Below are 144,179 nucleotides of genomic sequence, written 5' to 3' on the forward strand. Positions count from 1 at the left end.
ACATATCTGTAAACCTGTATTCTTAGTTTCAGTACCAGATAGTATTTGCCATCCTTTAGACAGCAGAGTTGCATACTTCATCAAATGAATTAAAGAATTTCACCGTTCTTAAATTAAAAGTTGAAAGACCTATACTATTGTAGGCAATTTAACTGAATCTTTCTACTGTAGCCCAGAGAATATAATTCTTTTCATGCTTCTTTTAGGTCTGTTTTAACATAGAGATGAGTTAGAATTGAAATACTTGCTAACAGATAGGCAGCTAACCTAAACCTCCAATTATGTAGAAAACTTTGGGTTGAACATTCAGTACTGTAATTACCTCAAAATGACTGGCTGGAGCTGGACAAAATGCTTTCTCTGACATTTAGCTTCGGTCTAGAGAATGAAAGAGAAATTAAATCCCACCCACCCTTCCCCAAGTGTGGGAAGTGGTATCAAAACAAGAGGAATGAGACAAAAAACAAACTCCTTTTTAATTTTACTGTAGGTTTTTTCTCTTTTAATTGATACTTTTCTCAACTCAGACTATGTGAAGCAACTGGCACATGGCATATAATTTACTACAGTATTTAATTAAACACTTTGGCAAGTACCACAGCATTGTGTGAAAGGAGGAAATTAAGAAACAGATTATGAAAGAAGAATCTGAAGATTCCTAAATTTGTACTTGTATTGAAACAAAGAAAACAAAGTACATTTTCTGTGATAAAGACTTTTACTATAGTGGAGTGACATGAGTGAAAAGACCACCCTTTAGAGATGGCTATTCTTAAAATGGCAAATACAGTTGGTAAGATACCAGACCTAGTTCTGGTCCATTGGGTAGAAGACTGGAGTGAACTAAATACCCCTACAAACCCCAACACCAGCTGAGGAAAAATTCACCAGGTAAAGGAACTGTGAAACACGTTCATTTTTTCAAGGATCCCATGCAGTCTGAGCATGAGAGGGGTAGAGAGGGCATGTTACAAGCAGGGTCCGAGCACATGTTGCTGATGAGATCCCGAAGCAGTGGTGCCACCCATGAATAGGCAACCCCACAGAACTGATACATTATTCTATGGACCATTCCAGTTCTAGATGCAGCTGAAGAACAGAATGGAGGATCCATAAAGGTGCAGCACAAAATTTAATCTGGTCTGTCTATCTCAATCACATATGTTCCCCCATAAACTAACATATAGAACTGGTTGGACCCAAGGCAAGAAGTCTTAGAAAGACCTAATGAAGGTTACTCACTTTTTCTTTTTATAAGAAAAAAAATCACCTTCATAGTAACTGACCCCTAGAGGCATGTTTCTCAGGGCAATTTTCTTTCCAGAGCTCCTAATACAGCAGCTAAGCCTAAACATTCAATCTAGCTGTTGGTAAATTTCAAAGAAAATATGGTATTGTAGCAGGGCACTAAGGTGCCTGCTACACGTAGAGCGGAGATAACTACCCAGGTGCAGGTTGCTAGGGCAACCAGAGGGAGCTAATGACCCACGCCTGCCAGCAGTCAGCTGACCAGAAGGAGCAGGGCCTGGCTCACATTTAAACCCCAGGGCTGAGGCCAGGCCGGCAGTCCCCAGCCAGCAGCCAAGAGGGAAGGAGATCTGTCAGAGTGAACAAGGAGGAGAGGCTTGAATGTATGAGCAGCTCCTGATACTGGTGAGGGATGGAGCAACCCTGGGGTGGCTTGAATGTTATTTTAGACAGACAGCTTGAATTTATGTTATAGCCCAGGGGCTTGTGTTTTGTTTGCTGTTTAACACTGGTGGCTTAGTTGAGGCTATTAGGGGTGGAGGAGGCCTCATAGGGGGACCATGGTAGTGCGCCGACCCTGAGTGCCAGGGCAGGCTTGGCATTGGGGGTGGGCCGACCCTGAGTGCCAGAGCAGGCTTGGGTCATGGTAAAGGGGTGGTTGGAGCCACGCATAGCCCATAAGGCTGGGATGCACAGAAACACCCATTACAGAACGGGGCCAGTGTATAGCAGGAAACTGTGTCCAAGAGGATGGAAAGGCAGCCTCCCTATTATATATTTAACATCAAAGATGTGGTGGGCGAGAATTGAGGGTGCTTTTAGTCTAACTTGGCACAGTAAGGGGGCATTAGGGGAGATCATGGCGACCCCTAGGACGCCATCCTGTTACAGGTATTTAGGAGTTTAGATTTTTTTAAGAGACTTGTAAATGTGTAATTAATAACTTGAAGTGCATTTAGTATATAAAAACTAAAGATTTTGTTTTATTCAACAAAAATAATACTGTTGAATCACCACTTCTATGAGCATATGATACTCATCAATTGGGGTCAGAAAATGATTTCCCTCCAAAGTCTAGTACTCCATAACTAGTCGCAGTGCTGGAGCATCTGAAGAAGCCTCAGTTGGCTATCAGTGAGAAGATACTAAAGAAGATGGATTATTAGTCTTCTCTGGTACAGATTTTTTTTTTATTTATTAATTCACAAGAAGATTAAGGCCCCATAGAACACCAAAAAGAATGAAAGTTTATGAAAATGTCTTGAGAATAACTTAAGGGGTGGGAAGTGTTTTAGCAATAGAAGAGTCAAGGAATGTGCTGATCTGGTTATTTATTTAGGGAGAGACAATAGATCAGATTCTTAGTTGGTGAGACTGATGTCACTGATGCATAGCTGTAATGAAGCTCTTCCTTGTTACATCAACAGAAAACCCATTCTGAAGAGATTTTACAATAACTGGGAGCCTAAACTTGAGATCATAATGTTACAACCTGATTCAGTATCACTGTCTGTGGTCACTGATCTGCTGCAAATAGATTTCAAGTGCTGGGACTTGCATACTTCCAAAGTCGCTAGATTTATAGAGCCTAATCACCAGGGGGGGTTGTTTGTTTTTTTTTTTTTCTCTGATTCCATAGTGCCTATTCTTAGGCTCAGAATTCTTGCCTTATGCCTTCTTCTGGAATATGGCATGGTGCTTTCCAGCTACCCCAAATCCTGTAATTGGTGTCTAAGACTATCCAAACACCCATCCTATTTCTTAGCAGGTTATAGGGCCTTGTTACACTTTACACTTTGGATGTGTTGTATTCGCATTGTACTAAGCATTAATATGACTTGGAAACTTTTCTGAGCAGTCGCACATTGATGCTTAGTACCATCTATATTTTTGGTCCTAGCCCTGGGATCCCACTGAAACTGTAGTAAGGGGGCTGTTTTATTAAGCACTTACCCTCCCCAACCCTCCTGAGTGTCCCAGTGACATTACTTCTATGGAGAAGTCTGACATTATGTGTTAGGTAATTCAATTTGGAGATACTCCTTGATGGAAAAGGCTTAGTTTACTATGCTACAATGTCACTTAATATGTCCTTCACTTCTCGAATACTTGGCCATCAGTGTTGTAAATGCAGTTAGCATGTGCTGTGTGTAATGTGTAACAACACTGATTACACACACTTCCCCCAGAGATTCACATGTGCTTAGGGTACCCTGAACTTCTAGTGAACTCTTTCAGGGACACCATAGGTGGAAAACAAAGTGCACAGGCTTTGCAAATGAATTTCTTCACCACAGGAACTTTATTCTTTAAAACACTTCAGAGTGACAGATGTTCAAAAATAACAATAAAGCCAAAAAAAAAAAAAAATAGCTGTGCCCTGTCCTAATTTAAGCATGCACCTTCTCGCAGCCTGAGATTTCTCAGCCTTATGGTTTTCTTGATCTTGCTCCCTCCCCCACCTTTCCCTTCTCTTTCCTCTTCCCCTTTCCCTTCCCCTTCTCCCTCCACTTCTCCCCACTCCCTTGGTTAAGGGAAACATCTAGTCTCTAAGTAGAGTCTGTCTGTCATATACTCTCGAAATATCCTATCCCTCTCTCTTAGTAAGGTTGGCCCCACAGAGGGCTGCTGTGTAAGGCTGTGAAGCTTTGGTAGCCGATTCGATTCAGAGGAGACTTGACCCGATTTGGCTGCCGAATCTCCAAATACGAATCAAACCAGGAGACCCATTAAAAAGTCCAAATTGAATCGGAGACCTCCTAATCGATTAGGAAAAGATTTGATGTTGATTTGGAGATTCAGCCATAGACTAATGCTGGACAGGACAAAGCTGCCTCCAGCTGGTAAGTCTGTTGTGGTGGGTGGGGTGGGGGGGAGAGAAGGAGCATGGCGGGGTGCAGATCAACACCCCCACAGTGAGGGAGGAATTGGGGCTGGGACTCGGACTGGGGTCCGGCAGTCTGCTGCTTACGTGGCAACTTGTCCAGCAGCTCTTGCTGCTGCTGCTGCTCCTGCCACCAGTCCAGGAGGGCATGGGGCAGGGGTGTGTGGCCCAGGATCTGTGTGGGGCAGGTGGGGCCGGGGTTGTGCCAGATGGAAGGCAGAAAGCTCTGGGAGCAGGGGCTATGCCTCTGCCTCCCACTGCTTGCCCAGCCAGTGTGGGGTCAATGCAAGATTGAGCCACTGCACTGCCTCCAGGCAAGTGGTGTTCAGCGGCAGGATGCGACCCAGCCTCTCCACACCTTCTGGATGAGCAGCAGCTTCGCCCCGGCTGGGCGAGTGGCAGCAGGTCATGCGGGGGCGGGGGGGGTGGGCATGTGCCTCCAGATCAGGGCAGGGTAGGTGGTGGAGCAGGAGCTATGGTGGGGCTGCAGTGAGTTTTTGGGTGGCATGTGTCCCCTCCATGCCCTGCTGCTGCTCACTCAGCTAGGGTGAAGCTGCTGCTTGTCTGTGAGGCATGGGGAGGCCAGGCCAGCTCCCATCACTGAGCGCCACTTGTCTGGAGGCAGCAGAGGGGCTCAATTTCATGCAGATCCCACACCAGCTGGGCTAGCAGTGGGGAGGCATAGCCTCTGCTCCCAGCACCTTCTGCCTTTTGCCCAGCACAGCTCCAGCACTGCCTGCCCACCACAGATCCTGGGGTTCCAGCATGCCTCTACCCCATGCCTTGAACCAGTGGCAGGTGCAGCAGTGAGAGCCACCAGACAAGCCGCACACTAGAAGGGAGGAACAGGTTGCAATCGGACCTAGACAGGTTACAGGGGTGGGCAGATGAGAACAGGATCAGTTTCAACACTGACAAGTGCAAGGTGCTACACCTGGGGAGGAAGAACCAGCAGCATACCTACAGGCTGGGGAACTCCCTTCTCATCAGTGCAGAGGCAGAAAAGGATCTTGGAGTCGTTATTGATGCCAAAAAGAACATGGGCCGACAGTGTGGGGATGCGGTCAGGAAGGCCAACCGTAACTTGTCATGCATCCACAGATGTATCTCAGGCAGGTCCAAGGAGGTGATCCTCCCCCTCTATGCAACACTGGTCAGGCTGCAGTTGGAGTATTGCTTCCAGTTCTGGGCACCGCACTTCAGGAGGGATGTGGACAGCATTGAGAAGAAGGGCCCAAAGGAGGGCCACTCGCATGATCAGGGGACAGCAGGGCAGGCCCTACGATGAGAGGCTATGGGACCTGAACTTGTTCAGCCTCCACAAAAGAAGGCTGAGGGGGCATCTAGTGGCCATTTACAAACCAGTCAGAGGGGACCAGCAGACATTGGGGGAGTCCCTGTTCCCTCAAGCACTACCAGGAGTGACAAGAAATAACAGTCACAAGCTGGCAGAGGGTAGATTCAGGCTAGATATCAGGAGACGCTACTTCACTGTCAGGGCGGCTAGGATCTGGAACCAACTTCCAAGAGAAGTGGTGCTGGCTCCTACCCTGGGGGTCTTTAAGAGGAGGCTGGATGTATACCTTGGCGGGGTCGTTTGACCCCAGTTCCCTTTCCTGCCATGGCAGGGGGTCAGACTTGATGATCTGCTTAGGTCCCTTCTGACCCTACCAACTATGAAACTATGAGCAGCTCCGAGACTGGTGGTATACAGCAGTGCAAGCTGCCCCACCCCCTCCATGGCCAGGGTTGCAGTCTGGGTGGCAAGTCCCACTGCTGGGTTGTGCTCTGCAGGGCAGGCAGAGCCAGGGCTGCACTCTGGGAGGCTAGCCTCAGTTGTCAGCCATGAGGCTGTGCTTTGTGGGACACGTGGAGTCAGCACTGTGCTCTAGGTGGCTAGCCCCAGCCGCAGGCTGGATCGTAGGCCTGGCACCCCACAGAGCACAGCCTGTTGTTGAGTGGCTAAAGCTAGCTTGCTAGAGTTCAGCCCAGCCCAGCCTGCCCCACACAGATCCTGGGGCACATGTTCACTCCCATGCCCTCCTGGACCAGTGGCACATAGCGGTGCGCAGTAGCAGGAGCCCCCCTCCTAAGTCCTGTGTCTGCCCACCCTGGCTGGGCAGCTTGTCCCAGCCCCAATCCCTCCCTCACTGTGGGGCATTGATCTGCCCCCCTCACTCCCCTTCCCTCTCTGCTCTGCCCACTGCAACAGACTTACCACCTGGAGGCAACTGTGTCTGGCATCAAGGACTGCTGCCTATTTAGTCTATGGCTGAATCTCTGAAAAGCGCTGAATCTTTGGATCCAATTTTGCCAAATCGAATCAGGACAGTGATTCGAATCAACAGATTGAATTGCTGTCCCTCCAAACTGGCAAAGTCCGAATCAAATACTTGTTGCTTTGCACAGGCCTACTGATGTGTAGGGGCAAAAACATTATTCCATGGGGGTGTATAAGCCTGTCACTGAAGATCATGCAAAGTGGCTTCCTTCTGACAGTGCCAAGCACCTTTCCTTGTAGTATGGTTGTTCAGAATGCAGTACAGTACATTCTGCATTGAGAAGTTTAGGTCTGTATTTATAGTACAAAATGGAGCTCATAATTTGGTAGAGATGTACATTCTAATACAAAGCCTTTCTGACCAATGTATCTGAGGTAATGGGAGAAGTAGTATACTTTGCTACAGCTTGAAGTCTCATGAAAGTTGGAAACTGAAATAAAATTTTTGGTGTCACTGAGCTAAGGTAGGGAAGGGTGAAGGGTAGTGAGGTATTGATGATAAAAGAATGTATGTGATAGGGAACTTTTTGAAATGTAGTTTAGCTTGTGTGCTTTATTTATTTATTTATTTTTTTTTGCTATTTTATATGCTGCTTACCCTTAGTATTTCCTGTTACTATGTTTTAAAAAATATTTGCAAAATGTTTTAGTCACTATTGCTTTATCACTTTCCATCAGTATGCTCTACAGTTTTCAAATGTCCTCTAAAACGGTTCTCTGTTTGAGACTATATTCTCACTTTTTCCTTCTCCTTGACTTAATCACTATTTTATATTGACAACTGAGTAGCAAACTGCTTTGGCTTAGATTTAGGAGAGACAGATCATGTTCTCTATTATAATGTTTAGTGGTCTAATTCATAAAATAAGTATTTCTTAGCGCTCCCTTTTTTAACAGTTCAATACCAATCTATAGTTCATTTAGCACAAGAGGACGAAAGTAGATGGTGGCCTTTGCACTTGATAGCAATATTACTGTTTTCTTAAGATTTGTCAACCAGAAATGATGATATGATATTATTCTGTAATTGGTGGAATTTTGGTAGCCAATATCTTAGGGAGGGTGGGTACAGCAGAGGCAAAACCGTGATTGCAACACTGTCTTTATAAATTGCTTTTTTCATAAAATGCAACCAAGTAGAAATTCTGATGGCCTGTGATTCATGTAGCCCAAGATTTTGAACGTGGACACTGACTTTGTGTCAGGTCAAACCACTGATTTTTGTGGTTTGATTTGCTCTGTAGTGATATGAATGGGAATTAAACAGGAAGATGAGCCTGAGTTAATAATATTTCATATATTTACAAAAGGAAAAATAGTGGTGCTGACATAGGGCAATAATTGATTAATACAACAGGATTGGTTCACAACTCTGTGCTATTGATGTCGACGGGGGGAATTTGGTATAGCATAATAATGAATCATACCCAATGTGGGTGAATTGAATTCCTGTTTGGAACATACAGACATACTATGGGCATATGTCCTAATTTATAAAAAATCAATAAAATTTGAGTTTATTCCAGGGGCTACCTTAAGATTTGTGCTGAGTCTTGGTACTTTGTCTTGCCACATATGCTCATAATTACACAGCCCTAAATAATGCTGAAATCCTCTGCCATGTGAAGAGAAAATATCAGCCCCTTTTATATGTAATGTATTTGTGAATGTATATGGGACTGACTGACTTTGAAAATACCATATGACAATGAACTATCTGCCATCCAAAGGAAACTGTTCTCTCACATTAGTTTGTAGCCAAGCAATAGAGAAGAGACTTGAAGCCATGAAAGATAGTCATCTGACAGGGGGCAATGAAACCTTAAAAATGAAAGAGAAGTGACCAGAGGCAGAAAAAGATAACACTGGGGACAGAATGAAGAAAAGAAACTCTTGGGATCCTGACAGGAGACTGGCCAAAAGGCTTCTGTAAATAAGGAAACTGAGCCAGGTTTTTTTATGCAGAATTTCTTGTTCTAGTGGACTTTGTGAGTGAAGTGCCAATGGACTGGAGATTCCCTAACAAAATTATGGTGTTCCTTGCTTTAACTGACATGCAGTCCCTGAAGAAGACTGATTTGAATGGGTCCACAACTTTATTGGAAGGCTGAGTGTATGCAAGAGTTATTGGTGAGGCTCCACAGACCTGCAATAGGTTTCAGAGATGATGCAGTTGGTCGCATTTCTCATATGGAGTCCTAGATGGAGTGTTCTAGAAATTGCTGAAGAAAACACTACCTAGACTCTCCTCAGATCCAAGCCAGCCAAAAGTATGTGGTACCCAGTGAGTGGAAGAACAACACAGTAGCCTGTTGATTGTCCACCAAAGGGAGAGTCTCATAAAGGTTGAAGCAGGAGGCAAATAGTATGAAGCAAATCTCCTCCTACAGGAGACATCTTAAATTTACTCCGCATATCACAAAATCTAGGAAGACAGTAGGGCTTTCATATCAATCTGCTCCAAAAATGAAGAGCAGAAGGTTTAACTTTAAAATGCTTTTACTTAAAGGTGATAAAAACCCGAGACTGTACCAGAGTGGTTCTCAGCTTCTTTTAGACATGAGACACCTCTGCATAGACTTGAGACACCCCTTGGAAAATGCAGAACAAATCTCCTGTTGCAAACAACTCAGAAAGACAACAGGTCAGAATGTTTTTAGCACTAACATTGTGGGCATGTACAGACATTACATTTAGACTGCTCTAAATGAACATATATTGATCTAAAACCCTAACAGTACAGAAGTTCAGCGCATATAGACAGGTCTAAAAATGGTGTAAGCAGCCTTAAACAGACCTGGTGCAAGGTACACTCAGTTCAGATTGATTTAGGTTAGACTGATGCATCAAACTTCCATACTGTTTCCCTATCAATTCAATTTAGACTGCTGTCCTAAAGTATCCCAGCCTGCTTTGTGGCCCTCCCTACCCCTCCCTTGCAGGGAGGTGCACTGGTGCTTGGCTCACTCTTAGCTGCTCTAAGTGCCAGCAAGCTCTGCACCCTGGCTGCCCCAGCTCCAAACAAGAACAGTCCTTCTCCCCAGCCTCAACTCCTGCCTCTAGACATATGTCAGCTGTAGGCAGGCAGTGGAAGGAAGGCAGGCATCTGTGTCCCCTGCACAAGTCCTATGATTTGGACATCCCTGTGCTATGCCCTCGCACCCCCAGCACCCTGTCCTGAAGCACCCCACTATGACATAAACACAGATGCCAACACTGAACCCAGGAGAACCCCCATGCTTGGGCATAGGCCTATAGACTGCAATTTGGCACCTGCACACCCCATTTCAGAGACCAGATAGACTGAGGTATCCTGTGACCTAGACCCCAGTATAGACAGCCCTTCCACTTCTGAGCAGAAGCCAGTGTGGGCAGCAAGCCTCTGGTGGGTTGAGGTGGTAGGGGGCAGAACATCAGGACTGGTCCTGCATTGAGGTGACCCTGTGACCTCTGTGGCTCAGTAACTGCTGGCAGGTATGGGGCCATGTGCACCTGAGGTGCTGTAGGGGTTTTTTGGCCCAGAGCTACAGGGCCCTGGAGTACTACAGCTGGGGGGGGGGGGGGAAGGAGAGGAACTGAGTATCCAAGCCAGGGCAAGTAGGTGGATGCTCCTGGAAACTTCAGGAGCAGTTGGGGTGTAGCCAGCTGCCTCGGTATTACAGGAAGAGGACACTGGAAAGTACATCAAGTCCAGAGAATTGTGCAGGGTGAAAAGCAGGACATACCGCAGCTCCTGGGTCTGCATGCTTGGGTGTGGATGGTGGGTCACCATGACAGGTTGCAGGCAGGCCAGGACAGAGGCACTTGCAATTAATGAGGGAGGGCACTCACTCTGGGGCTCTTCTTGAAACCTTAAGGCAGGTCACTGGGGTGGGTCTGCAGAGGTGTCCAGGTGCTTGGCAGTCTCCAGAAGCTGAGGGATCTTGCAGGGCATGCTGGCAGGTATGCTGGAGCACACCCCACCTGTGGGCCTTGGTCAGCACAGGCTACCTGTGTGCCCCCCACTGCCAGGGCAAACGTGTATACTGTTTGCTTCCAAACTAAACTAGGCTTCTTACAGAAAACCATGTAACTTGGATTGATTCCTCACCCTTCTTTTTGAAGGTCTGTATATGGCCAGAGTGGCACACTGCAGAATCTCAAAGCACCCTGATTGGAGATCACTGCTATAGCATAATGAAAAGTGATCATCAAGTGTAATTTTACTATTTATAAAAGAATGTCTAGTATATTATTTGCTTCATTCCTGAGCCGGTTTCGTTCTTAGTAAATTGTTTGTATTTGAGTCCAGTCCAACATCTCTATAGAAAAACCTTAACTGACAGTTTGTAGTTATCCACAAAGTACAGCACTGTAATAATGGTGCCTTTCATCCCAGGATCTCAAGAGTTTTATCCATATTAAATAAGCCTTTAAGATAAGAAGCAGCCTTTTCAGAGGTAGGTAAACTGAAATGGATAGAGAATAAGTACACGTGGTGAAAAACATCACAAGTTATCAGTTTATAGATGTTCAATGCTGTGATGCCATTTTTGGAAATGCCAAATCTGAAAATTAATAGATGATTTTATCAGGAACTGATAAAATATAACTTGTCAACATGTATTTTGTGGATCAGAACATTTATTTGCTACACGATGTTCCTTAGAATGGCATCAAAATAAACACTATCTTCTTATAAAAATCAAATTTAAATGCTTCTTAAATCTAGTAAGTACTTACTTGCCAAGATTTTTATATATTTTGCAGAGTACTCCCAACAAAAATGTAAAAAACCAAAATGTCAGAAACCATGTTTTTAAATCTTTGAAAGAAGTCAAGAATGGTGAATATATATATTTGCCCTCCATAATTAGTCAAACCAATGATTCATCAGAGCTGGTGTTCTGTCTCTAAGGCTAGGAACAGAAATTACACATAAACTGGTTTAAGTGATCAGAAACTGGTTTAAACCTGTAACAGAACAAAAGTTCAGTGCACATAAGCCAGTTTCAACATGACTGAAACTGATTTAAGATAAACCATGTTGAATGAGGATAGGTCCTATGAGGAGAGACCCTATGAGGATAGGCCCTATGAGGAGGAGCTGGGCTTGTTCAGGCTGGGCAAGAGGAGGCTGCGATGTGACTTGATTAGCCACCTACAAGTATGTTAGAGGGGAACACCAAAATCTGGGGGAGCAACTCTTCAAGACGGCACCCCTTAGGGAGGATGAGGACCAATGGTCACAAACTAATAGAGGGAAGATTCAGGTTGGACATAAGGAAGAACTTCTTCTCTGTAAAGGTAACTAGAACCTGGAATACACTCCCTTGGAGGTATTCAAGAGGAGGCTGGATAAGCACCTCTTTGAGCTAGTTTGAGGTCATTATAATCTTGTCTGTGGACTTGATCTTATAGGTCTCTTACAGTCCATTGACTCTACAACTATGTAGTATCAAACTTAACTGATTGAGGTCAACCTGGTTTATGGAACTTCTGTCCCAGACCCCTTCCTGGTTTCAGTTAAATCAGAGTCCCCCAGAATCCCAGCATGCTCTCCAGCCCTGGGCTGGACTGTGCTGTTTGCTCCTGAGAGCAGGGCTGGCCCTGCCCCTCTGCTCTCTAGCCAGAGCAGGGGTGGTGGTGTGGCCAGACACCTGCCAGCCATGGCCCTCTAAGGCGAAGGGCAGGGAGGAGTTTGTTTCCTTCACCCTCCCCTTTCCCCATGGGACCCCAGCTGGGGTCGGCCTGACTGGAGTGCAGCAGCTCCTGTCAGGGTCCCTCCCTTCTTGCTGCTCCAGGGGGAGTGGACAGATGCCAGCTAGCATGGCCCTCCTGAGGCGAAGGGGGCTGGGAGGGGGTTTATTCCTCTTTCCATCCCCTCTCCCACCAGGGGTCCATATCTGGGGTCTGCCTGTCCTGACTGCTGCCTCTGCCCTTTGCCCCCAGCTGGGGTCCCCCAGGGAGGGCAGGGGAAATAAACCCCCTCCCTGACCCCTTTGCCTCAAGTGGCCATGCTGGCCAGTGTCTGGCCATGCCCCTATCCCTGCCTCTGGAGCAGCGATACGGGAGGGCCCTGACAGGGGCAGCAGCCTCTGTCACAGTGTCCTGGGGAATATAAGCCTCTTCCTGGATCAGGGGCTGTAATGCAGGTGGAAGCAGGGTGGGCAGAGCTGCTGCAGCCTGCATGGGGCAAGTGGCAATGGCGGGACTCAGAGGGGTGGCTATGGGAGCTAAGCCAAATTTTGGGGTGGTCATAGTCCCTGCTCCCCCACCAGCACCACCACTACTACTGCTTGCCTTGTTCAGGCTGCAGCAGCTCTGCCCACCCCACTCCTGCCTGCAGCACAGCCCCCATACCAGGAAGAGGTTTGTACTATCCGGGACACCATGACAGGGGCTGCCTGTCACCTCTGTCCCTGGAGTGGCAAGGCAAGAGGGACCTTGATATGGGCTGCTACCAGCTGGGGTTCCTGCAGGTCAGGGTGAAGGTTTAAATCCCTCCCCAATTGTACTCAGGCCTGCCAGGGCCAGGGCCTGGCCCTGCCCCATCCCTCAGCTCAGCTTCAGAGAGGAGGACTCACTCTCGTGCACACAGCTTCTGGCCTGAGCCACTGAAAGAGAGTGCCTGCATTTCCAGAATCTAAAATGAGTGTCTATTCACTTGCTTGCCAGTTTAATCTACACAGGTTACACTAACCTGCAAAGATTGAATCAATTCAGGCTCGGATTTGAACGTCTGTAATTAGACCAAGAGTAGCCAATACCCACTTAATTTTATAGGATTTGGGAAATAAATACAGTCTTGTTGAAGTTTTCTGTAAAGATCCTACTTCTACAGCCAGCTGCAATCACTGACATTTATTGAGCATAGTCAAAGATGTCCAAGAAAAAAGGTAAAGTTGGTATTGGTAACTGCTTCCATAATTGCTCTTCAGAAGGAAAAACATATAGAGAAACATAAACAGACAGTCTATAAACTATCTAATACAGCATAGGGAGCAACTGATCTTAAATGATTCCCTACCTAAAAAGAGGTGATAATGATAATAGTTATATAGTGATTATAATAACTGAAAATAGACTCTAAGGATCCTCATAAGCTTTTCTATGTAATAGCATATGCAAATTTTTGTTCATTACTCAGAGCAGGAAATCCAGCCATATTCTGTTAGCACACAGAAGAACTGCACAACAGGTTTGGAAAAGAAGCAGAGAGAACAACACACATTAATCATCCTCTCTAACTGTCCACTACAAGCATGTAATATTCAAACTGTGTAGGAAATGAAATGTCAGTTATAAAAGCTAGCTCATGTCATTCTGCAAATAAAACTGGAAAATGGTGCAAATGAATGCATTGAGTTACAATCATTAACTCAATTAACTAAGAGTGTTCATAGCAAAATATCTTCTTATTCAAATCATTAGTTTCACTAATATAAGGTTAGAGTTCACTTAATTTTATAGGATAAATGCTGTCACATCTTCAATAGTGAGATAAAATGATGATGAGCTTCACCTCACAATTTTTTCCTCATTCTGTTCCTCTTGTTGGAGTGGCTAAGCAAACCTCAGTTCTGACACTCAATATGTCATAGAGGGCATTCAGAGGACAAGGAGAGACATGAGACCCAGCCAGGAATACTGCATTTATCATTGCCCCTAGACTCATATCTCTGCAGCTGGGAGTCCCCCTCTGGAAGCAAAAGAATACATGCAGTCTTTGTTCACTCCCCAATCATATGAGCTTAGATGTAGGAGAGACTCTAGGGCTAAATCAGCTCAAGGGGAGAGGCCCAGGTGGCAGAAGCACACACAGCAGCTGTAAGGGTGACCTCCAACACTGATAATGTCAAGAAAGAATTTTCTATAATTTTATTTCAAACCTTTTCACCTGCTCACTGGGTATTTGCCCTCTGCTAGCCTTCAGCTTAGCCTAAGTCCACTTGTATCCATGCAATATTCTTTCCTTCTCTTCCTTGCCCCATCTCCTTGGTGCTCCTTTTCTGTCCTTCTGTACAAACTCCATTACCTAATTAAACCTAATTACCATAAAAAGTGCAAATTCAATTGCAGGCCACTAACACAGTTCATGCTACGTAAGTGCTATTCCTTCCCCAAACTCCTTCATTGTTTTTTTCTATATACACTCTCTGCTCTTCAGGACAGGGACTGTTCAATCCTTGGCACAATGGAACAATGATCTTGAGTGGTGCCCTTCACGACTATCTTAGTACAAATAATAACTGGAAATACTCAACAGAAAAGTACTTCAATATGTTACCCCAAGAAGAGTGATTTATTATATAATTGCACCAAGAATGATTTATTTCCAATTGGATGAAGGTAAAAGAAAAGAGTCATGCAATGAGGTGGTGTGAAACTAAACAGAATCTGTAAATCAAACCTAAATTACACATCCAGTGAAAATGGAAGCATGAAACAGCAAAGGCAAATCAGAAGCAGCTCAGTCCAGGTGGTTTGCAGGCAATGCACTGACTGAGACAAAGCCCCCCCCTACATATTACAAGCATTGTGCATTTAACTGGTTAATTATGCAATTACCTGAAGACCAGCTACTCTTGCAAAGTAGCTATCACACAATAAAAAGCTCTAAGCGGCTCTAAAGTTAGACCTTGAAAATATGTGCTAACTTGATAGCTGGTTCCTACTGAGCTTTAGTTTGCACGTATAGCAGGGTCTCCCCGGCTGCTGGCAGCCCCATCAACTGACAGGGCTCCCAGCCACAGGGGTGCACCATGTCTAACAAAACCCCCCCAAGCCCTAGGAGATCATCATAGTGGGGAGCCTCTGGCTCCAGAGGTGTGTATGGGACCCCTGTGTCTGAAAGCCCCTCAACTGGAGTGCATGGGGCTCCTCCTGCACTGGCAGTAAAGCATGATGTCGTCTAATGTCCAATCCCACAGTTGCGTCTCCTGCCATCCACGTGTGGCATGGAAGGAGGCGCAGTCATGTGAATCATGCATTAGATCCCACCCTGCCTTTATTTGCACAAGTAGGGAGGGCTAAAGACCCAAACTGCTCACAATACGCTAAAAATCATCTAGATTCACTCTGCTGCAATTTCTGAACAAGTCTTTAATTTCAGAAGAGTGGGAACTGAGGGAGAAGAAATCAGTGGTCAGCATTTAAGGACGAGACCAGCAAATAACAGAACTGTAAAAGACATAAAATTAGCACTAACAGGAATTGTTCAGGAAGAATATGGACAAGGTGAAGACGATAGTCTATAACATACATTTTCAGAAGTACTATGAAGAAGATTAAAGCCGATAAACTATAGATTGAACAGGAAAACAGGAAACCACCAGCAATGAAATCTAATGCTAATAGCTTTGAAACAAAATGGAGAAAGGCAATGGAGGGTGAAAGGCAATGAATTAATTAATTAAAAAGTGAGGATTAAGATAACAGAAAAGAAGCTTCAATTCAACAATAACTGAGGGGAAGAAACAGAATGTAACTGCAGAAAGAGCTGCACTGATGAAAGTTGTGTGTGAGACAGCAAAGGATATAAGAAGAAAAAGGAAAAAAGAAATAAAACAGACGAAGCAGAAAGTTTCCCGACAGGATTATACAGTAGGCCAATTCATACAGTTCAATTCTTTTACAAGAAGTCTTTTACTTTTAATAAAATCGTACTCTTCAGGTATCATATTGCAAGATTCACAAATGAGCTGTCTTGCTTGCTTTGTTTCTCTCTTAAATGGGGAGAGAAATCTCACAGCAGGTTAACAAAGACATTACAAAGCTAATGTTGATGTGTCCATGTTATCTTGAAGATCGGTCACAAAGTGGATTTTTTCAGCAAGTTCAGTTAAAAAGAAGAAAGCTTTAAGTTTGTTATACTCAAGAGACAATAGCAACCGTATGCAATAAATGCAATTATATGCAATTATATAGCAGGGGGGAGAATATGAAGGGCAGGAAGTAATGGCAGAAAGTGATGTGCTGCCAACATTTTAACAAATGTGTCCATCAAAGGGTATTTTGCTGAGGGGGGCACTTTAATTAGAGTGGCTCTGATCGCTGCTCTAATTCAAACACCCAGAGCATCTTGTGTATCAGTGTCCTTGTGCTACAAAATGGCAGTGGGGATACCTGATTTAAAGCTTGTTCAATGTGCTTTAGTTAAAGTGCCCCCATAGCCATTTTTCAGTGTGGGGACATTGATACACGAGATGCGAAGGCTGTCTGGAGCGCAGTAATTACCATACTTCACCAGACTCAATTAATCAAGTCTGCTCTGATGTACTGTAATTCCAGTGCATCGGAACAGCCACCCAGTTCATATAGGCATCTAAAATTTCCTTTCAGCTATGGATACATAAGGATTAAGCTATTCAAATCAACAGGCAGCCCATTTGTTCCACTGTGTTCCCCTAGTCTTCCCCAAATAATCCATTCGGAATTCATTACTACCACAATAGTGGTGGGCTGTTTTGCCATCTGTGCTGTCAATAAGTGGAACTGACTGAGTTGGGGGGGAGGGGGTGGAAATCCAAATGAGAAATGGGTTCTCCTTCGGTTCCTGAGTTGGCTAAGCAGGAGGACTTCTGTGGCTCCTTGAGAGTATGTACTTCTTAACCTATGGGTAGTAAGGTCAGGTTTTGTGCTAGCAGCAGCAAAATGAAAGTGACTGAAGACAGCTGTCAGTGGCCAACTCCTGTCCTTTCCACTCCCCTTCCTCCTACCAGTGGACATCCTCACAAAGTTCATTGTCCAGAATTCTGTGGAGTGCTCAAGAAAGGCACAAGAATAACAATGTTTGATTTTTGGCCTTATTAACCAGATTGCACATATAATTAGTGAAGAGAAAGAGGCATCTACTTCTTTTGCTATTAGGTATAACAGCTCCATTTAACAATAAGATTGGTGTTTGAGCCAGAGAATCAAATTTCAATTTCCCTTTGAAATAGTGCATGTATGCATGCACTCACACGTACACACACATATATACACACAGACTATAATTTTCTAAAGATACCTTTAAAAATGGGAATAACTTTAGTATGAGGGGAAAAGCAGTCAGAAGGATGACAGTTTCTAATAAGCTGACTGCATCACCCAAGTGTAAAGAGATTGTAGCTAAAGAGAAGCTGAGGAACAATGACAGACATCAGAGGAATGGAAAAAAAAAAAAGGATGGTGATAACTCAAGAAATAAACAATGGAAAAGAAGCAGAGAGTGTAGAAATGGAAACAGAAAAATTGGTCATGCTGGGAAAGAATGATAGATATTGACACAGCAGAACCCTCAAATAATTATGCATCTGTTAGGGTCAATGCATTGCTTTGTACCAGGCATGGTCAAATCAAAACAGAATGGGGAGAGTAAATTCTGCAAGGAAAATGTGTGCAATATACAGAAAATGTCTTTTAGCGAAGATGCATTTTGCAAGGCATTGAACTGAAACTGGAATTAGTTAGCATCTGTTTATTTAACTGCTTATATGGTTCACATGGTCTAGTGTGGGAGCACCTCTCAAGTATTTAAAATCAAAAATGAAAATAATAATAATTTCTATCTTCTTTTCCTCTTTCCTTCTTTTCTTTTATAGAAAAAGCAATAGTTTGATTAGTTTATAGGTGTTCCTCTTGCTTTGGTGCATATATGTCATGGGTGACAGGTGCCTCCTAAGTCAGCGCACTTGCCCCCCCCAGGGCCAATCGGGATGGCATGATTGGCCATGGGGGAACCCCCCTCCCCAGGTCAGCGTGATTGGCCATGAGAGGACCGTGGGGACCACTTCTCCTGGCATCTCCACTCCTTGGCCGGTGCTCTCAGGGGGGGCACCAGTTCTCTCGCCTGCCCCCCTTACCCGTCACCTAAGTGTGGGAATGCTGCTGTCAGGGGGTGCACCAGTGCTCTTATGGGGTGCATGTGCACCCCTATGCACCCCCTGTGTGTTGCCATTTATATATATAGTTTGTTAAGAGAAAGCCAAGTCAAACCAACAAAATTTGGGTAAAACCTCAGAACTTATTTCTACCATAGATAGTCTTCTTCATTCAAGAGCCTCTCCCCACCTCCCACTAACTATTTTTATTGTACCGAGGGTTCATACCATGTTATTGGGAATCCACAATTATAAAGAGAGACAATTTCTTCAGTAGTTAGCACGTATGGAAGGATTTGAATATCAGAACCAAGACCACAGACTGGACTTTGTTAAGTAGCAATCAGTGCAGAAAATGGATAATAGGGAGATATGTTCACATACTTCTTTGTCACTGAACAGCTAGTTGCACTACTTGAGCTTTTAGAGTAGGTAGATTCATTTTTAGAAAATAATTCTTGCAGTGAACAAGGCCAGACTTCATAGATGGATGGATGAACAAACTACTATACGTAAGTGTATGTCCAATAGGATGAACATACAAGCTTTTTACCAATCACAGGTTGTATGTGAGCATTTATTTTTGCTATTAGTTATCTGGACATATAATAGCACTGGAGAGTACCAGAGAAACCTGAAGGCTTCAGAATGATTTCAGAGTCAGAGTGGCAGATTCCTTTGTTAATATTAGTTTTATCATTGCATCTAGGAGCTCTAGCGATATACTTATTTGTTATGATTTGAGATGTTATATAGACATAAAGTTCTTTGAAGTAATCAGCTCAATCTTCTCTGGACTCAGCTGTAGCCAGGTGCTCATCATCTGAATGTTGATCTCAGCTAAGAATATGGAAATCTGGTGATATTTGTTGACATAAACCAGCTGCAAGACAGGTTTATGTGCTGCTGGCACTTCATCCATTGTTGTCTCACCACTTCTGAAAATGGCTTCATATGGATGTTGAACAACCATAGGGAAGGCATCAGTAAAACTATGCAGAGCAGTGTTCAAGAAGGAGGTGGAAGAATTGTTAATAAATGCACTTTGACTGAGATCCAGGTGCTTTCAGGTGAGGGTTGGTTGTACCCAGCATGAGCTCATTTTCTGAAGGCATCCTGTTGAATTCATGGCATCTCAATTTTAATTTATTTATCCTTATAGCATCCTGGTGAGGTAGGGAAGTTGATGTTATTCTTTTTTTTACAGACATGGAAATGGAGCATACAGAGACTTAAGCCACTTACCCGTGGGTGCAGAGGAAACCTATGGAGAAATAAGGACTGGAGTCTTAGTTTCTGGAGTCCTAGACCTGTGCCCTAGCCAGTGGACAGTACTTCCTCCATTCCTTCTCTTCTCTCTGAATACAGAAAAAAAAGAAGTGAAAGGTAAGAGCTTACACAGACCCTTCCTTGGGCTGTTTTTCAGTGTGAGACAAAATATAGCCTACAGTAATGATCAGAAGCTCTGAGATGTGAGTTCTTAGACTCAACAAAATGAAATGATGAAAGAACAGATTCCTGTCAAGTGCATCAGACTGGAAGTTTAAAATGGACATAAAAAGAAATTGGGTTTTCTAAGAAGAAGCAATTGCTGTTGTATTTTATTGAGGCCCTTCAAGGTCACAAAGTGTGGGGGAAGTAATAATTAAAGAGGTAGCTAATGGTTCCAGCTGAAAATTGCATGATAACAGAACATATGCCTTAGATGACTATTTGGCATTGATAAGAAGTCTTTAAAGAAAGTGGCAGGAATTTTTAAATGGATTAAATAACTAAGACCAAAACAATCCAGAACTTTACAGTTTTAAGAATCTAAATATGGAGTTGGATTTGATATTTGTTTAAATTGCTGTGGAGGACAGAAGCAAAAATCTGCAATCAGAATTTGGATCTGACCTTTGAGACTCATTTTCATTTCCACTTGGAGGATTTATTGGACATCACTTTGAGTAGACAGCAGACATTTCTTGTCAGAGGCACTGCTCAGTATGTAAAGGTTCCTTAGTATACAGAAAAATAAAGTAGTAAAATCATATGATGCAGAAGAGTAACTATTTTGCTGGGTAATACAGTTGAAAGATAAAATGTTTTTATTTTTAGTAAAAAGCTATACTTAGAGAACATAGCTGCTCAAAAAATATTTGAGCACTTGTACCAATTTTGCTTCACCCAATGCTGATCTTTTTGGCTTGTATAGAAAGAATCCATTTGGACACCCAGCCCCATAAGTGCTGACTTTTATTTTTACTGTGGGTCAGTGGGGGAGGCTAAGACAATGGACATGTGGAAAGTTTTACTCATTTCAAGTGATAGTCCTCTTCCTGAGGCGGGGCAGGCAGGGCTTTTGGGCCTCCAAGTATGTGGCTCCTCTGCTCAGCCCATATTAATAGTAATTAATCTCTTATTATTCGTAAAATGATTTTGTGTTTAATTATACAAGTTGATGTATGTCTTATTAAATAGATTGCTTAGAGTAAAACCTGTGGATGACACATTTTTGTTCCAAATAAGAATTGCCAAAACTAGAGTCTTTAAAAGCCTGTTTTATTTCAATTTTTTACATCTTCATGGCAAAATCTTAAGATGTTCAGTCATGTTTCAGGGAAATACCAGATTTGTTTGCCTTTCCTATGGAGACTCATTCCTATGTTTGTGTCTCTGTCTCTTTCTGAGGACTATGTTTTATATTATGAGGCACTCATAGGGAAATGGAATACTTTACATTGTTAGGTTAACAGACTTTATTGGACTTTTTTGAAACTAGCTAAATGAACTTCCTGGCTATTCTGTTCTCTTCCAGAAAAGAAAAGAGCTTAGAGCTTCAACTCTTCTCTTTTCTGGGCCAGGAAATTTATCATTCATTTATCATTCAGTTTGAAGAAAAGTCTGATAAGATCTGTTAACCTAACAGCTGGAGAGCTTTCTCAGTTAAGTTGAGAGTAAGCTAGGATTTTAACTTCTATCACTTACTTTTATGAGACATGACGTTATCTACTTAAGGCCATGTTATGCCTGGCTGTAGCTCCAGATTAATACAAGTGAAGTCGCGGGCACAACAGAGAATAGTTTCTTCAACTCTAGCAATCATAAGTCAGAAGGAATTCATTCATTTTTCAAAAGGTATCTTTTGAAAGATTTTATGGAAAGCACAAGCATATTCTATTAATTTATTAAGAATAGAACAATATATTACTTTATGGGAACAAACACTCACGTTATTGCATTTCATCCCATAAGCAGTTGCATTTCACTGTTGGCAAATTACTTATTCATTCTATATCAACAATGTCAGGTTTTGAATGTAGTTTAGGATCTTGTGAAAGAGTTAATGGGATTGATGTAATTAACATGCAAAATGTTAAAAGGTCTTCTGGACACTATCAAGGAAAATGATTTTAAGCATCCCAGGATTTCACAGATTTGTCTTCACACAATTGTCTACTGCAACAAAATCACATATTTATCTTTCCAAGGACAGAGTAGCTAATTCTTCTCCCTTTGATACCAGAGTAAACCCAGGATATGTTTTGCCAAAATCAATGGAGTTTTACTATTGTAAAACTAGTGTACGTGGTATTGCTGCTATGGAAATCTGGTAGGAATCCAAATGAAACTTTAAACCTTAAAACGAATATCAAATGAGACCAGTTTAGTAGTTAATTACTACTTTTCAATGTAAAGTATTTAAAATATAACTATATCTGTGCACAATTCCCCACTCTCTTGAGTGATTACATCAAAAAGCCATATCTTATAAGAACCATAAATTCAAAAAGGTAATGCTGACATTTGGATATAACACAGCACCTTTAACACTTTAACTTTTTATTTATTCAGTTTTCTTGTAAAGGTTACATTAATTCTTTTTGACAGTTATACTAAATTAGCATAAGCATCTATAAAAACTATAAGATGCTGTATTAGCATTTAATTTTTCACTGAGAGTACGTGTTACACTAAATTAATTTCAACACAAATCTTTAAAACCTTTATAAACTTTATAAACAAAATACAGTAAAAGCTTTGTTATCTGGCATGAGTAGGGTAAGGGGGGGTGCCTGTTATCTAAAAATTCCAGTTACCTGAGGCAGGGGTTCTTGGCTGGACGCAAAACGGTGGGGGGCGATTCACATGTGGAGCAGCGGCAGCACAGGGTGGTGGGTGGCGGTGGCAGCTGCTGAGTACGAGCTTCCCCTTCCAAATTCCAGTTACTAGAGTATTCCAGTTCTAAAATGCTGGTTAACACAGCTTTTACTGTATAATCAACATTTCAAAGATATATCTCCACCATTAGCTTTTCAAAAGCTCTGTTCCTTAATGGAACGACTGCTGCTCTAAAACTCAAATCCATGCTGTTTATAAATTCTCTCTCTCTCTCTTTGTATCAGTTGCTGTTCACTTTTGTACTGCCCTAAAAGAACATGTCATATTTATTTCATACCTGGATTTTAAGTTCCATTGAATCAATTTGAATGCACTTAATAGAGCTCAGGGTTTCTAAACCAAGAACAAACTCTGTATATAGCTCTCAGATAATAAAATTTAAAAAGAAAAAATATTTGCTTGAATGATCTGCAAGTAAGCTACTCTTTGACCAGTGGAAAACTATCAATAAACTTGGGCTTTTATGTAACTCTATAGCCTTGGACTACACAGTACATGGACTACTCAGAAAACCTTGAAAGCACACTATAAAGTCCCATTTTATTAAGGCAACACAGACACTGTAATTTCAAGTCACTAGGGGCCATATACCTTTTCCCTACAGTTTCTGGATAAATGAAAGAACTTAAAAGTATTTGTCAGGTTCTCTCTCTTGGCACTGTATTTTTGTAGAAAAAGAGAGAGAAGCCTTCTTTTCTAGTGCTACTTTACTGAAATATTAAACTATTGTTTTAAACAGATTATTCCAAATACTTTAAACACATGCACACATAATTAAGGGCAGATAGCAGGGAAATTCACATACAGTAAAAGCTGCTTTAACCAGCACCTTACAAGCCGGCATGCTCTGTTAACTGGCATGTTGGCTTGTAAGATAAAAGTGAAACCAGAAGTGCCCACTGTGGCACTTCCGGTTTTGCCAAGCCCCCACGGCCTGGGGCATAGCAGGCTGCACGGGGCCTGCCTCCCTGTCCCTCATGGGCTGCAGGGCCCACGGGAGGTTCGGCAATGCACCAAATGTGGTGGGAAAACTGGCGGCCCGAACAGGTAAAGATGCCTGTTCGGACCTCTCAATTAACCAGCATATTTTGTTATCCAGCACCCCTCATTCCCCATGGGTGCTAGATAACAAAGCTTTCGCTATACCTTATGTTCCTGAGAGTGTCTAATCATCAATGTGGTGAATAGAACAAGAGAAGTGACCATCATTATCATTGATTCACTTCTGTTTTCTTTTGGGAACTTGACATTAGTTATAATTATTCTTGTAAATAGCTCGGTGTTAACACATTCAAAATGTGAATTATCTGTGTTAGTATATCTGATTGTTATCCAGATGCAGGGTTCTTGTCAGATATAGTAGATGATTTTTCCTTTGTATGTGGACAGCATATGCATATGATACTGATATCAGTTCAGTATTCTAGAATAGCTTTTAAACTCTGTCTATTGTGTGCATATTTTATACCAATTAAGTCAAGATCATAATGATTAATAGCAGAAGGAAATAAATTTGCATAGCTTCATGACACACAAAATGCGAGAAAACAAGAGAAAGAAAGAAAGACTTTTGACTTTTAAGAGACATTTATTCCAGGGAGGGTGATAACTCGGAGCCAGTAAAGAGCATGTACAGGTACGCCCGAATATCTGGGCCTCATGAACAAGGCCTGGGCTCATGGCCTGCAAGGCCTGCCCGTATATTCTAGACTAAACAAAACAATACACACACGCACACACACAAACACAACGAACATTAGGACTATTTACAGTTCTGCCAGTGGGGACACTCATGGAGGCCTCAGGGGTCGACCCTCATGAACAAAAAAAGTCCAAGGCCTTGGCCAGCTGGACGCGTCACTGCAGCTTGAGCAGCCGGTGGTATCACAGTACGAGGATCAGGAGTCCCGCCTCGACTCGGCACAGCGCCCCCTCGAGGGCCCAGCGCTCCTCAAAGGCGGGCACCGTCCGCCGGAGGACAGTGTGCTCGAAATCGAGCAAGAGGCGGGCCTGCACCAGCAGGTGGAAGAGCTGCAGGGCGTCGACCATCCTGGTGCCGGTGAGCCGGTTTCGCCGGCTCTTCAGGGTGGCCATCTTGGCCTGGCCCAGCAGGAAGTTGGCCAGGCTGACCGCGGCCCACTCGGCCGCCTGGTACGGAAAGGAGTGGATGTAGGCATCCTCGGAGAAGTCTTGGCCCAGCACCCAAAGCAGTGCACCCAGGGCGGCAAAGAGAGGCTGCAGCCGGGGGCAGTCGAGGAACGCATGGAAAATGTCCTCGTCCAGCACCCCCGGGCAGAAGGGGCAGGCCGCTGAGGCCGCTGGGTCCAGGTGATGCACAAAGGTGCTGGTGGCCAGGATGCCGTGCGCGAGTCGCCACTGCAGGTCACCGGTCCTCTTGGCGGTGGGTGCCTTATACAGCGTGTGCCACGCTGGGGTTCCGGGCCGCGCCAGGCGCCGCCACCACCCAGTGTCAGGGCGGCCGGCGAGCACCTGGGCGTGCCGGGTGCGCACCACCCACATGTAGAGGCCCTTGCGGGGCAGGGTGCCAAAAGGGCAGCCCATATTGCTGCTGGGGGGCACCAGGAGCCTAAGCAGCATGTTGGGCCGCTTGGCCAGCTCACTGGGTACCGCTGGGATGACGGGTAGTGGCGGGAAGGCGTCTTCTGTGGCGTTCGCGGCGGGGAGGGGCCGGCGAGTCTGGAGATGGACTTCCAGGGGGGTCGCTGCCTCCGTCGGGAGGGCAGCCCTAATGGCCCGCAGAAGCCACCCTGCGGTGCGGACGGAGCGCATCGCCAGCCAGGCAGCCAGGGCCTCGGGTGACAGCCAGTCCGACCGAGCAGGGTCCAGGAGGTGCTCCAGGTGGGTGGAGCGCACCTCGATGAGAGCTGCCACGAGGCTGGCAGAGGCCAGGCTCGGCACGACACGTTGCAGGGCCGGGTTGTGGACCAGGGGCTCTCGAAGCAGTTGCGGGAACCGCAGGTGCCTGGCCTGGGGACAGAGATGGAAGGCTGCCCGCCAGGCCCGCACCATGCTGCGGTAGAACGGGGGAAAGACTGCCCCATTCAGTAAGGTGAGGTCCAGTTGAAACAGCTTCCGGTCAAAGCTGAGGCCCCCCACTCGCCACAGGAATCGGCACGCCAGCTGTGGCCACAGGAGGTGGCTTTCGGTGTACAGGAATGGCTGGAGGGCCTGCAGCCGATAGGTGGCCACCCTGCTGGCCAGATCGATCAGTCCCTGGCCCCCCTCACTGGTGGGCAGGTAGAGGGCAGCTCGTGGGAGCCAGTGGAGTCCGTCCCACAGGAAATCCACCAGGAGTCTCTGCAGTCTCTCCAGTAGCCCCGGCGGAGGGTCCAGCACCGCGCAGCGGTGCCACAGGGTCGCCTCCGCCAGGTTGTTGATGATGAGGATGCGCCCCCGGTAGGAAAGGCTGGGCAGGCGCCAGCGCCACTGCTGCAGGTGGGCCTCCACTCCCTCCTCGAGGCCGTCCCAGTTGCACGCCATGAAGGTCGTCGGCCCCAGGAACACGCTCAAGACCTTGAGGCCCTCGCAGCACCAGGCGAGGCCCCCCGGCAAGTCTGGGGGAGGTGTGCCAGTCCATGCGCCAAGCAGCAGAGTGTCACTCTTGCCCCAGTTGATGCGGGCGGAGGAGGCGCTCTCGTAGGCCCGCTGGCAATCTGCCAGAGCCTGCACGTCTTCCTGGGTGTTGAGGAAGACCGTGACGTCGTCCGCATAGGCCGACAGCCGGAGACAAGGGCCAGCAGACGGGCCCGTGGCCGATGGCAGGGCCACACCACTCAGGCTGCGGAGCAGCGCGTGTAGCAGCGGCTCGATGGCCGGGGCGTAGAGCATGCCCGACAGTGGACAGCCCTGGTGAATGCCCCTGTGCACGGGGAATGGAGCGCAAAGCACCCCGTTCACCTTGAGCAGGCTGGAAATGTCTCGGTACAAGACCCGGAGGGCCCCGGTGAAGAGGGGCCCAAAACCAAAGGCCTCCAGTGTCCAGAAGAGATAAGCGTGGCCACGCGGTCAAAGGCCTTCTCCTGGTCTAGAGAGAGGAGGCTGACGTCAAGGCCAAAGAGCTTGCTAGCCGTGAGTAGCTCCTGCAGCAGGAACAGGTTGTCTTGAATGGTCCTGCCCGGCACGCAGTAGCTGTGCTCGGGCCTGGTGAGAGAGGCCATGACCGCGCGGAGGCGGGTGGCCAGCGCATTGGCCAGAATCTTATAGTCCGCACACAGCAGGGAGACCGGCCGCCAGTTCTTCATGTAGCCCAGGTCTCCCTTCTTGGGCAGCAGGGTCAGCACCGCTCGGCGGCAACTGATCGGCAAGACCTTGTTGGCGAGGCTCTCCTGGAGAACGCGCAGGAGGCTGGGGCCGAGGAGAGGCCAGAAGGTCTTGTAAAACTTGGCAGGCAGCCCGTCGAGGCCTGGCGCTTTGCCGGAGGCGAGGCTGGCCGTGGCGGCCGCCAGCTCTTCCAGGGACAAGTCCCGCTCAAGCTCACCGGCCTCCAGGGCATCGAGACGTGGTAGGCCCTCGTGGAGTTCCCGCGTGGCCTCGGGGCACGACGGCTCGGCCGTGAACAGGTCGCGATAGAAGGTGACGGCACGTTCGCGTATTTTGCCCGGCTCTGTAATGACCCGGCCCTCAGGAGTCTTGAGATGATCCAAGACTTTGCTCGCTGCCCTCCGCCGCTCCAGGTTGAAAAAGAAGCGGGTCGGGGCGTCAGTTTCCACCAGCTCCTGGCAGCGGGCGCGGACCCTCGCACCGTGGGCTGCGCTCTCCACCAAGTTGCGCAGGCATTTCCTGCGGAGCCGGAGGCTCTCGCTCAGTGCTGCATCGCTGCCAGCGGCCAGCAGAGCAGCCTCGAGCTCCGCCACATCCTCCTCCAACTCCCGTATACGGTGGTGCATCTCGCTTGTGGCCAGCTGGGTGTACTGCTGGCAGAAGGCTTGGATCTGTACCTTGCCCACATCCCACCACAGCTTCCAGGAGGAGTGGCTCGGTCTCGCAGCCTCCCACTCTGCCAAAAGTGGGCAAAGCAGTCCCAGAAATAGGAGTCCTGAAGCAGGCTGACGTTCAAACACCAATACGGTGCCCGTGCACAGGCTCTCCCCGGCAGGCTCAGTTCACTGAAGGCCAGGCCATGATCTGATAGACCCGAGGGAGAGATGCGGCTGCTGCGCAGGAGTGGCAGGTGGTGCCTGGTGATATAAAGGCAGTCGAGGCGAGCCATGGTGAGACCACCGGCAACCATCTTGGCCCAGGTGTACTGGCGCACATCAGGATGCAGGGCTCGCCAGACGTCCACGAGGTCTGCCCCCTCCAGGGCAGCTTGCAGCTTGCGAGCGGAGGGCAGGTGGGGCTCAGGCCCTGTGCGGTCAAGGCGCGGGGCAGTGGTGCAGTTGAAATCCCCACCAAGGAGGAGCAGGTCATCATCATCGCTAGCGTCGTGCAGGAGGGCAGCCAAGGTCTTGAAGAAAGCGACCCTCTGCTGGCCATCGGAGGGCACGTAGACGTTGACGAGCAGCAGGCGGTGTTGTGCGAGGGTGACGCGGACGGTCAGCAGGCGGCCGGGGACAACCTCCCGCAGCACTGCCGCATCAAGCTGCAGCTGCGGCGATAAGAGTGTCGCAACCCCAGCGCTGAGGTTGGTGCCATGGCTCAGGAACACCTGTCCTCGCCAGGCAGCCCGCCAGGCCACCTGGTTGAACCTGTCAGAGTGCGTCTCTTGTAGGAAGGCGACGCCCAGCCTCTTCTGTCGCAGGAGCTCCAGGACAGCCTCGCGCTTTACCGCGTCTCGACAGCGGTTGACGTTGAAAGTGCCAATGGTTGTGGCTGCCATGGGTGTGGGTGTGGGAGAGGAAGAGCAAAGCAAAGTGCGGGTGGAAGAGCGAGCACCCAAGAGCAGAGCAAGGCAATACAGACAGGTCAGGGATGGCCTACCGTGCCCTACTCTAGTCGAGGGACCCGCCCAGGCCCCACTCCACTCTCACCCTCTGGGCAAGCTTGTCCAAACGGTAGGCCATCTGGCATGTGCCCCGATCCTGCTGCATGAGCTTGGCTGCCTCCCTGGCAGCCTTGACAAACACTTTTGGGTCTGCACACCACTGAGTGATGCCCCCCACTACGTTCTTCTGCTCCTTAGTTAGCTTCAGCAAGGACAGGAGTCCCCCATAGTCAGGAGGGACGCAGGGGGGCTCCGCCAGCTTGGGGTGGATGTTGCCTACAGAAGAGCGGCGAGGCCGCACCCCCAGCGGGAGCTTGCGCGCAACTGCAGCGTTGACACCCTCGATGTCCAGGCACATCAGCCACCTCTCGTCGTCCGAGTCCAGGACCGGCTCCGCGAGGACATTCCCTGTCTTCTTGGGGGGGGAGGGGCCATCCTGCTCACGACGTCTCTTGCGAGATTCAGAGAGCTGGATCTCCATCTCGCTAACTTCCCCATCTGATCCGCTAGGCTGGGGCGTGACCAAAGGGGCAGCAGGCTCTCCCACCACCCCTGGGGCCAGGCCACCGGAAGAGAGACATTTGCCACTATCCCTGCTGCCGCCTGACTCCGGAAGCTGGGGGACAGGCGAGGGGAGGGGGACCCCTGAAGGCCCCTCCCCCCCCGCTAAGTCTGCCCCATCGATGGCTACATCCAACGGGGCGGGTGGTGTGGCAGCCAGAGTGGGGTCCGGCTCTGTAGTGGGGGGGCCCTCGGCACTGGCCAAGGAGGGGTCTGTCAGGGATGGGGCGTCCAGAGAGGCCCTCCTCATCTCCCTCTCCTTGTCGGGTGGGTGGGAGGAGGCCCGGGCCCCATCATCCGATGAGGCTCCAGCGCCGCAGTCCCCAGCCACTTCGGCCAGGGCAAGCAGGGGGCAAGGGGAAGCGTCTGCCCTTCCACCCGGTGGGGCTGCCGCACTGAGGGCAGGGGGTGCCACAGACGGGGGAGGGGGCAGTGGGGCCATGGTAGTAGCACCAGCCCCTCGGCTGAACGATGGCTTCCCACTGGAGACCCCGGTCCCCTGAGATGGAATGGGGGTGGAAGGAGGTCGGGAGGAAGAGCTCCCAGCCTCCCTGGGCCTACCGCGTGTCCCAGAGGTCGACGCGCTGTCTCTCGGCGCTGCCGCAGGTGGCGATGGTCCGGCCACCTTGCCCTGAGGGCACTGCATAGCCAGGTGGGAGGAGCCCCCGCACTTGAAGCACGTGGTCTCCCCCAGAGACAGATAGATAATGAACCTCCGACCCTCGAGCGTGAGGCTTAGGGAGCGAGGTAGCGACTGGGGGCCCTCCTTGAGGAGCATGAAGACCTGCCTCCGAAAAGACAGGATGTGCTTCCCCTGAGGGTCCTTGCTTCCCATCGGCAGGCGGCGAAAAGGACTCGCAGGAACCCCATAGGCCTTGAGTCCCCTGGCCAGCTCCCGATCAGAAACGTGTGGTGGGACGTTGGAGATCAGCACCCTCACTGCCTGAGTCTCTAGGGGCGTGACAGGGTAGTGGACGCCCGCAATGTCCAGGCCCTCCGCACACACCCTGTCAACCAAGGCGGGCTTGCTCAAATAAATCATTGGGACCATGCTCACGTGCCCCGCATAGCGGATGGTACGCCATCCCAGGAGCATGGCCAGAGCCTCCACGCAAACCTTGAGCCCCACATGGAGAGGGGTATGAACCCTCAGGCCATGAGTCAGCGGGAGGTCCCGAGAGAGATCCTCATGCCAACTACCAGGCATAGGAGCAGCCATTCCTCACTAGTACGGGGTTAAACTGCAAAGTGCAAAAACAAAACAAACAAACAAACAAACAAAAAAGCCTCAGGCTGACACGGGGGACTGGGACTGGGAGGGGGCTGAAAACGCCCCAAAATCGGCCTGAGGGGGGGCAGAGCAACCCCGCAGGGGCTCAGGGCAAGCCCCAAGGCAGGGGGAGATGGCAGGGACCAAGGGAAGGGGCCCTGGGGGAGGGAGGCAGGCAGCAGAAATCAAAGGGAGAACTCAGGCGGGGGTGGGGGAGGGGCAGAGACAAACGAGGCTGCCAGAGTCCAGGGTAAAAAAGCTCAGAAAGTGGGGGGAAGGGGCAGGGAGGGAGTCCCCAGGGACAGGGTGGGGAGAGGCAAGGGTTTTTTTGGGGGGGGGACAGGAGAAGGGGGGCAGGGAGTGCGGGGCAACAAGCTGAAAGCACCTGAGCTGAAGGAGCTTAGAAGGGCTTCAGCTGTCAGCGGCCATCTTGAAAGAAAGAAAGAAAGACTTTGACTTTTAAGAGGCGTTTATTCCAGGGAGGGTGACAAATCGGGGCCTGTAAAGAATATGTACAGGTTGGCCCGAACACCTGGGCCTCACGGACATGGTCCTGGGCTCACGGCTTGCAAGGCCTGCCCATACACTCTAGACTAAAAAACCATAGCGAGTCAAAGGTCTATTTACATATTTACATTTCTGCCAGTGGGGACACCCATGGGGGGCCTCAGGGCCTGACCCACATGAAGCAAAGTCCAAGGCCTTGGCCCGCTGGGCACATCGCCGCAGCTTGAGTAGCCAGGGGTGTTACAGGGCGAGGAGCAGGCGCCCTGCCTTGACTCGGCAGAGCGCCCCCTCGAGGGCCCAGCGCTCCTCAAAGGTGGGCACCGTCTGCCGCAGGACCACGTGCTCAAACTCGAGCGAGAGGCGGGCCCGCACCAGCAGGCGGAAGAGCCGCAGGGCGTCGACCATCCCGGTCCCGGCGAGCCGGTTTCGCTGGCTCTTCAGGGTGGCCATCTTGGCCTGGCCCAGCAGGAAGTTGGCCAGGCTGACCACGGCCCTCTCCGCTGCCTGGTAGGGGAAGGAGTGGACGTAGACATCCTTGGAGAAGTCCCGGCCCAGCACCCAAAGCAGCATGCCCAGGGTGGCAAAGAGCGACTGCAGCCGGGGGTAGTCGAGGAACGCGTGGAAAATGTCCTCGTCCAGCACCCCCGGGCAGAAGGGGCAGGCCGCCGAGGCTGCCGGGTCCAGGTGGCGAACAAAGTTGCTGGTGGCCAGGATGCCGTGCATGAGCCGCCACTGCAGGTCGCTGGTCTTCTTGGCGGTGGGCGCCTTATACAGCGTGCGCCACGCTGGGGTCCCGGGCCACACCAGTTGCCGCCGCCACGCGGTGTCAGGGCAGCCGGCCAGCACCTGGGCGTGCCGGGTGCGCACCACCCACATGTAGAGGCCCTTGCGGGGCAGGGTGCCAAAAGGGCAGCCCGTATTGCTGCTGGGGGGCACCGGGAGCCTGAGCAGCGTGTTGGGCCGCTCGGCCAGCTCGCCGGGTACCGCTGGGATGACGGGCAGCGGTGGGAAGGCGTCGTGCGCGGTGGCTGCGGCGGGGAGGGTCTGGCGAGCCTGGAGGTGGACTTCCAGGGCGGTCGCTACTTCTGTCGGGAGGACGCCCCTGACAGTCCATAGAAGCCGGCCCACGGTGCGGATGGAGCGCAGCGCCAGCTGGGCAGCCAGGGCTTCGGGGGACAGGCATGCCGACCGAGCAGGGTCCAGGAGGTGCTCCAGGCGGGTGGTGCGCGCCTCGATGAGGGCTGCCACGAGGCTGGCGGAGGCCAGGCTCTGCGCGACACGCTGCAGGACCGGGTTGTAGACCAGGGGCTCCTGAACCAGGTGCGGGAACTGCAGGCGCCTGGCCTGGGGGCAGAGATGGAAGGCTGCCCGCCAGGCCCGCACCATGCTGCGGTAAAACGGGGGAAGAACTGCCCCGTTCAGGAAGATGAGGTCCAACAGAAACAGCTCCCGGTCAAAGCAGAGGCCCCCCACTCGCCGCAGGAATCGGCACGCCAGCTGCCGCCACGGGAGGTGGCCGTCGGCGTACAGGAGCCGCTGGGGGGCCTGCAGCCAGTAGGCAGTCACCCGGCTGGTCAGGTCTATCAGGCCTTGGCTCCCTTCCCCGGTGGGCCCTTGTGGCAGCTCAGGAGAGCCAGTGGCGTCCGTCCCACAGGAAGTCGACCAGGAGCCGCTGCACTCTTTCCAGGAGCTCCGGCGGAGGGTCCAGCACCGCGCAGCGGTGCCACAGGGTGGCCGCTGCCAGGTTGTTGGCGACGAGGACCCGGCTGCGGTAAGAGAGGGCGGGCAGGCACCAGCGCCAGCGCTGCAGGCGGGCCTCTACTCCCTCCACCAGGTCCTCCCAGTTGTGGGCTGCAAAGTCCGGTGGCCCCAGGAACACGCCCAGGGCTTTGAGGCCTTCCCGGCGCCAGGTGAGGCCTCCCAGCAGGTCCGGAGGCGGCGTGCCGGCCCACGTCCCCAGCAGGAAGGCGTTGCTCTTGCCCCAGTTGATGCGGGCCGAGGCGGTGAGCTCGTAGGTGCGTTGGCAGTCCACCAGGGCCCGCACGTCCTCCTGGCTGCCCAGGAAGACGGTCACGTCGTCCGCGTATGCCGTCAGCTGGAGCGGGGGGCTGGTGGCGGGGCCCGGCGCTGGTGGCAGGGTGAGGCTGGTCAGGCAACGTCGCAGAGCGTGCAGCAGTGGTTCGACGGCCAGGGCGTACAGCATGCCTGACAGGGGGCAGCCCTGGTGTATGCCGCGACGCACAGGGAATGGGGAGCACAGCGCGCCGTTCACCTTGAGCAGGCCGGAGGCATTGTGGTACAGGACTTGGAGCGCCGCGGTGAAGAGCGGCCCGAAGCCGAAGGCCTCGAGGGTGCCGAGCAGGTACCGGTGGTCAACGCAGTCGAAGGCCTTCTCCTGGTCCAGGGAGAGCACGCCGACGTCCAGGCCAAAAAGATCTGCGGCCGTGAGCAGGTTGCACAGCAGGAACAAGTTGTCCTAGATGGTCCTGCCTGGCACGCAGTAGCTCTACTCGGGCCCAATGATGGAGGCCATGACGGTGCGGAGACCAGGATCTTGTAGTCGGCGCACAGGAGGGAGACAGGCCTCCAGTTCTTCAGGCAGCCGAGGTCCCCCTTCTTGGGCAGCAGGGTGAGCACGGCCCGGCGGCAGCTGGTCGGCAGGGTCCCGTCGGCGAGGCTCTCGCGGAAGACGCGGAGGAGGCTGGGCCCGAGGAGGGGCCAGAAGGCTCTGTAAAATTCCACGGGCAGGCCGTCCAGGCCCGGGGCCCTGCCCGAGGTGAGCCCCCCTACCGTGGCCTCCAGCTCCACCAGGGAGAGTTTGCGCTCCAGGGCCTCGGCCTGCGAAGCGCCCAGGTGCAGCAGGTCCTGATGCAGCTCCTGGGCGGCCTGCGGGCAGACGGGCTCAGCCACAAAAAAGTCCCGGTAGAAGGCGATGGCATGCTCCCGCACTTCACCCGGGTCCGTGAGCAGCCAGCCCTCCGGGGTATTGAGGTGGTGCAGCGTCTTCGCCACGGCCCGCCGCCTCTCCAGGCCGAAGAAGAAGCTGGTTGGGGCATCGGCCTCTGCCAGCTCCTGGCAGCGGGCACGGACCCGCGCGCCGCGGGCCACGCCCTCTGCCAGCTCTCGCAGGCATTTCTTGCAGGAGCGGAGGCTCTCAAGGAGTGCCGCGTCGTTGCCCGTGTGGAGGAGGGCTGCCTCGAGCTCCGCCATGTCCTCCTCCAGCTCCTGGGTGCGGCGGCGGAGCTCGCTTGCCGCCAGCTGGCTGTACTGCTGGCAGAACGCCCGGATCTGGACCTTCCCCACGTCCCACCACAGGCGCCAGGAGGGGTAGTCTGCTTGCGCCGCCTCCCAGCTCCTCCAGAGGTGGGCGAAGCAGTCCCTGAAGCGGGTGTCCTGCAGCAGGCTGACGTTGAGGCACCAGTAAGGGGCCTGCGTGTGTGCTCTGCCAGTCAGGCTCAGCTCAGAGCAGACCAAGGCGTGGTCCGAGAGGCCCGATGGAACGATGCGGCTGCCACGCAGCACCGGCAGGTGGTGCTGGCCAATGTAGAGGTGGTCGAGGCGGGCCATGGCGAGCCCGCTGGTGCTCATCTTTGCCCAGGTGTACTGTTGTGCGTCAGCGTGGAGGACCCGCCAGGCGTCGATGAGGTCCGCCGCCTCCAGCACAGTCCGCAGCTTGCGGGCCGAAGGCAGGTGCGGTTCCGGCCCCGTCTGGTCTAGCAGCGTGTGTACAGTACAGTTGAAATCCCCGCCCACAAGGAGCAGGTCGTCCTTCTCGCTGGCGTCACGCAGGAGGTTGCCCAGGGTCTCTAGGAAGGCGACCCTCTCTCTCCCGTCGGTGGGCGCGTAGACGTTGACGAGAAGCAGGCTCTGGTGTGCCAGGGTGATGTGGACAGTCAGCAGCCGGCCGGGGATGACCTCTCGTGCCACCGCCGAGTCATACCACAGCTGCAGCGAGAGGAGGGTCGCCACTCCCGCGCTGAGGTTGGTGCCGTGGCTCAGGAACAAGCTGCCTCTCCAGGTGGCATGCCAGTTGGCTTGAACGTACGCGTCGCTGTGCGTCTCCTGGAGGAAGGCGATCGCCAGATGTTTCTGCTGCAGGCCCTCCAGGATGGCCGTCCGCTTCACCGGGTCTCTGCAGCCATTGGTGTTGAGCGAGGCAATTGTGGTAACCACCATGGACAGGAGAAGAGGGAGGAAGGGTAGGCAGGGTACCGGTGGGAGAGAAGGTGATGGACGCCGGGCAGAAAAACTGTGGAGACAGGGGAAAGGCCTAGTGTTGCCCTGCCCTATTCCGCGGGCCCGCCTCGTCCCCACATCTCCCTCACCCGGGTCACCAGCTTCTCGAGCCAGAAGGCATGCTGACGCGTGCCCGGGTCCCGGCGCATAAGCCTCGCCGCGTCGCTAGCGGCGCGGACAAACTGCACGGGGTCCAGACACCATTGCCGGATACTCTCGGCCACGTTCCTCTGGCCCGTGGTCTGGTCCAAGAGGTTGAGGAGACCTCCATAGCTGGGGGCCACCCAGGGGGGTTTCTCCAGCAGGAGGTGGATACTGCTGACCGAGAACCGGCGGGGCTGTACCCTGGGAGGGGACTTCCCGGTGAGACCAGTGAAAGTGCCCTCAATGGCCAGGCTCCCTAGCAGGCCCCCCTCTCTATCTGGGTTGAGGACCATCTCGGGGAGATCGATCCCCATCCACTTTGGGGGGCAGATGTTGTCCCGCTCCCGGGGCCGCTTGTGGATTTCAGAGGGCAGGCACTCCATCTCCTCCTCATCGGCCCTGGCAGGCAGGGGAGCTGGCGGTGGGGTGGCAAGACCCTCTGCCGTCTCTCCTGCCCGCTGCTGCTCTGGAGGCAGGCACTCTCCCCCTGCCTTGCTGCTCACAGGACCCACTGGCTGGGATGGGGGCGAGGGGTTGCCAGACCTCTCCAGGACACCCTCAGTCATGGCCGGAGGTGGCAGGGTTTCCGGGGGGGCAGGCAGAGGGGGCTCACGTTCCCTGGCTGCCTTTTCCCCGGTGCTGTCTGAGACAGGCCCCGAAGGGGCAGGAGTCCCTTTAGACACTCCTTTATTCTTCTTCTTGTTCTTTGCTTTTTGGGGAGTAGCTGGCACCTCCCCCGTAGGGGGCGGGCCAGGCCAGGCTGCTTGGGTGTCGTCACCTCCAGGTCCACCACCTTGGTTGGGGCAGGGGTGGAGGGGGGTCTCGGGTGCTCCACCTGATGGGGCCCCAGTGCCTGAGACTCTAGCCACCCCGGGGAGGACTGGGACAGGAAGGGACTGGGAGGACTCCCCAGCCCCTCCACCGGAAGGGGCATCCGCTATGACAGGGGCGGGAGAAACCTGGGAGGATGTCCCAGGCCCCCCCGTGGGTGGCATGCCACTGCCAGAGGGGTCGAGCCCCTCGGATGGAGCAGGGGCAGGGGGGGGCTTGGCAGGTCTCTCAACCCCACCCTTTGATGAGGGTCCCGCACCCGAGGTGGATGCACCATCTTCCCGGGCGGGCGCAGCAGCCGGTGCCTCGGCTGACTGCCCAAACGGGCACTGGGCAGTTAGGTGGGAGCTGCCGCCGCAGCGGTGGCAGGAATTCCCCCCCAGGGAGAAATACACCACATAGGATCTCCCTTGCGAGGCAAAAGTCAAGGAGGGAAGCAGCTTCTGAGTGTCCCCCACGAGGAGCATGAACGCCTGCCTCCGGAAGGACAGGATCTGCCTCAGCTTGGGGTTCCTACTCCCTATGGTCAGCCTGCGCCAGGGGCTGGCGAGGACACCGTAGCGCTCTACCGTGTTGGTGAGGTCCCAGTCTGACAGGTGCGGGGGCACACTGGAGGCCACCACCCGCACTGCCAGGGTCTCCAGGGGCATGACCAAGTGGTGGACCCCTGAGACTTCCAGCCCCGCTGTACACACCTCCCTCACCAGGTTGGGAGAGCTCAAATAGATAATGGGCACCGAATTGACCCGGGAGGCATACCGGACGCTCCGGCGTCCCAGCAGGTCCACCAGAGCTCCGGCACAGTCCTCCACCCTGACGTGGAGAGGGGCGTGCACCCGCATGCCATGGCTGAGGGGAAGGTTTGCAGAGACATCCCTATGCCAAGTGCCTTGGCTGCTGGCAGCCATCCCGGCAGGAGAGGGTTAACTCTCTCCCGGGAGGGGGGAAAAAAAAAAAAAAAGCCTCAGGCTGACGCCAGGGACTGGGACTGGAAGGGGGCTCAATACGCCCCAAAATCGGCCTGAGGGGGGGCAGAGCAACACTGCAGGGGCTCAGGGCAAGCCCCAAGGCAGGGGGAGATGGCAGGGACCAAGGTAAGGGGCCCTGGGGGAGGGAGGCAGCAGGAATCACAGGGAGAACTCAGGCAGGGGTGGGGGAGGGGCAGAGGCTGCCAGAGCCGAGGGGAAAAACGCTCAGAAAGCGGGGGGAAAGGGAGGCCCCAGGGACAGGGTGGGTAGAGGCAAGGTTTTTGGGGGGGGGGACAGGAAAAGGAGGGCCCAGAGTGCAGGGAACGCACAAAAGGCACCCAAGCTGCAGGAGCTCAGAAGAGCTTCACCTGTCGGCGGCCATCTTGAAAGAAAGAAAGAAAGAAAGAAAGGCTTTCAGTGTACAGTTTGTGAGGAGGTAAAAGAAAGTTTGACATGCACAAGCGCTGACTTCAAAGGCAAGGTGTACCAGAGTTGTCCTTCCAAACAGAACCAGCTACATCCATCCAAACTGACAGGGACATATAGACAATGACCTATTATCCAACAAGAACTTGGCATTTTACAATTCATGCTGGATAAGAATGGAAAGGTTTGGATTATCACAAATTTGATAACCTGAATGGAAACAATTTTGACAAAAATTATTTTTCTCCCTAGAAAACATGCAGGAAAATTTCCAGGGGCAAGGTACAAAATTCAATGCAACCACCAGTTTATTAAATATGCAGGTAGATCCTCAACCATTTTTTACTTTGTTTCAGATCAGCCAAGAACCTCTGTGTAAGTTTTTGTAACTCACAAATTTAGAACTGTGATTCAGTAGACATATGCCTGCAATGTCATTTTAAAAACTAATAGTCCATTAAGAAGGTAATTTGGGATACTCCCAGACCTACCCAAGCATGTCTAAATTCTCTATCCCACAAAGGACCTTTAATATTGTGTACTGCTATGGACAGAGACCATATACCAGGATAGCAGGTTATTTGGTCTTATATTCATCAAGAAAAATCAAGAACAATATAAATTGCATGTTAGTATAAAACTTATATGAAGAAAATATTCTTCCTTTCATAATTTAGACTTTTTTGCCAGATCTCTGAATAGCAGTATGGATTTGAGCCAAATTCCATACTTAGGTACATCAGACACTTTAATAGAATTAGTGCTATAATTCACAGCAAGACTCTGACTACATTTTGAGGTGATCTAGAAGTAGTGACCAGATAACTTAAATTCCAATTCTGTTGTTTAATGCAGCTAATTCATTCACTGTTCAGTTATATTTAATTCATCAAGAAGTTTTTTTTCATTCATAATTATTCTGTCTGGGTATCATGGGAGCCCTAATTGGCTCAGAAAGTTTGAAACTGAGACCTATGCATCTAAAAGCACTAACTATTATCATCTGAAACAAAGTGCCAGGGTTCAGATCTTCAAAGGTCTTTTAGGTGTCTGACTCCCAAGTAAGAGATATACTAAAACCTAAATATTTATATACCTAAATACCCAAATACTGTAGATTGGTACATAGATCTTCTTCTCATGGTTCAAATACAATGTCTTAAACATTGCCTGGCCACTAGAGGCAGAATCATCCTATCAGTGTGTATTACACTGACCTGAATCATTTCACTTCCCATTACTTTTTGAAGTAATGCAGGGGCATAAAAGAAGATTAATATATCCTTATTGGTAGAAATTATTTTTCTAGGTTTAATTGTTTATTTTTGGTGAAGGATCAAAGAGCAAATTATATTTGGCATTGTTGCCCTGTGGGGTCAGGCCAACTCTCAGGATCTCAAAATTGCGCTGTTAGATGGGAGGGTGTGACAGTTGCACACATACAAACACACAAATCAATTAGGTGCATATACATACATACACATACACTACCAGGTCAGGCACACACACATCCAGAATTACCAGCCTAGATACATGCACACCTATCACCAATTCAAGCACATACACACTACACACACCAAAAATTAGACAAAATCAATTACCAACACATGCACATCCAGTACACATATCACTAATTCAAATATCATGCACACGATGACATATATATATTCAGCAGTTCACACACATAGGTGAGTTCCTAACTTGGATGGTACAGTGTGTATGTGTGTGTTTGGGGTACTTGGGGGAAAGTTAAGGTGTAACAGTGAAAGTGTAGGGAATGAAAGTTGTCAGGACTAGGATTAGAACCAGTAGACTAGAGAGAAGCTGGGCTGAGGAACTGAGGCATTGGTGCTGGGGTGAAAGCAAGGGAAAGAGCCTGGTGGCAAGGAGGAGACGGCTAGGAAAGAGAGAGGCAGAAAGCTGGGAAATTGGGACTGGAAACAGAGACAGAAAGCTGGAAGATAGCCGAAAAATCAAGGAGGAGGGTTGGCAATAAGACAAAAACCCAACTTGTGGTTTCAAAATAACAGGTTTATTAAAAAGACAACACACTACACAGCCCCATGAAGTTATTGGTTCCTACACACACACAAGCACTCACATATACACCCACACAATGGTAGCAGAAGAGAAAAAGGCTTGGTGGAGGGACTGAGGTCAAGGTGTGTAGGAACAGAGTCCAGGTACTTTGCTTGGGGAAGGAAGGTGGGTGATAGCTATCTATCCTGGGCCATAAGTTGATCCTCGATGGCCACTCAGGGTCTTCTCTAGCAAGGTGTTGCCCAGAGGGTAGTTGCCTGCAGGGCCTCTGGGTGGATAGGTGGTGTGGCATGGTGCTGGTCCAGATAGACTTTACAGACACCAGTCTAAACCATACAGTATTAATAAACAATAAAAAAAATAAAAATCAATGCAAAAATGATAGGACTATAGTATAATACAATATAAAAGAGGAAAAATCAATACAAATATAATAGAACACTATTTGCAATATAAAAAGGGGCTTATTACAATAATAGTGTACAAGAACTTAGCTTAGCTTACCTAGTACTACTTTTAATCAATTCTAAGGGATAGAGAGGGCAGAGAGAAAGTCAGAAAAGGTTAGGGGAAGAGGAGGGGAGTGTATTTTTAAATAAAAAAAAGAAAAACTGGGGGTTTTGCTACAGCAACAACAGTGTTATTGGTCAGTACTCTTCTGTTTAATAACTAAACAAAATATATTTTAATACACAGTTACATTCTAAGGCTGTTCTATTCATAAAAAGAAGGTGAATATGTGGAGTATCCTAATGACATTTTCAATGCAGAAAACTCAAAAGCACCAGTAATTTAAAATTCCATGTATTGGTATTTTCATGTTTTATCTGTTCAAACACGAAAATAATAAAATAAGATGATTCAATCTTATTTTAACATTGCTTGGTTTGAAAATGTAGTATTCCAATTTTCATATAATGCAATAGTTTAAGGAAAATGAATATTTCAGACAGTTTACTAATTTTTAGGGAAACTTGGTTCTACACATAGTAACATAGCTCAGTAAGTCCCTTAAATTGGAATACAGAAAAGAGGTGCCATTGTTTCCATTGTTCCTGCAGCACCTCCTTGATAGCGGAGTAGTAGCTGTTCTTCTTGAAGTGCAAGATAATTACTTGGCTTGCTTTAGGAAGAATTATCATCTGCATCCTTTTTGCTGAGGAGAGCATGCATACTGCAGCAGTGGCTGGTTAGAGATTTAAGATAACAAATAAAAAGTGTGGTTATTAAGTCTCTGAAATGAGATGTATTGTAAACCAAATGTCTGTTTACAAATTATTTCGTTTCCTATAAATACTGACAGCCATGATAACTGATAAAAAAAATCTGATATAAGCAAAGCTTTAAAAACCCCCACAAACTAGATAGGCTGCTGCCAGACAGGCCAAACTGTGATTATGGTCATAGACTTAAGATACTGCACTTCTTAGTATCCTTTTTAATGCTAAAAAATAACAGCAAATAAAGTCAAATGTCATTATCAGTCCTGTGTCTGCACAAACATATGAGATTTTTTCATAGTATTAGTGTAACATCCCCACACACTTGGGTTGTATATTGTGTTTTTTTGTCTGTGTGTCTTTTTTTTTTTTTTTATGTGGGCAAGACGGCTCCTGTACTTTGGCCATGTGCTCAGCATGTGGCAAGCTGGGGCCTGTATCTGGGGCAAATATGTAAAAACCCTCTGGCCTCATTGGCCAGGGGGAGCAGAGGATTCTTCAGGTGGGTTGGTTGGGAGAGGAACTGGAATGTAGCACTCCCTGACTGGACAAGGCCAGGGTGATGTCATGCAAGGCATATAAGGTGAGCTAGGCTGGTTTGTGGGGAGGAGAAGCTGTCAGGGGGCTGCTGAAGAGTGAAGTCTTGTTGAAGGGAAAAGGAGTTTGCAGATAGTGAAAAGAGAAGCTCAAGTAGAGGGGAGAGAGAGGGAGAATGTCCTAGTGTTTGGGCACTCCTCTCTCCTCCTTTTCTTCCCCTTTTTCTCTCTTGAGTTTGTAACGGATTAATATTGGGAGAAATAGTATTAGTTCCTTGGCTTTCCTGGCCAGGATTTAGGCCTGGCAGTTTAAACACGGTTGGAACCTGGGAGTTTCTAATCCTGCCAGTTTGGGGCTGGGGTTGAGTTTGCAACTTTCTGCTCCCAGTGGAGTTGTGACCCAATTACCTGCAGCCCAGGCCTAGAGGGTAGGCTTGGTCTTTCCCCTTGTTTCTTTGGATAGGCCTTTGTTTTAGTTGGCTGTGCAGTTGGGCCAGCTGTAGCTGTTGGCTACAAATGTCCAACTCGGGATCCTTAAAATTCTAGTTTATTAGGCGGATTGAAACACTGTAGTCATAAACCTTGGGGCTGGTCCCCACACGCACATATGCACACACATACACACACACAGTAGCAGGCTACAGAGTCAGGTATACCTATCCTATAAGCGCTGGAGTCTGTTGTTGAGGCTTCTTTCAGCGTGGTGTTATCTTCCAGAAGGGGGTCGCCGGCTGGTCCTTCTGGCTGGACAGGTCTGGCCGAGTTGGAGATCAAGAGGGTGCCACTGAGGGTCAGTTTTCACTGCCTTTTATCTGTCCTTGGCAGACTTTGGTGACTCCCCAGTTTTCAGGTTTGCCCAATCCAGGGGTCATTGACCCTCGTGGGACTTCCCCGCCCTCGGTGGCTACCGGACGGCATCTGTCAGCCCCAGGGGTTGCCCGCAAGTACGTGCAGGTTTGGGAGTCCGTTGATGAATTTTGAATAGGGCTCTGGGAGCGGTTGATCTGGAGATACTCAGCCCAAAAGTTGGTCCCCAGCATTGATTAACTCAGGCCAGGGCTTCTAGCCCTTGATCAGCGATATTTAGAGATTTCCCGGTTGCTACATTGTCTTCTATTGAGTTCTTCCGTTGGCTGATCTGCAGCTTCCAGGTGTTAATTGCTGTGTGCTACCTTGTTACACATTCAATCACTGATTCACTGGCTCTTTCAGGGGCCAGCCTGATACAGTGAAGGACAGTTTGATTCCTGCCCTTGTTAACATTGTTACAATGTATAACTTACTAAAACACATTTAGTTGAAAGTTGAAAGGTGAGGAGTATAAAATATAAGCTACAAATGCTATGGCACACAAATAGATAAAAATACCAAAATACAAGGGGAGATACAAAATGCACACATACAAATTTCAAAACACAATTCCTTATCTTAAAGTGAAAGAAAGAGGAAGGAAGGAAGAAAAGGTAGAAGAGGAAAAACATATCCAAGTAGGGGAGAGCAACTGCAGGCAAGAGGAAAAGGGGCTTTCTGCTACATAGCCATTAATCAACTTGCTTCCTTTGGAGTTTTTTTCTGCAGTTTTTGCTTCGGCAGGCCATATAATCCAGCCCAGAAGTCTGGAGTGTGTGCATGCTGTCTGGAGCTGCAGACATTCCCCATATACACATACAGCCTTTCTGCGGGAGCAAAGATTGCCACATTGCTATCCTTCCAAAAGCACCGAGGGGCCCCTCTCACTGCCCAAGGACCTGCACTCTCAAGCAGCTTCCCCTGGCACTAACTATATGTCATGTGGGTAGTGTTTCACATTGCATTTGGTGTTTTCTTCTGTTTTCTATATTACATCTGCAAGGAGGGGGGGTTTGTTTATGCGGGACACCCTAGTAATTACTTTAGTGTTCCCAGATTTTTGGACAGAGGCTCAGGCTAAAATAAAATATATTTAGTACTCCAAAAATTGAACCCAGTCCTTGTTGCTGCCAGCCAGTGCCCAGCAGTAGGGTTACATTAGTATAGGACTTCACAATGTTCAGAACACATTTTCTTCAGTATTCCCTTTTTTTAAAAGGGGATTCATTATGTGAGTGTTTGACACTTCTACATATGGACACTGAATTGTTTGATGGGGGTGAAGGAACAAGTTGTCATCTCACAGTTTAGGAGGAAGCTAGATAGCTCTACCAAAAAGGCTTCTCCTGATGTGAACATGTTGCCTAAGAAAAGATCTGTGATCCTTTCAGTGATCCAGGCACCAAGCATGGCCCTTAAATTGCATTTGGAATCAAGATACCCATGGCTGTCCAAGCAATAGCAACCACTACCATCTAGAAAATATTGTGAAAAGGGACCTGAGGAGAATGGAAATTGGGAAAGTGCCTCCCCAGGTCTTCTAAAACAATGACAATAACCATTTTATTTAGGGTGCATGCAAGCATTGAAATCAACTGGTTTTCATAGATTTCATAGATTTCATAGACATTAGGGCTGGAAGGGACCTCGGAAGATCATCGAGTCCAGCCCCCCGCCCAAAGGGCAGGAAGTCAGCTGGGGTCATAGGATCCCAGCAAGATAAGCATCCAGTTTCATCTTGAAGGTGTTCAATGAAGGCGCTTGAACGACCTCCGGTGGCAGGCTGTTCCAGACCTTGGGGGCTCAGACAGTAAAGAAATTCTTCCTTATGTCCAGCCTGAAACGATCTTGTAGTAGTTTGTGACCATTCGACCTTGTCATCCCTTGGGGCGCTCTGGTGAACAAACGTTCCCCCAGATACTGGTGGTCACCCCTGATAAACTTGTAGGTGGCCATCAGATCACCCCTGAGCCTGTGCTTTTCCAGGCTAAAGAGCCCCAGGGCTCTCAGCCTGTCATCGTAGGGTCTGCTTCCCTGACCTCTGATCATGCGCGTGGCTCTTCTCTGGACTCTCTCAAGCTTCTCCACATCCTTTTTGAACTGTGGAGCCCAAAACTGGACTCAGTACTCCAGCTGTGGCCTCACTAAGGCCGAATACAGGGGGAGAATGACGTCCCGGGATTTGCTTGAGAAGCATCTATGGATGCAAGCCAGCGTTTTGGTCGCTTTACTAGCCACAGCATCGCATTGCAGGCTCATGTTCATCTTGTGGTCAATGATGACCCCCAAGTCTCTTTCTTCCATAGTGCTAGCCAACATAGCACTGCCGAGCCTATAAGGATGCTGCAGGTTTTTTTTCCCCAAGGTGGAGAACCTTGCATTTATCGGCATTGAACACCATCAGATTCTCGTCCGCCCACTTGCTGAGCCTGTCCAGGTCAGCCTGGATCATCCGCCTGTCTTCTGGTGTGGATGCTTTGCCCCAAAGTTTGGTGTCATCTGCGAACCTGGCCAGTCCGCTTCTGACTCCAGTGTCCACATCATTAATGAAGATGTTGAACAGTATGGGTCCAAGGACAGAGCCCTGGGGGACCCCACTGGTCACCGGACACCACGATGAGTGACTTCCATCAATTACTACCCTCTGGGTTCGACCCCGGAGCCAATTTTCCAGCCAGTGGATCGTGGTGGACCCAAGGCGACAATTGGCCAGTTTCTCCAAGAGACTATCATGGGACACCAGATCGAAGGCTTTTTTGAAGTCAAGATATATGACATCAATCTCTTCTCCCTTGTCCAGGTGATAAGTCACCTGGTTGTAGAAGGAAATGAGATTGGTCAAGCAAGACCTACCCGCAACAAACCCGTGCTGGCTATCCCTTAAGATGTTGGCGTCGGCCAGTCCATTAAGGATGGCCTCTTTAATAAACTTTTCTAAGATCTTCCCCGGGATAGAAGTCAGGCTGATGGGCCTATAGTTAGCCGGATCCACTTTCCTCCCTTTCTTGAAGATAGGCACCACATTGGCCTTCTTCCAGTCTTCGGGCACTACACCAGAGCGCCAAGAGTTTTCAAAGATCCGCGCTAGAGGCTGGGCTATGATGCTTGCCAGCTCCTTGAGTACCCTGGGATGAAGATTGTCAGGGCCGGCTGACTTGAAGGTATCCAGCTTCTCAAGATGTTCCTTCATGAAGTCAGCATTAATGGAGGGCAGGGGATCACCCTCACCCGGACGTCCCGGCCCTGTAGCGGGCATGGGCATCCCATGAGGCTGATGAAAGACCAACGCAAAGTACCTATTTAATAGGTTGGCTTTTTCCTGGGCGTCAGTTGTCAGTTGCCCCATCTGGTTCAGCAGGGGTCCAACATTGCCCCTGCTTTTCCTCCGGCTCCCCACGTATCTGAAAAAGGACTTTTTATTGTCCTTGATGCTCAAAGCTAGCTGGAGTTCAGTTGCAGCCTTCGGTTGAAGCTGAGCAGTTTAGTCTGTGTGGTTGGAACACCTATTGGTAGAGCACTGCACAAATATTTTGTGTTTGGGGTAGGAAGGATGCAGACAGCCTGTACCAGCAATGGTTCACAGCATATATCCCAGTGTGCCCTGAGGGCTTCCAGAGATTGCTAAGAGTAACTGAACACACAGGGCAGCCCTGAATGGTTGACTACCACAGGGGACCATGCACCCTTAGGTGTCAGGCCATGGCTTCATGTCTAGGGCCTCAGCCTGACCAGCACATCTCCTCATCCTGACCTGCCACCCTACAAGTGGTCTCCCTGGCTAATCAAAGCTGTCCTGAAAGCTCCAGCAGGGCCTAGCCTTCTGTCCACTCACTAGCACCAGAATGACCATTCAGGGTCAGCTGACCCTCCAGTTCCCCCCACCCACAAAAGGAACTGTCTGGGCACTGGGACTCAGACTGATTCCAGTTTTGCTGTTCCTTCCAGCTTGCACTTGGCACTCTACACTCTGCTTTCTGCTTGAGTTCCTGACTTAATTAATGGGCTTGCTCTCTGACTCTACTCTCTATTCAATCCCTGAGCTTCCTGACTGGACCTGTTTCTAGACCCCATGCTTGGATTGACCCCCTGGCTTCCTGACCTGACTTGTCCCTGGAATCTGCTCATTCCTCCCAACCTCATCTGACATCTCAATCCCTGACTGGTCCCAAATCTGGCTGGCCATGACCTGGTGTGACACCAAAAAACTACTGTGTACAGTAACCCTTCCCTCCCTCTCTGCTCTGTGGCTGCCAGAGAAGAGATCCAGGCATGGCCCTTGTGCTGCAGGGTGATGCAGGTGTGGATGCAGATGGCCACAGAAGGAGCCTGCTCCATGGCCAGAGTTGCTGCTACCTCATGGCCTTCTGAGGGCCACTCATGCCCTCATCCATAGGTCCTTGATCCTCCATCTTTCTCAAGTACCCCAACCATGAGATACTCCACTACACTTAGGGGATGCCTCATGTGCCAAGATCAGAGCTAGCAGGTCCCTCTCCTTGCCAGGTCTGAAGTGCTCCTTATGACCAGGACTATGGTCCTCAGGGTGGGGTCAGCTCCTCTGTGGGTCTTGGGCATGGCACTGGGGAGGACTTTGGGATCCTGGGCCCTGATGCTGAACATGGTACCTGTGACATTTTGCACAGTGGGACAGTGGGATATGATAAGCCCTTGAAGCTTGGTGGTCCTGCACCTCTCTAGGGCTGCCTTGGTACCCCCTTGGAGGCCTATGGACCTAAGAAGACCCCTGATACTGTTGGGGCTATGGCTAGACCAGTGAAGACTGCAGTGTCTGGGAAGCACATGTCCACGGGCCCTAAATATTGTGGTCCCAGTCACACTACTCTTCCCTGATCCTTGGAGATGCCATGGCCCTTCTTCTACCAGTCTCCTGAGTTCCAGATATAAAGGTCCCTATCCTGGGACAAGGAGGACTGGTGGTTGGTGTCTAGGTGAGTGGAAGGGGCTGTGAGGAGTGCCAAAGGACTGAGTATGGAACAGTTTTGGCCTTGACCTAGGAAAAGGTGTCTCCAGGCATGTGGTATCCCCCTGATTTGAAGAAGCTGAGATCCTTCAGAAAACAGATCACATGGGATCATATGAGTTGTGGATAACACAGCAATGAGGTCCACATCCTACATGAAAACAACTATGCTGTCAGAACTGTCCCCTAAGTCCTGCCTCTCAGTACTCATGGTTCCACTGCTCAGGAATTGGTCAAGGAAGCTAAGATCTACCTCCACCTGGAACTGGCCCCCAGAATTCCCTGTGTCCTTGTGGAGCTGCACCTGCGCCCCAAGTTTCCCTGCTTTAAGGTGCCCTCATACACCTCCTGTGTCTGGGTGACTTCTACCACCTGCTGCCATACCTGCCTGATGCAGCCCAATGCACAATGCAGTGCACAATGGTGACACTCCTATCCTTCATGACAATGCAGGACAGCTCATCATAGAAATGTATGGTATGCCTTCTGCCTCTGAAAGTCTTGTTGTCGCAGCCTGTCCTCTTGTAGCAGGTCTTAATCCATTCTGTTTTGCCACTGCACTGCATCCAGTCCCGGTAATGGCTCCTCCCTGTCATCTCTGCAGCAATCTGCTGAAATGCCTCTTTGGGCATGTCTACACAAGATGCTGACTGCGCAGTAACTGAATATTACTGCACAGAGACACATCACATCACTAACAGTGCTAATACACTACTGTGCAGTAGTATTTGGCTACTGCACAGTAGCATCACTTGAGAGACATTTGCTGGTACTACTGCACAGTAACTCCTGTTACTGTGCATTTATTTAGTACTTGCTTATATAAGTATTAAATAAATATGCAGTAACCACTGTGCAGTCACATCTCATGTAGATGCACCCCTTGTTGTTGTGTATGTTGCGGAGCTGCTCCTGGGCGTCTTCATCACCCTATAGGGTGAGGCAGTCTTTCATCTCTGCCATGCACTAGTTCTGTCCCTGGCTGTAGGTGGCATAGTGGTTTCTATCAGTATAGGAAGTGTCTAAGCATTTGCCCAACAGGTAGAAGCTCTATCACAGGTGACTTCTACCTCATGGGATGTAGTAGAAAGATTTCCTTGAAAGCATATTAAAGAAATAATCTAAGGAAAACCAAAAACATTAAAAAAGAAAAATCATGAGCAATAATTGACTATTGAAATGTGTATACTGGCAGAAGAGCAAGCATGTACAATCTTGCAAGCTAAATTGGGTGTCACAATCAAATTAAGTAGTGCCCATGTCACAAACAAGTAAAACCATTCAAAACAGTTTTTTTCTGCACTAGGTTAACTAAGGGTTAACAATAATGATAGTAGCCGCTTTTTTGCTGCGCATGTCAAAAAGAAATTTATAACTGCGACACTAACATGAAATAGAACTTAGCCTTCTGTGCTGTACATAAATCATTATAACTGGTCAGAAAAAACAGGGAGTAACCCTATGATAACACCCTAGCAAAGACCGCTAGATAATTGGCGATTCTAATTAAATTTATGATGTGGCGAAAAGCAATTGGCTATTACACAAATAAAACCTGTCTTCACTTCCCTGAAGAACGGGAAACCTCCGCACACACACCTGAAAAACCTCTGAACGTATGTGTGAGAATAACTGACAAATTGATCACTTGTCAGTCTCCCCCATCTCGACCTAATCAGACGTAAATCAACGACCTGCTAGCCCGACTTTTTTCTCCATTTATCTGCCTGACCGACGAACTCTTATGCAGACCGACATATGACCTACGTACCTTAAGCTGTAACTAACCAAGTATCTCTGACCTCCGCTATTCACCACCTTGACGGCGTGAGTAAATAATTTTGCTTTGCAACCGATAAGCGTCCGCCTAATTAATTCCACTCCAAGCGTCACAAGTACCCGCCTGACGGCCTTCTAAGGCCCCGGACCCTTATCTGCCTGGGTGGGAGTCAGGGAGAGCTGCTGGCCGGCTGCCCTGGGTACCGACATTGGGTAGCCAGCCTCTTCAAATTTCCATCTTGATTTAACTCTTCTGGAGGAAGAATAAAATGTACAATGGTGGAGTGGATGGAAAAGGTTTAGAGAAAAGCAATGGAGGAAACAATCCATCTCAGAACTGTTTGTCATTCAAAGTTTTAAAGCAAGCCTGTGAGTTTTATAAGCAACATCTTCTTTTCCTTCAGATTGCATTTTTTATAATTTTGTTTAATTACTGAAAGAAAACTGACCACATTAAGAGTTTTCATTAAAAAAAGCATTTGGATAATATATAAGGAAAAATGTTGTAGGCTAAGCTTAAATTCCTACATTCCAAGCTCCAGTTCTACATTCTCACAACTATCATGTTAACTAATATCTTAGAAGTAGAGCTGGTTGGGAATTTTTTACATAGTTTTTTCACTAAAATATGCCAACTTATTATAATCAAAATTTTTGTGGGAGAAGTTTGGTTTTGAAGAATTTCTTATTTTGAGAGAGGATATTTTGATCATTTTGAATTTCTATTTCAACATTTCATGTTAAGATATTTGATTCCAAATGACTTTTCATTTATAAATGTAAGTTAATTTATATAAAAAATATTAAAAGTAAAAAAATCAAACTTTTGAAATTAAAAAACATTTGGTTGAGGCATTTGTATTCATTATGGTTTATGAAAATATTTTAGAATATATTAAACTAATAAACTTACAGAATTTGTAAAGCATGAAACCATAAAAAGTTTATGAAAGTGCAAAATGTTTATTCTAGGCTAAGAACAATTTCACATAGTTATCCACAGTTCCTGCCTACAAACAGGAAAGCTCTCATGTTTTAGATGGGAAAACAAGGAAGTACCACTGGGCATATCTGTCTTTACTGATTGCTATTTATCATACCATATATCAAATAAATGATGCATTGATGGCCTAGAGGTGAGTGCAGTAGGACATATGCCCAGAGATTTGTAGTGTAGTCAATAATTCTATTAGTTAGCACTTGGATATCTATTATTGCTCTTTTCTGATGGGACTTCAAAAAGTAATTGCTACAGGAATTGCTACAAGCCAGGCCTATGACAATTCATTGACAAGTTGCATTCTTTTGGGCTTGAAGAATAAGTAATCAGATTTCAGTGTTAGGCCAAAGTCTGTGGTACTTCTGCTGTGCTAGGCTTACCATGAAGTAACTTTTCCAAGAATACGGTCACAAAGTCAGGGACTTGTATGTGACAGCTGTCCTTCTAACAGAGAGAAGTGGGTGAGAAAAAGGAAACATTGAAAGAGTATACAACTACTAACAGGGTTTTCAGCTATCCCATCAAAAGAATGCCAGGAATGCTCCAATAGGGAAGAACTGTGACATAGATTTCTATAGCATGAAGGAGTTTTGGCAACTCCTGCTAATTCTGTTTTTTCTCTGCAATTTCTATATATGACAGACTTATTTAAAAAGATACATAGGATTGTAGCGATGTTGTAACCGTGATGGTCCAGGATTTTCTTGGTAATGTCTTTTATTGGACAAACTGTATAGTTAGGAGAGATGTTAGATTAAAACACTGTCAGTGTAGTAGAATTTGCTGGAACGTGTTAAAAGCTAATCATTAGGGCTATGAGAAATTTCACCTCCAGTTTTGTTTTGATGCTGTTTCGACCCATTTCAAGGTCAAAACAGCAAAATCAAAATGGAACAGATATAGATGAAACAGCCTCAAAAAAAAAAAAAATGAGGCAAGTTGAAACGTTTCTCTGTTTCAGTGCTGTTTTGACGTTTCGCCTATAGGCTATAATGGGGAAGGACAAAACAGCCTATAACTTTGTCATTTCTGGCCTAATTTGGATGAACCTTGCAGGAAAGGTAGCCTGTTCTGAGGGCATGAACCCTGCCAAGCTTCAGGGAGATAGGTGCAGGGGGTTTGGAGAAACTACCTAAAAGGTTTGAAAGCAAAACGTGTCATGTATATGTTAAGCCACAGTAGGGTCAAAACTACAGACATGCTAGCCCCTGCTGAGACCACAAGGCCTGCCAGCTGTCAACAAGATAGGTGCAAGGCTTCTGGGTTCTGGGGCCCTGCACCTCTGGCTGCTGACAGGCAAAACTTGTGTCATGGGTGCTTGTGCAACTGTGTCTGTCTTGGGGGATGGGTGGGGGGAAACTACTGCAGGCCTAACTGCTAGGCCCTGCTGTGGCCACAAAGCTTGCCAGCTGTTAAGGAGATAGGTGCAGGGGAGTTCTGGGGTCCTGCACCCTTAGCTGCTGACAGGCAAAACTCGTGATGTGGGTGCTGGTGCAACTGACTGTCTCTGTCTTGGGCAGAAGCAGTTCCTGGCTCTGTATTGATTCTTTCCTCTCCTTAGTCTGTGGTTTTGTAGGTGTTACTCTTTGCTCACTAACTTGTTATCCTCACTAGCTACTGTGTATTGAGCTGGTCCCTGAGTGAATCATGATTGATTGTGTAACACCCCACACAGTTTCACCCATGTTATGAGTTTTGCTTGTCCACAGCTTGAGGTACAGTTTCCCCCAAACCCCTGCACCTATCTTCTTGAAACTTAGCAGGCTTTGTGGCCTCAGCAGGGGCTAGCATGAATGCAGTTTTAACCCTGCTGTGGCTTAACACATACACATAACACAAGTTTTGCTTTAAAAAATTTGGGGTGCAGTTTCCCTGAACTCCCTGCACCTATCTCCTTGAAACTTGGCAGAATTCATGCCCTCAGAAGGGACTACAATTTCTGCAAGTTTCATCCAAATCAAGCCAGAAATGACAAAGTTAAAGGCTGTTTTGTCCTTCCCCATTATATCCTATGGGCAAAATGTCAAAACAGTTTCGCCGTTTTGACTCTGTTTTGATGGAACAAAACAGAACAGCTGTTTCAAATTAAACAAAATTTGAAATTGAGCGCTGCTCTGTTGAAACGTTGAAACACTGGTCGAAAAGGAACGCTGCCATTTCGCACAGCCCTACTAATCATTTATCTCCTCAAAACTGTTTTAACTAGCTTCTTAAGGATTGGTGACCACATGAGCATTGTATGTAATCCTGCATTGTACCTATTCTTTGAAATTGTGTCTGTTGGGTAAATAAATAGAAATTGTATTGCAGTTTCATTGCAGTAAATGCAGTGAGCAATAGAAGATAGTGTCTCTTGGGAGGCAGGGTCTAGGAACTGATTAAACAGGAGGTACCTTTTGGATAGGTAGTAAAACTCTGGGCTTTGACCATTTTTGATCTTTTAAGAATCAAGGGCCAAGGATAAGTTATCATCAACCTGAGTATCCTGACCAAATTTTAAAAGGCTATTACATTGGTTTACTGTTTCAGTGGGCACATTTCTATGGTGATGCAGTGAGTCTTAAAATACATTATGCCCTTTTGTCAAATCTGCTTCCTTCAACAGGCTGGTGCATTTGCATAGGCAAACAAAAGAGAAGGTGAACTCTCTGATCCTCCCTTCAGGCTTTTCATTTAGTGCCTTATAATCAAGACTATTCAATATTCTACCATAATTACTCTGAAATAATAAAAATGATATGCAAACAAATATAGTACTGTTTAATAAAATATTCTGGCTGCTATTTGTAGGCATTAGTTGAATATTTAATGTGGTTTCTGTAGAACTGCTGTATTGTACACAGATGCTTTACTGAACATTTGACAGATCTTAGGATCAGAGTCTACATATTGCTGTCATGTACGTGAGTTCACCACACTGTTCACCTAAACTGGCTTGCAAAGAAAATAATTTTAAAGAAATTGGTTTCTCTGCATAAGAGCTATAACCCTTAAAGAAATCCAGGATATTTAAATGACCAATATAATCATTCTGTTGTATATCTTAAATAAAAAGCTCTCTCTCCAATGCATGTTTACGCCAGTTGCCTTTCCAATAAAAATATGATTTTTATAAATCAAAGAAAAGTGTGAACAAAAATGTGACTGTCAGGGAATCTTCAAGGCTTGTTATATCTCATCTCAGACAGATGTGTAGGCCTGGATGCAATACTCCATGTTTCAGGCATGTTAATGTGATTGAATTCACTTTCTCCATTCTAGACAGAGTTGTATTTCTAAGTTAGACTGCGGAGAGCATGAATCCTCCCATTTTCACCATCAAGTGAGTATTATGTCCAGAAGAAATGAGATGGTCTACTGAACAAAGTAAACTACCACCATTAGTAGGATGCCTCAGAGCCTAGTTTAGACATTATGATGCCATTTACACAGCAAGAAGAAGTCATTGGATATAAGAATTAGAACTACCAAAAATGAAGAAATATGAGCTCCAAAAAATACTCATTACTGTACCTCCAAACTCTCAGGACTGTACAAAAAATAATCTCAGAGGAAATGAAAAGCAAGTTAGATTAATAAATAATATCTGTCTTCCAGATAATAACATTCAAGAAGACAGTGATCCAGACAGAAAATGATGGACTCTGTCACCAGAATAGTCCTGGTTAAGTCTCATTGGCAACAGAGGAAACAATAATGAAAGCATAACTATATTTTGCTTGTCCTCCATCAGTAAATTTTTAAGGATGTGAATGACGAGCCAGATCCCCAAGTGTTGTAAGATTCTCCATTGATATGATCAAATAGTTGGATCCTTTTCCTCCTCTGACAGGAAAACAATATGAAATCAGTTTTTCCTCTTCACCACTAAGGTTTTTTAGTATCACTATGCACCTCCAGCATAAAATGTCCAAACTGTCCTGTTGCAATATGAAGTATTGGCAGGGGAATCCATGATCTTACTTTATTCTGATCTATTTTCCAGGGGCGCATGGGTGGAATGGATCCAAACAGTGACTGCAGAAGCTATATGAAGGGAAGGGTGCTTGCATGGTAGAGCCTTCACAAAGTTCAGTCACAATCTGAATAGATGGTATAGATGGCTATACACTGTAAAGGAGGGATCATGTAGAAAAAAGGGGCGGGGGTGTAGCTCTCTATGTTAAGGAAAGCTACACGTCCCTGCAAGCCGATATTGGCGACCAGGGTGGACGACTGAAGACCCTCTGGGTTAAAATCTATGGGGAACACGGCACAGGGGACACAATGGTGGGAGTCTACTACAGACCTCCCACCCAAAGTTCTGAGCTTGACCAGGAGTTTGCCCGGGAACTGGCTGAGGCCGCATGCTCCAGGACCATGGTTGTCATGGGTGACTTCAATTACCCGGACATCTCATGGGAGGATCGCTCAGCAAAATCCGAGCGGTTGCAAAGCTTCCTCTTGTGTGTGGATGACCTCTACCTGAGGTCAAGAAGTCTATGGGCCAACGAGAGGCAAAGCGCTGCTCGACCTGGTACTAGCTACTGGGGATGACCTAGTCGGCGACCTAGTGATCGATGGGAAGCTGGGTGACAGCGACCACGAGCTGATCACCTTCACCATCCGCCGAAAAGCTGGCAAGTCAGTCAGCAACACGGAAGTCCTTGACTTCAGGAAAACCGACTTTGACAAGCTCAAGAGGCTTGTTAGTGAGGCCCTAAGGGACCATGACCCCAGGGAGAGGGGAGTTCAAGAAGAGTGGTTGCTCCTCAAGGGAGCGATCCTCAATGCACAAGCTAAGTCTATTCCATCTCGGAGAAAAGGCAGCAAGAGGGCACAGCAGCCCCCCTGGCTCTCCAGGGACCTAGCAGACCTCCTGAGAATAAAAAGAAAGGCCTACAAAGGATGGAGGATGGGAGTCGCCTCCAAGGAGGATTATTCTGCACTGGTCCGGTCCTGCAGGGAGCATACCAGGAAAGCCAAGGCTGCAACTGAACTCCAACTAGCTTTGAGCATCAAGGACAATAAAAAGTCCTTTTTCAGATATGTGGGGAGCCGGAGGAAAAGCAGGGTCAACATTGGACCCCTGCTGAACCAGATGGGGCAACTGACAACTGACGCCCAGGAAAAAGCCAACCTATTAAAAGGGTACTTTGCGTCGGTCTTTCATTAGTCCCATGGGATGCCCATGCCCACTATGGGACAGGGAAGTCTGGGTGAGGGTGATCCCCTGCCCTCCATTAATGCTGACCTCGTGCAGGAACATCTTGAGAAGCTGGATACCTTCAAGTCAGCTGGCCCTGACAATCTTCACCCCAGGGTATTCAAGGAGCTGGCGAGCATCATAGCCCAGCCTCTAGCACGGATCTTTGAAAACTCTTGGCGCTCTGGTGTAGTGCCCAAAGACTGGAAGAAGGCCAATGTGGTGCCTATCTTCAAGAAAGGAAGGAAAGTGGATCCAGCTAACTATAGGCCCATCAGCCTGACTTCTATCCCGGGGAAGATCTTTAAAAAGTTTATTAAAGAGGCCATCCTTAATGGACTGGCCAACATCTTAAGGGATAGCCAGCACGGGGTTGTCGTGGGTAGGTCTTGCTTGACCAATCTCATCTCCTTCTATGACCAGGTGACCTCTCACCTGGACAAGGGAGAAGAGATTGATGTCATATATCTTGACTTCAAAAAAGCCTTCGATCTGGTATCCCATGATCACCTCTTGGAGAAACCGGCCAATTGTCGCCTTGGGTCCACCACGATCCACTGGCTGGAAAATTGGCTCCATGGTCGGACCCAGAGGGTAGTAATTGATGGAAGTCACTCATCGTGGTGTCCTGTGACCAGTGGGGTCCCCCAAGGCTCTGTCCTTGGACCCATATTGTTCAACATCTTCATTAATGATGTGGACACGAGTCAGAAGCAGTCTGGCCAAGTTCGCCGATGACACCAAACTTTGGGGCAAAGCATCCACACCAGAAGACAGGCGGCTGATCCAGGCTGACCTGGACAGGCTCAGCAAGTGGGCGGACGAGAATCTGATGGTGTTCAACACCGATAAATGCAAGGTTCTTCACCTTGGGAAGAAAAACCCGCAGCATCCTTATAGGCTCGGCTGTGCTATGCTGGCTAGCACTATGGAAGAAAGAGACTTGGGGGTCATCATTGACCACAAGATGAACATGAGCCTGCAATGCGATGCTGCGGCTAGTAAAGCGACCAAAACGCTGGCTTGCATCCATAGATGCTTCTCAAGCAAATCCCGGGACGTCATTCTCCCCTTGTACTCGGCCTTGGTGAGGCCGCAGCTGGAGTACTGCGTCCAGTTTTGGGCTCCACAATTCAAAAAGGATGTGGAGAAGCTTGAGAGAGTCCAGAGAAGAGCCACGTGCATGATCAGAGGTCAGGGAAGCAGACCCTACGATGACAGGCTGAGAGCCATGGGGCTCTTTAGCCTGGAAAAGTGTAGGCTCAGGGGTGATCTGATGGCCACCTACAAGTTTATCTGGGCTGACCACCATTATCTGGGGGAACGTTTGTTCACCAGAGCGCCCCAAGGGATGATGACTAGGTCGAACGGTCATAAACTACTACAAGACCGTTTCAGGCTGGACATAAGGAAGAATTTCTTTACTGTCTGAGCCCCCAAGGTCTGGAACAGCCTGCCACCGGAGGTGGTTCAAGCACCTACATTGAACACCTTCAAGAGCAAACTGGATGCTTATCTTGCTGGGATCCTATGATCCCAGCTGACTTCCTGCCCTTTGGGCAGGGGGCTGGACTCGATGATCTTCCGAGGTCCCTTCCAGCCCTAATGGCTATGAAATCTATGAAATCTGGCTCCTATCTTTAGTAGTCTCATTTTACTTGAATGAATGGATGCATTTTTTATTTTCTTATAGACCATGCATTATCATTATTGGGACATTATTTTAAAATAGAGATTGTATATTTTTCTGGAAGTTTAATGTAGGGTCATAGTTATTGTTACTTCATTATTAATTGTGTAGATATTTGTAAGCCTTTTTTCCTTTGTAGGAGAAATGATGAAGCCTACAGATGTCTACAACAGACAGAAAATGTCTGATTAGGTATATTACATATTTTAAGTATTTGATATTTTAATTTTGTTGCTTGCTTGGTTATATTCTCCTTTCTCTAACCAATTTAAATGTATACATATTGGACACATGGACATTGGCATGTGCACTATTTCAACTATATTTGAGATGGAATAAGTTGTTTGGATATGTAGTTTCTTATATTCTGCTGCCCCATGTTTTGTCTGTCGTGGTAATACTTCTCCAGAGGGACCAGTAGCTATATGATGCCCATTCTAGTCAACAGTCCTAGCCCCCACTCTGTGATCACAATCTGGGAGCAGGGGGCTTGGAGCTCTCTGCTGCCAGGGCAGGAGGACATAGTCCCCACCTGGGCTCCTGTGGTGGAGTCCATCCCAGAAGCAAGCAGCTCCTGAGGCCAGGGAGCTATCACCTGCCCCTTTGTGAATGGCTGACTGGGAGCAGATTTGGCTCCCAGCCAGGCATCTACATGAGCCCTGCAGTGCTGTTACTAATGCCAAGTAAATTTGCTACTTGCATTTGCAGGTAGCAAATTTATTTGGGATTAGGGAGATTTACTGTGAAGTAAGCATGTGCACATGTAGACCCATGTGTTTACTTCAGAGTAAACTATGCTAATTCGCTGTTAAGCGTCTCGTGTAGATGCACCCATAGAATAACTAAATCAGAGATGCATTTAAATTTGAATTTAAATTTGCTATTGACACCTATAGCAGGGAAGTTGACCTGTGATAAACTATTTAAAATTTAACTTATCTAAATTGTCACAGTTTGAGTGCCCTGGTAAAAGGGCGGTAGTGGTTTACAGTAACTGATAGCCTGTAAATGCAAAGAGAGCAAATAGTATGTGAATTGTTTCATCTCCATCTCTTTCATCTACAGAAACCTGATAGAACCTGGAAGTAGATTCTGGCATAAAACATACATATTCAAATGGAGTGCTTGGAGTGACTCTTTGGAACAATGGGAAGGTGATTTTTCAGTAAAGGGAGCATCCTACAAATCATGGAATCTAAATTTTTAGGGATCTGTCACAAATGTATTGTGGGAAACCCACTTAATCTCTCTTTGTTTTAATCTCTTCATCTATAAAATTATGGATAACACTTTTCTCTATGGCTCAGGGCATCCTTGAAGTCCTCTGTAACTGTGACTATAAATGACAGTGAAAACCTATATATGATCAAATATCAGTGAAATCTGGTCAGTCTGACTATTAAAAATGTAAAAAAATAAAATAAAAGGATGCATAATCTCATTGCTTATGCCTCCTATTTTAATTTACTTTATGAATCTAGTCACATAAATTTGATCCAACATGGAAAAAGCTTTCTTTTATTCTGGCATTTCTCTGTTTGTTCCTCTTAAAATCCTCACACTAGCTGTGTAACAGGTAAGATGCCAGCAGTAAATAACAGAGGCCATGTCTACATGAGTGGCAGACTGCGCAGTTATTACATAACTGCATAAACAAGGACTAAATGACTAATTAGTAGCTGATGTTATTGCTCAGTAGCCTCCCCACACAATTTGTTTCAGACATTACTGAACAGTAACAATGAACTACGTTGCAGTAGCTCATTGCTACTCTGCTGTAGCGTCTTGTGTAGATGTGCCTAAAATCTGATGGCCTGGATGAAATGTGGAACAAATTATAGTGATCCTAAGGTGAAATGTAGGTCTCATTGTAGGAAGTGAGGCATGAGGCATGACTTTTTTTCTTTTTATACTCTTCAAATGGAATTAATTTAATACAATATTTTCTAAAGTAAAAGAACAACATGTATATTTACCACAAACTGTTAGCCACCATTAAGTCAACTCATGGTTATACAGCAAAGTGAACAAATTTATAGTAGGGCTGTGCAAGGCTTTGGATTGCGCTTTGGATCTGGGGCCACTTTAGATGCTTCGGTGTCCGAAGCAGCATGCCGGGAGCGAAGCGCTGGCTCATTCAAGCTGCCTGAAGCAGTTCAGAGCTTCCGAAGCACTTCAGAAAAGCTTCAGATGCTGAAAGTGAAAGTTAGAAGAGGGAGGGGGAACAGGGGAGAGAGGGAGAGCAGGGGTGGGAGCGGGAGCGTTGGGGGTGGAAACTGACATGTGCAGGTGGCCAGTCAGAAGGATTTCTCTCTGGCTGCCTTTCCAATGAAAACGTCTGTGGGGAGGGACCTAGAAACAGCATAAAAGCATCTGTTTGGAGGCCTGCTGTGCCTTTTGCAAGCTAGTTCCTTCTCAGGAACTGCATGAGAATGGTACCCTAGCAGATACAGGCATCTCAGCTGAGTTACTTTACTTAGTAGTTGAACTTGCCTGCTCCTTTTTCTTGTTAGAAAGGATTGGGTAGGATTTAGCTTATCTTAGCTTAGTTTAGCATCTCTTAGTACTAGTCAATTCATTTCTTTCAATGTATATTTGCTGGTTTGGTTTTTTTTTTGCAAACTTTGAAAAAAGAAAGCTGTGTTTTCCCTGCCAGCATGATCCATCACTGTGCAGGGAGGCACACAGATTGCACACATGCACACACACACACATTCACACAATATAAAGAAGAAAAATCAGGTATTCATAGGAGAAGAAGACAGACAGACAGACAGCACACAATTTTTACATAGCTCTTAACACTGAAGCAAACAAACAAAGAACAGTCCAGTGCATGCATGCAACAGAGGGAATAAGACACACAATGCAAAAGGAGAGACACACACACACAGACCTTTTGCAGCACAGGAAATATTAATATGAAGCATGATGGAAAGGCAAGTACCAGGTCTTCTGGCAGGGGAGAGAGAGGGGGTAGGAGGAGAGCTAGAGCTGTAAGCCCACCCCCAACACAGACGTATTCTTTTCCCAAGCAGCCATGACATGAGTGCTGCCAGTGGAAGCAAGGAGGTGGGAGCAGTGTCTGCACCTGACATCCCTGCACCTGCACCACCTCCCCTCAGTCCAGAAGTAAGCACCAGCAGTGGAATCCCTGTCTCCTCCACCCCAATGTCACCTCTCAGTGTGAGCCTCCCACTGCCAGAAGAGGAGCTGGAGGTGGAACCAGGGTTGCTGAGTGCGCTGGCTCAACCAATTCTGGGGACTGAGGGGGAATCGGAGTTTGTGCTCCACACCCCTCAAATTTCCCTTAGAGCCAGGTCTCCTCTGGAAAGCAGCACCTTGGAGGAGGATGAGGTTGTGGAGGCAAGTGGCTCAGCTGAGGCAGCTCCTCCTGCTGTTCAGCTTCAGGCTGCTGAGGAGTGGGATAAGGCAGGATCCTCAGCCCCAACCCAGAAGTGGGGGAGTAGTGTAGTGTGGGACCATTTTGAACTGGCAGATGATCCCAGGTTTCCCATCTGCCAGCACTGCTGAAGGCACATGAGCCGTGGCAAGGATGTGAGACACTTTTCTACCAAGGCGATGCTGCTGCATCTGAGGAGGCAGCACCCTCTTGCCCTTCTTCCTGTTCAGCCTGGCACCAGTGTGCGTGCACCAAAAGGGAAGTCCCCCGCTCACTCCAAAGCCCCCTTCCCCCCCAAAGCAGAGGCAGGCCACCCTGGACCAGTGGGAGAAAGGTGGACAGAAAGGGGGGTGCATTCCCAAGGTGAGTGAGATCACCCAGAGCATTAGGGAGATGCTTGCTCTGGATAGCCAGCCCTTCTCCCTAGTTGAGTGGCCAGGGTTCAGGCGGTTTGTAGCACTTCTGGTCCCATCTTACAAAATGCCCACGTACACCACCTTTAGTAGGATGGTGGTGCCCTCCCTGTGTGAGGCATGCAGGGAATACTTGAGGGAGGAGCTGTGCAAGGCAGAGCCGCAGGTAGCCTTGCACTTCCCCTCTGACATCTGGAGCAGCGGGGGTGGCAATCACACCTACCTCTCCCTCACAGGGCACTGGTGTCATCAGTCAGGCCATCGGTGGGCTCTACTGCAAGCCGAGGTGCTGGATGAGTCCCACACAGTAAGGGACTCATCCAGCATGGGGGCCATGAACTGCATGGTGCAGGAGTGGCTTGTTGGGCAGGCTGAGCTCACCCGCGGGTTCATGGTCACCGACAACGGGGCCAATATGGTGAAGGCTGTCCGTGATGCCAGCCTCTGGCTGCTTTACTATTCCTTCCATCCAGGACCAACTGCAGGTACTTCCTCAGTCTGACAAAGGGGTTTTCAACCCTAAAGCTTCCAAAGATACTTTTTTTATAAGTACTTCTTTTTTTTTTCATAATACACGTATAGACATAAAAACTCAAGATAAGCCATCACACACCATGAGTAACATCATATGTCCAACACAACATCTTTACTTCTTTCTGTCAATTCCTTTATAAAAAGAAAGGCTCTGTGACAGTTCCGTTTGGGTACCTTCGATGCTGCTGCTAATGCTACTGGTGTTGAGCCAACTAAGTTATTTTACCTGTTGTCATGTAAAGTGGTGGACCAGACGTGAGGCTGTAGGGGAAGAGGAGACCTCACTGAGGCACACTGCCATGTTGTGCAGAGGCCCCAGCACCAGGAAGGGTGCACCTTAACACACAGTGTCACCAAACCACATCACGAGTTTTGCCTGTTAGCAGCCAGAGGTGCAGGGCCCCAGAAGACAGACTCCCTCAGTGAGACACACACACAGCTGGCAGGCTTCGTGGCCTCAGCAGGAGCCACCACCTATGCAGTTTTCAGCCTGCTGCGCCTTAACACACACAGGGTCATCTATGTCATGAGTTTTGCCTGTCAGCAGCTTGAGGTGCAGTTCCCCCCAAACCTATCTTCTTGAAACTTGGCAGGCTTTATGGCCCTACCAGGGGCTACCATCCTTGGAGTTTTCACCCCCCTGTGGTGTAACTTGTACATGTGACATAAGTTTTGCTTTCAAGAATTTGGGGTGCAGTTTCCCCCAAACCCCTGTGTGTATCTTCTTGAAATTTGGCAGGCTTCATGCTTGTGCAAGACACTACCATACCTGCAAGTTTAATCGAAATCAGAAAAAAAACCAAAGTTATAGATATTTCATTGATTCCCCATTATACCCTATGGCCGGATCTCCGAGTTGGCTCCAAAGCTTTGGAGCCACTTCAGCTGGATCAAAGGGGCAAACTGATCCAGAGCTCTGGGTCAGATTGCTGACATCTGAAGCAGCTGGATCCAAAGCTGGATTAAATATCTGCCTACTTGCACAGGCCTAATTTACAGGTCACACAACATGGTGTCTTGCTTAGAGTTGTATGAACAATTGATCTTTTTGGTTCACTGGCAGTTGAGAACAACAAAAAAAGGTTTCAAGTAAACTGAAAACTGACTTTTTAAATCTGTGAATTATTTTAGTTTCAAACAAAACATTTAATTTAACATGACATACTTTGTTTTACTTTTGGACTTTTTAAACTGCTGTTTCCATAGAAGTAAAGGAAAGTTTGAAACAAAGGGCTATATTCACAAGGAAGCTCTCAGAGGTGGTACACTCAAGGGACATGGTTGTCATGGATGACCTAAACTACCCTGATATCTGCTGGGAGGAGCAATCAGCTAGATCTGCCCATTCATGTAGGTTCCTAACCAGCATACAAGACCTTCACCTAATGCAGGAGGTATATGGTCCCACTAGGGGAAATGCCTTATTGGACATAGTACTTGCTACAGGGGATGACCTGGTGGGTGATCTGTAGATACATGGTAACCTAGGGGATAGTGACCACCAATTGTTAGAATTAATTATCCAGTGAAAGGTGGGAAAGGTAACTAGTAGGGCAGAAGTGCTAGATTTCAGAAAGAGTAACTTCAATGAGCGCAGGAGATTAGTAAGTAAGGTACTAAAGGGCAAGAGCATTGGTGAGATGCAAGTCCAGGAAGGGTGGGCATTCCTCAAGGAAATGATCCTCAGGCACAAAAGGGGACCATCCCAGTGCACATAAAGGGAGGCAAAAGAGCCGAGAAACCCTCTTGGCTGAACAGGGAAATCCAGGAGGGCCTAGTGGGGGAAAGAGAGGCATACAGATTGTGGAAGCAGGGGGTAGCCACCACGGAGGAGAATACATGCTTGGCTCACACTTGCAGGGGATCAGTTAGGAAGGCCAAAGCAGAAATGGAACTTAGACTGGTAATAAAAATTAAAGACAACAAAAAGTCCTTCTTGAAGTACATAGGGAGCAAAAAGAACGTGCATGGTAGGGCGTTGCGAAACAGCACCGTTTAGCTTTGACTTGTGTTTTGACGGTTTGACAGAACAGTGTTTCATTTTGAAAGCACTGTTCCATTTTGTTTTGTCAAAACAGTTTAGAAATTTTGATGCTGTTTTGACATTTCGCCCAGGCTATAATAGGAAGCACAAAACTGGAGGAGGAGCAGCTTCCTCTGATCACAGGCAGATTGGGACTGGCACCCTGGGGAGGAGCCTGGCAGAGCCCCACAGCCCTCCCGAGAGTGCAGGTAGGAGGCTGCCACTGCTGCCTCCCTGGGAGCTGAGCTGATGGATGGAGGAAGGGTGCAGCCCTCGGGCTGTGCTCCACCTCCTTCCACCAGGCTCAGTGCCCAGCAGCTCCCATCCCCATGGAACTCAGCTTGGTGGCAGGTAGATCATGCCTGAACAATTTGGTTTCAATATATGACATGGTCATAAAACTCTTAGATGCAGAAATAGAGGTGGATGTTATTTTCTTGGATTTTAGCAAGGCCTTTGATACAGTATCTCATCTCATTCTCATAAATAAATTAAGAGACTGTGACATAGATGTGTACACCGTCTGGTGGGTGGCAAATTGACTTAGCGGTCACACCCAGAGAGTGATAGTAGATGGGTTGGCATTGACCTGGAAGGATGTGGGTAATGGGGTCCTGCAGGGTTTGGTCCTTGGACTGTACTGTTCAATATATTCATCAGCAACTTGGATGTGGGTGTGAAGTGTACTCTGTCCAAGTTTGTGGATGATACTTGTAGCAGGCTTACCTTTCAGAGCTTGGGTTGAATCCCAGGATTGAGATCCTGCTGTTTTGATTTGTGGAGCCCATCCACCAATCAGGAGGCAGCAAGAGAAATAACATCACTCCCCTTTCCTGAGGGGAGGGGGAGAAGAGCTCCCTTGGACCTGACTGAAGACTGCAAACTGTCAGGTCCAGAAGACTTCAGGGGCAGAGCCCTGGAGGGTATAAAAAAAGCTGCGTGCCCAGGACAAGGGGCAGATGCATTGGGGACAAAGAAGATAGAAGAGTGGGGCTTAGAAGAGCTGAGGAGAGCTGCTCATCAGGGTGAAGCAGTAGCCCAGGAAGAGCCCCTGAAGACTGATATCAGTGTGGAGTGTGGCACGGCTCCAGTGGTTAGGCTCTCGGTGCACAGCATGGCGTCCAGACCCTGGCAGCTGCGGGAGGTGGCTCAGGTCTGCAACTTCTGGCATGCAGCCAGAGACGTGATGCAAAGGCTGGTGCATGGAGCAGGATCTTTGGAACCCCTGGAGTGGCTCAGGTCCTCAACCCCCAGAACAAGGCTGGGAGCTTGGCCAGAGGGTCCGGGAACAGACTGAGCCCCAGTGCTGCACAAGGCTGTCCAGGCCTCCAACCCCTAGCACAAAGTGAAGTGCCTACTACACACAGGGGTGCATGTGGCCCTAACCCAGGATGACGGCAGCAGAGTCAGGTGGCAGGAGAACCCGGCAGGGAACAGAGCTTGACCTGGAGAACAAGAGGCAACCCTCCAGGATTGTGGAGTAGTAAGTTACCCTGGAGAGAGGGTCCCCACAGGGGAGGGACCCCCCCAAGGGTTGCGAAGGACCATCACATGGGCTGCTCCTGGGTGATAGCGGGGGAGCTTAGGAGTCTTTGGGGTCTTCCTCTCCTTTTTCTTCCCCCCCATTTCCTTTCCTGTAGTGGTTCCTTGGGAGTGGGGCCCCTGCCATGGAGGGCACCCAAGTAGTTTAAGGACTAATGATTATATTTGTGACCTTCCTGTTTCTGTGAATACTTTGAAGTAATAGTTTGTATATGAATAGAGTTATAAGGTTGCCCAATCAATATCCTTTGGTCTGGTTTGTTCTACTGTTCATCTGTATTTTAAATGATAACTGGGTGTGTGTATGTATAGATAGATAGATATATACATACACACACACACATAATATATATATACACCCCCCCCAGTATGTATATGTATATATATATTATAGCGTTTATTGTTTTTAAATGTGTACATATATAAATAATCTATGTCCTTTCCCTTTAATGGTTTTGTTGTAATAATAAATCTGAATATAGTTAAGTAATTGATTGACTGGGCCTGACTCTATAGGAGGCAGAGGCAGCCGCTGGGCTGTTGTGTTCCTCTACAGCACACTGCCCTACCAATAATTCCCTCAATTGGAGAGGGAAGTACAAACACATGTACACCTGAGCTACATACTAAATTGTGGGGTGAAGTGAACACCCCGGAGGGTAGGGAATGATTGCAGGCAGACCTGGACAGATTGGAAAAGTGGGCAGTACACAATAGGATGCAGTACAGCAAGGACAAATGCAGGGTGCTGCACCTATGGCACAAAAATATCCAGCACACCTACTGGCTAGGAAGTGACCCTCTCAGCAGCACAGAAGCGGAAAGGGATCTTGGAGTCATAGTGGACTCCAAGATGAATGCAAGTTGTCAGTGTGACAAAATCATCAGCAAAGCTAACCACACTTATTATACATCAGCAGATGCATGACAAATAGAGCCAAGGAGGTGATACTTCCCCTCTATGCAGCATTGGTCAGACCGCAGTTGGAGTACTGCATCCAGTTTTGGACGCTGTACTTCAAGAAGGATGTTGATAGACTTGAGAGGGTCCAGAGAAGGGCCACTCGTATGGTTAGGGGCTTACAGGACAAGCCCTATGAGGAGAGACTGAGGGACCTGGACCTCTTCAGCCTCCTCATGAGAAGGCTGAGAGGTGATCTCATGGCAGCCTACAAATTCATTAGGGGAATGCAGCAAGGGATCGGAGATGCTCTGTTCACCAGGGCTCCTCTTGGGGTAACAAGGAACAATGGTCACAAACTGACAGGGAGCAGATTTAAGCTAGACATCAGGAAGAACTTCTTCATGGTAAAGGTGGCCAAAATTTGGGTGGCAATTATCATTCTCCAGCAGCCTCCCCAGTGCTCTTATTCATAATAGCTCATTGTCACTGTTACTATTCTTTTAGTGAACCTGTAAATAGGATTTTATGGCATGGCCTGTCAGCCACAGATTTTTTCATGGTAAGGGTGCTAGAACACCTAGTTTTTTTCCTCTTAACAAAACAACCTGTCCCATTGAAGCAATTCCACTTTTTACAAATAAATCACCTTGTTCTCATACCTGTGGCAACGAATGTCTATGTATTTTATCTTAAATATCCACTGAGGAAGGGATTTGAACCTTGGTTCCTATCTACCAAGAGCTGCTCTTGCCATAAGATCCTATTTACAGGTTATAAATGAATAAGAGAGGTTTACTTTTTCACTTAATATTTGTATGAAGATCTGGGGACTCTACACGTATAAAACATATAAATCCTGGTTACATTTATGGAATTTCTGTGAAGGTATAGGGGACAGGACAAGGAGCAATGGCCTCAAAGTGCAGTAAAGGAAATTTAAATTGAAGATTAAGAAGAACTTTCTGACTATAAGGGTGGTTATTGGAACAGGCTACCTAGAGAAGTCATGGAATCTCTGTAACTGGAAATTTTCAAGTTAGAGAGATTTTTGACTATGATGTTTTATTTGGGGTGATCCTGCCTTGAGCAGAGGGCTGGACTAGAACAGCTTATGTGGTCCCTTCCAGACCTACTTTCCTATGATCCTAATTATTTTATAGTACCTCTGTACTGTGGCTGAGGCTGTGGACAGATGTAATGCTTCAGTTGTTCTGAATACATTTTTAGCTCCAGGAATCTAGGTGTACATGTTACTCTAGACCACTTTAAATTTCTTGTAACATTTAAAAAGCACACAAGGAAAATCAAGTACTGCTTTGAGCCAGTCATCCTTGAACCAGTTCAATGTTATGTGTGGACATAAAGCATTCTGTCTAGTTTCTGGTCAGTCCTCCAGCCATCCCAAACTGCGCTATTCCTCACCCCCACAAACCTATGCAAGGCAATGGAGCTGCTCTGGCGTGCAACCAGGACTCTACTGCCAAAGATCTGTTGCCTACAGAGACCACAGGGGTAAGGAAGCAGAAAGACTCTGTGTTTGTTTCACTTCCCTCCTAGAACCCCTAAGTGTGCCCACAGAAGTTTATTTGGGGTGGTGGGGAATAGCCAGGTTGGGGCAGGGGGAGAAGGGAGTGGGGAGGCTTTGTGGCCTGCTTGTGGTAGGTGAGTGGTTATACTTGTAACAGTAAATACCTCTCAACTGCTGGGAGGTAGCGGGGTGGGGGGAACAGCCATTACACAATGGGCATTTAATAGAACAGAATGGCTGTGAATCCCATGCTCTGTGTCAAGTGAATCCACCCATTAACTGTTAAATCTTCCTTGCCCCCTATGCTGCACTTTTACCAGCCCTTCCCTGCAGGTTCCAGCCTGGACAAACATCTCCATGCAACTGCCTGCAATGCAAGGTACTTGAGGGACTTTCCAGGGAAAGTCTTTTTAAAACCCACCACCCAGGATATGTAGCAAGGTGGTGAAATTGACAGGGTGGCTTTCCAGAGTTTCTTCTTCTCGTGTCCACACCACATTTAACTGTTTTGTTACAAATGCTTGTGCTCATTTATTGTACTTTGTGAGGTTTTTCGTTGTATGTGTGCCTGCAAGCAGTGGGCATTGCAGCATGTGTGCCATAATTTGAGTCTCTCTGCCATGGTCATCTGAACCAGTGGTATAGCTCCATTCCTTCATTAGTTCCTTGGAGCATCCAACTCTGCCATGGTTTTTCATGGTTTGTTAGCCCATCCAACTTTGCCATGGTTTGTTAGCCCCCAGTAGTGAGGACTCGGCTGTAGAAATATCCATTTTTCTGCTGTCAGATATTTTCTTCAGCCTCTCATTCCACATCTGTAGTCATGTCTCCTTGCGTGTGGCATCAAGAGGTTGGGTGCTGGTGAGGAAGCTCCTGCATGACATCAGATGTTTGTGTGCTACAGGATGGTTATACAATGGGTGTCTCAAATCTTCAGTTTGTGTCAATCCTTCTGTCCTGCTGGCCACTGCTCTTCTTATGTCAGGTAGGGGGATGCCAGACAGCAGGCACACGCTGTTTAGGCTGGTTGGTTTCAGACATCATATCATGCATTGACAGCTATTATTCGGAATGGGGTCAAGGCACTTAGCATGTATGAATCTCTCCCATATGGGGCATGTATACTTGGCAGAGAAGAAGCTGAGACCAGAGCAGTGGTCCAGATGGTTGAGAGACTAGCACCCCATTTCAAGTTGGTGAGCTTATATAGAATGTATTTTTGAGTGCTTGTCTTTGCTTTTGTCTTCATGATGTGTTTTTTGAATGAGAGGATTCAATAAAGGCTGACTCCAAGGTAATTAGTGTAGCCCAGGTGTAGTCGGGTATATACTCCCCTTCTCCAATTGAAGGGAGTTTTTAGCTGGCAAGTGTGCTGTGGGAGAACTGCAGACCACTCTGTCCGTATAGAACCAGGCCAGGACAGTCAGGGGACTTAACTATATACAAATTTATTTACATTAACTTTTCACAAGGAAAAGAAACAGGGATATAAACATATGTACAATATAACCATATGTACTATATCTATATATATCTCACATAGATATATATAGATAGATATATATATGTATTCTAAACTAATAACATAAACAATACCCTCTGGGTAAATGCTATAAAACCTCACACCAGTGCTCCAGACACAGATAAGTCACAGATAAGTATCTGATCTGAAACAGATAACCCCCAGAATAAACATAGATAGCCAACAGATAAAGTATAGATAAGTATAGGTGAACAATAAATAAGCCACAAATAAAAACAAGTAAACAACAGGTGAAATACTAGCAAAAGGGGGTCCCAGCACAGCCCTAGGTCTCTACTCATCTACTAATTTACAACATGAGAGTTCACAAAACATAAGGCCTGACATCACACCACTTATGGCACAAGAACCTAAAAGATAAACTTAATTCCAAGGGGAAACCCCAATGCCCATGGGCTTTTCCCCAAGTCCTTCAAGGAAGCTGGTAACTTCAGAAGGGCCCTCCCAGTGGAACCTCCATTTTCAGAAGCCTTTAAATAACCAGGGGGGACTCTCCCTCCCCTATGGGAATGCTTTTTTCCCTAACTCATGGCTCCCAGGCCTGGAGGTTAGCCCTCATCCTCTGTGCCAAGCTGCTCTCTCACCTGTGGTGGGCTTCGGTGGGGGTTGCTGTGCCCTGAAACAAGGCTCCATTATGCAGGGCTTCTGGGGCCTCTAGCTCAGCCCTGTCTACTGGCTCAGTAGCCCAAGCACTGTCTGGCTCCCTGGACTCAACCTTTTGCTATGGGTTGGAGGCCTGTGCCACCTCTGCAGCACCAGGCTCAGTCCACTCCTGGACCATCCGTGCAGTACCTCCTGCACCAAGCTCATGCCAGGGGTTGGGGACCTGAGCTGCCCAAGTGCTCCAAAGATCCTGCTCCATGCACCAGCCTGTGCACCATGTCTCTGGCCGCATGCCAGAGGTTGCAGATCCGAGCCACCTCATGCAGCTCCCAGGGTATTCCCCTCTGATGGAAGTCTTAAGGGGTGCTTCCAGGCTACTGCTTCACCCCGATGAACAGATCTCCTCAGCTCTTCTAAGTCCTGCTCTTCTCTATTCTTTGTCCTGGATTTGTCTCCCCCATGCTGGGCAAGCAGCTCCTTTTATACTCTCCAGGGCTCTGCCCCTGAAGTCTTCCAGACCTGACAGTGTTGCAGTCTACAATCAGGTCTGGAGGGAGCTCCTCTCCTCCTCCCCTCAGGAAAGGGGTGTGACTTAACTCTTCTTGCTGCCTCCTGATTGGTGGATGGGCTCCACCAATCAAAACAACAAAATCACAAGCCTGGGACTCAACCCAAGCTCTGAAAGGCAAGCCTGGTACACTAGGTTTGGACACTACTATAGTGAGGTCCCAGACCATGTAATGTTGAGGTTGTGGTTGGCCTCATGGTTTTTCAGATCGAAGGCACATAATTGTGTTATCACTGGGTTATGTAATTGGTGTTCAATGTAGTATGAGGTTAGGTCAATTAGTGCCTCACTGAGGGATTTTTTAATATGGACAAAGCCGTGTTTTGGGCTATTATGCACAGGTAGTCTGCATAGATAAATATTTTGTTTCTGAATCAATTGGTTGGTCATTCATATAGATGTTATTCAAGTACTTTTCCTTGGGGGAGGCTATTAATCTGTTGCCTCCATCTGCTTCCCTTCCAGTCCAGTTTAACAAAAAAAATCTGTTTTTAAGCAGGGTTCATATCAGCTCTGTAAAGTGTAGATCTTTTGACATTTCCAGGGTCTTGTGGAGGAGTCATTGGTGGTTGACTGTATCATAGGTGGCTGTTAGGTCAATGAACACAGCTCAGGTGATCTGGCCTCTTTCATAACTGTTCTCACTACGTTAAGTTAGATTCAGTAGCTGAATCTGCTGATTTTCCAGGGTGAGAGCCACCCTTTTTGGGATTAGGTGTTTATCCGCATAGGGTGCATCCAGATGAGCATACATGTGCATTTCCCTGGGGCCAAATAGCAGCAGCACATAATTGTGCCACTCCTACTTATCCCCAGGGAATGCCCATGCATGAGGGCTTCAGCACACAGCATGTAGCCATGGGTGGGGTAGCGGGAGACTGAAGCTAGCACCTATGGTGACTACCCATGATTACTCCCCTGGCCCCTTAACTGAGCCTCACTTGACCTCTGGCCTAACTAGGCTTCAGATGTCCTTAGATGTGTCTGGGCCCCATGCCCCATCACTGGGGTTTCACTTGTACCTCCTCACTAGGGCCTCAACTCATGCCCCCTCACTAGGCCCTCAAGTCGTGCTATTCCGGTCAAACCATGTGCAAACTTCAGACCCCCCAAGACTCTACTCTATACGGCTGCCAACTCTCACTCTGCCCCATCACTGGAGCTTCTGGGCCTTATGCCCCTTGGGCCTCAGGAGTCTGTCAATGTACCTGGGCCCCCAGCTTGGCTTATGGCTCACTCAGGACACAGGTGTCTGGCAATGGGCTTGGGCCCTGTGCTTTTCTCTCAGGGTGTGTCTCCCTAGCCTTTACCCTGCACAGGGTCACCCACAAGGCAATGGGGGCTGAAGCTCCCCATCCTTGCTTTTTACTGGGGAGGCACAGGTGCAACATTTCCTGATGGCTGCCCCACCACAAGCAGCCCCATCACACCATCCAACCCCAACAAGGTATAGTTTCAGGTCATGCTCCAGGACCAGGAACTTTCTCCATCCCCATAGTTCCTACGCTGTTCTTCAGATGTTCTGGGAGCAGCAGTACTCTGGCCAGAAAATAGTAACTCTTTGGCTCTCCAGTTACAACTGCCATCACTACTCCTCTACTACTGCTCTTATTCTGAGGCTGCTCTGCCCTGCTTCAATCAGGTGGTGTCCTGGCTGTCATGTGACTGCCTGGTTGGCTCTGAAGTCACCTGCAAGCTGCCTCACAGCCTGCTCAGGCCCTTAAAGTGGAAAGCACCCAAAGGTGCGCTGCCACACACATTTCAAGTGAATGTCTAGAGAGCCTAAAACAATGGGAATGACTAACTTCTGTTTGGATTCTGGAGGCTCACACTTTACTAATTTCCCATGGATTAGAAACCCATATGGGGTTAGCTTAACCAGTCACACAATTTTAACTTCTCAGACAGTATGTTTAGATAAATCTAGATACAATGGTGAATAATGAATTTGTATGATTACTGCTAGTGAAGAATTCTGAGACTTAAGGACAGGATATGCTATCAAAGTTTTAGTATTTAATGTTATATTAATTACTGTCACCAAGGAGGTTCTATCAGAGTTCTAGTGTGATTTCAGAGGTACAATAGACGCGATCGCTGTTTCTAGACAGCTGCAGAAGAAGTGCCGCAAGCAACACAGAGATCTTTACATGGCCTTCATTAACCTGATTAAGGCCTTTGATTCAATTAACAGAGAGGCCCTATGGAAGATCCTGATGTGATTTGGATGCCTGCCAAAATTTGTTACCATCATCAGATTTCTTCATGACAACATGACAGCAATCATCCTAAGCAATGGCTTGGAAGCAGAGCCCTTCACCATTAGAAGTGGTCAAGCAAGGATATGTGATTGCATGCACACTTTTTTCCATCTAAGGCTCAGCTATTTCACATCTCATTGCTGAAGGACTTCCATCTGTGGTCAACATTCAGTATCACATGGATGGGAATCTCTTTAACATCAACCAGTTATGTTAAAAATCCAAGATAACCACTGGCTCTATTACTGGTCTTCAGTTCTTGTATGTGCCTACTCAGTTTGAGAGCTCCAGATCACTCTCAAGTACCTCTTGTGAAGCATATAAAATTCTTAGATTTATTTTCATCTCCACAAAAATCAAGATACTTTACAAGCCTACCCCAAATCACTCAGCTGCTCCCACACATATTACTATTAGAGGGCAGTCCTTGGAGAAATCTGAGCATTACCCCTATCTGGGTAGTCACCTTTCCCAAAATGTAAACATGGATGATCATTGAATCATAGAAAATTAGGGTTGGAAGGAATCTCAGAAGGTCATCTAGTCCAACCCCCTAGTCAAAGCAAGACCATCCCCACTATATCATCCCAGCCAAGGCTTTGTTAGACAGGACATGTTATAAGGATGCCTAACAATCAGCTCCAAAAACAGGTCTTGTACTTGCACCTTGCCAATGGTCATTGCTCTAGAGGTGGTAAAAAAAGCATTCAAGGACACTGTGAAGGCCACTCTTAAGAAATGTAAAATTGATGTCAATACCTGAAAGATGTGAACATTGAATTGTCTCCAGTGGCACTGTGAAGTATGACAAGGCATTGACCAGTTTGAGGAAGCTCAATTCACTGTGGAGGCAAATAGGCAAAAGAGACAAAGGGAAAGAGCTGTGACCCAACTTTACAAGGATTCATTTCTTCCTTCTGAGACTGTATGCCATATCTCCAGTTGAACATGCAGATCTTGGATTGCCTTTTTCAGGCATCTCTGGACTCACCGTTGACTTCCCTATCTACTTGAAGACTGTTATCCTCATATTGAGGGACTGCCAATGGTTACATAATGTTGTCATAGACATTCAGCTGTTGATATACATGCTCTTTTTTTATTGATTTTCAGTGGCTTGTTGTTTATCATCAGCTGTGGTTATAATGTCGTTTTATGGGGTTTGTGGAACAATATACACAGTATTTCTCTTTTTTTCCCCTTGGATTTCATTTTAAGTTCAGCTAAATCTCTTGTAAAATATTCTTGGTGGTCTGTTTCCATGCTTTCTGGTATGGACCTACATAATGTTATTTTAAAATAACTGTTACCAGTAGATGAGCTGTAATTTAAAAAAATTATGATTTCCCCAGAGAAGATGAACTGCATAAATGGAATTCTTAAATTAGAGATGATTCTTATTAGAAAATATTTATAATGATGACTTGACTATGGAATAGTTGATTCCATGATTTTCCTATGCAACCTGGAAGGCAACCCCCCCCCCCCCCCAAACCCCCCAAAAACCCCATAAAAAATTGCTAGCACTGGTGGTTCGTTCTTAATCAGAATATTAAACACATGGAATTACATAAATAAATATCAGATACTGGCATGCTAAAATAATGCTTCCAGTCATATTTACCTATTTAACATCTTTTTATGCATCTTATAGTGTAAGACTTGCCTAAAAGTGACTTGCCAGTTGTGCTTGGAAAGAACTGGAAAGATGGAGAAAAAATGTTTTTCTCTCAATCTTGCATCTTTCAGTTTTCATTGACTGAAATAAGGGAACAAAATCAAGAGAGGCTCTTTTTGCATATGCTTATGTAATATGAGCAGCAAGACTGAAACACTCTGAGAGACTCTTATAAATCAGACATGTGGTAGGAAATTAATCAATCTTGGAAATCATCAAGGAATAATTGTAACGTTAGATTTAAAGTGCCATGAAGCTATGTAGTAGCAGAAAGACTGCCAAATATTAAACTTTAAGAAATTGTGACTGAAAAAAGGTAACATGCACAGGAGGATATAAATTAGATTCTGATAATACACTATGTGGGAAATGTACCATTAAAATGCAGAGAATATTTTTAATGAAATATTTTAAGCGTCATACCACCAAGATGAGACTAGCATTTCAAAAGTGAGAGAGATTAATCTGAAGAAAAACTGGCTTATAGAATCACAGAATCATAGAAAAGAAGGGCTGGAATAGACCTCTAGAGATCATCTGATTCAACCTCTTACTAGAGGCAGGATCATAGAATCATAGAAAGTTATGGTTAAAAGGGACCTCAGGAGGTCATCTAGTCCTTTTCTTCAGAGCTGCTGCCCAGCCAGTCAGCCCCTAGCCTGTACTGGTGCATGTGATTACTATGTCCTAAGTGCAGGTCTTTGAACTTGTTCTTGTTGAACCTCATGAGATTCCTTTTGGCCCAAGCCTCCAATTTGTCGAAGTCACTTTGAATCCTAGCCCTACCCTCCAGCATATCTAATACTCCCCCCAGCTTGATGTTATCTGCAAACTTGCTGAGGGTGCACTCTATGCTATTTTCCAAGTCATTGACAAGGACATTGAACAAAACCAGCCCCTGGGTCACTCCACTTGATATGGGCTGCCAGGTAGACATCAAGCCATTGACTACTACTCTCTGAGCCGAGTGCTCCAGCCAGTTTGTTATCCACCTTACAGTCCATTAATCCAACCCATACTTCTTTAGCTTGCCTGAAAGAATGCTGTGGGAAACTGCATCAAAAGCCTTGATAAAATCAAGGTCCACCACATCTACCTGTCTCCCCACATTCACAAAGCCAGTCATTTCATCATAGAAGGCAATCAGGTTGGTCAGGCATGACTTGCCCCTGGTGAATCCATGCAGACTGTTTCTGATCACCTTCTTCTTTTCCAAGTGCTTAGAAATGGATTCCTTGAGGATCTGCTTCATGATTTTTCCAGGGACTGAAGTGAGGCTGACTAGTCTGTAGTTCCCTGCATCCTCCTTCTTCCCCTTCTTAAATATGGGCATTATGTTTGTTGTTTTTCAGTCATCTGAGATGTCTCCTGATTGCCATGAGATTTCAAACATGATGGCCAATGGCTGTGCAATCAGCCAATTCCTTTAGCACCCTCAGGTGCTTCTCATCTGGTCCCATGGACGTGTATATGTCCAGCTTTTCTAAGTAGTCCCTAACCTGTTCTTTCAGCACTGAGGGCTGCTTACCTCCTCCCCAAACTGTGCTGCCAAGTGCAGTAGTCTGGGAGCTGACTTTGCCTGTGAAGACGTAGGAAGAAAAGGCATTAAGCACTTCAGCCTTTTCTGCATCCTCTATCAAAAGGTTGCCTCCACCGTTCAGTAAAGGACTCATACTTTCCCTGATCCTCCTCTTGCTACCAACATACTTGTAGAAACCTTTCTTATTACCCTTCACATTCCTTGCTAGCTGCAACTCCAATTGAGTTTTGGCCTTCCTGACTTCATCCCTGCATGCCCAAGCAATGCTCTTATATTCTTCCCTAGTTATTTGTCCAAGTTTGCTTTTCTTATAAGCTTCCTTATTTGTGATTTAGTTTACTGAAGAGTTCCCTGCTAAACCAAGCTGGCCTTCTGCCACACTTGCTAGTCTTCCTGCATATTGGGATGTTTTGTTTCTGCACTCTCAGTAAGGCTTATTTGAAGTACAGCCAGTTCTCCTGGTCTCCTCTCCCCCTCAGTCTGGCTTCCCAGGGAATCCTGCCCGTGAGTTCCCTGAGTGAATTGAAGTCTGATTTCTGAAGTCCAGGGTCTTTACTCTGCTGCTCTCCATCATTCCTTTCCTCAGGATCATGAACTCTTATTATCTTGTGGTCACTGCTGTCCAAGTTGCCAACCACTACTACATTACCCACCAATTCTTCCTTGTTTGTGAGCAGCAGGTCAAGAAGAGCACGGCCCTTAGTTGGCCGGTCCAGCACTTGCACTAGGAAGTTGTCCCCCATACTCTCCAAAATCTTCTTGGATTGCCTACACACTGCTATATTGCCCTTCCAGCAGATGTCAGTGATTGAAGTCCCCCTTGAGAACCAGGGCCTGTGATTCAGAAATTTCCAGTAGTTGCTTGAAGAAAGCCTCATCCACCACTTCCTCCTCATCTGGTGGTCTATAGTAGACCTCCACCATGACATCACCCTTGTTGTTCTTCCCTCTGACTCTAACCCAGAGACTGTCAACAGACCTATCTCCAGCTTCGTACCGGAGCTCTGAGCAATCATATGGCTCTTTTACATAAAGTACAACTCCTTCTCCTCTTCTCCCCTGCCTGTCTTTCCTGAACAGTTTGTACCCATCTATGATGATGCTCTAGTCATGCGAGCTATCCTATCAAGTCTCTGTTATTCCAATCATGTCATAGTTTCATCATTGTGCAAGGACTTCCAAGGAATTCTAATCCTTCCTCCTTGTATCCCAGGCTCCATGCATTTGTGTACAGGCACCTGAGGTAAGTCGTTGATTGCCCTGGTTTCTCAGGAAGTATGAGAGCACCTCCCCTGTTGCCTCCTGCTTGCTCTTGTTCCAGGTCTTTTACCTAAGGGCTTTGGTCTCCATCCACCAGTGAACCTAGTTTAAAGCCCTCTTCACTAGGTCAGTGGGCCTATCTGCAAAAATGCTCTTCTCTCTCTTCATGAGGTGGATCCCATCTCATCTCAGCATTCCTTTTTCTTGCAAGAACATCCCATGGCTAAGGAAGCCAAATCCCTCCTGGTGACACCACCTGTGCAACCCAGTGTTGATTTGCAGGATGCACCTGCTCCTGCCCGGGCCCTTTCCCTTGACCAGAAGGGTCAACAAGAACACAACCTGAGCCCCAGCCCCAGCCCCAGGCCCCCTCACCCTTGCATACAGAGCCCTGTATCAAGAGCTCTTGATATGCTCAGGGTCTCCCCTAGTAGTATCATTGGTGCCCACATGAATGAGCAGCATGGGGTAGTAGTCAGAGGGCCGGATGACCCTCGGTAGTCCCTCTGTGACATCTCAGATCTGGCCTCTGGGCAAGCAGGAGACCTCCCAAGACAATAGGTCAGGTCAGCAGATGGTTCTGTCCATCCCCTACACAAGGGAGTATCCAACCACCACAAATTGTTCCTTCTTCTTGGTGGTGGTTGTCTTGATCCTTCCCACCTTTGTGAGGCCTGGCCTGTCTTCCAACACCAATGGAACATGCTTCTTCCTCTCTGCAGCTAGGGATGCATATCTGCTCTTCAGATGAATGACTGCAAATGGAGGTGAAGATCTCTGCTTGCTGCTGGAAGTCACAAGCCTCCATGTTATAGAAAGCTATAATTTGACAAAACATTCCCCTGAGGGTGATTTGGCACCCAAGTGACCAAAGGACAGTGACAAAGTAAAGACCATTGAAAAATGTGATTTAAGTGTTAGTCCTATAAGCACTTACTATCATGCTTAACTTCAGGTTTGTGACTACACTATTTGCAGGCAATGAGACAACTCACGTGAGAGTTGTCAGTAGATTAAAGGACCTAGGAAAAAAGATACCATCTATTAGGTTCTGGGACACAGAAGAAAATAACAGAAATATGAAAAACAGCAAGGCAAGGCAAAGACCAAAGGTCCCAGGAAGGTCCAGTGATAAATAATGTAAGAGCTGAGCATATCTCAGAAGAAACATTAATCAAAACTCAGTTCTCCATTTACAACATATATACACATATATCCCTCATTGCTAATGGTGACATAGGACTGTACCTCAGAATATTCTTCTAAACCACAATGAAGACACAGATGCAGTCCTATAATAGTTTCTATATGTATTATTCTGTTTTACTAAAACCAAAATTAGTAATAAGCATAAAACAATTGCAAGCAATATATCAGAAAGACAATTAAGGACATATAGACAGTATTGTAAATAACTTTTTAAATACTTATCCAGAATCTTAATTTTGGAGCCAAAGCTCCTGAAAGGAAATAGCAGTCTTTTTTATTGACTTCATGGGCTTCAGACCTAGCCCTTAAAGAGTAGTAAGAGTCCTGTACCCGTGATGTTATTTATAGAATTCTGAAAATGAAAGGAAGCAAAGGTGATGTAAAGCTATTTGCAACTCATAGGATTTTGGTCTTCAGATTCCATAGATCTGTTCCATAAAAAGAAAAATGAATAAAGAAATATGTAATGTTAATATCTGGGTACATGGGAACAAATGCAAGGGAGGAAAATGTGATTTATAGTTGTACAAGGGAAAAGTATATTTATTACCAGTTCATAAATTCCTAATTTACACTTTGTGGTGCTAAGATAGTAATGCAATTTTTATACAAATAAAAAAGCATTTCTATATTGCATTCTCCAATTTTAAATACACTTACTACAAGAGGCTGGTAGTTATATAGAAAGCCTGACTAGTAACCAACTTAATTGCGAGAAAAACAACTTTGATTGCTTATAACCATGTCTAATGGCCCAGCAGCCCTCAAGTCTCCCTTATTCTTGTTAAGATTTTTTCTTTTATAAATATTCTCTTTTCTGGAAATAGCTAAAATGCAATCTATATATTAGACTTATGCCAACAGCAGACCGAGTTCTAGTCTTGGAAATGATAGATTTTCATGTTATTTTTCAATACATGGATTCTGTTAATCGATTCCTAATAGTTATTTTTATATACAGCAGAGGTGGTCTACACTGACCACACAGGGAACCAGACAAAGCTAGTTGATCTTATAAAATAGCACATTGCCCAATAAGGACTTTAAATTGTATATTCACTACATGCCACTGTATTATTTTGTTGTAGTTACATACATCTTTCTGATGAAATATCAGAGATATTTCCATGAAAAGAGTATTAATATATTTTGTAGGACACCTTCAGCACAATACATCTATCTAACAAATTATACATTCTCTGTATAAGGTTAGGTCACATACAGACATTCTGTTTCTCCTGGGAGACTCACTGTTCTCCCAGGAGAAACTATAAGTGTACAGATGTTCAGGCTTTTTCTCCCAAAGCAAAAATGGCTGCTTCAGGGAAAAAAAAATAACCAAGGACCAACTAGGAGTTTCTCCTGGGAGAGCAACTGTCTGTATATGCTGTGGCTTCTCTCAGAAGAGAACATAATTCTCCAGTAGCCATTCCCCCTCCCCCTTTCTCTCCCACTGGGGAGACTGTAGTCTTGTACAGACATTCAGTTTCTACTGAGAGAATCACAACTCTCCCAGAAGAAACCACAAATGTACATATGTTCAGGCTTTTTTTCCCAGAGTAAAAAATGGCCACTCCAGGAAAAAATAACCTGGACCGGTCAGTCTCACCTCCATCCTTGGTAAAGTATTTGAAAAAATTATCAAGGCTCACATTTGTGAGAGCCCGGCAGGACAAATTATGCTGAGGGGAAACCAGCATGGGTTTGTGGCGGGCAGATCGTGCCTGACCAACCTAGTCTCTTTCTATGACCAGGTTACGAAATGCCTGGACACAGGGGGAGGGGTGGATGTCGTATACTTAGACTTCAGGAAGGCCTTCGATACGGTATCCCACCCCATACTGGTGAACAAGTTAAGAGACTGTGACTTGGATGACTGCACAGTCCGGTGGGTGGCGAATTGGCTAGAGGGTCGCACCCAAAGAGTCGTGGTAGATGGGTCGGTCTCGACCTGGAAGGGTGTGGGCAGTGGGGTCCCGCAGGGTTCGGTCCTTGGACCGATACTCTTTAATGTCTTCATCAGCGACTTGGACGAGGGAGTGAAATGTACTCTGTCCAAGTTTGCAGATGACACAAAGCTATGGGGAGAAGTGGACACGCCGGAGGGCAGGGAACAGCTGCAGGCAGACCTGGATAGGTTGGACAAGTGGGCAGAAAACAACAGGATGCAGTTCAACAAGGAGAAATGCAAAGTGCTGCACCTAGGGAGGAAAAATGTCCAGCACACCTACAGCCTAGGGAATGACCTGCTGGGTGGCACAGAGGTGGAAAGGGATCTTGGAGTCCTAGTGGACTCCAAGATGAACATGAGCCGGCAGTGTGACGAAGCCATCAGAAAAGCCAATGGCACTTTATCGTGCATCAGCAGATGCATGACAAATAGGTCCAGGGAGGTGATACTTCCCCTCTATAGGGCGTTGGTCAGACTGCAGTTGGAGTACTGCGTGCAATTCTGGGCACCACACTTCAAGAAGGATGCGGATAACCTGGAGAGGGTACAGCGAAGGGCAACTCGTATGGTCAAGGGCCTGCAGACCAAGCCCTACGAGGAGAGACTAGAGAAACTGGACCTTTTCAGCCTCCGCAAGAGAAGGTTGAGAGGCGACCTTGTAGCTGCCTATAAGTTCATCACGGGGGCATAGAAGGGAATTGGTGAGGATTTATTCACCAAGGCGCCCCCGGGGGTTACAAGAAACAATGGCCACAAGCTAGTAGAGAGCAGATTTAGACTGGACATAAGGAAGAACTTCTTCACAGTTCGAGTGGCCAAGGTCTGGAACGGGCTCCCAAGGGAGGTGGTGCTCTCCCCTACCCTGGGGGTCTTCAAGAGGAGGTTAGACGAGTATCTAGCTGGGGTCATCTAGACCCAGCACTCTTTCCTGCTTATGCAGGGGGTCGGACTCGATGATCTATTGAGGTCCCTTCCGACCCTAACATCTGTGAATCTATGAATCTATGAACCTTGGAACAACCAAGGTTAAATCACTTCCAAGAGAGTTTCGCCCGGGAGAGTGAATGTCTGTACATTCTGACAACATAGGATGATCCTAGGAAGTCTGGAGCAGCCAATCAGGGCTGCCCTATACACTACTGCTATCTGTCTCCAGGATGACTAAAGGAGCCTGCAGAGCATGATGAGATGTGTGCACTGGCTCTCCACTCTTCAGGACCTCATCATACAAATGTCTGTACATGCAGCTCTGAGTTAGCTTCTCTATCAGGAGAACAAACCTGGGAGAATCCTCCCAGTTTATTTGAATGTGTGTATGCAGTGAGTGTGTCACTCACTGGACTCAGCTGCTCTAGCAGGTAGTAGAACATACCCCTTTCACAATCCCCACACAGGCTGGCTATGGGCAGTCTAGGGCAGCCAATCAATCATCAGGCTGACTAAGCCCCTCCCCCCAGCTTTATAGACTAAGGAGCCCCCTGACTGCATAGTGTCAGTCCTACTGACTCTTTACTCTTCAGGGTGTCAGCATTCAAGTATCTGTACTGAGAGACCAAACCAGGGAGAATTCTCCCAGATTATTTGAATATGTATATGCAACCCTAGATTGTATCTGCTATTCATATGCTTGAGAAGGCATGGTAAAGAGGTGCACCATCCCAAAGGGCAGAGCAAAAACTATACAGTTAGCCAAAAAATTATTTTTTGTCCCCGAAAGTGCAGTTTTATATTTCTAAGAACAAAACTGGCCACATTCATTTAATGAAGCAAGCACTATATTTCTCCCGTTATGTTTGTTCTTCTTAATATGAAGCTTTCATGTGGTCCTTTACCCAAAATTGTGTAAATTTAGGTTGACGCAAATTTAATTTATATTTCTTCATCTCCGTTCTTATTGTAAACTGATTGGTATTTTCCTTGATTTTTCACTTGTAACATATATACTTATATATGTTCTACTTATGGAGGAATGAATAAATGTACTTGTTTAGTTTTGCAAGATTTTCTAGCTGAATACAACAGAGAAATTCAACTGAAGAACAGGCATACCACTATTGGCTTGTTTTTACAAAAGAAACTCATTATGACACCTGCTTATAATTCTTTCAGCAAATGCTTCCTCTCATTACTACTTGTGTGGGGTGGGATTCCAAAATAATCTACCTCCATTTCCTTTGGTCATCCAGTTTAGTTTAGTTCAAAGGTTTTGGCCAAGGTTCAAGCCTATTCAGATCCAGAGAATGCAATCTTTTCCAAATATCTCTAAGGCAGAAGGCAACCAGTAGATAAACACCTAAAACTAAGAAGGCTAATCTATCACCTCTGCTCCAAAATATATAAACTCTTAGAATATGGACAAACACTAAATGTCTGGCAGCTCCCTAAAATGGGCCCAACTCCTCCAAGTATTGCTCAAAAGCTTGCAGGATCAGATATTAAATTCATTGCTTACTTTCAGCTGTGTTTTGAACTATTGTAAGAGGATGTTGCTGACAGAAAGTCCAAATCCCATTTCATAAATCTGAAATATGACAGATTATCTTTTATAACCAAATCCAGACCTGGACATGATAAGTCCCTGAAATGATTATCTTTGCACAGGTAGTAAAATGTGTTTTCTTGTGTATATAAATAGACATTTGCAAACAAAGATGACTAGATTTCACAATATTTTAGTACACTCAATCTTCACAAAATATTACCCATTGTAATAGTATTTTTTTAGATATCAGTAAGGGAAATTGGGGGAAAAATACAGCTCATAACATAATACAGGTGTCTGCCTTTTTCCTCCCAAGGGATAACATATTTTTTTGCTGGCAAAGAGAAGATTTGTTTTGACACCATGCTAAAAATTTGTAAAAATCTGCTAAAAACATTGCAGTGATATAATAGCCTACAGTTACTTGATAAATGCTGTATCAGCTTTTGTTGTACCTCCTTTAAGTCCTGATGATACTTGCTTAAACACTGCAACTGTCCATTCCAATTTCCTTTCTAATACCGTATAACAGTACAAATATGCAAACCATGGAACAGTTCACTGGGTTTGTTTTTGTTATCTGTTTCCAAAAAACAGTCATAGAAAAGTTATGTTTCCTACTAGATACGTTTAGAGGTTTTGTAACTCAATCTTTGTTCACAACCAGGTCAGGTAAAATCAAGCAGACCGTTTAATTCTGGTCTGGTAGATCAAGAAATTTGCTTGTAGGTCTTTGTAAGAGATATCTGGTCAGATGATGAGATACTCAGACACACGTTTTTTTGTAGAGTGCTTAAGGCCATGAGGACTGTCACAGATCATGCTGCTTTCGACAGGAAGCTCTGCCTCAGGACTTTCCAAGAAGAAGCCTTAGTCAGTCTCCCTTCCTTGAAGGACTGCCCTGAAGCCTGCCCTGACATGGCTCCATAAGGGACAAGCCTCTGGCTTGAGACCCTGGCTCCATTTTTCCCCTTTCCTCCGCAATCTATGGCACCCCCACTTCAACCAGCTCCTCCTTTTTGATCAGCTCTCCAGGAGGAGGGATGCTTTCTTCCTCAAAGGCAGGGGGGAGGGGTGCAGGGTGCTGATGTCCCTAACAACACACTGCTCAGCTCCAAATAATCTTGTGCCATTGCAATTCTCTCAGTCACCCTTAGATCCCTGGTTACTCTCCACTCTCTCCTTCCTGGGACTATTCCTTTCTCTCTCTCTCTCTCTCTCTCTCTCTCTTCTCCCTGGGACTACTCTTTTCTTTCTACTCTGTCCTCTCTAGGACCACTCTCCTCTCTCATTCCAGCAGCTTCAGAGCCTCATTTTTTCTCTGGCAGAGGCAGCCACACTCTCAACAAAACTATAGTATTAACACAGGGATTAACTGTCACCCAATACAATTAAACATAATATCATGGAAAATTTATTAGGGAGCAGTCTCTGCAATCTGCTGCCAAGCTAGACCATCATCTCCCCATGGGGTAAAAACGGCATCTAGATGTCCTACTTAAATTATTTACAGCAGCTATTTACATCCTCACATAGAGCCCCCAAAATGTTCCCCACGAGAACTGCAGACTAGAAATCACCCCACTTAGCCTCCTTCGTCACAAACACAAGAACAAGTTACCAGGAGCTAAAGGAGGGAGGGGATTTATTGCACTAACTAAAAGTTGGCATGCTTTTACTTTGTGGTGAACAAAAGGTTAAACCACCGTCGTTCACCACTCTTCCAAAAGAAATAAATTACTTCAATTTATTTTCAATTACTTGAAGTAAATTACTTTTAGTTATTAAGGAGGAAGAAATGTGTTACTATGCAGTTACTATGATGTAGTTCACTGATTCTCAGTAAGCGTGGTGTGGCACCCTGGGGTCCTTGAAACCCTTTAAGGGTGCCGCATGGTGCCATACAATGTTATTACTGTTAGGTGTGCAAGCATGATTCACAAGATAAACCCAGAAATTTCAAATATGTATTCATGCTATTCAAAGCATTCTGACCTGCTGCAGTCTTTTTGAGTTCTTTGCAACAGAAACATTGCTCTATTGTATTTCCATAGTCAAAAAATGAGTAAAAAAACTTAAAAGAGGGGGCATTGATCAGTGTCTTTTTTCTAACATGGGGTACCTTGAGCTATAAAAAGTTTGGGCACCTACTCACATGCCTGATGCCTGCTCCAAAACTTTCTAATTAGAATACATTGGAGCAGACTTGATCAATCGTGTTCCAGCAGCCTCGGCATCATGTGTATTCTGCAACCCTGTGCTTCAAAATGGCAGCAGGGACACTTAACTAAAGGTCGTCTAATGACCTTGAAATGTGGCCTTGAAACGTGGGATGCTGATTACATGAGATGCTGTGGGAGCTTTAATTAGAGTGGGTCCCAAGAGCTGCTCTAATTAAAGCATCCCTCCATACCCCAGAGCATGTGTAAAGAAGCCCTTCGAGAACCACTGGTGTAGCTGATGCATGGTGAAGTCCCACTCTTCTGCTCCTCAAAGTAACTTGTTTATGTACCTGTGGCCTTACTATGTTAATGATTCTGTGCCTTAGTTTTGTCATTTTGCTTGACTTTCCAGTGGAAGTATTACAGGTTTCCCTCATTTTATGCAGGTTCTGTATGTGTGAAATCACTGTTATGTGATGACCCTTTTAATACCAAAAAAATTGTTATATGCGAGGGAAATTCACTCTTATGCGATTAGTGTGGTGGAAGCCCACAGTCAGCTGCTTTGCATGGTGCATTGTGGGAGTGATATGCACCAAAATATAGTCTCTTGTGTGGATCTGTGCTCCTCGCTTGTTGTCTGCGATGTGTTTCTGTAGTTGCCATCCCCATTATGGTAACATTCACCACCACCCTGTGCTTGTGTGTACTGTCTGCTATTGGTGAGTACCAAAATTGTCTTGTAAAAGTGATAGAAATAGGTTTAAGGGTCAGTACAGTCGAGGTCTTGGAACGTATCCCTATTTGTTACATTGTAAAGTGGGTTCCCTTTATGCAAATTCAAGTTATGCCCCATTTTCCAGGAATGCATGTACAGCATAAAGCGAGAGAAACCTGTACTGATTTATACCAGTGCCTATAAGAACAGAATAAAACTCTTACATTTTTTTTAAGAGATATAAATGATGAAACAAAAAGTGCTAGCTACTTGTGATTTTATATTGTCTACTGAAGAGCTAAGTGCCACTTCCCTGAATATTCCTTCAGGGTAAAATCCATTCTTGATGCATGTGATAAAGATGTCACATAGGAGAACTAACTAGATTTTGATATTCATTTTCTGGCTCCAGCCACATGACACGGTCATACCTAGTCATATGTTCAGAGGCATTTTCCAGTGGCAATGTAAAGGAACAGGTTAACATGCTCTGTACCATTTAATTGCTATATAGTTGCCGAAATGGAATGGACACTGATGGGACCATATAAGATTGCCTTGCACTCTAAAGTATTGCAGGCTAAGTCTCTCTCCAGACCTGTATAATCTATCTATAATGCAAGCAGGCCAGGTGAGGAAATACATTTTTACATGATTTTTCTTTCTTTAGGGAATTGAAATCCAGGGGCAGGGTGCTTCAAAAATGCATCTTTACCTGAAAATGCTCTTCTAGCCAACAGGGATAACAAGTCTTCTCCATAAACTTAAATATTCTGTTTTCTTTATCTTCCTTACTTTATTTTTCTTGGTAATGGAATGGATTTCATTGACATTGTAGGTAGTATGGGTGACATTTACAATTTTATTACAGCAAACTCTGTGATTTAGCCACATAACATTTGGTGAGCAAAGCAAGCCATAAGAGATTTAAGTTAATATCAGATTTATTAGGAAATACAGGCAAAACTTACTTCATGACTTTGTCAAAAAAAAAATCAAGGAACAAATCATTATACATGTCAGCTTACATGCCAACCCTGACACCGTTATATAATGATTCAGCATTCAACTTCACACATTTTAATATTCTTAAGACATTACAGTATTAACAGATTACAGATCTTTATGACAGGTAATACTGATGATCAAATATTGGAAGATTCAGCCTTTGTTTTCTGTTTGGATAAGAAACCCAAATGAGCCTGCAAAACTGGGTTGGCAAGCTCATGAGAATCTTCTGGAGAAATGTCAGTTATCTCCTGCCTTTGTTCAAACTAGCAGTATAGTGTGTACAAGCTTTCCTATTGCTATTCTGTTATTATACAATTAGAAAAAAAATGCAGTTGAAGTCCAGTAGGAGGGTGGGGACTACTCAGTTTATTGTAGAGTGAGTCTTACAAATACGGTCTGCTGGGGAAGAGCCAACATGGCTTTTGTAAAGAGAAATCCTGCTTCACCAAACTTTTGGAGTTCTTTGAGGGTGTCAACGAGCATGTGGACATGGGCAATCCAGTTGACATAATATATTTGGACTTTCAAAAAGCATTTGACAGGGTCTCTTACCAAAGGCTTGAAAAAACCCCTGCATTGCCACAGGATTGGAGGGAAGGTCCTTTTATGAATTGAGAACTGGTTGAAAGATAGGAAGCAAAGGGCAGGCTAAACGGTCACTTTTCAGGATGGAGGGAGGTCAAAACTGCAGTCCCACAGGGATCTATACTGTATTTTTTCAACATTTTTATCAATGGCCTGGAAATACGGGTGCACAGTGAAATCTCCAAGTTTGCAGATGATACCAAATTTTTCAGGGTAGTCAAGTCCTAAGCTGATGGAGAAGAGCTGCAGAAATATCTCATCAAGGTAAATGTGCGCGCAAAAAACAGGCAGATGCATTTAAATGTTGACAAGTGGAAGGTAATGCATGTGGGGAACAATAACTTCAACTACACAATGCTAGGTTCTGAATTAGCTATTATGACTCAGGAGAGAGACCTTGGAGTCACTGTAGATTGTTCTTTAAAAACATCAGCTCAATGTGAAAAAAAGGCAATAAAATTTTGCCATGATTAAGATGGGAATTAAAAAAACCGGAGAGAACATCATTGCACCATTATGCAGATTCATGTTGAGACCACATCTTGAATATGTGTGAATTCTGATCCTCACATCTTAAAAAGGATGTAGTAGAATTAGGAAAGGTACAGAGAAGGTAACCAAAATGACCAGGGGGCTGGAGCAGTTGCCATGCTAGGAGAAACTAAAAAGGCTAGGACTCTTCAGTTTGGAAGGTAGAAGGCTGAGGGGGATATGAGAGAGCTCTATAAAATTATGCAGGGTATGGACCAAGTGAAAATGGAACTGTTGTTCACCAAATTCCATAATATGAGAATTAGAGGGCACTCACTGAAATTAGTAGGTGACAGGTTTAAAATCAGCAAGGGGAAGTACTTTTTATGCAATGCATAATTAACTTATGGAATTCATGTCTAGTTAACTTATGGAGGCAGATAGCATAGCCAAAGTCAAAAAGAAACTGGATAAATTAATGAATGATAGATCTGTTAATAGCTATTGAACATAATAGTTGGATATGTTTCCTCTGGCATCTGTAAACCAATAACTGGCGAATCCTAGGGAGGGTATTGGATAAGAGAGAGATCACTGAATCATAGAGAGGTAAGGCTGGAAGGGACCTCCATAGGTCATCTAGTCCAATTTCTGCCCGAGGTAGGATCATCCCTATCCAAATCATTCTATATGAATCCATAGTATAACCTCTTAGCAAAACTACTCATTAAATTCTGGCACAAGACAAGATATAACCCTATAACTTGCCACAGATAAAGCAGAGGAACTATGGCATCCAATGTCCTGCTTCTGTAAAATGTTGTTAATTTACAGTCAAGAGATCCTATGCCCCCTGTTACAGAGGAAGAGAAAAACCTCTACAGTCCATACCAGTCTGACCATGGTGTAAAATTCCTTTCTGACCCCAAATATGGTGATTGGTCTGACTCCGAGTGGGGGCATGAGACCTTCTAGCCAGGAGCCTTCAGCTTTAAGCCCCACCAGGAGCATTGGCACACCTGTCAAAGTCCCCAATTTTGACCAACATCCAGTGCCTCTGCATAAGGCTTAATAATAATTAAAAAATCCTAACACATAGCAGAAAGTGGGGTTGGAGAATGGTGCAGAATTCCCTCCCAGGCCCATGTGCTAACCAACAACCTAGGCATAGCTATGCATACATCATCCCTGGCTGTCCAACCTCTTCTTGAACACCTCCAGTGATGGAGAGTCCACAACTTCCCTGGGCAGTCTATTCCATTGCCTCACTGTTATAACAATTGAAGTTTTACCTGATATCCATTTTAAACCTACTTTGCTGAAACTTCAGGTCATTAGTCTGTATCCTATTCTCCACAGTGAGAAAAGGCATTTTCCTTCCTCTTTATGGCAGCCCTTCAAGTATTTGAAGACAGCTATACTATCCCCTCTTCAGTTCCTTTTCTGCAAACTGAACATGCCTAGCACCTTCAGCCTCTTCTCATGTGGTTTGCTTTCCAAAACCTTTATCATATTTGTCACCTGCCTGTGGACCTTCTCTAACCTCTCCACATCCTTTTTAAAATGTGGAGCCTAACAGTGCACACAGTACTCTAGATAAGACCTAACTGGTACCAAGTAGAAAGACACTATCTCTTTCTGTGTCTTGTACCTAATGCTTCTATTGATGCATCCCAAAACTGCATTTGCTTTTGTGCAGCTGCATATTAAGTATGAGATCTAACAAGACTCCCAGATCCTTCTCTGTAGTGCTGCCATCCAGCCAGGTGTCACCCATATTGTATATGTTATTTTGATTATTCTTCCTGAGGTATAGCACCTTGCATTTGTCAGCATTGAACTTCATCCTGTTAGCTTCAGCCCAGTTTTCTAGTCTGTCAGGATCCTTCTGAGTTGCACTTCTGTCCTTCAGCGTGCTCCCAATCCTTCCCAATTTCATGCTGTCTGCAAACTGGTTTATGAAACTTTCTGTGCCAGCATCCAAATCATTAATAAACATGTTGAACAGCACTGGGCCCAGGACAAGTCACCACGAAACATTCTCATAGTTCCAAAAATCACTTTGCAACGACCCTACTCTTTTCTCTTTGTGCTACCTCCCGATGGAAATCTGCCTTAGTGAAGTTCTGTAGTCAAATGTAGCTATGTTATCTGTTGTCACACAAATTTGAGGACTACACGGTGACTGTAGGGCTGTGCATGTGGTGAAGGTTAGATCAGTTGCAGGGCAGCAGGGGGTTGAAAATTTCTATTCTATAATATGTTGAGATTATTGCTTAATTTTATGTTTGCACTGTCCCTACCTAGCACAATGGTTCTCATCTTGACTGGGGCCTTCATGGGCCACTGTGATAAAATAAGTAATTATTAAAAGAAAAATGTTAAAATAATTTTTAAATTTCAAAATATCTTGGTCCTTTTTCATTTGAAAGATTTAGAGAGGGATGAATAAGAAGAAAAGATTTGCTATGAATATTTTTTGCTGCAAGCCTAGTACAAAATTATATGTTTGAGTGAAGATGTTTTAGCACTTGAGAAACATAATTTAAATGATTATATGCAGAAAAATTAAGCCTTCTCTCATAGCTATCAGATATTTGAGCTGTTTGGAGAGAATTTTATTTTTTAAAGTTTGATAATAAAAAGAATAAATTAAAGTAGGGTTTTTTGTAATAATTGCATAATCTCAATTTCAACTCTTCTATATATATCCACTTTGTTTTAACAGAATGCCTGTCCCATCCTTTACACTGTAGTTTAAATTTACAATTTGTTTGCCCAGGTTGAATTGGAAAAAAAATATAAATCTCATGGGTAAGATAGGGAAGCAGTAGAGCTGTGCAAAATTTCACCCGGCATTTCATTTTGAAGCTATTTTAATGCACTTTGAGCTTGAAATGATGAAATCAAAATGAAACAAAAGCCTTTGGAAGAGCTTTGAAACGAAACAAGGGAACCCAAAATGTTTCAAAAGTTTTGAAATGTTTTAAGTTTCAAAGCCAGGCTTACTGGCTTCAGCACCTGTCTCAGGCAACAGCACCTGCCTCCTGTCATGCAGCAAGAAGATTGGGGGCTTACTCACACCCCCAGGAGGGCTGTGGGGGCTGGGCCCCTGATTTGCCTGCCAGATGACAGACCGCTGCTGGGCACAGCCTGCACCCATTTCCCAGAAGATTGGTGCTGCTGCTGGCCCTAGGCAGCAGCACATGGCTCCTGTCATCTGGCAGGCAGATCAGGGCCATGCACCACAGGGAGGACTCCAGCACAGCTCATGCAGCCCTCTCAGGGGTGCCGGTGGGCTCCCAATCTGCCTGCCAGATGACCACCCCATGCCTCGCACTTTGGGGGGCCCCGCAGAGCTGGGTGGAATAGCCGTAGTGACTCCGTGCTGCTGCCGCCACCAGCTTTGCATCTGGCCACTCACCCCGCCATTGGTGGTGGCAGCTTCTCAAGGGGAACGCCTCAAGACCTAAGGTTGAGGAGGACTGGGTTAGAGTGCTTCTGGAGGGGCTGGACGTGTTCAAATCAGCAGATCCAGATGCTCTCCACCCCAGGGTGTTGAGGGAGCTAGCAGGGGTTATTGCTGGGTCCTTGGCACGGCTTTATGAGTGCTCATGGTGCTTGGGCCAGGTGCCAGATGATTGGAAGATAGCCAACGTGGTCCCCATCTTTAAAAAAGGGAGGAGGGAGGACCTGGGCAACTATAGGCCCGTCAGTCTTACCTCAATCCTGGGGAAGCTCTTTGAGAAGATCATCAAAGAGCACATCTGTGATGGGCCGGCATTGGGGATGATGTTCAAGGGCAACCAGCACGGTTTCATTAGGGGCAGGTCATATCAGACCAACCTGATTGCCTTTTATGATCAGGTCACAAAAGCATTGGATGCAGGTGTCGCCGTGGATGTAGTCTTTTTGGACTTCAGCAAGGCCTTTGACACTGTCAACCACCCCATCCTCATTAAAAAACTAGGCGACTGTGGCATCAGTGCCTACACGGTCAGATGGATTGCTAATTGGCTGAAGGGTCATACTCAGAGGGTGGTGGTGGACGGGTCATATTCGACCTGGGGGGAAGTGGGCTGCGGGGTCCCCCAGGGCTCGGTCCTTGGGCCCGCACCGTTCAATTTCTTTATCAGCGATTTGGACGACGGGGTGAAAAGCAACCTGTTCAAATTTGCTGATGATACCAAAATTGGGGGTGAGGTGGGCATGCTACTAGGGAGGGAAAGACTGCAGAAAGACCTGGATAGGTTGCAAGGGTGGGCTAACAAAAACAGGATGCGTTTCAATACGGACAAATGCAGGGTGCTGCACTTGGGCAGTAGTAACCGGCAGCACACTTATAAGATGGGAAACTCCCTTCTTGAGAGCACGGAGGCAGAAAGGGATCTTGGAGTCATCATTGACTCCAAGATGAACATGGGCCGACAATGCGAGGTCACGGTTGGCAGGGCTAACCCTATCGTGCATCCACAGGTGCATCTCAAGTAGGGCCAAGGAAGTGATCCTCCCCCTCTATGCGACACTGGTCAGGCCACAGCTGGAGTACTGTGTCCAGTTCTGGGCACCCCACTTCAAAAGGGATGTGGACAACATTGAGAGGGTCCAGAGGAGGGCCACCTGCATGATCCGAGGACAGCAGGGCAAACCCTACAATGAGAGGCTATGGGACCTGAACCTGTTCAGCCTTCACAAGAGAAGGCTGAGGGGGGACCTTGTGGCCATCTATAAACTCACTAGGGGGGGACCAGAAGGGTTTGGGGGAGACCTTGTTTCCCCTAGCACACCCTGGGATAACAAGGAATAAAGGCCACAAGTTGTTGGAGAGTAGGTTTAGATTAGACATCCGTAAGAACTACTTCACAGTTAGGGCAGCTAGGATCTGGAATCAACTTCCAAGGGAAGTGGTGCTGGCTTCTACCCTGGGGGTCTTTAAGAAGCGGCTTGATGCTTACCTGGCTGGGGTCATTTGATTCCTCCTGCCCAGGCAAGGGGTTGGACTTGAAGATCTACAAGGTCCCTTCCGACCCTTCTTCTATGATTCTATGATTCTTTGAATCCCCCCCTCCCCCCCACATTGCTGGTGTGCAGAATTGAGGCAGGGGCAGGTCCTCGCATGAACTGAGGAGGGGTAGGGTGGTGAGCGGTAGGGCAGGGGAGGGTGGCAAGTGGCCAGATGCAAAGCTGGTGGCAGTGCAGAGTTGCCACAGTCACTCCACTTGGCTATGCGGGGCCCACCAAAGCACAGGATCTGGGGCTGTTTCCCTGATTCGCCCCACCAGGGACAGCCCTGGCTGCCATTGGCCCCAGGTGGCAGCACCCAGCTCCTGTCAGCTGGCAGGCAGATTAGGGACCTGCCAGTACCAGTGTTCCCTCTAAGCTGCATGTGTGCATGGCCACACACAAGTAAAAATCTTTCTGCACAAACTTTTTAAGGCTGCACACCCGCCTGGAGAGAAGCTGGGCACATAGTGCGGCGGAGGCACTGGGGCCAGCGTGGGACATTTCCTGAAGGTAAGCTCTTCACTCCTCATGCAGGTCAGGCAGCAGCTCCTCCCTGAGGCAAGGCAGGGTGAGATGAGGCGGGGATGGGGATGGGGACAGAGACAGGGATGGAGACGGGGACTGGGGCTGGGGCTGGGGGCTGGTGCAGGCTCTGCTGGCTCCGGGGAACTACTCCACTCCCCAGCATTGCCTTGTGGAGTGAGGAGGCACATGGTGTCAGGGCTGGGGAGTGGAGCAGTTTCCCGGAGCTAGCAGAGTGCATGCCAGCCCCCAGCCCCCATCCCTGCTTTGCCTCACCTTGGGGATGAGCTGCTGCCTGCCCTGCATGAAGCTCTGCCAACTCCGGGGAACTGCTGCACTCCCCAGCCCTGATCACTCCCTGAGGTGATGCAGGGGAGTGGAGCAGTTCCCCAGAGCTGACAGAGCCTGTGGAGCAGTTCCCCAGAGCCAGTGGAACTTGTGCCAGCCCCCAGCCCCTGTCCCCATCCCTGTCCCCGTCCCTGCCCCTGCCTTGCCTTGCCTCAGGGAGGAGCTGCTGGCTGCCCTGCATGAGGAGTGAGGAGCTTACCTTAAGTAAGTGTCCCACGCTGGCCCCAGTGCCTCCCTTTCAGTTCTATTGATTGATTGTGTCTGGTCCATGGCTGGGCCACAGCACTCCACTGTGCTGCTCTGGGCAGCAGTTAGCATGGAGAAGGGTGGTGGCCAAACCCTGCACGCTCCCACCTGGACACTTACTTTGGGACACTTACCAGTGGACTGCACTGCACTGAAAGGGGGATGCAGGACCAAAGTGGCATGCTCATGGACTGAAGCAGCACGCTCACGGACCACTACTCCTTAGAGGGAACATTGGCCAGCAACCCCTGGAGGGCTGTGAAGGCTGTGCCAGAGTCCTCCCAAAGGTGCGTGCCCCTGATCTACCTGCCAGATGAGAGGAGTGGGTACTGCCACCTGGGACCAGCGGCAGCACTGCTCTTCCTGGTGCCAGTCCCAGGTGGCAGCACCCAGCTTCTCTCATGTGGCAGGCAGATCAGGAAATCGCACCCCTGGGAGGACTCCAGCACAGCCCCTGCAGTCCTCCCAGGGGTGAGCGTGAGTCCCTGATCTGCCTGCCTGCTGCATTTTATGTTTCCCATAATAACCTATGGGTGAAACATCAAAACAGTGTTAAAACAGCAAAATAGTTTCAATGAAATGAAAAGGAACAGTGCTTTCAAAACGAAATGAAACTCAATGAAAGAATGTTCCGTCAAATCATCAAAACAGAAATAAAATTGGAATGGTGCTGTTTCACGCGGCCCAAGGCAGCAGTATATAGTGAATCATTATTTTAATGTTTATTTTTCAGTTCACAAATTGTCCAGGACAGATTGTATTTATGCTATTTGCAAGTGGTTGATGAATTATCAGTTAATACATTTTAGTTCATAGGGAAGTTCACTACAAGTGTTTTAAAATAGAGATTTTTACTTATAAATATGGATGACAGGTTATATCTTTCTTTCTTGATTAGATGACTAAAAGCTGCGAGGTTAAAAAAAATATCATTGTAGAATGATCCTCAGAAAGTTCTACTGAACTTTGTTTCCAGATTCCAAAGATAAGTCAGTGTCCAGGTTAATTATACATGAAGAAGAACACTTGGTAAAGTAGTATGAAGTGCTATTTCCTATACTATACGACTGTTATTAAGACAATTTTTCCCCCAGTTGCCTGATATACCTATATGGAAGAAAAAGGCATGCTAATGATAGGGTTTCAGCTTTCCCTTTGAACACTTCTGGTTCTGCTTTTGTATGTATATAAGCTACAAGTTTAAAATGCCTGTACAGGAGTTCTTAATGAGTTTCTTCCCCTCCCCACACCCTTATAAACTCTTTATAATAGGTAAAACTCCATAGTTAGTAAAGTGTTTTGAACATTACATGCCATTATCTTACCCTACCTTCATTCTATCCTTTTGTTCCCATATGTTAGTTTTTTAATTGTTTGAAAAAAATTAATGGTTATGTCTTTCCCCACCTCGGTTCTCCCGCCTCCTTTTTTCCTCCTATATTCTCCTCCATCCTCTCAGTAACAATATAACATATAGGTAGAATGTATGACCAGATGGCACCTTGTAGACTAAATCATTCAGAGAAGCAGGAGGCAGGAGTTTCATAGCCTACAGCCTATTTTGTCAGATGCTATGAATGATCTATACAGTACATATAGTATATATGTACTATACAGTGTACTATAGCATTCATAGCATCTGATGGCACAGTATATATAACATAAATTTAATTCATCCTTATATGAATATAATTTGCTAAGGAATACTAGAAGCCTCTTGGAAAGGAGTCATTATAGTATATATAACATAAAAAGACTTGATTCAGCAAAAAATACTTATGTACATCCTGAACTTTAACCATGTCCCAAAGGGCACTTCTACACATAATTAAAATTGATTGTGTTCTTAAGAACATTGCTAAGTTAAGGCCATACATTTTTTTCTCTTATAATGTTTTGTTTCTTAAATTGTAAATCTTATAATTGTGGTTCAGAGGTTTTCATGGTCTACTAAATTATTTCTCTGATGACTTCAGTCATGAGGTCTGCAAATTTACCTGCAGGCCTGAGAGCTGGCAGATGAAATTGTATTACAGAAACTCTTCTCTTTATGCTTGTAGGCAGATGCTCCATTATACTAAGAGTCACAAGAGAACAGCATGCAAACAGATTTAAACAAGTTGAATAAAAATGTCTTCCCTTCTGTCATCCATTATATATTTGTTATAGGCCCACCACAGTGCTGGTCATCCATAGAGTCTGCAAGATAAGCAAGTTCAATTTTGAAGTGTAAGAAACTGAAAGAAAATACTCATGCCTATCATTTTCTATAAACTTTTAATTTTTCTTCATATATTTTGAAGGAAATACACAGGATTGCCATTGCCACCAAACATCAGTAATAGCTGCACGACATCACTGGATGTAAAGCAATTCTCTGGATTGGTTTTAAATAATGCCACAATTTGATTCCTATATTACACTGCAATATCTTATTGCTAATCCTGTTGACTACAATGGACTTGTTCAGAATGTAATTCTGTACTGAGTGTAGTTGTCTATTGCACGCATGGAGACAGATATTTGGCCTGATTTCCTATTGTCCAACCCCTTGTGTTGTCATTTACACAGGAACAAAGGTAATCAAAAAGTGGCCATAAATCTGAGACGTGGTATTTTATATCTACTTTAACCAGGAACAAAAGATTAGACAATATGCAGGGCAAGAGACAATGTGAGTCACTGGCTCTGAACAAATGACATTGAATTATATGAGGAGTTGCGTAACTGTGTGCAGAGTTATACAAACAAATGTATGATTAGACTTGGACTGAGAAATTCATGTTTAAAAGTGGGCAATCTGCTACTGTCACAAGCCAGATTTATCAAATGTTTTATGTAACATTTTGGATAGATTTTCTTTTCTTGCTTTTAACAAACATGATGCATTTCAGCTGAGAAGCATATAGAATGAATAGTCTCAGGAACTGCTTCAGGAACTCTATAGTGAAATGGCTAGGATGTAAGACTGAATGACAGGAGATAAGAGAAAGTGAAGTCCTATGTGCCCCTGTGTCCAAGGAATCCCTTGTCTTTCAGGCACTTTTTATATTATGGACATTTGATGGGAGGGTGTGTGTGTGTGTGTGTGTGTACTGGGGAGGGTGCATCTTTGATTTTTAAGGACCATGGTGCACAGGACTCTTACAGTGCCTGTAGATATGCAGGGAGGCTGCTCAGATGTGTTGTAACTACAGTATATGGGAGCAAATTCGATTAATCAATTTATTGAGTCTGTTGGAGCATGCTAATGAACATGCTGCAGCAGCCTCCATGTCTCATGTATCAGTGTCCCCACACTTCAGAGTGGCAGCAGGGGTGCTTTAACTAAAGCTCATTCAACAAGCTTTAGTTAAAGTGCCCTCACCACCATTTTCAAGTGTGGAGATGATATATGAGATGCTCTAGGTGTCTATTAAAGCATTAATTAATTAACTAATTAAATTAACTAATTTAACCAGATTTAATTTAACATCAATTAATTAACATATTAATTAATTAACTAATTAAAGAATTCCCCACCCCTGGAGCAGGTGTAAAAGCACCCTTAGTATGTGTTAAATCTGTGGAAGGAGATGGGCTACTAAAGTTAGAACATATTCTGAGTGGGCACAGGATAATATTTATTACAAACCCTAACATGCTCAGCTTGTACTCTGCCACTAGAGGGCCAGTAAGCAGGCATCCCAGCATGCCATGTTGGAGTGACTTTCTCCCATATTTTTGACAGTAGCTGAAAACAGCTAAGTGCAGAAGAAAGTGCTGATTGACTGACTGTCTCACTGATGACCTGAATTCCAATCTCTCCTTGGCCTGGCATAGGATTTCCGATCTGTCTTGGAAAAATTGTCCCAGCTGGGACAGGATGTCCAGGGGCTCCCTGGAGATGACATGGCAAAATTGAGAAAATCTCTGCCTTGCCTACTCTAATCCATGGGTACTCTATGCTTCAGCAGTGTGAGCTCCTGCTCTGGTGAGGCATTACTTTGAGGACTGATGCTGCCATGGGCGTCATGCTGGCCTACTTGTGGGAGGCACAAAATGATGCTGTTGAAGCCAAGGTGCTTCAAGCCCAATATCAGATACCAGCTCATTTCTGCTGTGCACTACGAGTGAGCTCAGACTGATGGAAACAATTTGTGCTGGGAACCTGGGATGATGATCATTGCTAGTAACAATTGAAGATGTTTCATGGCACATTTGTGGACCTTTGTGCTGAGCTGCCCCCCTCCCCCTTCCTCTTCCCAGCTGGGTTGTCCACTTCTACCTGCTTGATGACAGAGTCTCATCCGAGCTCTCCCCAACTTATGTATCCTGGTAGGAATTGGCTGACTTTCCACTTCCCCCATATAAACCTCTGGCCTGGAACAGGAAGTGTCTGGGCAACAGGGCTCAAACTGATCCCAGGGTGCTTTGCTGTTCCCTCTGGCTTCTGTTCCACATCTGCTGTCTACTTGATCTCTTGGTCATTTGACCTTGCTCACCCTTTGACTCGACACTCTGCCTGATCCTCTGGCTCCTTGACTTAGCTTGTCCCTAGACCCTGCTCTCTGCTTGATCTCCTGACCATTGTGCCCTCTGACTTCATGCTCTGCTTTATTCTCTGGTTTCCTGACTTGGCCAGTTCTCAGACCTATTGTGATGAGGCCAGAATAGAACCTTAGACCTTCATGGTCCCAACCAAAATCAGGAGTATTCATCCCCTGAACAAGCACCATCTCCAGTAAGCCTAGAACAGTGACCTGGTCCCAGCTAGGATGAGTTAGGCAATCAGGACAGCCAAACCCCTAAAGTCACAGGCCACACCTCCTCCAGCCTTTAAAAGCTAGGCCCAGACTGCAGTATCTTTTTCCAGGCAAAAATTCTTGGTCCTGATCCTCCATGCACTTCCTTGCTGGTTCTCTAGTTTTGACTCCTGGCTCTGACTCCAGATTCTGATTTTGATTGGTCCTCAGCGTGCCCTCATTCCAGCTTTCTGTTCTTAATTCTGGTTTAACCTTGAGCTCTGACTTTGATTTCTGATCCTGATTAACCTTCAGCTTGCCACATCTCAGGCACTGGCTTTTGACTCTGATCTGTCTTGACTTTGGCTATGGCTTTGGCTTTAGTTATGGTTCCAGTACCAGCACCAGACCACTCCATACCTCAGCACCTGTGAAGCTAGTGTGGGCTGCACCTGTGCTTCAGGTACCTAACCAGACCTCCCATGCCTTGGTCTTTAACTGTTTTCCTATCTTCTTGGCCTGGCCCATACTTGGATTCTGCTCATTCCTCCTGGCCCAGGCTGGTATCTTGTTCCCCAAGTGATCATGAACCTGGAAGCCTATGACATGGAGTGACAGGCATGGAGCAATAGTGTAGTCCTTCTTGAGGACTGTGGACATTTCTTCATGGTCCTCACAGCTCCTAAGACCTTGATGGTATCCCCGTCCTGAACATACTGAGACTTCATTCACTTAATTTTCATGTAGATCTGCTGCTAGTCCTGCTGGTACCCCTGAGCCACCACTTGAGCTGAAATGTGTTCATGTAAATCCTGGTTTTGTCAGTCACCCTTTCTTCCCTTGATGAGGTCCAGCACCTTGCTATGATTCCATCCATGGCCCTCCTGAAGGGGTCAGAGAAGTACATTTTCTGGTTCAATTCAGTTCATGAAGCTAGGTGATTGCTGTTCATACAGCATTACTCTAGCAAAAGTGGCAGACCTCAGCAAACCTTCAGGGTTTCAATGGACGCTCAGGGTGATGCCAAAAGGGCCAGAATCACACCTTCCTTGTGTGAGTCATGGTGTTGCCTTGGGGCCAGTACCATCTCTCTGGGCAGTAGAATTCTAGAAGGTGGATAGATTGGGAGTGGGAGGCCTGGAAACAGTACTTCCTAGGATGCTAGAGAACTGAAAATGACTTGTACTATCTCCAAGGAGCAGACCAATGGTAGCTGAACATGTGTACTTTAATGCAATCTGGAGATACTCCTTACATGAAAAGTCATACGTTTGCTATTATATGAGTGAACTCAGCATGTATTTTGCTGCTTGAGTGTGTGGTTGCTAGCATTTTAAGTGCATTTAACACATACTAAATGTTGTCCACACAGTTGTTTCTTTTTCCAAGGCATGAACCTGATACTAATCTGTGGGGAGCTCAGGGTAAAAAAGCAGTAGACTGATGGGATAATTTGGACGCAAAAAGAGGAAGACAAAGGGAAACGTAGGAATGGTGTTCATTGGAAAGGAGTAATTAGCAAAATGCATGACTAATATTTTGCTCATATATTATCTGTTTTTGTTTGTCTTGTCTATTTAAATTGTAAGCTATTTTCAGCAGGGACTATATCCTCATTTTGGTCTAGAACATTTTAGGAACTAAAACAATATAAATAATATATTTAATTATGATGTCATTTGCATTTGAGGAAAATCAGCATCATGTTAACAATAAGTTGTACTATTATGTCACTTACATATGCTTCTAACAAACATAAAAGCTTGCTAATTTTCCCCCAGAAGCAGTACTAGTTTCCAGCACTGTACAAGCATTAATTCCCATGATATCCTGTTATCATTGTAACTCCTGGAAATAAACTGCATGACACCACTGGATGTCACATAATAAAAAGGTAGGTGATAAAATGTGTGCTAGAAATAGAAGAAATGGTTGGAAGCAAAATGGTGGTTATGAGGCCTTTCTTTAGGTTGTATCAACCCCCCTAAAATGTTATCTGGCTAACCTATTTAAAAAATCACATGACTGCATGTTAATTTTGAGAAGCTCCTGGGGCTCCTAACCCCTGGATTGTGCACAAATTAACACCTTTAAATGGCTTTAAACACTTATTATGTGGCCAAAGTTATGCCATTCCAGGGCAGGATTACCTCTGATCTTTGCAGCCCAGCTCTTATTCCATTAACTTGTGGCTACTCCCCATAGATGTCCTATTCAAGTTGAAGTTCTCCAGTAACCCAAGATGCAGTGGCATCCTCCACCCTCCTGTTCTGTGTGTGCAAACTTTCCACTCCCTGAACTCAACTGCTCAGGGACTGGTTCTGGCACCAAGCCATCTCCCCTTTCCAGCCCCAGGGATGTGACCCTCTCACCCTCCAGGCAGGACAGCCCCTTGCAAACATGCTGCAGAGCACATGCCAGATATGCAACTAGCAAGCACAAACTTTTCTTCCATGAACCTCCAACTCAGACAGCATGAAACAAAGGATGACCCCCCACCGGACCCGATCAGGTGGGCATCTAACTGGAGCTGAGCTGAGGTGCTGGACCTTGTTGTGATATTGGGAGAAGAGAGGACCATTGCAACTTAATGAAACTGACAGAATCAGGGGACTTGTGAAAGGATTGCAGCCCAGTTGGTGTCACAGGGGCATCAGCAGTACTGGCTCCAGGTCAGGACCAAGATAAAGTCCCTGAAATCCTTCTGTGTAAGGGGGTGCCAGTAGGATGTCTGGGGAAGCCAGGACCCTGATCCGCTTCCATGAAGAGCTTGCAGACATCCTTGAGTGGGATTGTGCTGTGGCTCCTTGCCATACAGTCCACAGCCTCAGGGCTAGTCCACTGTGACTAGCAAGACGAGGACAGCTGTGAGGCAGCCTCTACCTGGCAGCCATCTGCAGTTCCTCAGGAAAGTTCTGAGGACCTGGTGTCCTCTGACCCTATTCCTGAGCCCCGATGCTGAACCTGGATCTAAGAAGACCCAGGAAATGGACCCAGGACAGGATGGTGGCAACTTAGATGACACAGAAATTTGAGCTTCCTGCAGAAGACTTCTCTGGTAAGTGAGGGTTTGTTTGGGGAGAGAGTGGCTGGTGTTGGATTGGTCTGGTGTTTGGGAGCTTTGAAGGGTGAGGGATAGGAGCCTGAGGGTGGGCTTGGGCCTTTGAGTGTTGGTTCATAGTTTGGAGTGTCTTGGGATCCTAGCTTGGGGGTGGGCAACTTTGCACTCTGGGCTAGCTAGGCCCTGGGATTACAGGTGATGCTGATTACAGGCAGTGCTAATTGATTGACTGATGCTCTAAGTGCAGGGCTTTGCTGAGCCCAGCTGAGTCTGCGACTGTCTGAGGCTGCGCAGGGAGGAGGGAGGTGAGGGTGAGGGCTGGGAGTCCTCAAATAATCCAAGCAAGGAAAAAGTGCTGGCTGCACGCTCTGGCTAGCTCCATTCCCTTGCCCACCAGCCCCTCTCTCTCTCTAATGATTTATAAGCCACTCCCCCACTCACAGAAGAATAATGTGAAAGTGCCACTCTTGCTCTTTACTATAAGGAAAGCAACACAGTTATAAAATGGTGCCTTTAGATTAGGTAGCCAAGAGGGCACTTACCATGGTGGAGTTGTACTCTTGTCTTCCTGTTCCTATGCAAGTGCCTGGACAGAGCAAGGCAAGTACAATTTGCTCCTCATACTATCCTAAATTTTGTACTATTTTGAAGTTTTGATGTGAATGCACTGCTGTCAGGGCACCTGCCAGCATTTGTGTGGGACTGAATGAATGGCTAAGTGCACATCAGGCCAGCACATAGGGTTAAGCTGAACCACTGAAAATGGTTTCAAAGCCACTTCTTTTTTCTTCTTCTTGTCTCAATCCCCAGGAAATCCCATGGTGAGAAGAGAAGCCTCTGCATTTAGCAGTATAGATGGTGCCACACGGTCTCAAATGGACAATCTGAGTCAGAGTCCCATAGCTGAAAGTGAAGGAGGGAGCACTGAGATCAACTCCTTGATTACATTGCAGGCTCATCTGAGTGGTGAGCAAAGACTGCTGAGAACTGGATTTCTGCCTATAGGGTCAGGCAGGAGGAGACAGCATCCATTCTAAAAGCTCTTGAGCAGTCTTCTAGGGCTGGGGAGAAGCAGGTGACATCCTAGGACAACCACAGCCATAGAGAGGGCAACTACTGCCATGGCCACAGCTATAGACAGGACAACTGCCATGGCCAGAACTATAGAGAAGGCAGCTAATGCTGTGGCCATGGCAGCTACTGCCACAGCAACAACTGGAGGGATGTAGATAACCGCACTTCAGGAGGTATGTAGATAACCTGGAAAGGGTTCAGAGGAGGGCCACCTATCTGGTTAAAGGCCTACAGAAAAAACCCTATGAGGACTGACTGAGGGACCTGAATCTCTTCTGCCTCCACAAGAGAAGGCTGAGACATGATCTTGTGGCCATCTACAAACTCATCAGGGGCAGGAGGGGAAGGGACAGCAAGAAATAGGACATGATGTTTACCAGGGTGCCCATTGGAGTATCTAGAACAATGGCCACAAACTGAAGTAGAGCAAATTTAGACTGGAAAACAGGAAAACATTCTTTACAGTGAGGGTTGCCAAAATATGGAATATGCTTCCAAGGGAGGTGGTGCTGTCCCCTTCCTTGGAGGTATTTAAGAGGAAATTGGACAAACACCTGGCTGGGGTCATCTGACCCCAGCACTGTTTCCTGCCCAGGGCAGGGGGTCTGACTCAATTATTTAATAGGTCCCTTCTGACCCTAAAATCTATTAAATCTATTACATCTATGACTGTCGAGAGGGCAGCTTCTGTTGTGGAGGAGCACTGCTTCACCTAGGCATCAAGGCTGGCCTATCAACCTTGCCCTGACCACAGGCATTGGCCCCTGTGTCCAGCTGAACTGAACTACCATGGAGACTGGTGACATGCACTCCATTTCCCCACTTCCATCCCTGATCAGCAATTACCACCAGGTGGTCACTGGGACTATAGGGATGCTGCACAGGCATGCCATATGCATGCCTCCCCACATTACAGCCACCATGACCCCTGTGATGCTACCACCCCTCAGGGTGACTGGATGGCAAGCAGATAGTGAGGATCCAAGTGGCATATCTGAAAGAGGCAGCTTTTCCCTTCCCAGGGTGGGGCAGACAACACCACTGGGATCCAAGAAGCCTGCACTCCAACAGGGAGGAAATGCCATGAAAAGACAGCTGCTAAGCTGTGACTCAACTCCCCTGCAGTGCAGAGTCAGAACATCCCATCATGCAGATACACCTCCCAAGTCCATGTTAGGCTGAGGTATGGTGCAGCCAGCGTGCCACAGTACCCCAAGGCACCAGGAGAAATGGTAGTTAGCCCCATTTATATGCTACAATTTTGTTTTGTAGTTTGCACCATGCACCTCACAGGTTCCCCATACACTCCCTTCTGGCCTGCGTGTGTAGCTATGTAGGGTGGGGGATGGGGGAGAAGTGGGGGGGGGATGAGGGAGAAGAGTGTGTAGCTATGTAGGGATGGGGCAGACAATTGTATGTCTATGATAGCTTCGCTGCCAGGCTGACTTCTTTCCCAGTGGACACATTGTGTATATGCACCCTCTCTCCCCCTGCCCCCACATTGGCAGTTGCTATGGGGCATAAACTGCAAGCACAATGCCAGCAATTCACAATCTTCCATGATATATCTGGAGAGACAACCGTCCCCCAAGCCTTCTTTTTTTTTGTAGAAATCATTCACATATCTGTTTTGTTTTTCACCTGGGTCAGGGAGATTATAATCAGAACAGACATATGCCTGGCCAGAAAGTTTGAGTTTCCAGCCATTGGCAGTTGACCAGTTGACAAGTGCATTTTGGCTCTCCCCACAAGTTCCCCACCTCCCAACTAGCCCAGCCAAGCCAAAGATAGCCCCATGAAGAGTCTGGTAGCTGTTTCCCTCCTTGAGCTTCAAATCAGGCTTGGTAGGGAACATATAGCACAGCAAAGCAAGGCTTTGAAGGCATCTTTTGATCTGTATCCCAAAGGACCCTGTGGCAGGACACTGTTTGTGCCTGCCACTTAAAGTGTTGGCTCTGGGCTGCCTATATAAGCAGGGCATTTTGCTGCTGGCTGGGGGTGCAGCAACATCATCTGGCTGTAAGGCTTAATGGAATACTCTGGAGGTAAGGGAAGAGCTGTACGGGATGGTCAGGAGGCTCCTAGTCCTGGGCATGACCTAAAACTGCACACTGCTGGGAGTGGGTGGCCTGGTGGGGCTCTCAGTGATGTGGGAGCCCCCAGGAAATGCCAGACCAGTTACCACCCTGGGGAAAGGTGGGTCAGGGCTCCTTAACCCCAGCTCCCACCTTTGGGTGGGTCAGGACATCAGAGGTAGGGGGGCATGTTGTGGAGTCCCGAGTAGAGGGGGGGGTGCGTTGTGGAGCCCTGAGTAGAGGGGGCATTGTATAAGATCTCAGGGTAGCACCAGTCATGTTGTGAGTCACCCCATCTCCGCACTTCCAGGAAGGGGGACCCGGAGAGAGTGTGGGGCTAGTGAGGCCTGAGGTAGAGTGCCCCCTCGACTGGTCCATGCTGGGGCCAGGACCAAGAAGGTCAAAAGGGCCAGATGCCCACTGCGAGGGGCACCCAGAGTTGTGGGCCTGGGACCGCACCTGGCCTTGGAGGTGAGGCCAGGGCCTATGTGTGGTTGAAGGTCCCGAGTGGGGACCATGCCCGAGAGGGGACCCAGCTACAAGGAGCTCGGCAGCCCGAATGAAGGCAGCATAGGTCGCCTGAGCAGGGAGATCAAAGGAGGGTCCTGCCAGGAGGATTCTGGAGCTAGTGTGGGGCCGGGGTGACTGATAACATCTGGATGCCATCTGCGAGGCTTGGGCTGTGGTGTAGGGGAGGAATGGAGCTGCAGATAACGCCCCTGGCATCGGGGCAAGAAATGGGCAGCCTCCTGCTTAGTTAACATCAATTAATTAATTATCATCAAGGCGTGGTGGGTGAGAAGGCGGGCGGTTAGCCCAGAAACAGGTGGGAGGGTCGCAGGAAAATCGGCCTCAAAAGACTCCCTGTTACAGACCCTATCACGCTGTACTGTATATTAAACTTCGTTAAAAGCCATAGCACCATTTTCTAGCTATGTTAATTTCCTTATAGTAAAGAGCATGAGTGGCATTTACATTTACACCCTTTAGCCCATCCCAGCAAGTGATCAGTGACTGCCCACAAGCCCCTGCTGCCCCCCAGCTCCTAGAAGCAGGACTTCCCCTTCCTGGGCAAGTCAATAGATTAGCAGGGGCTCCAACCTCCCTCAACCCATCTCTCACCACACCCCAACCCACAGAGCAGGGATAGAAGCCTGTCCTGGTTCACCAGACCTCTAATGGCAACTCAGAGGTACAACTCCTAGTCCTGCCCCTGCTCACCAGGCCCTATTGGCAAATCACAGTTGTGCAGGTCAGAGAAGAACCTTTTTTAGACTAAAGGTGTGGCTGCTCCAAGCTAGCACTAAACCAATCAACATTTGTGCAGCTCACAGTGGTGTGTCTACATGAGACCCTGCATTGCTGTAGCAACCAGCTACAGCAATGTAGCTCATCGCTGCAGCGTTGGACGGCATGAACCATGACACTGATGGTACTTGTCAGAGTCTTGAGCAGTAGCTCATTACTACTGCTCAAAAGGGTCGGAAACGACCCATGCACCACCAGGAACGCAGTAATGGCAGTTACTGCAAGGTCACTTAGTACCTGTTAAAGCAAGTACTAAATGACTGTGTAGTTGTTGGGCACATGTGTAGATGTGCCCAGTGTAACGTGTAACAAGCCCCTCTGTGTATTAGTCGTGGACAGCACAAAGTGATAGGATGCAGTGCTAAAGTGCCTATTTTTCAAATGTACTACTGTACAAGTACATAACACAAACAGTTTCTGATATGAAGTAGAGAACAAGAACATTGATGCTGGGTATTATTTCACAAAAATACACAGGCAAGATGAAGAAAAAGCTATGTTAAATATGCCTTTGCTAAACTGGGTTTTATTTGAAGGCTTTTCAGCCATAATTGAGGTCAAATTCATCAAATTATTTTAAAACAAGCTGCCCTTTGTACAGATTTGGGCACACTGCTGACCTGATTTGCCCATTTATGTTTTTCTAAAGCTTTTAGATTAATTAATCTTTATATGATTATATTTTGCTAAGGCAAACTAGAGGCCTCTTGGAGAGCAGTCATTAATCATTATAATGTATGACCACAATCATGTTTTCTGTCTGTGAGAATATGCTTTTGTATTAATCAATAATTAATGCACTCTTGCATTTTTTGTCTTACATTTAAGGAATTATCCCTGTCATTTACTTGATGTTTATAAAGGCAAATAAAATATTTGACTTTTGCCTCCCTCTCAAAATTCTGCAAAGCAAACCAAATAGCTATTTGCTGAATGTCAGAAATAAATGATCAAAAGCTAATTATGTAATCTTAGATTCTTTTCCAGAGAGGGAACAAATCATATACTGGGCTTAAAGGAAAATGTTTCAAGTTCTTCGCCTACAAACATCAATGCATGATCATGATATACAGTAAAACATTCTGCATGTTTTATTGACAGAATATCCATGCTAAGTTGTTTGTGCACTTTTATAAATCTTTACTGAGGCTAGCAGCTGAATCCCAAATTTATGTTATCATTGGTACCCAGCCCAAGTCACTTATAGCATTGCAATCATAAAAGTAACTCTTCTGGGTTTGCCATAGATTTTAAAAATACATATTTAAAATCTTATTTTTTTTAAAAAGTGAATGTATTCCTTCCTATACTAGACAGAGCAAGAGGTGTGAGCAAGTGGGCAGGGAATCTGGTAACCTGATTTATATTCTTGGCTTTGCTTGACCTTGGAAAAGTCTCTTAACCAATCTGAGCCTTGGTTTCCTTCTCAGTACAGTGGGGACATTTATGAGAGTTAAATATTAATTTACTAATACCGTATTAAATTACCTTTACAAGTATGATTTGACATATTGTGGATGAGCTGGATGAATTTAAGTGCAAAGGTAAACACAAGCCAAAAACCTTCATATACTGAAATCCTCTTTTTGGCCAGATAAGAATCATAGCATAGAACAGAACAGAAGAGGCAGCAGCAGTGAAACCCTCTGCCACACCTCCATGCTAATCCGTGTTAGCCGTAGTTTGGATGGACAAAAATGGTGCTCAGTTCATGAAAATATTTGAGATTCTGACTCTTCATCCTGATACAGGATACAAACATTTTTGAAATCTTGCAAGGAAGGAAAATGGTTTCCCACCCAGTGCTGATACGTGCTGACCTACTGTGCTGAGATTGGCAGTGAGAGTCAGTGATAATATGACTCTGGGATAAACACTGTAGGAGCAGTTAAAAATTTTTATAGAATCTTTTTGCAATGGAGAAGTGAGGTTTTTGGATTAAATGAAAATGTTCATAGAGAATTTTATGGTTTTGTTGTTGCTTGTTTTGTTTTGTTTTGTTTTAAAGTGACTCTCTGAGGGCTGACAAATGCCACCATGGTGATTCACGGGAATTGCTGTTTTCTGTGTCATGTCTCATTTTCCTCATTGGGCTAGGCCCCCCGGGGGTACATAGCAGCCATGGTGCACCATGTAACTGAACAAGAGGGGATACACTGCATCTCCTCTACTGCACCAGAGTATCTTGGGAGATATAATTCAGTCTATAGAGAAGCACAAATCTGCGAATTATAATTTACATATGGCACTTGGCTGATATTTTCAACTCAAGACCTTTTGGTTTGGGGATGAAATATTTTGGGTTTTGCCTGGTTTATATTTCGGGTTTTGATTTCTTGATGAAAAGTCAATATTTTGAGTGAAAGAAAATCCCGTTTTCTTACCACCTCTAATGTATAGTACTTGCAGGTACTCGTAGCTAAACTGAACTCTTCCATTTATTTCATATAGGAAACAAACCAGCCAAGATGAAATACAGTCGCTGCTCTCTTAGACCAAATTCAGACTAGTAACTTAAGTGAACAGCTTATTATCCTATTATTAATTCACAATAGTTATTACTGCCTTTGGCAAACTTTTCAATTATCTCATCAGACATACCAACTAGGGCTGTGAGAAGCTTTGGTCGCAGGTTTGATTCGGCAGAGATTCAGCCCAATTCTGTGGCTGAATCTACAAATCTGAATTGAATCAGGAGACCCTTTAATCTCTCTGGATTGAATCGGAACCCTCTGAGATTCAGAAGCCTCAAGAGATTCAGAAAGATTCAATGATTCAGACAGACACAGCTTTAAATGTTTTTTCTACATACCTCAAGGTATCAGGCAGTACATGAATGCTGAGATGCTGGGGTGATGGAATGTCTCACAAAAGCATGGGGAGGTCCCCAGGGTGCTCGGCGTGGACCCAGAAGTGGAACAAAAGAACTTCCAATCCACTTCTGGGTCCTCCAGGGAGCACGCAGGAGGGACCCCCTGCACCCTCTCTGGCTCGACAACTGATGCCTCTTGGTTGGGGGGAGCCTGGGGTCCCTCTGCAGCCAATTGCCGAGCCACGGAGGAGGTTGTGGGGGGTCCCCTGCACACTCCCCGGTGGACCCGGAAGTGGACCAGAAGTAATTCCGGTCTACTTCCGGGTTTGCCAAAAAGCATGAGTCGCCCCCCCACCCCCTCACTCCTGTGAGATGCTCCATTTGCCCCACCATCTCAGTGTTCACAAGCCATGCCTGGTACCTCAAGGTATGTAGGAAAAACATTTAAAGCTGTATCTATGGCTGAATTGCTGATTCTATGAATCAGCATCATAGCTGCAGATTCAGATTTGGCCGAATCAATCAGAGACAGTGACCTGAATCAATTAATCAAATCACTGTCCCTGATTTGGGCCGAATCTGAATTCTAATTGAATACGGCCCATTTCGCACACCTCTAATACCAACCTATGGGCATGAATTAGCATGGAAATGGCATTTACCCTTATCCCCAGAGCTTGGCCAACCAGTTCAGGATTGAAACATAAACTATAGGGAATATATACTGGACTGAGCAGTATGAAGAAAATAATATAGGCAATAGATTATAACTGCTCTTACTAGTAGATCTCCAGTCCCAAAGGTTTTATTTGCCTTAATTCCTTAGTAATATAGTTCATTGTCATTTTTCAGTGCAAAAATGTGATTTTTTTTTTTGCAAGCTCTTGCACTAGTTTATTTTAACAAGAAAACTTTTTAGACAGAGTTATATTTTTCTTTTTGTTGTAGTTGTGTGCCTGGGTGTTTCTGAGCCTACTTCTGTGCCATGGATGTCAAAATGGCACATGCACCGAGCATGCATAGTCAGCTATACAATGATCAGACATGTATGCAGCTACACACAGCACGCATGAGAGTAAGCCAGGGAGGAAACAGAAGGAAGACACCCCCATGTTTTAGTCCCAGTAGCTGAATGGTTATGACACTTGCCAAGGATGTGGGGTTCCAGGTACTAGGTTTCCTCCTTATTAAGAAAGGATTGAAATTACATCTCTCCAACTTTCCAGAACAGAGTTCTAAATAGCAAAGCACAGCTTAGACATCACACCTTGCTTTTAATAGTCATTCAAGAAAATGGATGGAGAGCAACATAGTGGGGAATATTCTGCCACACTGGGTGTGTCCAGATGTGTGTGGAAATTTGATTTCCCCGGGACAAGACACTTCTTGTCCCTGGTGAATGCCCATGCCATGTATGCTTTGGCTTGCAGCAAGTTGCCCCAGGTGGCATAGGGAAGCCTGGAGCCAGTACTGTGCTGGCCCCAGCAGCCTTACCTGGGATCCTGGGGGCCTCCGAGAGCTGCAGCCATAGAGATCCTGCTGAGCGGAGCGTGGTCAGCAGCCACAGAGCAGCTCCAAGCTGCTCAGCTCCACTTTTTAGCAGTGCATGCTGCCTGTGTGCGTGCTGCTTTGGGTTTTTTTTCTGCTGTTTTGACCCCTGGATATCCAGGGTCAAAAAAACCCAAAGGAAAATAGAGCTTTGGACTACATACATGATATACAACATGTTTTGTTAACTTTATGAAGAATTACAGAAAACATTCTATTCAGGATTTGCGTATGTGTCTTGTTGCAATCCTGAATAAGCATGACGTTAGGCAGAAGCTCAATTACTTTTCTGAATCAAAGTTTAATTTATGCCATGCTGATATATGGCACTACCATCCAAACTTCCGTAATAGCTATCCATGGTACCAATGTAACTGCACACTAGATCTGAATAGCATTTTCATTTTTCCCTTCCCATATAAAAAACTGTGACACTTGTACCTGCATTATCACTCATTCAAATGCAGCAGAAATTAATTGAATAAGTCAGTAGAACTGCAACATTTTGTTTTTATTACAACAGCTATACTGACAGATGGGTTCTTCCCAATAAAATAATTCCTATTACATTTTAAGTATTATGTTATTAAGAATTTAAATATTGAAGATATCTTTTAAAAAGCTATAAAAAAGCTTTAGTTCAGAAAAGCTATAGTTCTTTATAATTTCATTTTTTTATCTTTTTTGCAATTAAAATATTTATGTCTTTTTAGAGTCTTAAAGTTTTATATAACATTTCAGATAGGAACTGCACATTTTTTCAGCATTCTTCATTCAGCTTCTTACCTGCCATCCTACACATGGATTTGCCATGAGTGATATTGGAAACTAATAACTAAAGATCTGTTTAAGTAATATAATATAAGTGTCAGTGCATTACTGGATGTTTTCTAAGTCATGGTATAGACTAAGGAATGCCACTATCCCAGAAGTACAATAGCCACTTAAAATGGGCTGTCTGGAGTATTTTATTGCTATTCTGAAGTGGTATTTATGAATAACAATAGGAAAACAGTTTATATCTGAAAGGCTTATCTCCTTCAGCATGGCAGCTAGCCCAGCATCTCATTCATTTCAAGATGGTCTGAACTTCCAAATTATATTTGGATCTTTTAAATTTTAATGCACTAAAGAAGCTAGCCCTAATGCTATGTCAAGGCAATTGCATGAGTGAATAAATTAACTTTTAGATTTCCTGTTTTTACTCATCTTTAGATGGGTATAAAATGAACATTAGGTCTCTGGAACACATTACACTTAAATGTAGTTACTCAGTCACATGGCAATGCAATTAATGGTATGATAAAACAAGGAAGATGCCACAAAGTTATTACACAAAATATCACACCATTAATTGAACATGTAGTCAGGCTGATTGAGGCTCCCAGATTCCAGATGCATGGGAGCTCTTGACTCCCATGCACTCCAGAAGCAGAGTGTGCTGATTAGTTGATTGCTACTACTAGACTCAAGGACCCATTGGAGTCAAAGCCTCTGATGGGCCCCTGAGATTGGGAGCCATGATGAGCTGCTGCTCCCTTTTGCAGGGGTGCGTTGGAGCCCTTGACTCCGATATGTCCCCTTGGCCAGGAACAGTGGCAGACTGTGACTCCCAGGCTTAGGGCCATAGTTAGAGTCAAGAGCTCTACTGTGACACCAATGGCTGGGAGCCTGGATCAGCTGACGGCTCCCAATACATCCCTGAAGCTGGAAGTCCGGATCCCTTGGACTTCAATATAGGTATGACATTTTACCATGGAAGGGGATAGGCTGCATTATAGCTATGTGTTAACAGAAACCTCCCATCCAATGTTCCCTCTAAGGTGCAGCGGTTTGTGAGAACACTGCTTCTGTCTGTGAGCACGCCGCTTTGGTCCATTCCCAAATTGGTCATGCCTCTCCCTTTCGGCACGTGCCCACCGTATCACAAAGTATAACAACAAAAGATGATACTGTAACCTTTATTTACCAAAGTGACTCCCGTCTACCCTTTTCTGTTTTCCAAACAGAATATACAGTGTCCAGGTTAACAGTCTTTCCTGATGCTAAATGAAGTTTAATTTGCATCAGCTTGTCCAGACTATCAACTTCTAAAAAATTTCTAGATTTAGTTTTTATTGCATTCATGAGGCTAAACGCTCTCTCACAATCTGCACTAGATGCCTGGAAAGTGGCCCAGATATCAACAATTAATGACAGTTCAGTAAATTGTTCCTGTTGTAGCATGTAGGTGACCATGTCTTCAAAGGTGTTTATTGCCCCAGTTTTCATCTTCTCACTAACAGTTAATTTAAAGTCCACATATTGTTTGCATAGGTCCTTCTTAAACATTTCTACAGATTTGTTTAGCAAGGTGCTATATCTTGTTGTCAATGTTTTCAGCCCCTCATGCCCAAAAGAGACATCATTTCTGTTTGATGTAGAGGAAAAAGAATCCTTATCGAAAATGGACAACTGGAAATTTGTTGTCCATGAGGTCACATGTATGCTCAATGAATTGAATAACTGATGTAGTGTCAACAAGCAATTCAAATTATGACAGTAAGGTTTGAACATCTTCAGAAAAATGTACAGTCTTACCGAGATACTGAGAACGAAGTTTGGCAATTCTAGCTTTGGCAAACTGAAATGCTTCTACTGATGTTAGTGAACTTCATTGAAGCATTCTGTGCAGCTCAGCCAGTTCACCTAAGACATCATTTAGTATGGCCAGTGCAACATGATACTCTGGTTTTCACAGTTTGTCCAAGCAGTATTTGTGAATTGAGTTGTTGTCTTCAGCCACTTGTTGTGCGCAGTACTCCATCAACACAGTATAATTCTTCATCAAGGCACTAACAGCAACATTTCTAGAGAGCCATCTCACCTCATTCAGTGGCCTAAATGAAACTGTTTCACACTCAGCAGCCTTAGATAGTTCTTCAAACTTAGATTTTTTTACAGAAGACCTACTAAAAAGTGTATATATGGTCTGTAGTAGAGTTTCAATACACCTCATCAAAGGTACATCTTTCCAAGCATCATCAATCCCCAAGTCTTCCTGGTGTGCCAGGCAGCGCTGCTTGAGCAGATGTGGAATAGACTGGCGAAGTACTGCAGTCACACTGTTGCACTTTCCAAGCATTACTGAAGCACCATCGGAGGTAAACATTACTATCTTTTGCATATCTAAGTTGCTGTCAACATAAAATTGCCTAATTGCTACTACAATAGCAGAGCTATCACAAGCTGTCAGCTTTAAAATTCCAGCAAACCTGGTCTGATGAGTGAAATCATCCATGCTTAGGAATTTTACATACAGTATTAACATTTTGCTAACAGAGATATCTGTACTCTCGTCAACTATCAAAGTGTGGAATGGCAATGTACACACTTCATTCAGTATGTCCTGATTAATTACAAAATTTATGCAGTCAATAAATTCAAATGCATAATTCTTACTTCTCCAGCTTTCAGGAATTTTAATATATTTGCTAACATGACTGTGGATTTCCTGCACTGATAGCATCGGTAAATTTAACTTCACTGTGAGAAGAACATTATCAATTAAGATTTTGATGTCATCGGCATCTGATCGCTTCCCATGTCTCCATGTTTCAGAAAATAAACTTTTCAGGATTCCTCTGCTTTGATTGTGTAGTTTCATCATAGAATCTGTGTGGATCTTGTGTGTCAAATGGAGTTTCAAATAGTCTAATTTCCAGTCAGCCCATTTTTTTCTGGGTGTCCATTCGCTATAGGCTCCTGTTCGCATGCAGATGGTACACGGGACATCCTTGCTTTCACGATATTGGAAAATATCTCCAAGACTTCTGCGCTGCTGACCAGATGCGTGTGGCATGTCAGTTTTGAACATCTCCTTCAACCAGTTTTCTTTGAATCTTGAGCAGCTTTTCTTCTTAGCTGGTGCACTGCTTTCAACCTCTTCACACTTACACTTGGACACTGTAAAATGAATATAAAGATGATCCTTGCTGCAGGGAAGATATTGGCCTTCCTAGAATGATAGGAAAAGAAGCTAACACCAGCCCTAGCCCCTGGGAGCACAGACCCACCCAATTCTTTAAATATCATATTAGTTTCTGTTTTGCCATTACTAGAATTATAATCCTTTCATGATTACAAATATTCAAAAAATAAAAAACACTTCAGAATAAATGTAATTTTCCCTCTACAATTCCCAGCATGTTGCTTTGTTATTTAGTTTGCAGTTTGGAAATTCCAGTTTAATTAACAAATCCACTTACGCTACATGCAAAAGAATACTTCAGTGAAGGCTCCTAAAAGCCAGGAACCTCAGCCCCTGTCCCCACATTACCTCTGGGAGCAGAGCATTGGGGTTGGGGAGCACTTTTCCCAGTCCTGGCCCCAGCCTCCGCATCGCTGCTGGAGCAGTTTCCCAGTCCCGGCCCCAGCCCCCGCATCGCCACCAGTCCTGATCCCAGCCCCGGCCCCAACCCCCACCTCATCTTGCCTCACCTCTGGGAGCAAGAAGGCATGTGGCATCGGGGCTGGAAAGCGGAGCAGTTTTCTGGTGCTAGCAGAGCCCATGCCAGCCCCAGTCCCCGCCTCGCTATGCCTCTGGGAGCGAGGAGACACATGGTGCTGGGGCTGGGAAGTGGAGCAGGTTCCCAGCCCCAGCCCCCACCCCCGTCCCCGCCTCACTTTGCCTCACCTCTAGCTGCCTGCCTGAGCTTACCGGTAAGTTTTTCCACACTGGCATCGGTGCCTCTGCCACACTCAGCTTCTTGCCTCTCGAAGCCGCAACCCAGCTCCTCACCAGGTGGGTGCGTGACATTAATGAGCTCGTGCATGGCATGGCTCTAAAGCATGCACAAGTGTGCACACGTGCAGCTTAGAGGGAACCTTGCTTCCATCATAGATTCATAGATTGTACGGGACTGGAAGGGACCTCGCAGATCATCAGGTCCATCCCCTCTGCTCTAGGCACGAAGACAACTGGGGCCAAGTGACCCAGCGAGGTGACTGTTCAGTCTTCTCTTGAAAACCTCCAGGGCAGGTGACTGCACCAGCTCTGGAGGGAGTTTATTCCACAGCCTGGACACCCTGACTATGAAGGAGTTTTTCCTGGTATTAAGCCTGAAGCAGCCTTCCAGGAGTTTATATCCATTGGTCCTGGTCTTCCCCAGGGGTGACCTAGTGAACAGTTATTCATCGATGTACTCCTCTGATATAGCAGTAAGCCACTATCAAGTCCCCTGTCAACCTTCTCTTTTTTAGGCTAAAGAGGCCCAGGTCCCTCAGCCTTTCCTCATATGGCTTGCCTTGCAAGTCCCTGATTATATGGGTGGCTCTTTTCTGGACTCTCTCAAGTTTTGCCACATCCTTATTGAAGTGTGGCACCCAGAACTGGATGCAGTACTCCAACTGCAGTCTCACCAGTGCTGAGTACAGTGGGAGTATCACTTTCTTAGTTTTATATGAGATGCATCAGTTGATGCATGCCAGCATGTTGTTTGCCCTGATGGCCACTGCATCGTACTGACAGCTCATGTTCATGCAATGGTCAATCATTACCCCTAGGTCCCTTTCAGCCGTGGTGCAAATCAGGCTGTCACCTCTGAGACTGTATGTATGTTGAAGGTTATTTGCCCCCAGATGGAGTACCTTACACTTGGAAGTGTTAAACTTCATCTGGTTCCGGTCTGCCCAACTCCCTGAAGGAAGGAGTTTTACAGGAACTCAGTGTTGTTCAATTAAATTCATTTTGAATGGTTGGAAATGCTCTGACTGGAACTTTAAGGCTCCATGACTGCACATTAGCAAAGTAATTTCATGTTATGCCATGTATTTTTGTCCCACTGATCATTTCAAATGCCTTCCATTGTTCACTCTTGCTCATTAGTCAGTTTGGATGTTAGCTGGAACATGAATGTTAAAAGAGGTGATAAAAATGTGATTCTTAACCTAGTTATAAGGGACAAAGAAAGAGAAACAGCAGATTTGGTACCATACTCATTAATAGATAGATTGAGTTTTAAGACATAGATCTGAGTATGGGCTGAGGTTATATCGTTTTCTAGTTACGATACTGCAGAACGTGGACAGGGAAAACATTGCACCTAAAAGCCAATCCCCTGTGTTCATCTACACATGCATTTGATTCAGGATCAGTTTACTTGCAAGTAAACTACTTGCAAGTAAATGCTCCTGGGCAGGTATCTACACATACAGGGATGTGGGAGCAGATGTGCTGCTCCTAGCATCAAACTGCTCCCACTTCCTGTGGCCCTGCAAGGGGGTCCTATGACCACCAAGGGGAGCTGGCAGCCATATTGAAAAGCCATCCCTACTCCCTGCTCTCTGACCAGGAGCAGCATGCATAACTCAGGGACAGCATGCAGCAGCTGTCTTGTCACTGCCTCTGCCTCCCCATTCCATGCCCTTGCCCCTGGCAGTGATGCCCAGTGCCCTGGGCTCCTTCTGGCTCACTGTGCCAATCACCAGCTGGCCCATGGTTGTCTGGGCCCTACTGGCTCCCCCATGTACAGCAACCACCTGCATGGCCACACTGTGCTGTCCCAGGGCTGCCACCATCACCGCACAGCTGCCACCTGGACCCCATCCTGTGGGCTGGACCCTGGCAAGGATGCTGACAATGGGCTGCTGGATGCCACCACCAGGGCTGCCCTTGCCCTCTCCCTCCTGGGCCTCTAGCCACACCACTTCTGGGTCTGCCTGGCCAGCCAGGACTGGTCATGTAGTCCAGCAGACTTGGGATGATGACCAGTGGCTGGAGGCATTCTGAATGACCTGAGTGACCTTCTTGGACCTCCTGGAGCAGCTCCTCCTGCTCCTGGAGTAGCAGGACACCACCATGTGGCAGCCCCTCCTCACAGACACCCAGCTGCCAAACATACAGTGATTTTCCGTATTTATCTGGAGTCCTACTCTATATAAAAAAGAGACTAGTACAAATTTCTTAAAGGGTTAATGAATGACTAATAGATTTAATTAGCACGTATATGTGAACTTGATTATAATTGTAATTGTAATTGTATTAGTAAGAAAGTATTAAAAATTCATGTAACACATGGAAACAACCTATTGACACCCTAACTTGCAGTAACAATGGAGTAATCATGTATTATTCTTTGTAAGTATTTAAAAATGTACTCTTAAAATAAACATTGTGACTGAATGTTCATTTTTACATTATTCGTTATATCTACTTCTTTGTTATAAAATATTATTGGTTCAGACAGGTTTTTCAGTTAGGATCAGCAGTTTAGTAAAAAATATTGTGAACGAATCATAAAGCCAGTAAAATAATAAGACCCTGATTCAGCAGGGTACCTGCCTACTTCTTAGTTACATGATTGGTGTTATTCCAACCATTTCATACCAGTTAAGGGTAAAGAAATAATAAAAAGGGCCAAATCCTTGACCCCATCATGTCTGAACCCGGGGTCTCTTTTGAAAAATATGGAAATACCTACTTGAGAACTTAGACTGTATACTCACATTTGTGGAGGTGAGGGGGAGGTTAGATTGTGTTAAAAATAACCACCTGAACTAAGATAAGTCAGGATGGGGGAAGGGGGGGGGGTTAGTAGCGGGGTTTGGGGGGGATCAGGGAGGGCAATCTGAAGTGGGGATTCACAGATACACCTAGCTAGTGTAAAGTCTGCACCTGGGTGAACTAAGTTAGATCAAGGTGGCCATTTCAACATGATCTAACCTTCCGCTTACCTCCTGAATGTCTGTATACAATCCAAATCTGCTATACGAGACATTTAACTCTGATATAATGGAAATTAAATTAATTTTTTTATCACTATCATTTGGAAATATTAAGCATTTTGCACTATATTTGAATATGCAAGCAGTGTTTATTATTGCTACTGTTTTAGATTAAACCTATTTTATGTGACAAAAGTACATATATGCTCAAAATATGGGACAATTATAAATCATCTTCAATATTTTTATAATCTCTGTCAATTATATGCTGAAAGTGTTCAATTTATGGGCACTCCTCCTGAAGCACTAAGGCTGAACAAACCTACTAATATATCCCCAAGCAAATGCCATGTACATCTACCCATAAATATTGTTTGCTATGTCCTACATACATTGAATCCTCACAAGAATTGTATTAAACTTTTCAAAAGGGTTTTATATATAACCACCAGGCTTATGTGCATCAACAAATCTAGTTTTATTAGAAAGCAGGCATGCCATTATCACTTTGGGGTATTGGAAATTGTTCAGTGATGAAAGTTCTTTAGACAAAGTAGGATAATACTTTATTCTTGGAACCACTGGGACCTGTCACTAGATGACAGTAATTACTGTGTGAGCAAAGCAGGTGTGGGAAAATTCATTTAATAATAATATTTGTATTAATGCAGCACTGGGTGACAATTTTGGAATATAAGAGTACTTAGCATTTGGAAAGATGCATGTATTTGAACATCAGGGTGTGAGACAATGGTTAAAATGATGCAAAAGGAGTTGCATGCTCTATGATAGTCATGGGGGAAAAAAACGCTGTTTTTCCAGGCTTATGAAAAAAGAAATACTTATATTTTCACTTACAGTTCTTAGTACAAATGAGGGACCATTTTACAGGTAGAAACTTTCTTCCTACATATAGATATCATAGTGGTTGAAGTGAAAGGTATGATGTTTTGAAATGTAAACAAATGTGCTGTTGATATATTCTGAATATCCTGTGAGTAACCAACTTATTTTTTTACCACAATTTTTGGTAGGAAAATGTCCCCATGAAAATATATGAAGGGAAAAATATCCTGTTTATTAACCAGCTTTCACTGCTACTGTAGTCCTGGACCCATCGTGTGATTCTCCTTACCAAACTGCCCATGACACGGCCATGAATTTGCTAGAAGGTTCATACATTAAAGAAAGAACTTGAAAATGTACACATACTTACTTAAGTGTATAATCAACACACTGTATAGCATTTAATAGATCACTTATTTCAGTTCTATTAATAAAAATATTATTCTACTCTAATTACACCATGATAAATTTTATGGATACCCCATTTAACAGAAAGCTCCTTCAGATTATACTCCTTTCAAAATAATTCATACTGATTTAATAAAAATAGGTGTATAATCAACAGTGTATATCCATTTGTATGTTTCCCTTCCAGAACAAAATAAGGGGACAATGATCAGTTTGGGTAGTTTATATAACATTTGGGCCTTACTAGCAATAATATACAAAACTTGTTTATACCACTTTTTAGAGAGCCATAACATCCTTTGTCTGGCCACCATCACTGTTGTATTTCTTGATCAATGGCATGTAACTGAACTTAAACAAATAAGTATGCATGTCACACCAGCAATCGGAAGCATCTTTCTTGGCTAATAATGTACTGACTATGAATCACATCATTATAACGATGAGATATTCATTCCTCCAGAAACTGTCCAAAAGGAATAGCAAATGCAGGTAGTTGGATTTTCTTCATCACTGTTTGATTGAAAGTGGTCTCTGATAACTGTCTTTTCACTCATGAACTCATCTTTTTACACCTCTACAAGATTAATGTCCTTTTGATATGAGAAAATTTGGTTGTACTTTAGCTCTGCAATTCAGAACAGTACAAAAGTGCATGTATTTTGTTGCTGACCTTGAATGTACCGTTACAAACAATTAATTTACTGCTGTTCCTCTTGTCATATTTCTAGTCATAAGTGAACGTAACAATTAATAGATCCACCCTGTTGACTCAGACAATTTATTATAGTAAAGAACAGGCTGTACAAGTGTACCTTGGCCTTCAAAGTGGAAATAAGGGAGGCGAGAGTCAGAAACATTGGCACATATATCACACTGTAACTAACTTGTGCTTTTTCCATTTCTGCAGGCTCTAAATGTACTTAGAAAACACTGTCATTAAAGAAATATACAACATATTGGAATGTCATCTAAATTTAGTTCAGAGGTAATAACTAGTGCACTTTAAAAAGAGAACATTCTGTACCAAAAATAATGAAATGTGTTCACATAATTATTCTACTATGAAAGATGTGTTATTTGTGACAGAAACAAACTACCTTCCCACAGAAAAGAACCAGGATAGCAATTTATTTTCATTATGGTCATGAGGATTGGGAGGTATCTTAGAGTATAGTGAGATGATAATTAATTTAAATTCTGTTGATCACGCTCACAACCTTCTGAAAATCCAGAGTCACTTCCTCTCTCTTCTGGTCTGGCTTAGACACCTGTTCTCATTTGCAAAATTCCCTTTAGAACCTCTTCTTGTAGTTTTCCCCCACCTTTAAGCCAAAATTTCTGTCTGGTAAATGTTTTTGAATGTTCTTAAATGGATTTTCAGTGAGGTTCTTAGGTCTCTAAGGCTAGGGACAGAAGTTACACATAAAGCAGTTTAAGTGATCAGAAACTGGTTTAAACCTGTAACAGAACACTAGCTCAGTGCACATAAACCAGTTTCAAAATGGCTGAAACTGGTTTAAGATACACCTGGTTGAATGTAGTATCAGACTTAACTGATTTGGGTCAAACCAGTTTATGAAACTTCTTTCCCAAACCCCTTCCTGGTTCAAGTAAAATCACAGTTCACCAGCACCCCAGCATGCTTTTCAACCTTGGGCTGGGCTGGGCTGTGCTGTCTGCTCCAGAGAGCAAGGCTAGCCCAGCCCCTCTGCTCCCTAGTTGGAGCAGTGAGGGCTGGCTGACAATGGGATGGTGGGGGCAAGCCCAGCTTGGGATGAAGTCCAGTCTGCAGGAGGGGATTGCTCCATCCCTAGCCAGCAGACCCCACCTAGGTTCTGGGGCAAGGGAGGGGGGTTAAACACCCCTTTCCCCACTTAAACTTACTACTGGCTGTAAATGTGGATTACATATCCCAGAGGCACCTGGAAGCAGGAAGAGGAAGTGATAAGCAACCTTGCAGAGTCCTGGTGCTGTGATTTCGGACTGCAAGTCCCAGAGACACCTAGGGCAGCAGGAAGAGGAAGCAAACACATAGCCCAGGCTGTAGCACCCTCTGGCTTCTGGCCTGAGCTACTGCAGGCATATGGCTGCATTTCCTGAATCAAAGGTAAAGGTCTATTTACTTCTGTTTCAGTTTAATCTGTGCAGTTTAGATTAATCTGCAAAGACTGAATCGATTCAGCCTCAGGCTATTTGACTGTCTGTACATAGCCTAAATTACTTTTGGAAATGGGTTAGATGACTTTTTTCACTTTGGAACTTTAGCCAATTTATGGAGATGCCTTTGAAAAAAAATATTGTTCCTGTTTTGGTGGATGGGGGGGGGGGGGGGTCTCCAAAAAGTCTGACTTGGCATTGCTGAAGTCAGTGGGGTATTTATAACAGATTTCACTTAGCTCAGAGCCATGCCCTGAATAGCACAATGCAGTGATGGAATCATATAAAAAACTGTAGAGTGATTGGTGTGAGCAGATGGTGTGAGCATACCTCAATGCCATGATGGTACATATTTAAATATACATGTTTTGTGTGTGTCTAAGAATATACTGAATTGCACGGACCTCTTTTTATGGTTCATGCTGAGTAGTAGTATTCCAGAAATGTAATCATAATGACAACTCATTCTCATGGAGAATTACAGCTCATACCAGGTAGGCTTATATTTATTGTAAATACTTCTGTTGTGAAATCTTTCAAATCCTTTCTGGTTTAAGAACAAAAACCATGCTTTTCATGTTTTCATGGGGAGGATTCCAAAACTTTTATTTATTTGATTTTATAACTTTCTCCTCTCCCCACCAGCTTTCTAGGACAGAAATCCTATAGCACGGTTCCAGCCGGCAAGAAATATTTTTCTTAAATTGCTAGTCCGTAGACCAGGAATGAAAATACTGGTTGGATTACATATAGGGGTAGGCAATTATTTTAGGGGGAGGGCCGCTTACTAAGTTTTGGCAAACCATCGAGGGCCACATGACAGGCCACCAGGGGCAGATAAATATTAATTTTCTAAATTTTTTAGGGGCCCCACAGGCCAAATAGAATGGCCTGGTGAGCCGCACCTGGCTTGCGGGCCACATTTTGCCCACCCCTGGATTACAAGCACCTGTATTACATGTTTGAGCTGTGGGTCTCAACTGGGTTCTCTGATAACGCTAAAGTGGGTGGGAGAGTTGGCTTAGGCTACAGGTCTTTCCAGTCCAAGCCCCCACCACAGTCTTCATGGAAACAGAGGTGCACAAGACACTTCCACTTGTCCCACACACCTCTGTTTCCAGGAGATGCTGTGCATGGTCAGACTGGGAAGGGCTACAGCTTGAATCAGCTCTCCTGCCTGCTTTAGACTGCTCAGAGAATTACAGTGCAAGAGGAGTGCAGGCATGACACAGCCCTTCCCAGCTGACTGTACAACAGGCATATGGGGCAGTTTAACCTGGTGGTTGTCACACCCAGTTGAGAACCACTGAGGTAAGTTGAATACCCTAGTGGTTTGCAAGTGGGGATTCTGACACATTCAAAAAATGTTGAGAAGGGGTGCCCTGACTCTAAACTCAGGGTTTCTGCCAGTCACAGACAACTATAGCAGGCATAAAATGGTGTAGCTTCTTTGATTTCCATGCTGAATTATGCACATTGAGGTTCTGATTCTTAGTCTTTCCTGTACACTACCCAGTGAATGCAATAGCAAAGTCCTAAGCTGCCCTCTCACATTACTAAGTTTTGACTTCCATCATTAGGTGGAAGCCTACTCATCATTAGGTAACCCTGGCAAGTTCAGTGGTAGGGCAGGTCCCATGCTTTTTTTCCAGTTAACCCTCTTAATAGATTTTCTGAAAAAAAGGAGTTGTCCACTAGAGATTTGTAAGTACTTCTCTGAAAATTAGGCCACTTCTATAAGGTACAGCCCATGGAGAAATTGTGCAGGCTGGGCTTAAGAATTTACCTTTCACCCAATTTAAGAATTTACCTTTAAGCCCTTAGATTTTAAATGTTAGCTTTTCTTGAAAAACAAAAAGGTTGCTTCCACCTTTTTAGTTCCTCTTAGCCTTCTCCTAGTTGGTCATTTTTTTTTCTGAAGATCCAAAGAAAATCCTTACCCATTGTTACCTTTGCTTTTAAATCATCTATTTTATTAACAGTTTTGTCTCTTCAATCCTTTAGAAAAACTCATAAAAAATCTAACTGTTCTCTGAGAAGAAGGAAGCAGCTGTTAATAAGTGCCACTTATTATTTCACTGGCATATGAATGAGAGGAGATTTCCTGGGTTGTAAAGGCTACTTTGCTGCTATAGCAGGCAACCATACCATATAATCCCTTTCATAAACTTATTACACCTCCATCTTAAAACTATCTAGGCTTCTTGTCCTATTTTTGGAAGACTAGTCCAAACTCTAAATTCTGCATGAATTAATTCTTGGCTAGCTTATTCCCATTTGTTTTTGTGCCATCCTTTTCCTTTAACTTAACTAGCATTTATATACTTCTAGTGTTCACATCCTTGATCTAATCATATGCCCTCAGCCATTGTTTGGCTAAGGTAAGCAAGACAAGTTCTTTTTAGGGTACAGACGTGGAAGCAAAGTACCAGAAGGCAAGCTATTTTCTAGGTTCTCATGGTGATTTTTGTGATATGGTAGGAAGATTCAAGCATAAGTTTTATTTTTCTTCTTGTTATGTAATAATAGCTGTTTCAAAGGATTATTTTGAAAAAATATTAGGATTTAACTCTAGAGGATTATATATATTTGATGTCTAGTCTAGTCAGCTAATTGTGTAGCTCATTTTACTCAGGGTTCACTGACTAGAAGAGCAAAAAACCCCAAACCAAAAACAACCCCCCCCCCCCGCCCCAGCTTGCACACTTTCTCCATGGGCTGTGATCTTGTCAGATCTAATTTGCTAAGCCAAATTGGCTCTGGTCAGTATTCAGTAGAAGTCTAAGAGAAAACTGAGTGTATGGAATATTTGTTTTTTGTTCTTCTGACTGCATTCTCTGCTATGCAACTCCTACATTTTTCCCCTTTGTTATTCATTCCTACCATGTTGATTTTCCCCCCCAGTTATATGTATAAAAAGGAATAGAAATGAGCAACAAGAATTTTATTTACCAAATTCAAAAAACTCAGTTCACTTTGCCAGTTCACTGTTAACTCTGCTCCTTTGCAAGGTCCTTATAGACACTTCGGTTCTCATGGATTATTGTGCTTATATGTAGACAAAACGAGGGGCATGTGTACACGACACTTTAAAACAGGCTAAATGCTTTTGCACCACTGTAATTGTCAGTGTTTTGCATGCATCAGCAGCATATTGTGCATGGATTACAGCCGCTGTTGCAAATTCGGCGGCATATTGTTCCTTAAATGCCTTGGGGCACAGCAAACTAAAACTCCTCTGAAGAGTTTAAGTTTGCTGCTCCTCCAGCTGTGGAGTGAAGCACCAGGCTCTGTGCAGCAAAGGGGCTCTGCAGGAAGCCCTGCAGCCAGCCTGGCAACAGTCTGGGAAGGCAGGCTCCACCCAAGAAAAGCAGCGAGCTTTTTTTTCCACCTGGAGCCTGCCTACCTGCCTGAGCTGTGTGGGGGCCCAGTGCTTCCCTCCACAGCTGTGGTATCTCCCAGGACCACCCGAGCTGAGTGACTGTGGGCAGGTGCTGCCTGGGAGTGGGGGCCACCACTGCCACGGAGGGAAGGATCAGCCTCCCCACAGCCCAGGGACCCCTCCACCCGCCAGCAGCTTGCTGACCCCATCCCACTGCCAGGGAGGCAGGTAAGTCAGCGGGGTATGTACACAACACAGGGCTTTAAAAGGTCCTAAATTGAAGCGGTGTTTTAAAAAACCCACCACTTCAATTTAGGGCCCCCATTTCATCTACACACACCCTATGTCTTTGGTTTGTTTGTTTTTTTTAGGAGCATGCCTCCCCATTGAGAGGCAAACACACTATGTTATTTCATTTGTTTGATTATGAATACTCATTGTCCTTTCTTCTGAAATGAAATGTTATTTTTTTTCTCCCATGCTTACATAGGTATAGCCAATAGATAAGGTATTTAGCAGCTTCTGTATTCTAACTAAAAGGGAACAGTTTCTTTGAAATATTCATCAGGAAGTGATTATTTATCACTATCTTATGAATAGATGTTTATATTCATGGATTCAAACACCTATTAATGCATGTGCTATTAGCTGAACATTAGCATTACTTTTATGATACTGTGTTGAATGGTGTACTGATGATTAAAAAATAATATTAATCTATATATTTCTAGGGTAGTAGTATCCAAAATTCTGAAAAGAATTTAAATACCATTTTACATTGTGCCAACATGGTGGAACATTCTATGCCCTTAGTGGCACAGACAGAAGTTACATTTGTCACATGACCGCCCCCCTGAAAGCACTCTACAGCTGTGCCATGACACACATGCACAGCTGTAGAGTATTTTTAAAGTGACCAATCATGTGACAAATTAACCCACATTCAACAAGGGTTCAGATGAAGGCACTGAACTTTGGAGTGCCTTAGGGAACTTCTGTTTCCTGGGGTCAATCCTTTGCATGATTGGGGCATGGGCTGATGCAGCCCAGCCTCATCATCAGTGCTGTCTGCAGGAAGGGAAGGGGGAGCAAGATGTGGGCTGGGGTTTGTCTGGCCTGAGTTGGAATGGGGGTGGGTAGATTGGAGGCTCCTTTATCTCACAGCTTCCCCCCCACACCCAGCCAGCTCAAGCCAGGCAAATCCCAGCCCACAGCTTACCTCCACCCCTCCCACAAGTTTTATGTATATTCTTAATTTTATGCACATATGAAACTAAGCATATGCTTTAACCTACAATAACAGGTACTAAGAAGCATTTAAGTCTAATAAATTATGGCATTTTCTATACTCTTAGATACCTATAAAAGATAAGACTGTGCCTGGCTTTTCTGTGGGAGATCAAAGCATGTAGGAGTGTTGGCACTGAATTTATGACCCAGATACCTTGTTCCAGGCAGACCTAAAACTCTCAGATCAACCATGACCTCTCCATTCGATAATGCTGTGACCTGGCCAACATGGCGGAGTCCCTTATCTCACATTATGGAACAATGTGGTACATGTGTTCCAGTTTCCCAACCTGTATGTCTTGTGATTTGCCTGTATCAGGCACAGTGGCCTTGAAGGAAACTTTTTAAAAACAGGCTGTTTAAAACCAATTAACCCTTGCTGTTGCCATAGACCATTGTTTTAATACATATCTACTTTACCTACAAGCCGATTCCTAAAAGCAAACCCCATAATACCATTTTCTAACCATCAGGAGTACATGAGACTTTGCCCATCCCAACTTACATTTCCTGAACAGATCCTCCAGTCTTTGTTAGCTCCTATTTTCCAAAGCAGAGGAGATGAAGTATAGCATACTCCACACATATCAGCAATTACCAGAGGTCACAAATAAAAGCTCTCTTTTTCTGAAGGATCTAGAATTATATAAGGCTCCAGGCCACCATAAGCCACTATAGACTGACTTTAATCTTTTTCAAAATAAAATAGTTTATATTGCTGCATGGGTTTTTTTTGTTTGATCGGAATTATTTGTGTGTGTGTGTTATATGTAAATATAACATATAGCTTCACTCCCATAATATTGGAATATTTCCCAAGTACTTAAACATAGAAATAACAATAGAAATCTCTTCCTTTTATTTATGAGCAGTTCATTACCAGGATGATCTTGTCTGCATGGAGGAATGCAAAGAATGTATAAATGGGGTGACAAAAAGGACTAGGAGGCTGAACTAAAGTGGCTGTGGAAACCCTCATTCTGGATTTTTGTTTAATTAAAATCTCATCCTTATTCTTGCATTAACAATGTATTTCCCATATAATGAACTAATTAACTTTGATGCACAAAGTAACAAAGGAAGTTCATGAAGCCATGAAATTGTATTACACGACCAAGCAAAATTTAACAATGCAAGTTATCATTATCTTTATCCATCATTAGACTAAAATTATAGTTGCGAATCTCTGATAAAATACTTATTAATCTGGCTACAAGGAAAAGGCAATATAAGCTTAGCCTGAATGAAAAGACTGAAAGTACATAGTTGAGTCAGAGATCAAACTTTCTTTCAACCTGAGTTCTTAAAATTATCAGGATACAATTTGCCTGATGAAAGAGGGGGATTATTTGACAGCATGCTACCTCCAATCTAAATCCTGAGATAGAGGACTAGTGATGCTAATATTGTTTTCCTGCTATAATTCCAGATGGCAACAGCATAATGTAGTCAGATCAGTGCTGTGATTTTAACAAGCATAGTGAGCTTTAGTGGCCAGTAAAGATTCCAGAGTTCATTACAGCAAGTATATTGATATGCTACTGAAAGAACATATGCAACTTGTATTGTTTCAAAGTGAATACACATGGTTATATACACAGCCCATGAGGAATCAAGGCTCTGTATAGTTCTATGCAATATTCTGCCTTATTGTTACAAGGGAAAGCATTTGTTCAGAATTATTTCTCAGGAGCCCTGAAGAAGGATTGTTTAGGTGTGCATGCATGAATATTTTGTGTGCTGTTAGGTGTTTCTTATTGGTTAGAGCAGAAAACTGGAGTCAAAGTACTTGGCTTCTCTTCCCACTTTTGCTTCTGTTTTGCTTTGTGCCCTTAGGAAAGTATTTAACTTTTGAGACCCTTACTTGTTACTATTCAATTAATACATAACTGCTGAAGAGGAATATTGTGAGGCATATGTTTGCTAGGCAAAAGCTATTATTACTCTTACTACTACTACTACTACTACTACTACTACTGCTACAACAACAACAGTTATTATTGTTGATATATGTGAGCTTTGTGATTCCAGCCAGGAATCAGTAACTTTATACTGTTTTGCTCTATGACCAGTTGGATGTAAGTGTAATACTGGTTATGGCCAAATGTGCTGTTAAAATAGGATCATGAAGTCCTCACACATGAGAGGAGAGGCACTCTTGATCCACATCTCAAAGCTTTTAACAAAGTAATGTCACCTGGAAAAATGTTTACCAGATATCCTGCTTTCAGTTTTTGTGCCTGACAAGTTCAGCAACTAGACCAGAGAATAAGTCAGATTAGTGTATGATCACCACTCTGTAAAATAAATTTTCCATTATATAGCTGAAGAATTTCAAACTAGAACTTCAACAATTTTTTTTCCAGATTTTGACTTACAGTGCAGCTAAACATTGCAGCATAGTGCTCTCTGGATCACAGTTCTGCCTAGCAACTGCTTTACTTGCATTTGCAAGGAATTAGGGACTTGAGTTCCCTGAGAAAGAATGATGTTAGAGTATAAAATAGGAATAAAAATTGAGCAGATTAAAAAGAACTTTGCTTTGAAAGATCTTCTCATAAACAGTTGTCTATGAAAACAAGAGGCCCCATCACCATGTGACATATAAGGTGGATTAACCAGTTAACCATGCCTTAAGCGGTTACCTGACCACATGTTCAATCAATCAACGGTGTGCTAAAAAGAGGAATAAGATAAAAAAAATAAATCCCACAAAATATGTTTAATAACTTTGTAGCTGCTTCTTATCATGCCATTAATTGAACATGTGGCCAGGGGCCCCTGTGACTGGGAGTCCCATCAGCTGATCAAAGCTCAGGGGAACCATGTGCACCTCTGAGCCTGACACCTCCAAGCTGTGGTCTCCTAGCCACCATGCACTCCCATGCTGGGAGGCCCATCATCTGAGAAGGCTCCCAAGCATAGAAGCTTGCTTCTTCCTGGTGCAGGTGTAGCCCAGGATCAGACTCCCCCTGTATCAGAAGTAGGGCATGATGGGATCTAATTCATGACCCCATAATTACTAGGGGGTGCATCGATAGAGATTTTTGGGCCAATAGAGAGAGCCAATTTTTAACAAGCCATATTGGCCAATACCAATCTGGTTTCTGATATGTAGTCTGGCAGTTTGGACAGCAGCATGCAGCTGGTAAATCTGTTGTGGGGGCAAGGGCATGCGGGCACAGATCAAGGCCTCTGTGGTGAGGGAGGGAGTGGAGCTGGGCCTGGGTCAGGGACAGGCACTGCTAAACCAGGGTGGGCGGCTGCAGGTCAGAACAGCAAGCAGCTTGTCTGGGGGGTGTGGGAATGGTGGGGCAGCTCTCACCACTGCATGCATCCTGGGAGAGCATGGGGGGCATGTGACCCTGGATCTGTGTGCAGGGTGAGGGCAGGCTGCCACTGCGGGCTGAGGCCAGGACAGGTGCCGGACTTTTCCCAGCAGGGGGCCTGGGCCAGGCTGCGCTTGGTCTGGGGTGGGGGCTACAGCAAAATTTGGAGTTGGCTGTAGGCCCCCATAGCCTCCCTCCCAGCACCGGCCTACCCAAATGAAGACCTGCCCAACCCCTCCACTGGGAAGAGCTCAGTGCAGCCCTGGCCGCAGCCTGCAGTGGCATCCTGCCCTCACCATGCACACAGATCCAGGGGCACACGCCCCCTCTGCCTTCCTGGGGTGCATATAGCAGCGGGAGCTGCCCCTCTACCTTCCCCAGATGAGCCACTCATGGCTCTGTCCCATGCTCAGCCCTGCCCTAGTTGTGCAGCACCTGCCCCTGCTCTAGCCCCACTCCCTCCCTCACTGAAAGGGCCTTGATCTATCCCCCAACATCCCTTCCCTCCCCCCGCCTGTACCCCACAACAGACTTACCAGCTGGATGCTGCTCTCCATGCTGCTCGGCTGTGCTCCTGGCTGCCTGCGTGTTGTGCTGCAGCTGCATGCAGGCATGTGGCATTTATTGGTGACATTATCAGCAACATTAGCCAAAAAAAGCCAATTGCTGACAATGTCAATTTTCCTTGTATTGGTGCTAATATGATATGGGACTGCTGTATCGGTGTACCTCTAATCATTTCACTAAAATACAACAACAAAATTTGCTGAAATTGGCATTTATTATAGAATGCTCTTGAACCTGCCTATGAAGATGAATATGTTGAGTGCTACAACCACAGTTAATAACAATAGCAAATTAGTACCCCTGTCACAAAGGATTGTGCCTCCGTGTTGCCTCAATCTCTGAATGCGCAAACTAGTTTTCTGAATTCAGAAAGGTTATTTAAAGAGTAAAGCATCTGTATAGACCCTCTATTGTTTTAGTGTTTTGGTATTTTTTTAATTCGTGGAGTGATCTCAACTTTGACAATAAATGTTCCTACATCAGTTTTTCTTCTTATAATAATCTGGTGCCAATCAGTTACTGAGTATTGTCACTTCTAATGCTGGGTGGTAAGTGTAGCAGGTGGCCAGTTAGCCTGGCTCCACCCAGTGCAAATCAGTCCTGAAACCCTTTATCCTTCTCCTTGAATTGGGTCCCAGCAACAGTTTTTCTCTGCGTTTCATTACAGAAACACAGGCTGTAATGCCTTGGGTTCTACTGCTTCCCAAGGCTCAGCAGAAAGCATAAACTATCCAAATGAACACAGGCATGTGAGTTCTCTTAATTCCCTAATAAATATGCAATGATCTATACCAAGAGCAAATTATTCTGCCTCTCCCTAATATGCATATACATGCATTTTCAGGCCTTCCTTTTACTGATCTACTCCAACCCATCTAGGCACACAATATGGGGAGAAGCATTCATGACATGTCTGTTTACTTCTGTGCACTAAGGCTCAAGGTTCTGGTAACCCACACAGAGGTCTTATTCCCTGTGTAGCCATGCATTTTAAGTCATACTTTAGGGGTTTGATTCAGACTATGAACCAAAAATTAGACCTGAAAATTAGTTCTTCATCTAGTGAGCGGTTGGTGGTTACTGCAGAACCTAAGTAGCTGAACCTGAAACTCACTCAATAATTGACCATCATAAGCCTGGAAGCTGGTCTAGAAATGTCCTGATACATTCTTCCTTTCATGCTGGAAAGCTTCCCTTGTAGTATTCCAGCATTTCTGCTTACAGCTGTGCCTTCCATGAGGTATGGAGACCTCAGAACCTAAACAGTAACATAAAGGAGCTAGACTTGAACATAATCAAACATCAGACAGAGGTTGGATTGGGCAGAGTTTTGGAAGAAGGATGATACTTTTATTTTATCTGAGACATATTGACAATTCTTGGTATCTAAATGTTATATAATGCTGCCTGGCATGTTACACCATTATCTTTGTTGGGCAACGAAAGGCAGCACCACTGAATTCCATGAATTTCCTGACTGTATCTTTGGAGACTTCATTACATTCCTTTCTCGATTTTACCACAACAGCTGAAACACTAACCTCTATTTGAACATTTGCAGAATCTTCAATAGTTCTTAAAGTTTCTCATTTATTTGTGATGGAGTGATCTAATGATTTCACATTGGGCGTCTGACTCCAGACTCCCAAAGCAAGTTTTATTCTCCAAGCTCAATCAAGGCATTCTCTCAAGAGGAGGGCAGAGAAAGTGCTTCAGGGACATCCATTTCAACTCATGGGAGACTAACGCTTAGGACCACCCAAAATAAAGGAAGTCTGCTGCAGGGATTTCAATACTTCGAAACCTCAGAACAACAACAGGAGATGGAAAAGCAGACACAGCAGAAACTGCAAGTTGCGGACCAAATCAAGAATCCAGTACCACCCACCCCACACAGAAACACATGCCCAAGGTGCAGTGGAGTCTGTCAGTCCCAGATAGGCCTCATCAGCCATCTTCAGACACACAGATAAGACAATCATGAAAGACAATCATTCTCAAATGCAAAAGATTGCGCAGCCATATAAAGAATACTTAGGCGCTGGTTCAAGACCTTTTTCAAAGCATTTTTTTCACGTTGTCTTTACCAGCATCCCTTAGTATATGAATGTTTTTATTTATTCCTTTCTTTACAGCCATCATGGAAGTGAGCAGGAAAAAAACCTGATATTATTGAAAATCTGTCATCATTTTCCTTGTGAATCTTGATCTTTCAAGGTTTTTTTATTAAAGGGTTATTTATTAAAATAATATTAATTTTTTTGTTAAAATATATTAGATATCAATATTGTGCTGTTACTTTACAAAATGGAGAATCAAGGTACAGCTATTGATCCTATGACTACAGTCCACAATGTTAATATTTGGCCAAGGCTATTGGCTCTGAAAGAATAAACAAAAAGTCAAAGATGGGCTTCATTTATATTGCTATAGTATTATTATCATTAAGTTAAGTGGGTGAAGGCTTATTATTGACTGACTTATGGCATTAAGTTGATGTGGGTTGGTGTTAGTAAACCTCAGAAATAAAGTAGGATTTCACTAAGGAATCAGATATGGAGACCTTGATGCTCTAGCACAGGAAACTTGTTCAATTCACAGAGAATGTCACAGGCAAAACTTGAGGAGAAAGTGGAACATTAGTGGTATGCAGGGATGTAATAACAGACCATAGCTGAGACAAACAGGGAAGCACTTATCTGTTTCAGGGGCCTAGAGCAGCAAAGCTTCTGAAGCACTGTGTAGTACTGCCCTTCTCTCACTAATAGCATTTTCACTGCTACATTACTTTTTACTACAATGAAGAGAATATTCACCTTCAGTGCTCCAGTTAAATGGGAGGTAGATGCCTAAAAGATTATTGCTTCGGCATCATTTCATCTCCCAGAGATGGTGGATATTGCAGCCTATGATGTAGATGATTTGTAGTGTCTCAAGTGACTGAGTAGTCCAATCTGAGATTTGCATGATTTGTAACAGTGGTTACAAATGTACGTCATGGGTGAGTGGTTCGGGAGCTGCTTGCTTCCCATGGGCTCTTTTCTCTTCAAGCTCTTGGAGCCAATTTCTGTCATGGACTTTTATGCCCCAGTGGAGATGATGACACCACCTGTTATGATCAGTTGCCACAGTTTCTGATTGGTAAGTATTGATTCCAGCTGCCTTCATATCTTACTTGCATCTGTCTTTGTAGTGAGCTTGGGAAGTCCTGTTGTTGTTGTTGCCTCTGATAGTTCCATGTATAGCATGTTCTTGGGTATGCATCCATCTTCTGATCTGCTCAGATGGCCTAGCCAGCTCAGTCATCTGTGTTTGAGTAGGGCTGTCACACTTAGTAGATTTGCCCTTTGAAGAACCTCTGTGTTGGTATCTTTATCTTGCCATTTGATGTTGAATATGCAGCGTCTTTAACCTTTTCTCTTGCTGTGCATAAACTGGCCATGTTTCCCCACCATACATGAGAGTGCTGAGTATGTAAGCCTTGTACACTACCATTTTGGTCTTGATGGTAAGCTTTGAGCTGTTCCATGCTCTTTTAGATAGTCTGCAGAAGGTGATGTGACCATTAAGTTCTTCATCTAGTGAGCGGTTGGTGGTTACTGCAGAACCGAAGTAGCTGAACTTTTGAACTACTGTTGCTAGTTGGTTCTCATTAAGGATGATTGATGGATCTTGTGGAACTCCCTGTTCTAGTACAACTGTTTTCTTTATGCTGATGGTGAAAGCAAATGCCTGGCAAGCACTTGAGAGGGGCAATCCATGAATTCTTGTAGTAGGTCTCCATTGTGGGCTATAAGGGCAGCATCATGAGTGAATAGAAGCTCCCTGATAACTTAATAAGCACCTTCTAACTTTAGTCTTTGCCTTAAGTCATGACAGGTTGAAGGTTTCCTGTCTGATCTTGGGTGGAGGTACACCCCACCTTCCATGTCTTTCAACACGCAATTCAGGAGTACCTAGAAGAAGATTCCAAAGAGTGAGGGGGCAAGAACACATCCTTGCTTCAATCCACTTTTCACCTTGAAGCTTGTGACAAAGTGGGTATCCCCGGTACCCACAGCTAGCCCCTCACCTACCTTTGGACATGCCACCCGCTTGTCTCGCCCACCACGCCTTGTTGGAATAATAATATGCTGTTAAATAAGGCGGGAGGCTGCCCGTTACTGCACTCCCATATTTGGGGGTGTCTGTGGCTCCGTACCTTCTCTACACCGTGGCCCAAGCCTCACAGATGGCATCCAGATGTTACAGTGCCCCGGCCTACAGCCAGAGCATGCTTAGGCCATACTGTCAGGCCTCAGTCACACACACAGTCATACTGCTCGCCTCTCACTTGGGCCTCACTCACTCCACTCTCTCTCACAGGGCCTCTTTCTTGTGTCGACAACTTATGCCACCTTGCTCCCTCTCTGAGCAGGCACCCTTTGGCCCTAGGCTTAGCTAGTCCATTCCTTGGGTGGTGGACATACCATCTGTTGGGCCTCTCCTGCGACCCTCACCGGGGTAGTGGCCAGCCAATTACCTGACTGGGTCTAAGCACACTTGGGCCCCTTTCAGGGTAACATTCAGGGTCTGTATGTGTACTGGGCCCTCAGCTTTCTATTTCTTCTCCCCTTCTACTCGGGGCTCCACACTGTCCCCTCTACTCAGGGTCTTGGGGCTTCCCTCCTTGGGTGGGCTTAGGTGGTCATAGCCATGCCTGGACCCCTCTACCTTTGTTGTCACCAGACTCACCCAAAGATGGGAGCTGGGGTTAAGGTGCCCCGACCTGCCTTTCACCAGGGTGGTAACTGGCTTGGCATTTCCTGGGGGCTCCTGTGCCACTGAGAGTCCCACCAGGCCACCCACTCCTGGCAGGGTGCAGTTTTAGGTCATGCCCAGGACCAGGACCAGGACCAGGAGCCTCCTAAACCATCCCCTACAGCTCCTCCCTTACCTCCAGTAGATACCAGCAGCCTTGCAGCCAGGCAATGTTGTTGCCTGGACTTCCAGCAGCAAAATGCCCTGTTTATACGGGCAGCTCTGAATCCAAAATAACTGCCCTCATCAGGCACCTGCCAGCTCCTGGCTTCAGGCCCTTAAAGTGGCAGGCACAAACAGAGCCCTGCCACAGAGCTGTTGGAAGTGAGCCCATCAAACTGAACAGTTGCTTTCATGTCATCATGGAAGGAATGTATAAAACTTAACAGGATTTATATAATCCTTATAAAAGGATGATATAATTAGCATGATTATATAAATTATATAAAAGATTATAAGAAACGCAAAACTTTAGAACTCTTGGCTCAGAGATCATACCTAGTATAATAGTAGATATCATCAATTATATACTATAATAATAGGTATCATCTCTGAACCAAGAGTTCTAGAGTTTTGCATTTCTTTTTGTCCCAGACCAGCATGGCTACCAAATACATTCCATAAATGATGACATGCTTTTTTAATCACGTGAGGTACAAGCCATATCTTTATGCACCTAAACACATTTGTTTTCTGACCCTTATGCACCTACTTATCTTTAAACATGTAAGTAGCTTCAGTGAAGTCAATACATTTAGGCACATATTTAAACACACCACTGACTTGGGGCCTCCACAAACATAAGTACCTCGATGACTTCATTATCAGGACTAAAAAAAGAAAAGTTTATGTATTAAGCAAGGTTCTTTTCAAATTAAATATGGGAAAAGGATGAGAGAAGAGTTTGACTTTCATAGCTGAGAGAAGTTGAAGAGTTAATGCTTTCTTCAGAAAGATAGATACTCACCTTCATTTCTACAGCATATCTGTGCAGATTAATAGATGCCTCTCTTTCAAACCTAATGAAAATTGGCAGGCATTATATTATTAGATGTAGATAGTGAGAATGGAAAGCATATAGATGGACGCTGAGAATCTAAGAGGACAAAGAGGAATAACATTTTACAAACATTCCCTACTGTTTCTGAAAATTGAGTCTTCTGAGCTATATTCCATGAAATAAGGGGCAGAAATGAAATTTCACAGAAAATACCAAAGATGTCTACTAATTACATACATTTTTATTGGCCAACTGTTGTCTGCAGTATTAATAAGACACCAAAATTGAAGACTCCCATGAAGTCCTAAAGAGGAGGACAGAAGAATAAAATTTAGTGGGATAATTTCATCTTTTTGAAGACTGAAGTTATGTTCAAAATGTGTCTAAACAAAAATGAAATCAAGAAGGAATAAGGAAGAGCAAGATTTCACTAAGCAGAAGTCATTAGAGATCTGGTGAACGCTTTTTCAGTCAACTGGTAGGGGAGCTAGCATCAATTCAGATTTAATGTTCAATGAGTTTAAAGGTGAAAAGACTACAGTGAAGCTTTATGTAGAGATGCAGGTTGTGTCAAAGTGAGTTTCATTAGAAAAGGGGAAACCACAGAATAGCAAAGAGTGGAGAGTAAGATGCTAAAATGAACAGAGAGAGAAGGTGGAGACAAGAGGGGGAGCAAACAAGGACTTAAGACTATGGTCACTAGTTTAGGTAAAAAACCCTGATGTCAGTGACAAGGAGGAAGAGGACGAAGGAATAGTAAGAGAAAGGCAGGTTCCAATTATCATATTGTTTTTGTTAAAGCATTCTGGCATTTTGAAGAATATGTTTATCCCTAACAAGTCTTTTGCATAGTCTCACTAATGAAGAGGAAGGTGGGAGGGAAAATAACAGTGATTCAGTACACCTCTGTAAAAGAAAAAGAGAGGGAGGAGAAACATTTATCAGATAATACAAAATTGCAATTACATGTGCTGCATTCAGGTTTAAATCTTTTTAAAAAATAGTGAATAGAATCAATAGCTATTTTAATGGATTCTATAACTACTAATCATATATCTTGAAGATATTCCAGAACTCTGGTAATGACGCTGATGGTAATTGCACTAGCATTACTGATGGTCATATTGTAGGGGATTTCTCTACTGATTCCATTGTAATGCAAAATAACACCTGCCATTTCTGTTCAGCTGAATCAAGCATTCCTTTGGAGACGACATGTTCCTCTGAACAGAGTATTGTATAGTCATAATCATTTTAAGAACAGTAAGTATCAAAGCATATTACTTAAATAAAAAAAAGTTTGTAAAACTACTCAAACCTTGCCCAGAGGGGTAAAACTGTTCTATCCCTTTTGCTACCACATTACTTCATCAGGTTGTTTCATTCTGAAACACTTAATGTTTTGATTATTTGAATAAATAATTACTTTGATGGCAACAACCCTTTCCTTTCTATGAAATTTGACAATAATATCACTGTGACCTTTCAAAATAATCAGGAGCAGGTCTCTGGCTAACTAACAGTTGCCTTGATAGCCATGTAAGCCCTAGAGTGTATTTTCAAAAAAATGACCTAATGGTAGCTCTTTGAAACAAACAAACAAAATGACATAACCATTACTTTTCCAGGTTTCTGCACTAAATGCTTCTGACAATATAGCTATGGTAAATATCATTGCTCAGATATTATTCATTTCTCTCTACCTTCTAAAACAGTTTGAAAATCTTTTATTCATTCATTTTGTATGAGATACAATGATATGTTGTTCCCAAAGTCACTAGAATCAAGGTAACTAAAAGGTCAAGGCCAAGTTTCAAGGTCAAATTTAATCTGCAGAGAATATACATAAAGAGCTCGAGAAAAGATTTATTCAAGTGAGAAGTAAACAAATTCCATAGCAATAGGTACTATAATGCACTCCATTTTCTGAAGTGGTTTACTTTATTTATTTATTTTTAACCTTTTATTCTTAAAAGAACAGTTCTGGCAGCTATGTCTAATGGGTCTTACATCAATGCATTCATACAGAAGAGCCTTCAGTACAGGCTGGAAATAAAAATAAAGTTCACTGCATGTTCTGGCTAAAGGACCTTCATCAGGAATGAATGATCTACAAACATCTTCCTTTTTCTCTTTTTTCACTGGGTTCAATCTCTTTCTGGATGTGTTTGTTGGCTCCCTGATAAATATACATGCATAACCTAGAAAATCATTTATGCCCAGAAACCGCCAAGATTTAGAGTTTCCAGGACTTGAAAGGATGTGAAAAAGACACTAACCAATCAGGAGTCATCAAATAAGTTGATAAAACTTGCCTGCTTCACTTCAGAGACAGCATTGGGTGAACCTGGAATAGTAGACATACTCTTCAGTACTAATTCAGAGCCAAGGCTTGGGTTCAGACCTGCTCTTTAGACAGTGCTTTCATATAAGTGGTATAATCAACAATTTATTTTGTTTTGTTTTAAGGCAAAGGTACAGACAGCCAATCTTTGATTTTAATTTGAGCTTGCCACTGAAGTACTAACAGAGGAACTCAGGAACTGAGTCATACTACTCCAGGCACATTCTGATGCTCTTCAAAGAAAGTGGCCCTGCTTTTGCTTTATCTTTTCCTTCACAAGGTATTTTTGAAGAAGGAACTCATTCAAAACATCCAGCACAGATTTTGGTTTTGTAATTTATTTTCAAATGTTAGGTAATGTCTCATATTCAGTATGGTGAAGATGAAGAGATATCCAGTGTTCAGCTTCATAAATAGGGGTCAAAGAGCACAAGATGATAAAAAAAAATCAAAACACAATTAAAAGGTCTACTTTAATTCATCATAGATTAAATGGAAGTATGGCATTTAAATACTTTTCTAATTGTATTCACATAGTACTTGCTTTACATATGTGCTTTTGAAAAAACACTAATGAAACTCATTAAATAATTTTTCAGCAAAGTCAGCGATGTCTAACAAAAGATTAAAATATATGGGATGAGCATCAATGTAGGTCAATAGCAATTCACATTTTCCCTGGGATTCATTTTTTCTAATTTACCAACAATTCTTTTCTTGTGATGTAAATGTAAAGTCATTGAGGAATACTGTTATTTAACCCAGCTGAATGCATGTTTTTAGGAAAAAAATTGCAAACTTGCAGATTCTTATTCAGAACAGAAAATGATTTCATGTTTGAAATTAATCGGAGCAGAACTGAACTGCTGACACCAAGGGCCTGACTAAAATGCTTTAATATCATATCCCTCTCTGATCAATGTTATTGTTTTGAAATTCCACCTACAAAATGGAGTGAAAAATCTAGATATTGGAAAGATTTGCAACTCTATTCATGCAGTTTTTTAAGTATTCTTAAGACATATTAATTTTTTTAGCAAGGAAAGAAATGTCCAGCACGTGCTTGCTCAACTCCCAGCCCATAGGCCAAATCCAAGCCATGAAGCCATGGCATCTAGCCCATGGGTCTCTCTACAGGTCATGAAATTTGGCAGCAGGGCAATAATAGCAAGTTTTAACACTGCCAATGCTTCCCTTGCAAGCCAAGTTTCCATGTGCCACACAGCCAGATCAGCTTGGGCCATTTCAATGAGGATGGATCTGGGCCTGGCCATTGCTGCATGGCTGGATCAGCAAGGGCCAAGCTCAGGTCATTGCCTCACATTTCAATCAGGGCCCAGCCAGGTTGTTGCCATGTGGCCAGATTGGGACATTGTAGCACTGCCAGATCAGGGCATGGCCAGGTCATTGCCACATAGCCAGATTGGAGCTGGGCTATGTTGTTGCCACATTGCTATATCAAGGCCTAGGCATGCCATTCCCAGATGGCTGGACTGAGCCCTGGGCTGCTGACACATGGCTGGATTGGGCCATAGCTACACCCACTCCATGCACTGAATTGTCCCTGGCTATGGCCATCCTGTGGTCTGGATTAGTGCCCCTCACCACGCCTGCCCCCCATGCTGGGTTGTGCCCACTGGCTGATCTGGCCTGCAGAGGGACCTGGCACTGTCCATCCAGCCTGCAGGGCAAAAATGGTTGGTACCACTGGTCTATGGCACAAATAAAGTGTTCAACCTTGGGGAAGATACCTTTTTGGCTTTGAACGGACTAATTAGCATGGCTGAGTAACAATGCCAATGAGCCCATCCCTGTGCTGTTTTGCCACACCAAGATGGCTACGCTGCTTCTGGTAAAGAGGTAGTCTGCCCAGAGTGGCATAGCATGCTGGAGGGTACAACTGCTGGACATTGTAAGTTTACCACTGCCAGTAACCAGGATGAGGGCAGTCATCTCTATTGATCAGGACATTTACCAGGGGCAGAGGAAGGAGCTAAGAGGCAGGTCAGGGTAAAATGCTAGAGCCCAGCTATGCAGGGATCAGGAGCCAAGAGTTCTTGTCAGAAACGAGCCAAATACCAGAAGTCAAACATGAATACCAGGAACAAAGGAATAGGAAACAATGGTAAAGACCAAAATCAAGGCAAGGCGCTGGGATCAGGGTGGTCTACGAGCTCATCTGGAAGCTTGCTACGCAGATAGTTCACCATTGTTTGGCCTGCTAGTTTGAAAGCTTTTTTTTGAGTGGAGTCAGCTTCCTGTAAACACAATTGTCGAGGACTGTCCATAAGAAGGATGAGTCTTTCCCAGCTGGAACAGTGAGTTATCACAACTACATGGCCTCAGAGAAGTTTGTCTTTGAAACTATGCCTGAAAATCTGAAAATCACTGAAAGCATTAGAAGTTTGGAAGCAGGTGTGAGTAGAAATACAGCCACTTTCAGTCTTCCTTTTTCCTGGCATCCGTTAGCTGCAGATACAGAATAAAGCACTGTTTAACCCTGTACTAGTTCTCCTCAGCATTTCTAAAGGATTTAAGTTCTTCAGGGATTTAACTCCTGCATTCTAGTTCATTTTACTCTCAATACCATGTGTTGTTTCGCAGTCACTCAGAGCCAAGGAGTGTGATGGCAGTCATCTAGTGTCTGTTCTATCTGAGCTTCTGCATAACACAGCCAGTATTTCTAAAGGCCTGTTGTGAGAGCTCCTAAGGGGTACACAAAATACAGCAGAATACATAAAAGAGATGTAGATTCAAGCCTCTTTAGGAAGAGGAAAAAATTAACCTGGATCTCCCACATCTAGAATGCTCTAGGTCAGGCTGCCCACCAGCAGCTCATGGGCTGCATGTGGCCCATGAAGGCTTAACTTGTGACCCCTACTCTCCCAGCCAGCCACTGCTGCCCCTGTTGTTCTGGCTGAAGAAGCACCTGGGTTCCCAGGACTCTCCTCTTCCCCCAGCTACTTCTGCTTGCTTCCATCCATCTGGGTGCAGGGCAGTATGGTAAAGTGTGGAGTAGGCTGTGGTTCCAGAGGAGCTGGCATCCCAGAGTGCCTGTGTAGCACAGTGCCATAGGGACCCCACAGGGAGCTGAAGATGAAGCAGGGTGCTGCACTGCCAGAGGTGCACCTGCATGCACACTCAGTGCAGCAGGGTGGGGAGTGCCTGCACACACACATACATGCAGCCTTGGGGGGCCCATAGTACCTGCTAGTGCTACCTTATGGTGTGTGGCCCTGCTGGTGTGGCCCATGGGGCATATTTCCCCTGACCACTTTGCAGCTGGACAGACCTGCACTATCAGGAATGCAAAGGAGGTTAAGGATAACAAGAACAGGTTCTATAAGTATGTTGGTCACAAAAGAGGAACCAATGAAGCTATGGGTCCTCTATTAACAAGCCAGGGGGAACTCCTAACCAAAGATGCAAAGAAGGCAGAAGTACTCAACAGCTACTTTGCCTTAGTCTTCACAAAATTTTAAGTTGCAGCAAGACACCTAACAGGGATTATCTGGATAAGGAAGGGGGCAAGCTGAATGAGCAAATAACAAGGGATGCCATAAAGAAGAGGAAAAACACCTTTTCTCTAGTGCTGCAGAGAAGAGGATGCAGATCAATGACTTGAAGTTGCAGCATAGTAGGTTTATGTTTGATACAAAAACAAAACAACCCCCCCCCCCCCCTCCAAACAACTTAGTCACTGTAAAAACAGTGAGGCCATGGAATAGGCTGACTAGGATAGTTTTGGACTCCCCATCAGTTGAGGTGTTTGAGATGTGGCTGGACAGCCATGGGCCAGGGATGATCTAGGTGTAGCTATGCTTGTGTTCTACTATGGGTATTCCCCATGCTTCTGGGCTTTGCTGGTTGCCCCACCACCTCTGTCTGGTATATGTCAGGGTATTTTGAAGTCTCCCTCAGAGGCATTGGATGTTGGCTATAGCCAAGGCTGGGGAATTTGACTGGGAATTTGCCTGTACTTCTGCTGGGACCAAAGCCAGAGGTTTCTGGCTAGGGGATCTTGCACCTCCACTCAGAGTCAAACCAATTGCCATATTTGGGGTCAGGAAATAATTTTATCCCATGGTCAGATTGGTAAGGACTTTGGGGTTTTTTACCTTCCTTGGTAGCAGGGGCATGGCCTTCTACCCTGGATCTCATGAGCACTTTTTGACATTTCATAGAAGCAGGGCATTGGCTACTGTGGTTCCCCTGCCTTATCCATGGCAGGTGAAGCAGGGGAAGTTCTGTGTTGCTGAGAAGTCTTATGTAGAATTTAGATTATGGTTTGCATAGGGTGGTTTGAATAGGGATGATCCTGCCTCAGCTTGGGGGTTGGACTATTTCACCTCTGGAGGTTCCTTTCAGCCCTACTTCTTTAAGATTCTAGTTCAGTGATTCTCAACTAAAAAGAACCTTTTAAAGGTGTTGTGGGGTACCATGCAACATTAGCACCGATGTGAAAACACCCACACTTGATGTACAAGATACACCCAGATATTTCAAATAGGAATCCATAATGTCAAAGATATTCAGACCTGCTGGGATCTTTCTGGGTTCTTTGAAAAAGAAAATTGCTTTATTACTTGTCTCTAGTGAAGAAATGAGTGAAAGCTAAGAGCTGGCATTTTCTGAGGGTGCCTCAAGTCCAACAGGGGGTGCCTTACATCTAAAAAGGTGAAAACCAGTGGTCTAGCCTCTGAATTGAAAAGGGGGGCAGCACCCCCACTTCCTCCTCCAAATGTATTTCATATGAAAAGGTTTAGGTGTCTAACACTGGGTATGCAATTTGCAGACAACAGTGTATGTGCACATACTGAAGCTCACTTTAAACTAGCTGATATCAGAAGTAGTCTAAGCACAACAAGAACCTCTTTGAAGGTTTTAGACAAAACAGCCTGACTGCGAGGGGCTTCAGTCACAGATAATTCCTCAGGATTTACTGTTTCTTATTGTTCAGAACTTGAGGTTTTTTCTTTTTCTTGCCCTGCTTGGTGTCGTTCTAGAAGATAACTTTCTTTTTGGATAGTACCTTCCTTTTCCACTTAACACTGAAACTAGAGGGATGGTCTGGAGACGCTTCTTTGTCTACAGTGTCTCTGGAATCCAAGAGCACAGAACAGCTGTTCACTATTTTTGGCTAGGGATAGGGATCTGGTAGAAGAATGTACTGGGAGTGTTTGCTCAATTATGGAAAGCAATGGGCACTTTACATGGTTGCCTCTCATCAAAGGAGACTGAACTGGTATATCCCCGTTACAGTAAGTTAGTGTTCTCCTGTTATACAATACCTTCTTTGGAAATATGTTTTTGCAGTAAAAATAGCTTGCCTTAATGAAATATATATTTTAATTTTAGCAAAATAGAAAGTGAACAAAAAAGAAAAAAAACAGGTGTAAAATAGTTCCAGTGATTAAAGGATTCTGACACTCCACAATAATAAAACAACAAAGCTGCACTTAGCACCAATTAAGAATGATATAAGCTAAACAAACAAACAGACCCCACCCAACCATTTAATCAGACCACATAAAACAATAATTACTGTTTTGCTGCACCATTTTCACTTCCACAGTTGCCTAAAAAGCTATTTTTTCCAATGCGCCATATTTCAAAGTGCCATCATGCCAAAATACATTTTATTAATTTACTTCTGGTCATCTGAGGCATAGCTAAATGCCTCGTGTAGATGTTACAGTGCCTGCCCACCTTATGAAAATTTGGGCTAAGTTTATGTCTTACTCTTTGGACACCTCTACACATGCAGCTAAAGGCACAATGGGATCTAATGAATGATCCATACAATTGCACCTCCTGCCATTCCACACATGCATGGCAGAAGTTGTAATTATTAGAGGTGCATCAATACATTGGTCCCATATAGTATCGGCACCAATATAAGGAAAATTGATATTATTGGCAATTGACTGATGTGGTTGGTTATGTTGCAAATAAATGCCTGGTGCATACGCACAGCTATAGTGCAGCACACAAGTGGCAAGGAGTGAAGCCTGGCAGTGTGGAGAGCAGCATCCGGCTCATAAGTCTGGTGTGGGGGAAGGGGTGGGGTGAGGGAAGGGGCATAGGGGGACAGATTGAGGCCCCTATGATAAGGGAGGGGGGAGTGGGGCTGGGGCTGGGGCAGGGGCAGGTGCTGCACAGCCAGGGCAGGGTGAAGCACAGGATGGAGCTGTGAGAGGCTCATCCAGGGGTTGTGGGGAGGTGGCGGAAGCTCCCACTGCTGTACACACCCCAGGAAGGCATAGGGGGTGTGTGCCTCTGGATCTGTGTGTGGGGTGAGGGCAGGCAGCCACTGTGGGCTGGGGCTAGGGCTGTGCCAAGCTCTTCCTGGTGGAGGGGTTGTGCCACAGCTGCGCTTGGGGTCAGTGGTGGCAGTGTTGGCAGGGGGATTATGGGGGGGCTACAGCCACCCCCAAATTTGCTGTAGTCCCCCTCCCAGTGCTGCCTTGCCTTGTCTGAGTGCAGCCCAGCCCAGCCCAGTCCCCCCTCCTCCCCACTGCGAAGAGCCTGAGGCCAGCCCTGGCCCCAGTCTGAAGCAGCAGCAACAGCCTGCCCTCACCCCATGCACAGATCTGGGGGTACATACCCCCATGCCCTCCTGGAGTATGTGCAGCAGTAGGAGATGCC

The 144,179-nt window shown here is 45.6% G+C and overlaps 2 long non-coding RNA genes across 2 annotated transcripts; one reads left to right on the forward strand and one right to left on the reverse strand.

Moving 5' to 3' along the window:
• Window positions 1–1,516: 1,516 nt before the first annotated feature.
• LOC132248568 (uncharacterized) lies at window positions 1,517–58,011 on the forward strand. Its single transcript, XR_009459802.1, has 3 exons — window positions 1,517–1,653; window positions 19,467–19,645; window positions 57,656–58,011. It is a non-coding gene; the product is annotated as an uncharacterized LOC132248568 (long non-coding RNA).
• LOC132248569 (uncharacterized) lies at window positions 16,708–20,596 on the reverse strand. Its single transcript, XR_009459803.1, has 3 exons — window positions 20,156–20,596; window positions 19,505–19,617; window positions 16,708–19,425 (listed from the first exon to the last, which is right to left on the reverse strand). It is a non-coding gene; the product is annotated as an uncharacterized LOC132248569 (long non-coding RNA).
• Window positions 58,012–144,179: the final 86,168 nt, after the last annotated feature.

This window comes from Alligator mississippiensis, chromosome 2 (assembly GCF_030867095.1).
Source record: "Alligator mississippiensis isolate rAllMis1 chromosome 2, rAllMis1, whole genome shotgun sequence".
NCBI classification, from domain to species: Eukaryota; Metazoa; Chordata; order Crocodylia; family Alligatoridae; genus Alligator; species Alligator mississippiensis.